This window comes from Syzygium oleosum, unplaced genomic scaffold, assembly GCF_021117445.2.
Source record: "Syzygium oleosum isolate NSW1041296 unplaced genomic scaffold, Sole_v2.1 Sole_v2.19, whole genome shotgun sequence".
Classification (NCBI taxonomy): domain Eukaryota; kingdom Viridiplantae; phylum Streptophyta; class Magnoliopsida; order Myrtales; family Myrtaceae; genus Syzygium; species Syzygium oleosum.
Genome location: NW_026607503.1, coordinates 3,828,966 through 3,936,149, shown reverse-complemented (window position 1 = coordinate 3,936,149; position 107,184 = coordinate 3,828,966). Strand labels below are relative to the sequence as shown.

Below are 107,184 nucleotides of genomic sequence, written 5' to 3'. Positions count from 1 at the left end.
TTCTCCCTTCTTCTTCCTTTATGTAACTTCTAGCTCTCATTAGCATAATGGCCCAAACTAGGGAGGAAATGGAAGCCCTGGTGGCTTCCTTGGAAACTAAGGTAGATCGTGAGTTGCAGAGGCTCTGCCAGATCATGACATTAATCCTCACGGGGTTGGGCCTCGTGATGACCCATGTCACGCTATCTAAGATGGATTGTAGGCACTTTTGGATGCCAACAAGTATCACTATTCTGATGGCTCTTCCTTTCCTCGGTGGCTTTGTTAGTGTCGTATGGAAACTGGTGGATTCGATTGGGAAACTCAGAAGCCAAAAAAAGCGTTTGAATCGGCTCCTACGGGAGGAAAATCTCGCTAGGCCGGGGCCGGGGTCAAGGCCTAGGGTCGGGGTCGACGCTGGGGCAGGGGCAAGTGCAGGAGATTGGGCCGGCGTTGTTGGCCTGCCCATATGGCTCGGTCGAGCGCCCTAGGATTACCATAGTGAGATATTGACGGTACGGTAAAAGGATGAATAGAATTTGAGCACCTGATTTGGATTTCATCATCCTGGATGCAGAAATGAAGACGAAACGGTGCCGTAGGTCTTCTCCCCTGTCACCCCCGAAGTCCCGTCGCTAAGAGACCGCCTCAGCTAGCTCACGGAAACCTTAGGTGAGTTTTGAGAGCGTTTGAGAGAGATTGGAGAGTTGGGTGCAGAAGAGGGACCTCCAGCACTATTTATAGAGTTTCCAGCCAAGCCTTCTCATAACGTGCCGGGCCGAACTCGGCCCACACAAGCTGGGCCTATATACGACCAATTAAGAAACCTTATATCCAATCATATTAGACCAAACCCGTAAGCGGGTAACAAAAATCTCAATTAATGTAACACATATTAGGAAAACGTTACAGGCATCGGAGGCGGGGCCGGCGTCGGAGGCGGGGTCCGAGGTCGGGGTCTAAAGGCAGGGCTGGGGTCGGAGCCAGGGCCGGGTGGGTCGAGGTCCTGGTCGGGGGAAAGGGAGGGGGTAAAAAAAGAAAGGGCCGGCGCTTCTGGACAATCATCTAATTCGGGATGGTCTATTTTTTGGTGTTCATCGGCACCATGTGTCTCATCTCTGTCCTGCAGGCGTGTCCCCAATTGAAGTTCGGGGATTAGAAGATTCATGGAGCTGGGGCAGGAGCTGGAGCCGGGGCTGGGGTAGGAGCCGGGCCAGGGGAAAGGGAGGGTGACGAAAGGGCTTGAGCTGTTTGGGGATTGGAAGGTTGTCGGAGGTGATTGAGAGAGCTGCTTCTCAAGTGTAATTAGGATTTCAGTGTTTTTTTTTTGTTTGTTTTAAGAAGTTGATTTTCCACTTAAGTGCTTGTTTTCGGACTTTTCTATTAATGAATCGGTGTTTCTCGTATAGCACTAGATGCCAAACAAATTACAAAGATTGGATGACGTACACTAACCGCTTTGTATACCGTTTGTTTTTTCCTTATTCTTTTTGTCCATTTTCTCTTCGTTTATTAACGCATGCTCTCCTTTCTCCTTCTCCCCTACGCCTTTCTTCTTCTTCTTCTTCCTCTCTTTCTCCCTTCTAACTCTCCTTTCTGCTTTCTTCCTCGCGCCTTTCTTCTTCTTCTTCTTCTTCTTCTTCTCCTCCCTTCTTCTTTCTTTCTCCAACTTCTAGCTCTCCTTAGCATAATAGCCCAAACTAGGGAGGAAATGGAAACCCTGGTGGCTTCCTTGGAAACTAAGATATATCGTGAGTTGCAGAGGCTCTACCAGATCATGGCATTGTTTCTCACGGGGTTGGGCCTTGTGATGACCCATGTCACGCCATCCAAGATGGATTGTAGGCACTTTTGGATGCCAACAAGAATCACTATTCTTGTGGCTCTTCCTTTCCTTGGTGGCTTTGTTAGTGTCGTTTGGAAACTAGTGGATTCGATTGGGATACTCAGTAGCCAGAAAAAGCGTTTGAATCGGCTCTTACGGGAGGAAAATCTAGCTCGACCGGGGTAAGGACCGGGGTCGAGGTCGGGGTCGAGGTCGGGGTCGGGGTTGGCGCTGGGGCCAGGTTCGGGGTCGCCACTGGGGCATGGGTAGGTGCAGCAGATTGGGTCGGCGTTGTTGGCCGGCCCGTATGGCTCGGCCGAGCGCCCTAGGATTACTATAGTAAGATATTGACGGTACGGTAAAACGATGAATAGAATTTGAGCACCTGAATTGGATTCCATCGTCCTGGATGCGGAAATGACGACGAACCGGTGCCATAGGTCTTTTCCCCCATCCCCCCTGAAGTCCCGGCGCTATGAGACCGCCTCAGCTGGCTCACAAAAACCTTAGGTTAGTTTTGAGAGCGTTTGAGAGAGATTGGAGAGTTGGGTGTAGAGGAGGGACCTCCAACGCTATTTATAGAGTTTCCTGCCAGGCCCTCTCATAACGGGCCTGGCCGAACTCGGCGCACACAAGCCGGGCCCATATCCGACCAATTAAGAAATCTTATATCCAACCTTATTAGACTAAACTAGTAAGCGGGTATTGACAATCTCCATTAATGTAACCCGTATTAGGAAAACGTTACAGGCGTCGGAGGCGGGGCCGAGGTCAGGGTTGAGGTCGGGGTCTGGGTCTAGAGGAGGGGCTGGGGTTGGAGCCGGGGCCGGGGGGGCGAAGCCCGGGTCGGGGGAAAGGGAGGGGGTAAAAAAAGAAAGGGCCGGCGCTTCTAGGCTATCATCTTCGTCGGGATGGTCTATTTTTTGGTGTTCATCAGCACCATGTGTCTCATCTCTATCCTGCAGGCGTGTCCCAAGTTCAAGTTCGGGGATTGGAAGATTCATGGAGCTGGGGCAGGAGCTGGAGGCAGGGCTGGGGTAAGAGCCGGGGCCGAGGCCGGGGGAAAGGGAGGGTGACGAAAGGGCTGGAGCTTTTCGGGGATGATTGAGAGAGCTGGTTCTCAAGCGTAATTAGGATTTCAGTGTTTTTTTTTTTTTTGGTGTGTTGTAAGAAGTGGGTTTTCCACTTAAGTGCTTGTTTTAGGTCTTTTCTATCAATGAATCAGTGTTTCTCCTATGGCACTAGACGCCAAACAAATTACAAAGATTGGATGACGTATACTAACCGCTTTTTATTCCGTTTGTTTTGTCCTTATTCTTTTTGTCCATTTTCTCTTCGTTATTAACGCATGCTCTCCTTTCTCCTTCTCCCCACGCCTTTTTTTTTCTTCTTCTTCCTTTCTTTCTCGCTGCTAACACTCCTCCCAGCTTTCTTCCCCGCGCCTTTCTTCTTCTTCTTCTTTTTCTTCCCAGCTTTCTTCCTCGCGCCTTTCTTCTTCTTCTTCTTTTTCTTCTCCTCCCTTCTTCTTCCTTTCTGCAACTTCTAGCTCTCCTTAGCTTAATGGCCCAAACTAGGAAGGAAATGGAAGCCCTGGTGGCTTCCTTGTAAAACAAGGTAGATCGTGAGTTGCAGAGGCTCTGCCAGATCATGACATTGTTCCTCACGGGGTTGGGTCTCGTGATAACCCATGTCACGCCATCCAAGATGGATTGTAGGCACTTTTGGATGCCAACAAGTATCACTATTCTGGTGGCTCTTCCTTTCCTCGGTGGCTTTGTTAGTGTCGTATGGAAACTGGTGGATTCGATTGGGAATCTCAGAAGCTAGAAAAAGCGTTTGAATCGGCTCCTACGGGAGGAAAATTGCGCTCGGCCGGGGCCGGGGTCGGGGTTCGAGTCCGCGCTGGGGCAGGGGCAGGTGCAGGATATTGGGCCGGCGTCGTTGGCCGGCCTGTATGGCTCGGCCGAACTCCCTTGGATTACCATAGTGAGATATTGACGGTACGGTAAAAGGATGAATAGAATTTGAGCACCTGGTTTAGATTCCATCGTCCTGGATGCGGAAATAACGACGAACTGGTGCACTAGGTTTTCTCTCCTGTCACTCCCGAAGTCCCGGCACTATGAGACCGCCTCAGCTGGCTCACGGAAACCTTAGGTGAGTTTTGAGAGCATTTGAGATAGATTGGAGAGTTAGGTGCAGAGGAGGGACCTCCAGCGCTATTTATAAAGTTTCCAGCCATGCCTTCTCATAACCGGCCGGGCCGAACTCGGCCCACACAAGCCGGGCCCATATCCGATCAATTAAGAAATTTTATATCCAACATTATTAGACCAAACCCGTAAGCGGGTAATAACAATCTCAATTAATGTAACCCATATTAGGAAAACGTTACAGGCGTCGGAGACGGGGCCAGTGTAGGAGGTGAGGCCGAGGTCGGGGTCTAGAGGCGGGGCTAGGATCGGAGCCGGGGCCAGGGGGATCGAAGCCCGGCTCGGGGGAAAGGGACGGGGGTAAAAAAAGAAAGGGCCGGCGCTTCTGGACAATCATCTTCATCGGGATAGTCTATTTTTTGGTGTTCATCGGCACCATGTGTCTCATCTCTGTCCTGCAGGCGTGTCCCCAGTTGAAGTTCGGGGATCGGAAGATTCATAGAGCTGGGGCAAGAGCTGGAGGCGGGATTGGGTAGGAGCCGGGGCCGGTGGAAAGGGACGGTGACGAAAGGGCTTGAGCTTTTCGGGGATTGGAAGGTTGTCGGAGGTGATTGAGAGAGCTGCTTCTCAAGCGTAATTAGGATTTCAGTGTTTTTTTTTTTGTGTTTTTTAAGAAGTGGGTTTTCCACTTAAGTGCTTATTTTAGGTCTTTTCTATCAACGAATCAGTGTTTCTCCTATGGCACTAGACGCCAAATAAATTACAAAGAATGGATGACATACACTAACCACTTTTTATTCCGTTTGTTTTGTCCTTATTCTTTTTGTCCATTTTCTCTTCGTTTATTAAATCATGCTCTCATTTCTCCTTCTCCCCCGCGCCTTTTTTCCTCTTCTTCTTCCTCTCTTTCTCGCTGCTAACTCTCCTTCCTGCTTTCTTCCCCGTGCCTTTCTTCTTCTTCTTCTTCTTCTTCTTCTTCTCCTCCCTTCTTCTTCCTTTCTGTAACTTCTAGCTCTCATTAGCATAATGGCCTAAACTAGGGAGGAAATGGAAGCCCTGGTGGCTTCCTTGGAAACCAAAGTAGATCGTGAATTGCAGAGGCTCTGCCAGATCATGAAATTGTTCCTCACGGGGTTGGGCCTCGTGATGACCCATGTCACGCCATCCAAGATGGATTGTAGGCACTTTTGGATGCCAACAAGTATCACTATTCTGGTGGCTCTTCCTTTCCTCGGTGGCTTTGTTAGTGTCGTATGGAAACTGATGGATTCGATTGGGAAACTCAGAAGCCAGAAAAAGCGTTTGAAACGGCTCCTACGGGAGGAAAATCTCGCTCGGCCGGGGCCGGAGTCAGGGCCGAGGTCGGGGTCGGCGCTGCGGCAGGGGCAGGTGCAAGAGATTGGGCCGGCGTTGTTGGCCGGCTCGTATGGCTCGGCCGAGCGCCCTAGGATTATCATAGTGAGATATTTACGGTACGGTAAAAGGATGAATAGAATTTGAGCACGTGATTTGGATTCCATCGTTCTGGATGCGGAAATGATGACGAATCGGTGCCGTAGGTCTTCTCCCCTATCACCCCCGAAGTCCCGTCGCTATGAGACCGCCTCAGCTGGCTCACAGAAACCTTAGGTGAGTTGTGAGAGCGTTTGAGAGAGATTGGAGAGTTGGGTGCAGAAGAGGGACCTCCAGCACTATTTATAGAGTTTCCAGCCAAGCCTTCTCATAATGGGCCGGGTCAAACTCGCCCCACACAAGCTGGGCCCATATCCGACCAATTAAGAAACCATATATCCAATCATATTAGACCAAACCCGTAAGCGGGTAATAACAATCTCAATTAATGTAACCCATATTAGGAAAACGTTATAGGCGTCGGAGGCGGGGCCGGGGTCAGAGGCGGGGCCAGAGGTCGGGATCTAGAGGCGGGGCTGGGTTCGTAGCCGGGGCCGGGGGGTCGAGGTCCTGGTCGGGGGAAAGGGAGGGGGTAAAAACGAAAGGGCCGCCGCTTCAGGGCAATCATCTTCATCGAGATGGTCTATTTTTTGGTGTTCATCGGCACCATGTGTCTCATCTCTATCCTGCAGGCGTGTCCCCAGTTGAAGTTCGGGGATTGGAAGATTCATGGAGCTGGGGCAGGAGTTGGAGGCGGGGCTGGGATAAGAGCGGGGCCGGGGGAAAGGTAGGGTGACGAAAGGACTTGAAATTTTCGGGGATTGGAAGGTTGTCGGAGGTGATTGAGAGAGCTGCTTCTCAAGTGTAATTAGGATTTCAGTGTTTTTTTTTTGTTTATTTTAAGAAGTGGGTTTTTCACTTAAGTGCTTGTTTTAGATCTTTTCTATCAATGAATCAGCGTTTCTCCTATGGCACTAGATGCCAAACGAATTACAAAGATTGGATGACGTACACTAACCGCTTTTTATTCCGTTTATTTTTACCTTATTCTTTTTGTCCATTTTCTCTTCGTTTATTAACGCATGCTCTCCTTTCTCCTTCTCCCCCGCGCCTTTCTTCTTCTTCTTTTTCCTCTCTTTCTCCCTTCTAACTCTCATTCCTGCTTTCTTCCCAGCGCCTTTCTTCTTCTTCTTCTTCTCCTCCCTTCTTCTTCCTTTCTGCAACTTCTAGCTCTCCTTAGCATAATAGCCCAAACTAGGGAGGGAATGGAAGGCCCGGTGGCTTCCTTGGAAACTAAGGTAGATCGTGAGTTGCAGAAGCTCTGTCAGATCATGGCATTGTTCCTCACGGGGTTGGGCCTCGTGATGAACCATGTCACGCCATCCAAGATAGATTGCAGGCACTTTTGGATGCCAACAAGTATCACTATTCTTGTGGCTCTTCCTTTCCTCGGTGGCTTTGTTAGTGTAGTATGGAAACTGGTGGATTCGATTGGGAAACTCAGAAGCCAGAAAAAGTGTTTGAATCGGCTCTTACGGGAGGAAAATCTCGCTCGACCGAGACCAGGGTCAGGACCGGGGTCGGGGTTGGGGTCGGGGTTGACGCTGGGGCCAGGGTCGGGGTCGCCGCTAGGGCAGGGGTTGGTGCAGGAGATTGGGCTGGCGTTGTTGGCCGGTACGTATGGCTCGGCCGAGTGCCCTTGGATTACCATAGTGAGATATTGACGGTACGGTAAAAAGATGAATAGAATTTGAGCACCTGATTTGGATTCCATATTCCTGGATGCGGAAATGACGATGAACCGGTGCCGTAGGTTTTCTCCCCTGTCACCCCCGAAGTCCCGGCGCTATGAGATCGCCTCAGCTGGCTCACGGAAACCTTAGGTGAGTTTTGAGAGCGTTTGAGAGAGATTAGAGAGTTGAGTGCAGAGGAGGGACCTCGGGCGCTATTTATAGAGTTTCCAGCCAGGCCTTCTCATAACGGGCCGGGCCGAACTCGTCCTACACAAGCCGGGCCCATATCCGACCAATTAAGAAATCTTATATCAAATCATATTAGACCAAACCCGTAAGCGGGTAATAACAATCTCAATTAATGTAACCCATATTAGGAAAACGTTACAGGCGTCGGAGGCGGGGCCGGGGACGAAGGTGGGGCTGGGGACGGAGGCGGGGCCGAGGTCGGGGTCGAGGTCGGGGTCTAGAGGCGGGGCTGGGGTTGGAGACGGGGCCGGGAGGGTCGAGGCCCGGGTCGGGGGAAAGGGAGGGGGTAAAAAAGAAAGGGCCGGCGCTTCTGGGCTATCATCTTCATCGAGATGGTCTGTTTTTTGGTGTTCATCAGTACCTTGTGTCTCATCTCTATCCTGCAGGCGTGTCCCCAATTCAAGTTTTGGGATTGGAAGATTCATGGAGCTGGGGCAGGAGCTGGAGGCGGGGCTGGGGCAGGAGCCGGGGCCAGGGGAAAGGGAGGGTGACGAAAGGGCTGGAGCTTTTCAGGGATTGGAAGGTTGTCGGAGGTGATTGAGAGAGCTGCTTCTCAAGCGTAATTAGGATTTCAGAGTTTTTTTTTTTTTGGTGTGTTGTAAGAAGTGGGTTTTCCACTTAAGTGCTTGTTTTAGGTCTTCTCTAACAATGAATCAGTGTTTCTCCTATGGCACTAGACACCAAACAAATTACAAAGATTGGATGACGTACACTAATCGCTTTTTATTCCGTTTGTTTTGTCCTTAATCTTTTTGTCCATTTTCTCTTCGTTTATTAACGCATGCTCTACTTTCTCCTTGTCCCCCGCGCCTTTTTTCTTCTTCTTCTTACTTTCTTTCTCGCTGCTAACACTCCTTCCTGCTTTCTTCCCCGCGCCTTTCTTCTTCTTCTTCTTCTTCTTCTTCTTCTTCTTCTTCTTCTTCTTCTCCTCCCTTCTTCTTCCTTTCTGCAACCTCTAGCTCTCCTTAGCATAATGGCCCAAACTAGGGAGGAAATGGAAGCCCTGGTGGCTTCTTTGGAAACCAAGGTAGATCGTGAGTTGCAGAGGCTCTACCAGATCATGGCAATGTTCCTCGCGGGGTTGGGCCTCGTGATGACCCATGTCACGCCATCCAAGATGGATTGTAGGCACTTTTGGATGCCAACAAGTTTCACTATTCTGGTGGCTCTTCCTTTCCTCGTTGGCTTTGTTAGTGTCGTATGGAAACTGGTGGATTCGATTGGGAAACTCAGAAGCCAGAAAAAGCGTTTGAATCGGCTCTTACGGGAGGAAAATTTCGCTCGTCCGGGGCCGGGGTCGGGGTCGGAGTCTGCGCTGGGGCAGGGGCAGGTGCAGGATATTGGGCCGGCGTTGTTGGCCGGCCTGTATGGCTCGGCCGAACTCCCTAGGATTACCATAGTGAGATATTGACGGTATGGTAAGAGGATGAATAGAATTTGAGCACCTGATTTGGATTCCATCGTCCTGGATGCGGAAATGACGATGAATCGGTACCGTAGGTTTTCTCCCCTGTCACCCCCGAAGTCCCGGCGCTATGAGACCGCCTCAGCTGGGTCACGGAAAACTTAGGTGAGTTTTCAGAGCGTTTGAGAGAGATTGGAGAGTTGGGTGCAGAGGAGGGACCTCTAGCGTTATTTATAGAGTTTCCAGCCAGGCCTTCACATAACGGGCCGGGCCGAACTTGGCCCACACAAGCCGGTCCCATATCCGACCAATTAAGAAACCTTATATCCAATCATATTAGACCAAACTCGTAAACGGGTAATAACAATCTCAATTAATGTAACACATATTAGGAAAACGTTACAGGCGTCGGAGGCGGGGCCAGGGTCGGAGGCTGGGCCGAGGTCGGGGTCTAGAGGCGGGGCTGGGGTCGAAGCCGGGGCCGGGGGGGTCGAGGTCCTGGTCTGGAGAAATGGAGGGGGTAAAAAAAGAAAGAGCCGGCGCTTCTGGGCTATCATCTTCATCGGGATGGTTTATTTTTTGGTGTTTATCGGCACTATATGTCTCATCTCTGTCCTGTAGGCGTGTCCCCAGTTCAAGTTCAGGGATTGGAAGATTCATAGAGCTGGGGCAGGAGCTGGAGGCGGGGCTAGGGTAGGAGCCGGGGCAGGGGGAAAGGGATGGTGACGAAAGGGCTGGAGCTTTTCGGGGATTGGAAGGTTGTCGGAGGTGATTGAGAGAGCTGCTTCTCAAGCGTAATTAGGATTTAAGTTTTTTTTTTTTTGGTATGTTTTAAGAAGTGGATTTTCCACTTAAGTGCTTATTTTAGTTTTTTTCTATCAATGAATCAGTGTTTCTCCTATGGCACTAGACGCCAAACTAATTACAAAGATTGGATTACGTACACTAACCGCTTTTTATTCCGTTTGTTTTTTCTTTATTCTTTTTGTCCATTTTCTTTTCATTTATTAACGTTTGCTCTCCTTTCTCCTTCTCTCCCGCGCCTTTCTTCTTCTTCTTCTTCCTCTCTTTCTCCTTTCTAACTCTCCTTCCTGTTTTCTTCCCCGCTCCTTTCTTCTTCTTCTTCTTCTTCTTCTTCTTCTTCTTCTTCATTTCTGCAACTTCTAGCTTTCCTTAGCATAATGGCCCAAACTAGAGAGGAAATGGAAGCCCTGGTGGCTTCCTTGGAAACCAAGGTAGATCGTGAGTTGCAGAGGCTCTGCCAGATCATGGCATTAATCCTCACGGGGTTGGGCCTCGTGATGACCCATGTCACGCCATCCAAGATGGATTGTAGGCACTTTTGGATGCCAACAAGTATCACTATTCTGGTGGCTCTTCCTTTCCTCGGTGGCTTTGTTAGTGTCGTATGGAAACTGGTGCATTCGATTGGGAAACTCAGAAGCCAGAAAAAGCGTTTGAATCGGCTCTTACGGGAGGAAAATCTCGCTCGACCGGGGCCGGGGTCAAGACCGTGGTCGGGGTCGGGGTCAGGGGTTGGCCCTGGGGCCGGGGTCGGGGTCAGGGTCGGGGTCGGCGCTGGGGTAGGATAGGTGCAGGAGATTGGGTCAGCGTTGTTGGGCTGCCCGTATGGATCGGCCGAGCGCCCTAGGATTACCATAGTGAGATATTGACGGTACGATAAAATGATGAATAGAATTTGAGCACCTGATTTGGATTCCATCGTCCAGGATGCGAAAATGACGACGAACCGATGCCGTTGGTCTTCTCCTCTGTCCCCCCCCCCCCAAAGTCCCGGCGCCATGAGACCGCCTCAGCTGGCTCACGAAAACCTTAAGTGAGTTTTGACAGCGTTTGAGAGAGATTGGAGAGTTGGGTACAGAGGAGGGACCTCCAGCGCTATTTAAAGAGTTTCCAGCCAGGCCCTCTCATAATAGGCCGGGCCGAACTCGGCGCACACAAGCCGGGCCCATATCCGACCAATTAAGAAATCTTATATCCAATCTTATTAAACCGAACCCGTAAGCGGGTAATAACAATCTCAATTAATGTAACCCATATTAGGAAAACGTTACAAGCATTGGAGACGGGGCCGGGGTCGTAGGCGGGGCCGAGGTCGGGGTCAAGGTCGGGGTCTAGAGGCAGGGCTGGGGTTGGAGCCTGGGTAGGAGGGGTTGAGGCCCGGGTCGGGGGAAAGGGAGGGGGTAAAAAAAGAAATGGCCGACGCTTCTGGGCTATCATCTTCATCGGGATGGTCTATTTTTTGGTGTTCATCAGCACCATGTGTCTCATCTCTGTCCTACAGGCGTGTCCCCAGTTCAAGTTCGGGGATTGGAAGATTCATGGAGCTGGGGCAGGAGCTGGAGGCGAGGCTAGGGTAGGAGCCGGGGCTGGGGGAAAGGGAGGGTGACGAAAGGGCTGGAGCTTTTCGGGGATTGGAAGGTTGTCGGAGGTGTTTGAGAGAGCTGCTTCTCAAGCGTAATTAGGATTTTAGTGTTTTTTTTTTTTGGTGTGTTTTAAGAAGTAGGTTTTCCACTTAAGTGCTTGTTTTAGGTCTTTTCTTTCAATGAATCAACGTTTCTCCTATGGCACTAGACGCCAAACAAATTACAAAGAATGGATGACATACACTAACCGCTTTTTATTCCCTTTGTTTTTTCCTTATTCTTTTTGTCCATTTTCTTTTCGTTTGTTAACGCTTGCTCTCCTTTCTCCTTTTCCCCCGCGCCTTTCTTCTTCTTCTTCTTCCTCTCTTTCTCCCTGCTAACTCTCCTTCCTGCTTTTTTCCCCGCGCCTTTCTTCTTCTTCTTCTTCTTCTTCTCCTCCCTTCTTCTTCTTTTCTGCAACTTCTAGTTCTCCTTAGCATAATGGCCCAAACTAGGGAGGAAATGGAAGCCCTGGTGGCTTCTTTGGAAACCAAGGTAGATCGTGAGTTGCAGAGGCTCTGCCAGATCATGGCATTGTTCCTCGCGGGGTTGGGCCTCGTGATGACCCATGTCACGCCATCCAAGATGGATTGTAGGCACTTTTGGATGCCAACAAGTATCACTATTCTGATGGCTCTTCCTTTCCTCGGTGGCTTTGTTAGTGTCGTATGGAAACTGGTGGTTTCGATTGGGAATCTCAGAAGCCAGAAAAAGCGTTTGAATCGGCTCCTACGGGAGGAAAATCTCGCTCGGCCGGGGTTGGGGCCGAGGCCGGGGTCGGGGCCGAGGCCGGGGTCGGGGTCGGGGTCGGGGCCGAGGCCGGGGTCGGGGTCGGGGTCGGCGCTGGGGCAGGGACAGGTGCAGGAGATTGGGCTGGCGTTGTTGACCGGCCTGTATGGCTCGGCCAAACTCCCTAGGATTACCATAGTGAGATATTGATAGTACGGTAAAAGGATGAATAGAATTTGAGCACCTGATTTGGATTCCATCGTCCTGGATGCAGAAATGACGACGAACCGGTGCCGTAGGTCTTCTCCCCTGTCACCCCGAAGTCCCGGCGCTATGAGACCGCCTCAGCTGGCTCACGGAAACCTTAGGTGAGTTTTGAGAGCGTTTGAGAGAGATTGGATAGTTGGATGCAGAGGACGGACCTCCAACGCTATTTATAAAGTTTCCAGTCAGGCCCTCTCATAACGGGCCGGGCCAAACTCAGCCCACACAAACTATGCCCATATCCGACCAATTAAGAAACCTTATATCAAACCTTATTAGACCAAACCCGTAAGCGGGTAGTAACAATCTCAATTAATGTAACCCACATTTGAAAAACGTTACATTCTCCCACTTGGGCTATATTAATTGAAATCGTACATTATATGCACCTTTATTTGGTCTATGGATAATTCTTAATAGTCAATCCGATCCCTAAAGTTTCAAATATCGAATCATGGCGATAACTGCATGTAAACACACAGAGCCTTTCATGGTCACAAGTGCCTTAGACTTTACTAATATGAATTCGATATGGTTATGTGGCAAACGGATGATACTTCATAAGGAGTTTTACCTTATGTGTCATCCCCTTTGTTAGTCCACATTCTCTCTCTTTAAGTGTCACAAAAACCTGATGTGTCACTAGAGAATATCTTTGTGGTTCCAATGAACCTACATATGTTTTATCCTTATTGTTAACATTACTTTATGTGTAATAAGACATATCCTTAAGCCCAATAACTGAATGTCCATAGCCTTTACTCAAGGTTTACACAGTACCTTAAGATTTTCACCTTGTATGTGTATTTAATATGACAACAATGCATTCAGAAACACCTTATTGAATGCAAATGAGTTGATACACATCCAAAATATTACTAAATGTAAGAGAAACACAAATGTAAACTTTATTAGATCAAAGACAAAATCAGTTCCCACTAAACAACAACATCCCATGATACTCCTAAGCTCATGTTAACGACATGTCGTTCATATATACAAGAGCAAAGGCCTTTAGTTAGTGGATCTGCTACCATATCATCTGTGGAAATATGCTTTACTGTAATGTCACAATCTCTAACTTTTTCCTTTATGGTCAAGTACTTGACCTCCATATGCTTAGACCCCTTGAGACCTCTGTTATTGTTAACAAACAACACTGCAGAGTTATTGTCACAATACAACTGTATGGGCCTATCCACAAAATCAAAAACGGTCAACTCCCTAATGAGGTTCCGGAGCCAAATTGCCTGAGTAGCGGCCGAAAAGCATGCTACAAACTCCGCTTGCATGATAGAGGATGTCATTGATTTCTGTTTCTCACTTTTCCATGATACTGCACCTCCTGCTAACTTAAAGACGTAACCCGTTATCGACTTCTTTTCATCCTAACAGCTAGCAAAGTCTGAATCCGAATACCCTACCAATTGTAAATCCTGAACATGTCTATAGATCAGCATATAGTCTTTTGTCCTCTTTAAGTACCTCAAAACCTTCTTGGCAGCAACCCAGTGATCGCGTCCTGGATTTGATGGATATCTGCCTAGAAGTCCTGTTGCAAAAGCAATGTCTGGTCTAGTGCAAACTTGAGCATACATGATACTTCTAAGTGCACTAACATAAGGTATATCCTTCATTTGGGTTTTCTCAACATCTGTATGAGGACATTGTGACAGACTCAGTTTATCACCCTTTACGACAAGAGCAATTCCTAGCCTGCAGTGCTGCATACTGAACCTTTCTAGAATACGATCAACATATGTCCTCTGAGATAAACTCAATACTCGGCAAGAACGATCCCTATGGATCTCAATGCCTAGGACAAAAGACGTCTCATCAAGGTCCTTCATGTCAAAATTCTTCGACAACATTCTCTTTGTCTCATGTAGTAAACCAATATCACTACTCGCAAGCAAGATATCGTCTACATAGAGTATGAGAAAAATAAATTTCCTCCCACTAACCTTACTGTATATACACTGATCCAACTTATTTTCAATAAAACCGAATGAAGTGACAACACTATGAAACTTCAAGTACCATTATCTAGAAGCTTGCTTGAGGCCATAAATAGACTTTTTCAGTCTACACACAAGCTCACCTGAATCATCAGCTGTAAAACCTTTGGGTTGCACCATATAAACTTCTTCATGAAGGTCTCCATTTAGAAAGGCAGTCTTAACATCCATTTGATGTAACTCCATGTCAAAATGAGCTACTAATGCCATGATCACTCTGAAAGAATCTTTAGAAGAGACTGGAGAAAAAGTTGCCTCATAATCTACTCCTTCTTTCTGAGTGAAGCCTTTGGCTACCAGTCTGGCTTTGAACTTCTTAACCTTTCCTTTGGAGTCCCTTTTGGTTTTGTATACCCATTTGCAGCCAACAGACTTGTAACTTTTAGGCAATTCAACAAGCTCTCAAACATCATTATGTTTCATAGACTGTATCTCGTCTTTCATTGCATCCACCCACATATCTGATTGAGGACAAGAAATAGAATCTGAATGAGTTACTGAATCAACCACGTAGCCTATATCGTAGTCATGCTCTCCCAGATAGACCATATAATTCGGTGATATAGCCGATCGTCTCTACCTGATAGATCTCCTGAGTGGAGCTACTACTTCCTCATTCTATACCTGAGGGGCTTGAAGTACTTCATTAGAAGCTACCTGAACGGCAAGATCCTGAACCTCGATAGCCTCAGTCTGTGGTGTAGGACGCTCCATAATTGTCTGTACAGGTAGAGAAATCGACACTGTAGTACCTACCATATTATTATCCTCAATGGTCTGTGAGCAACTACCCTTCTCGGCTACATCAAATTCCAGAAACTTCGCTGTCTGTGATTCGACAATTCTTGTGCCTCCATGGGGACTGTAAAACCGATATCCCTTCGAATGATCTGGGTATGATACAAAGAAACACCGAGTGGTCCTGGATTCCAACTTGTTCAATGTTGGATTATATAACCTTACTTCGGAAAGGCGATGAAATTAGTTTACTTCCAATCTCTTGAATACAAAGACTCGCTATCAAACCCCGGGACAAGACCCCTCTGAGGTTTGCATACAATTAAACGCGTCACTAACTCAAACTTAAATTTCGAAAAGGCAATGGTTTTGAGGTATTGATAAGCACGGATTAACCTAAGTCCTAAAATGCAACTCCAATTTTTTTTTACCTTGTTATATAAATATTCTTTTATTTCACTCTCTTTTTTTTCATGATAAAAAAAATGACTTGAACATAATAATGATTAGATGTAATGTCCGAGATAACGAAATAAACATAACACGAAATATTGAAGTAAAAATTGGTGCGAACACGCTATCCACGCCATTACATGGGCTGGACAGTACGCCTACAGTCATCTCGCTTCATACTCTAAAATGACGTCGAATGGTCATCAAAACATACCGAGGTGGTCTATAGGCCAAGCCAAACCTCCACCATTCATTGGCTGAATGATGACGGCCAACGAGCACAAATAACAAGAAATGCATCAAAAGGACACTGATGTTTATATTTAAATATTAAACGACACTTCCATTTAACAATTTAAGATTTTTAAAATAATTGGCAGTGTTTGTGGGATCAAAGCAGAATGTCCCGAGTTTAAATCTTTTTAGATCCCTATTTGCCTTCCCAATTACATATTTCCAAGTTTATATATAAGGAGTGTTGGAATATTTAAAGTTAGGAGTCCCAGTGCGCTTACCGGTTTTTGGGACCAATGAATATCAACCCGAAACACACCGGAGACACGAAATGGGATTAAAAACAAAGTAAATAATCACTCGCCAGCACGTTATGGAAATGGACAAGCATTAAGGTGTGATTTGAGTCTAAAAATCACATTGAAATGACTAGAAATTAAACCGATGCATCCCCGGACCATTGAGACATGCGAGTGTCGATACGGAGCTCGCCTAATGCGCCAAACTTGACCATATGCACACTGTCCATAGCGTTGAGCGCGGCATATGGCCGCATGTTGCTTCACAAAATGACACCAACATAGCTAGAGATCAATTTTTATGCATGCCTACATCAATGTATAAGAAAAGACAATGAGATCTAAACATGCTGAAAAGAGGGGGGGGTAAATACTGCTGGGCAGAGATTAAAAATGAGCAAACAAGATGGATCTAAACATATAAATGACACACATACGCCACGTAATGCGACGTAGCGTTGTCTTATGCTATCCATAAAAGCTAAAATTCACTAAATGAGCTACAATGACATAAGGAAAACGTGAATATCCAACAAAGACGATAGGAAGCTCACGAACTTGCAAAAGAAATGCCAAGACTCAAAATACCGACGGAACACCAATCTTGTGACAAACGGAAATGTGACCCTCTGGAACCAATATGAAAAGAATTATTCAACCAAAGAGAATATTGCTTCTTGATGTGTAAAAATTGGGAAAATTGTCCAAAAAGTCCTAAACCTATTGCTCGGCGGCCAATTTAGTCCTAAACATTTTTAATTGTGCCAATTTACTTCAATTTTTTTTTTCACAATTTGCCAATTTAGTCCTAATCTCTTAAATTGTGCCAATTTAATCCTAAACATTTTAACGATATGTCAATTTAGTCCTAAACCTTTTGACGTGCCAATGTAGTTCTTCCGGTCAATTATCCAAATAATAGGTTTAGGACTAAATTGATAAATTTTCAAAAGGTTTATGACTAAATTGGCACAACTGAAATGTTTTATGACTAAATTGATCGTCATACAGTAGGTTTAGGACTAAATTGTCAAATAGTCAAAAGCTTTATGATTAAATTGACACAATTGAAAGGTTTAGGACTGACTGTACAATATGTTTATGACTTTTTAGACAATTATCCCCGTAGACCGAGACATTTAGTTCGCAATGTCCGTGATTTTTGTATAGACGACGTACTGTATTTTGCACTTATATCTTACCCCCACAAATTGACCATTCGTCTCTCTCATCTTAAAAAAAATTAATGTTTTCCGGTTTAAATTATGTATAGTGTAGCTCCACTACTTTCCATAGTTATTTGGAATATGAGAAGGAATGAATCAAATTTTAAAAAATTAAATTCTATGTAAGACATTAATAAGTTGCACATAACTTGCTTTCATATGTGGACTTATTGAGGGAAAATCACCAAAAAAGTTATAAACCTATTGCACTTATGCCAATTCAGTCTTAAACCTTTCAATTGTGCCAATTGAGTCCTGAACCTTTTCACATATTGCCAATTGAGTCCACCCGACAAATTTTGGTCGGAAATTGATGACATGAATGCCGGTCGTCCTACGTGGCATGATCAATGATGACGTGAAAGTTTTTTAATTGTTTTTAAAATAAATTAAGCTTTTTTTTATTAATTTTTTTCTTTTCTTTTTTTATTGTTAAGGGCCAGTAGGAAGCCGCCGGCAACTGGCCAAGGCCCGACAACCCCCGCCCAGCACTGGGCGAGGGCTGCGAGTCCTCCCCCTCTGAGGCGAGGGTCACGACCCTTGCTAAGAGCGAGGGCCGCGAGCCCTCCCTCACTGGCCGTCGGGGGTTTGTTGCCCTCACATGCAGCTGGTGAGGGCCGCGAACCCTCGTTAGCGGCCAGCGAGGGCTCGTAGGCCCTCACCCAATGGCAGGTAGGGGTCATCGAGCCTCGGTCGACCCTTAACAAATAAATAAATATAAAATAAAATAAAATAAATTCAAAAAAATTTCAAGTCGTCACCGGCCGTGCCACGTAGGATGATTGGCGTCCATGTCATTAATTTCCAGCCAAAATATGCCGAATGGACTCAATTGGAACAATTGAAAGATTTAAGACCGAATTGACACAAGTGCAATAGGTTTAGGAATTTTTTGATAATTTTTCCAACTCATCTAAAACATCTCCTTGAGACTGAATTCACGCCCGATTTGTTTCTATCGTGCGTGAAAAGTCCTCAAATGCTGCATTGGAAATCCCTACTTTGCTAGAAAGATTGTGAATTCCTTCCAAATACAACTACCAACGCTATAAAATTAGACATGGATGCTTTACGGAAAATTCTCATCAATTTCTATTTCAGGTTCTGTTTTTTTAATAGATCTCAATCGTAACTCACAGAACGAAGAAGCCAAAGGGGTAGGTCTTTTTTTTTTGTCAGGTCAAATCTGATCGGTTCATTCTTCAAGAAGCCAAAGGCCGAGAAATATTAGGTGCATTCAACACTCCACGTAGGATATGTATTGAACCATCCACTGATGGACACGTGGCATAATGGGCCTACTTTTCGACCTTTTCCTCTCTCCTCCCACCATTGCTTCCTTTTTCTTTTTGCCTTTCGAGGCCATGGACGACGCTTCGTAGATTGCAGCGTCACCGGCCAGCCATGGACGACCCGCTCACCAGCATGCCGATGACCTGTTCTTGGAGACGAGCTCGTCGAGCTTCCTTCTCCACGCGGAGATCTCCGACTCCTTGCGCTCCACCTTGGCCTCCATCTTTTTCACCGTGATCTCGTAGGTCCTCCATCTCCACCTCGCGCTCCGAAATCTGCTTCAGCTCGTCGACAATGGCTTGATCCGCCTGCTGAATCTCCTCGCTATTGTACGGGCTCTAGGCCAACTAAAGCTCAGCGTAGGCCGCCTTAATGGCGGTCGCCACCGCGTCGGCGTGCTGGTGAGCGGATCGTCCATGGCTGACCGGTGACGCTCAATCCACGAAACGTCGTCCATGGCGCCTCAAAAGGCAAAAAGAAAAGAAAGAAAATGGTGAGAGGAGAGAGAGTAAAGAAGGAGAGAGAAAAGGTTTGAAAAGTGGACCCATTATGACCACGTGTCCATTAGTGGATGGTTCAATGCATATCCTACATGGAGTGTTGAATGCATCTAATATGGGGATTATGGTTGGCTAGATTCAGCGCGAACCACCAACACTTTCTTCTTTGCAAATTCCTACCCTTTCTTGTACTCCGTCGAGCACATCGCCTTCCCGCCAAAACTCCGTAGCCCCTCCACCTCAGGCACGAATGCGTCCCAGCTCTCACCGGTCGCCACCATCAGGAACCTTGGCTGTACTCCTCCACCGCCCCCTTTCCGCTGGCCGACACGTCCCTAGCCTCCACGCGCCCCGCCCCAAAGCATCGTCGTACTCGTAGCGGTCGGACTCGACCGACCGGTTGTAGACACCGGTTGTAGACCGGGTTGATGCGGAAGTGGGAGACGTAGTGTTGGAGATACTGGACGAAGAGGGACTTGGGAGGGTACTTGGGCCACTCGGCAGGGATCGGCATGTGCGGGAGCTGGCACGTGTGCTTGGGGAGGTGAATGTGGAGGCGGTCATAGGCGTGGCGCTGCCACAGCGAGGCAAAGCAGTCGGCACGCTCAAGGAGGAGGAAAGGGATGGAGAAGGAGGAGAGGACCCCTGCGGCGGCCATGCTGAAGGGGCCATCGCCGCCGACTATGATCACTTCCTCACTCTCACCGTTCATGATTCTAAACCGCAACTCTCTCTCCCTTCTCTCTGAAGAGAAGGATTATGAGAAAATATTCGGTGGTTAGCAAACACCACGTCATCGGCTTACGTGGCGTGCGCGGACCTAGTTAGTTCCATTCAGAAGATGACACGTGTCATTTGACATGGACAATTAAAAAAATAAAATGGAAAGCTGGTCCTGTCCTGTCCTCTCCTCTGCTGGCTGGCAGGTCTGCAAAATACTGAGCACACGCAACTCTCTCTCTCTCTCTCTCTCTTTTCTTTTCAATGGCTTCTTCACCTGCTCTCTCAATCTGCTGCTCTTTTGCAGGGTGGTTTCTCACTCGATCAACAAAAGGCGAGATTTTCTTCGTCCATTTTCTCCGGAAAATCAAACGTTGGAGCGAACTCCATCAACACAGATCAAGCAGCAGACGAAACCTTGGACGACCAGGCCATCTAGAGTTGATATACCGGGGCGGCGCTGCGTTTTGGGGTCCGGCAACGGCCGCGAGGGAGGGTCGTCTTCCACCTCCCCTCCTGCTCCTCCTCCCCCCCCCCAGAAAGAACAGACTTTGCATGAGCCGATGCGATGGTGGCCGATATGATGGAGTTCAGTAAAGCGACTAGGGCGGGGGGCGACGGCGAGCTCGGGGACGACGTGGCCATGTCGTCGGGCTGGGTCGGGAAGGGGAGGGTGCAAAGGGGAGAAGCACAAAAAAAAAAAAAAGGGGAAAAACCGAACCGATCCGAACTGAATCGCGTTTTCGATTCCAGTTCGCGTGGCCTTTTGGTTCGGAGCAAGCACACATCCAAGCGGTTCGATTTTCATAAAAATTCGAACCGAACCTAACCATTAACACCTCTAATAATCACGATGATTAGTCTAGCCAAAAAATTCGAATTGTTATTGCATTGTAGCCTTATGGTTCTTTTGGTACTTTCCCAATTAAAAACCCTCGTTCGTAAGTTGAATGTTATTAGAAAAATTGAAAAATATGATATGCAAGTGTCGAAAAAATCTGCAATTAAGTTCATAGAAAATTAAATTTATATGGTTAATATGTCCATGTACTTTCGAAAGAATTACCATCAGTTTGCACAACTAATAAAACAAGTGAAATTTGGCAGTTGTGACTAAGGAGTCTACGGACTTGGGTGTGGGTTGGTATAATGCTATCATGTTAAGAACAAAAAGTCAGAAGCAATAGAGAATTCTCAATCAAATGCTATGATGTTAATCTTATTACGGTATTCGGCAAAAAAACTCCCGCAAAATCCATCATATAAAAAGAACTATCTTTTATCAAAAGAATGTATTTTGCGTGACAATTACACCATGCGGCATCGATATAGTAATGACGCTTAGTGTAACAATTCAATTAAAAATGAGTTTTTCCCAAACTTAATGGCCGCATATAGCATGGCGAGTATATGGGGCGATCGGTTCTCGGGCATTCCAATGCCTTCTTAGAAATGGGAACCCGACCGGTGGGCCGGTTCCCCATTCTTTAGAATCGGGAACCGGACCATATGGTCCTAGAATCGGGCCATATCCGATGGATCTATCCGGTCTGATTTCTGGGTGGGCCAATGGCCATATGTCAACCTCCATGAAATTACTATTCTGCCCATCTTCAATCACTGCATTTCCAGCAACAACAACAAAAAATCAGTGCATTTTAGTGTCATTTTCGTCAAACCACCATGCATAAAGACGCCCTTTGTCTCTCTCTCTCTCCATCGCTCCACAGAAGAGAAAAGACTTCTCTCTCTCTCTCTCTCTCCATCGCTTCTAGAGAGAGACACACTCTCAGACTCAGACACCGCGTTGAAGCAGAAGATGCAATCTGCCACCAAGCCTCGGCGCAAGGAGGTCCCCGTCGCCGCAGCGGACGGCGGCGACTCCGCCAACAAGCAGGACCAGCTTCTCTCCTCTCCTCTGCCATCTCCAACAATGAGGACCTCGGCCGCAGGGCCTTCTTCGCCTCTGGCAAGCCCCGACACCCTCCTCCACCTCCTCCGCCACTTCGGCCGCCCCAAGCAGCCCAAGGTCAAGGAGGTCTGCAAGGCCCACCACCAGGACTTCATCCTCGCCGTTAACGACCTCCGATCCCTCCGATTGGACGTCAACTCCCTGAGAGTCAAGCGAGAGGGACGCAAGCGACTCAGTCGAGCGTCGATGGATTAAGGAGAGTGATGGTGAAGGGACCTGATGAGCGAGAGCGACTCAGGTTTGTGGATGGAGGGTCCGTGGAGAGATTTGATAAAAACGAAAAACAAATAAAAAAAAGCAACAGACGCTCACGCCATTCTCTCTCGTCCGGCGTCCCCATCGCCGGATCATAGAGCCCACCGGCACCGGCCTCCCCACGTTGTCGAGCAGGACACTGTTGGTGACCTTCACGCAGCTATGCTTCCTCACCTCCTCATCCGTCAGCAAGTCTTCAATAATTTCCCATTTGATAAACGCATAATTATAGATAATTCCGAACGAAATAACTTTTTTAATATTTAGTTTGGATAACTAAACGTTAACAATCATGTAAAACAAAATTAAGGGTCCTTCAACTTTAATTTTTTGAAATATTCAGTGAAATAACTTATCGAAGATAATTGCTATCGTAAATCACAAAGATAATTCCTATTATTTTACAATTGGCGAGAATAAACTTATATTAAGGATTATAATAATCTTTGGATTTAGCTTTTTAAGGTGTTTCGGTGTAAAATGGATTACTATAAGTCTTGAAAAAATTCTCACAATCAAGCAAGCATACTTTTAGTCGATATTCATAATTCATATTAAAAAAAGTATCAAAAGAGTTAACTGCCATTTCAAAAATATGTGTCTAGGTTTGCTCCACCAAGGTCCACCTTATTTGTTGTTTCTAGAAATTTTTGGGCATGCATCTTATTTTTTCAGTTTTCGACCAAAAAAAAAAATCTTACTTTTTCAGTTGGAAAGTTAGTATTGATTGTCAATCAAAACACTTAAATGAAAAGGCCGTGCAGATTTCAGGGTAGGATTTAACCTATATCCTGCAAACACCAAATTTTAAATTTTTGAAAATCGGAACATGTCTCCTCCGATAACCAATCTGATCTTCCAAATCGGATATATCTAGTAGATATTTCGGTTTTTCTCAGGGCACTACAAGAGATGTATGGAAGAGAAAGAAGGAGAAGACACTCGATGTTAGTCGGTAACATGTTCGGCATCTACACTTAAATTAAGGATTATTATGATCTTTTGAATTAGCTTTTTGAGGAGTTAACTACCATATTTAAAAAAATTATATAATAAAAATATGTGTCTAGGTTTTGCTTCACCAAGGAAGATGGGATATATAACTATTTTATTGACATATAGCAATTCTAACCACTTCCTGCTTGGTGAGACATGGAGCTGAGTCCAGCTCCACCTTATTTGTTTTATGGGAAAAGTGCCAAAAAAGTCCTAAACCTTTTGCATAAGTGCCAATTTAGTCCTAAACCTTTTTTTGGTGCCAATTCAGTCCTAACCTGCATTGGTGCCAATTTAGTCCCAAACCTTTTTGGTGCCAATTAAGTCCTAAACCTTTTAAATTGGTGCCAATTCGTCCTAAACCTTTATTTTTGTGCCATTTAGTCGGTCACTTTGACCGGAATTTGCGTGGGCCTGGCCGGCGGCCGGTCACGGCGCCGACGTGGCGCCGACGTGGACAAATTAAATAATATTTTAATATTTTTTTGAATTTTTATTTTTTTCCTTTTTTTTTTTTTTTTTCCACTTTTTTTTTTTTTTTTTGTTTGTTTCTTCTTCATCTGGCCGGTCGCCGGTCCGGCGACCGGCCAGAGGCCAGTGGCCGGCGAGCTCGACCTCGCCGGCCACTGGGGAGGGCGGCCTCGCCTTGGTCGGGCGAGGCTCGAGCCCTCGCCGGAGGCTGCTGGCGAAGGCTCGAGCCTTGCCATGGCTGGGCGAGGCCCGACCTCGCCGGATCTGGCGAGGTCGAGACTCGCTGGCGGCTGGCCGAGGCTCGACCTCGCCAGATCCGGCGAGGTCGGGCCTCGCCCGACCATGGCAAGGCTCGCCCTTGCCGCGGCCTCCGGCGAGGGCTCGAGCCTCGCCCGACCAAGGCGAGGCTCGGCCTCGCCAGCGGCTGGGCGAGGGCCGACCTTGCCAGATCCGGCGAGGTCGAGCCTCGCCCGACCATGGCGAGGCTCGGCCTCGCCGGGCGAGGCCGCCCTCCCCAGTGGCCGGCGAGGTCGAGCTCGCCGGCCACTGGCCTCTGGCCGGTCGCCGGACCGGCGACCGGCCAATGAAGAAGAAACCAAAAAAAAAAAGTGGAAAAAAAAAGAAAAAAAAGGAAAAAAATAAAAATTCAAAAAATATTAAAATATTATTTAATTTGTCCACGTCAGCGCCACGTCGGCGCCGGTGACCGGCCGCCGGCCGGCAGGCGTCCACGTCAGCAAATTCCGGTCAAAGTTGACCGGAAGGACTAAATTGGCACAAAAATAAAAGGTTTAGGACTGAATTGGCACCAATTTAAAAGGTTTAGGACTTAATTGGCACTAAAAAAAGGTTTAGGACTAAATTGACACCAATGCAAAAGGTTTAGGACTAAATTGGCACCAAAAAAAGGTTTAGGACTAAATTGGCACTTATGCAAAAGGTTTAGGACTTTTTTGGCACTTTTCCCTTTGTTTTATCTAAAAAAAATTTGGCCATGCATCTTTATTTTTGAAAATTAAGTTAGTTTTGATTGTTAATCAAAACGCTTAAACGAAAAGGCCGTGCAGATTTCAGGGTAGGACTGAGCCTGTATCCTGCAAACACCAACTTTAAAATTTTTTTAAAATTGGATCAGGTCTCCTCCAATGACAAACCTAATCTTGGACCCAGGTTCCAAATCCGATATATCTGGTAAATATTTCTGTTTCTCTCAGACCACTACAAGAGATATATGGAAGAGAAGTAGGAGAAGACACTCGACGACGAGGATAGCTTTAGTGTAAGTCTGCAACATGTCTGGCATCTACGGTTCAAGAGACGCGGCTGTTGAGGTTTGCGAGTCAATTTTGCTTTTACATAGGTTTCAGGTTGTGTTACTGAAGATGCCATTGATTACTATCTCCATGTGCGAAAAGAAAAATTGGTTTTTCATATTGATCCAACGCAGAACGCGACTACTTTCTTTTAATGGGTTTCGCTGTTTATGTTTATTCTAATGAGATTGCGTATTCCCCTATGGTAGTGTTGCTGACAATGTTGTGTTTTGGCTTAAGACTATTAACGGATGTGTGATTGGAGCCAACGGTGTGAAGACTAGAGGGGTCGGATCAAGTTTCAGTGAAGACAGTTTGGGACTTAACGATGACAGAGGCAGAGGTAGAAAGCGAAAAATAGGCTGCAATTGCGAAAGGGATTGCTGTCGAGAGCAGGATCGGTCTCAAGACGATGCTTCGAACAGGTTAAGTGGCTCCGCGCACACAGGAGATGAGGATAACTGGAGCGATCATTTAGATGACAATTGAGCAATAGCACAAGAACAAGAAGGACAACAATTGTGCAAGGAAGGTGGGTCTTAGCCATCTTAGGGCTACTGTAATGCAGGCCAAGCAAAAGGCTGAACAAGGTGAACAACATTCAAGATCAGACTTATCTGTTTGCTTTTTGTACTGTCCTCTTTGTAATTCTTTTTTGTTTGTATAAGTTGAAATGGGTATGGTAATAGATGCACGAGAAAAGAATAGGTCATATCTACCGGTTCTTTTCACTTCATAATTTTTCTTTTTCTTTTTTTGCAGTTTACCTATGCATTCATATACAACCCTACGCCAAGTTTGTCGTAGAAAACAATTGTCTTACGATCATTCGGAACTTCTCTTGAAAAAATTTCTGATCTTAGCTATTTGTGAAGGCTTCCAAAGAGCCATCAAGGAGATCGTTTCAGCTTGTGTCGTTTATGCAAAACCGTTATCCCTTGTGCTAAAAACAGTATTCTTGAGCCAGATATATCGAATCAGGAACAACTCAGATGTCCCTTTTAGGTGTATTGCGAAAGATTATATGCTCGAAGTCGTCATGCTCGACAGGGAGCTAATGCCCGGAGATCATGTCGACATCCCGAGTGCTCGTTTTATACGCACATGGAAGATCCATTTTTACCCGAGGTTAGCGGGAGAGTATCCTTTTGATATGTATGGATTTTGCGAACATGAAATTGTCTATCCCAACGGAGTCAAGGCTATGGATGTGGCAGGATACATCAACTATTTGGACTTGGAATGGTCATGTGATGTTTCACTCGATAGGAATGGTTGGTGAGAAGAAGGGTAGTTGGTTGATTTCTTTCTCTTAAGAAGTTGCAACCATCTTTTGATGGGATATGGAATTCGACTTCATTTTCATTATAGCCAAACCATATGATTTTATATCTCGCAATCAAGCGCTCCATGCCGAGTTATCGCCTCACTAATCATGGAGAGTCGATCACGAGTCGAAGTAAATGATTACTTATATCGTTTAGAAAAATTTGTTGACGAAAAATATTTTCATCATCGATAATAATCTATGCCTAACTATTTTCATGGGCAATGAAAAAAATTTCCATTCATTTATTTTTCTAAACGATATAAATGATCATTTTTCGGATAATGTTTTCCAAATTACTCATTTGCCGCAAAACGAACAATTACATCAAATATCTTAAGAACGATTTACTACAAAGATTACTAAATATAGTGACATCCATCATCGAATCCATTTATCCCTCTCTATTCAATCAATCTAATTTTCTTACATTAGCATAATTGCCAAGTGACTAAAATATAGTCGCATCCATCATCGAGTGCACGTGACTAAAATAAACTTCCACATAGGGAAAGAAATCTAAAATTATCCCTAAAACACATTTTAAATCCATAAACATTTATCCCTCGCTCGTAGAAACCCTAAAACACATCGCTTCAGAAAACACGAAGTCTTAGTTCTCGAGTCAGATAGTTCAATTTTGATAAGTGTTTTGAAGTCCATAGATCATACTCCGTGAAAAGATCATACTCCGTGTGGTTGTCACGGAATGCCATGATCTGTTGGTTCAATTTTCTGATATTCACTTGGACTGAACTTAATTTTAGGGCAAAACGAAGTTGTTAATTTTGAAACTCTACAATTATCTTAGTTTTAAGAGATCTCCATAGATAATGCACCGTACGTGTTTGCTTCTAGGCTCCTTTGTGTCCTTATTTACTTCTCGAGAAAACTAATAATCATCTTGATAAAAAAAATGAAAAAGAATCATTAATATAGACTTTTGTGTGAAAATCCCAATAAGCCTTTCAATTAAACTCCAAGTAAAATCAAATTCAGAACATAAATTAGTGTTTTTAAGTCCTCGCAATGCGCGTGCTGAAATTTCACACATCATGTGACTATAAGGTTTATATTTCAACGGCACGGGGATTAAACTAGTTATAAATCGAGTGCAAGGAAGGAGATTACTTTAGGTTTTGTGGCGCTCTCATTTTTTCATGAACATATTTGGCACCATTTCTTGATAACCTTGCACGACTGTAATCCCCCATAAGATCGTTCGGCTTCTTGAAGAATGAACCGATCACATTTGACCCTAAAAGCAAAACCCGACCACATTCGATGCCACTGCGACGAAATTCTTAATATTTTCTTCAAGAGGGCATGATGCAGAATTTATAATAGGGAAATTAAACGATGGCCCCATGCATTAATGTCACATGCACGTTAATTGGCTCGTTGTAATGTCTACTAGTGTAGGGGCCCACCCGCGCTATGTCGCGGAAAAATAAACTTTTTTTTACAGCACAATTTAACTGAAAGATCAATTTTGGTTTATTATCTTTAATTAAACAATGTCATCATGTTAAATAATATAGTTTTTAGTTATACAATAGATATCACATATACGGTAAGGTTTGGTAATCAAATTTTAAGCAGGTTGTTCGATGGAAGAAGGGGAGCAAAACGTAGAGTAAATGTCGAGGTCGGTTGGAAGAAGTTAGCTAATAAGTCTGAATCACATGCTGCCTTGAAATTGCACGTTGCTGCGAAATCGTACGCTGCCTTAAAATTGTATGCTTGACTTCGAATTACTTGCTATCGTGATGAAATTGCACAATGAACGCTGATTGAGGCCGGAGGTTATGAATGTGTGTCGCTAGTAGAGTGCACGTTGATACAACAAATGCGCATTGTTATGGATTGCATGGTGTTACAAAATGCACGCTAATACTGGAATTGAATGTTGTCCCGATGGAATTGGATTTGTCCCTATTAGGTATTAGTACATGTGGTGTATCGATTTGGCATTGGATTCATGCTGTGTGCTAATAGAATGTTGATTTCGCGGGATTGGATACATCCTTGTTAATTGCTTTGTACTCACGCGCTACTTGCGTACACGAGGCGTGTTGTCTTTCTGCATGTTGGACCGGATTCATCCCCACTGCATTGGTTTAGAATATACACGAGATGTGTTGCTTGAGCGTGTTGTTTGGACCGGATTCGTCCTGCTTTGTTTTTCCGTCGTTACAATGTCTGATTGATGTGTGGATTGGATTCATCCATTGGATTTGCTTCGAACGCTTTGCATATTTTGGAGAAGACACCAATCACGCACATCACGAGGGGTCGAGTCGTTGTCCCTTCCCCAAATGATGTGGTGACTTCACCTGAGGGCAGGCGTCAAAATTTTTCTATCTTTCAAAACCCAAAAGAGAACTATACGATGTTTCGCAGATCAGTTGACACTTAGGTGGTTAATTGGCCTCCTCTAACACCTAGCATTTTGGGTTGTCGATCGACCTAGAAACAATTGGTGGCAACTCCTAGTATGGTTTTAAGCACACCCGCATTTAGGGAAGCGAAGACTCTAGGTCGTAGATTGCGGGACGAATTTTTCTCGACTGACTTGGTATTTGATTTCGAAAGCAAGCTCCTTTCATCGGAGTATCTGGAGTGACCCCAAAGCCGCGACGGGGCGAGTGGAGCCGTGGCGCTACAGGCTGGGGAGTCCTCTGGGATTGGTTTCGAAACAACACCTGAGAGGATCCAGGCCACCGTTGATTGATGCTCAGCATCTGCTCCGTGTACGAAAAGACCCCGAATAAAGTGCCAAAAGATACAGAATGCATGAGAGATCCTCCTGGACTATAAAAGTGAACTTCATTCTATGAACACCAGCAGTTTGATATTCCCACGTAGCTCTTTGGTTTTGAAATACTCTCTCTTTTGTTTCCATCTCTTCTTGCTCTTGATGGCAAAAGGTGCACAAACAAGATCAGGAACCAAACAGTCTCAAATTCTCAAAGATTCCACCATGATTGATGGACGGCTTCAATGAGACAAGCCAAAAAAAGGGCCTGGCTTTGATGTGTGCGTCTCTCTCTCTCTCCCTCTCTGCTTCTTTCTTACTGTCACGAAAAGAAAAGAATGATGCTCACAATCACATACTTCTGTGAGAGATAGGCAGCCCAAATAAGCAATTGCCCTCCTTTTTTGGCCAACATTTCTTTTCTCAGGTAAGATTTGTCAGATTCTTTTCTTTTTCTCTTCTCTCACTTCAAGGAAAATGTTCGTTCTCCTCCTCTATCAATCTCTTTCAGGGCCCATCATAGCTTCGATTATTCGAAAATGTATAGGACTGGTTAACAGAAGAGCCGCGCCATGCCTCGGTGGTTTTCTATAAAATGGTGAGAAACATTGTGAGGGTGAATAACATAGACTTGTGAGAATTGTGAGTCTTTCGTAATCTAATGGATTCGAGCCCCTCCTTGAAGAAGAGGGAGTCGGTCGCCGCCAGCATGCCCGAGGCGCTCAGCCAGAGCCGGTACCACATGAAGAGGTGCTTCGCCAAGTACATGGAAAAGGGGAGGAGGATAATGAAACTCCACCACTTGATGGATGAAATGGAAAGCGTCATAGATGCCAAGACGGAGAGGGACCGCGTCCTGGGCAGTGATCTCGGGTACATCCTCTGTTACACTCAGGTTCGTTTGTCCCCACCTAAGGCTCTTTCTCTTTCCTAATGTTCTCCGCCGATATGATTGTTAACTCTCTCATCCCAACTGAGGCATCGCAACCCAAACATTTTTCCCAGGAAGCCCTTGTTGTCCCTCCACACATCGCTTTCGCCGTGAGACGGAGTCCTGGAAACTGGGAATTTGTCATAGTCAGTTCTGACTCTCTGTCCGTGGAGGGCATCAGTGGCGCTGATTACTTGAAGTTCAAGGAAATGATATATGATGAAGAATGGTTTGTAGTCTCCTTGGTTTCGGACTTCTTGTCATATGCACTCACCTTATTGCTGTTTGGAACCATAGTACATGTTTTTCCATTTTCCTCTACTACTCTCTATGTTTTGCTGGCTCAAGAGCAAAGTTTTCCGCTCTCTTGGCAGGGCAAAAGATGAGAATGCCCTGGAAGTGGACTTTGGAGCTTACGACTTCCCCATTCCGCACCTGACCTTATCTTCATCTATCGGGAATGGAGTCGATTTCATCTCAAAGTACCTCTCCTCAAAGCTGAGCGGAACGCCAGACAGTGCACAACCCCTTGTGGATTTCCTAGCATCCCTCAATTATCAAGGAGAAGTACGCAAAACTCATTCACACCCCGCGAGAATTATATGAGCAGATGTAATTCCTAACCCGATTAATCTTCTTCATTTTCAGAATCTCATGGTAAATGAAACACTTGACACTGCACCCAAGCTTCAGATGGCCCTGATTGTAGCTGAAGCATCCCTTGCATCAGTTCCAAAAGACACTCCATTCCAAACCTTCGAGATAAGGTATTTTCTAAAGTTTCCTCAGACAAATCCAGTAGGTCTTTGACTGACATCTGATACCACGAACATTTTCACTGTTTGTAACAATGTTAATGATAGGTTCAAGGAGTGGGGCCTCGAGAAAGGTTGGGGCGATACGGCGGAGAGAGTCAAGGACACGATCAGATCGCTGTCGGAAGTACTACAAGCACCGGACCCGACAAACATGGAGAAGCTCTTTAGTAGACTTCCAATAATATTCAATGTTGTGATATTCTCCCCCCATGGTTATTTTGGCCAGGCGGATGTGCTGGGCTTGCCAGATACCGGTGGGCAGGTAAATATCCTCATCAATCCTCACATTCGTTCCTGTTCACTGTCATATAGTCTGCTAAATATTTGTTGGCAACTACAACAGGTAGTTTACATTTTAGATCAAGTGAGGGCCCTGGAAGAGGAGTTGCTCCTCAGGATTGGACAGCAAGGGATTAATGCGAAGCCGCAGATACTTGTGGTCAGTTTCGGCACCTGACGAGCAACCGCTTCCCTGTAAATATATGTCAGTTTTTAGGAGTCGGTTTTCACAGTGTCTCTTTAACGTAACAGGTTACACGACTTATCCCCGATGCTCGCGGAACAAAATGCAACCAGGAACTGGAACCGATCATTGGAACCAAGCACTCCAACATTCTTCGGGTGCCATTTAGGACCGAGAAGGGCGTCCTTCGCCAGTGGGTTTCTCGTTTCGACATATATCCGTACCTTGAGAGATTTACCCAGGTAGGGATTCCAACTTCAAAATCAAACATTATCCCTGATCAACTTCTTTCTTGCATAATGGTTTCCTTCCTTCTGTCATCACTCACCAGGATGCGACTGTTAAGATACTAGACCACATGGAAGGGAAACCGGATCTTATAATCGGAAACTACAGTGACGGGAATTTAGTAGCGTCACTTATGGCTAGTAAACTGGGGATAACTCAGGTGCCTTATTGCTTCATCAGTTCACCAGCTAAGTGCTAATTCCGATTATTGACTAATCTAGAGTGCTTGAAAACCCAGGGAACAATTGCGCATGCACTCGAGAAGACTAAGTATGAAGACTCCGATGTCAAGTGGAAGGAGCTAGACCCAAAGTATCACTTCTCATGCCAATTCATTGCTGACACCATAGCAATGAACGCAACAGATTTCATCATAACAAGTACATTCCAGGAGATTGCTGGAAGGTCAGAGAAACGTCCAAATAACGTAACCTGCATTTGTTTGAGCTTTTAGCTGGGATAAACATATAATCTTCCACATTGTTACCGCAAAAAACCAATTTCAAAGTTAGCCAAATGAATAATTAAAATGAAGTATATTCTTAATATGCATCATCAAAGAGTTCTCAAGATTAGGTGCCAATATTTGCAGCAAAGATAGACCTGGGCAATATGAGAGTCATGCAGCATTCACACTCCCAGGGCTCTGCAGAGTTGTTTCGGGCATCAATGTTTTCGATCCTAAATTCAATATTGCTGCTCCGGGGGCTGATCAATCTGTTTATTTTCCTTACTCGGAGAAACAGAAACGAGTCACGTCATTCCATCCTGCAATCGAGGAGCTACTGTACAGCCGTGTGGACAATGACGAGCACATGTAAGTATTGCTGTTCCAGGCTGTGTCCTGAGCTCCTAAAGCTGTGTGTTAATATATCTGATTGCACTTTAATCACCATCGTATTTGACCATTGTGGCAACAGTGGGTATCTCACGGACAAGAAGAAACCCATCATCTTCTCTATGGCTAGATTCGACATAGTGAAAAACTTGACTGGTTTAGTAGAGTGGTATGGGAAGAATGCAAGGCTCAGGAATTTGGTTAACGTAGTCATTGTTGGGGGCTTCTTTGATCCTTCCAAATCCAAAGATAGAGAAGAAATGGCCGAAATAAGAAAGATGCACGGGTTGATAGAGAAGTACCAACTCAAGGGTCAGATCCGATGGATAGCAGCGCAGACTGATCGGTACCGAAATGGAGAACTCTACCGATGTATCACAGATACAAGGGGAGCTTTCGTGCAGCCTGCTCTCTATGAAGCATTCGGTCTGACCGTAATTGAGGCAATGAACTGTGGGTTGCCCACATTTGCCACCAATCAAGGCGGCCCGGCTGAGATCATTGTTGATGGAGTGTCAGGATTCCACATTGACCCCAATCATGGGGAAGAGTCCAGCAACAAAATTGCTGATTTCTTTGAGAAGTGTAAGGTGGACAACGAGTGTTGGAACAAGATATCTGCAGAGGGCTTGAAACGCATTAATGAGTGGTGAGTGTAATCTTCGCAAATATCCCGTACACTTTCATGGAATTGACTTGAACAAAACTCATTTGCTTTGCAGCTACACCTGGAAAATCTATGCAAACAAGATGTTGAACATGGGATGCATCTATACCTTTTGGAAGCAACTGAACAAAGAACAGAAGCAAGCAAAGCAGAGATATATCCAGATGTTCTATAGCCTTCAACTCAGGAACACGGTACTTCCTTTGTTCAGTTCCCCCCTTTTACTCTACGAGGCATGCTACAAAATTTCATGCCCTTCAGAAAATAAAGTGCTGGAATTCATGTTTTATGTAACAGATGAAGACTGTTCCTCTCAAAATTGATGAACCCGAACAACCGGCACCAAAGCCGCCACCAAAAGCACAGCCCACGATGAGGTAAATTTCCTAGGATAATTGCTGCATCTTTCAACGCATTTCAATTCTCAAAAGAAACATAGGATCAGATATCTTCTACCACATGCCTTATCAGGATTTCCTGTGAAAAGCTGAGGCATTTGCTTTGTTGTTGTGTAGCACAAGGAGGTCACAGTCGCGGTTGCAAAAGTAAGGATTCAGTGGCCCTACAGCTCCCATTTTAAATAAAATTCACTCTCAGCGATGTGAAAGCGACAGTATTCTGAAACATAATTGCCCTTGACTTTTCAGACTGTTGGGAGCCTAGAGGAATAAAACAAACGAGGAAGACATTGATTCAAACTGCAGGCAATCCTCCGCAATTTAGAGCCTGACTCTGCGTTGTCTAGCTGCTGAAAGTATTATCCAATATGTGTCGAGCAGCAAATATAATAATATGAAACTAAAGAATGGAATAATATGACGCACATTCTTTACTACCTCTTGCTTCTCTCGTCTGTGTACGTCGTCTCCTGCATCAGGTGCCTGTTTCATGCCACCAGGAATGCTAATTTGGATTGTCTGCAATGGACGAAACATGCACTCATTATCACATTTGGGGAAAAAGTTAATTCAAAGTCAGAAAACAGAAAAAGGAGAGGGGGGAGAAAACGAGGGAAACCAAAGGTGCCGTCAATGAACTCGATTCATGTATGTAAATACAATGCAAATTCACGTTGGGGACGCCAGCAAACCCTTCTGCCATGGAGTATTAGGCAGGCTTATTCTAGTAGCGACTATGATAAGAACTACGCACCATACAGAGAAAATAGGGAGAATCACCTCATGCAAATGAGGCATCTCTTCTCACCCAAACACTGGGCTCAGCCTGCAATCAAAAAGAATCACTTCCCCATTTTGACACCCTTTCCCGTTTGAATATTTCATAAATCTTTTTTTTTCTTTGATTATGTTCAAGCATTTCCAACTATATAAATGATGACAGAGCTCAAATGCTGTGTATCCCAGAACACGACTTGACCAGAGGACAAACCTTTTCATGGAATGTCCTGGACAAAGACGTTGCAGTTTTGTAATGATCTTATTCCTAGAAGTACTTGAAAGCTTTCGTAGTCTTAGGTGGACTCAACTTGGACCATATATGGTCACTAATAACAAATTGTACCAGCGTATATTTATATTTAAAAGCCCGATTTCATTTGAACTCGTTCAGTCTTCAAGCTCTGCTAGATCATTCATCTTCTCTTCCCTTTTTTTCACTTTCATAGTTACCCAATTGAAAATGAAATCAAAGATGAGAAGAAAAAGAGTGGATGACTAGAAAGGCTATTTATTTTCAGGAAACAACTACGTATCAAATTAACATACAAAGACAACAATCTTCTGGTTATGAATGTTTCCCACTAGAAAAGAATTTTCACTAGAAATGTGAAATAGCCACCACAATGTTGCTCATCTGATGCTCAGATTACTCTTATAACAATTTTGATAACGGGAATCGATTTACGTAACATTTTACGAGACGCAACAATTCTGAAAGTAGCCCAAGAAACATGCTAAATGGTGCTAGTAATGATCAGCTAATGATATCGGGGGTTGTCGTCTAGAGATGGCGACCATGACAACATGCGGGAGGGGGTGGTGGTTAATGACGGTAACCGTTCGACCGTGGCAACAAATCCGAAAAAACAGTTCTTTTATGTTAAAAGCACAGAAAGCTTTTCCAGAATGCAGGAAATCATTTTGCATGGAAATGAAAGGTGAGCCGTAATCATAAGCCAAATAGTAACCAGAGGAATTCTGACTCCCTGATACTTCCTTCTAAAGAATCTCAAACATAATCTAGAAAGCGGTTTCCTGCTCCGGCCATCAGAGAACTGCCTCAAACATTTATTCAAAGTGACTGCTGAGTAGAACACAGTGAAGAGACAGAAAAAGAAAGGACAGTATGTGAAGAATTTCTTCTATGCTGAGATCGCCGTATTTATTCATATCATGACTTTCTGTACAGTTTCTTTACAGCAAGTGAATTCTAGGAATTTCTCATTCTAAGAAATCAAGGACATCAATGACTACAAGGGGAAAAACAAGTATAAGACCCATAGTCATCGAGGATTTGCGTGTGCAACTTTAATAAACACACAGATGTGAAGAAAATGTTCCGGGTGCATTAAGTTGTTCACAACCCAAGAGAAAGGTAACTCCAATTTAGGCTCAATGCCGTGGATTCTTAAAAGCTTTAATTCAGCAGTGTTTGACGAAGAGTGAGGCTCGACAGCTTCACAGTTTTTTTCTGTCCTCTCTTCAGCGCTTCCACGCGCATCTTGGTTGTCCTCTTGAGAAACACAAGGAGCGTTCTTGTCATCCTCAACTTCTGTTTTAGACACATCCTCTTCGATGAATGATTTGTCGGTAAAAATCTCTGGTAAAAGAGCCTTCACTGCATCACCTAGTGTAAAGCATTTACCTACATTCCACGAGCTAAATTAACAATCTTATAAAAAAAATCACTAAATTGTTGAGACAGCTTGTCGTAATATACATCTATCCTGACAAAGTTAAGGAATGAAGAGGCCAACATATTAAACAGGACTGCGTATGGACACAACATAAGGGGCATGCATTGCAAAAACTGCAGCGTACATAATATGAAGTCTCTCTCGGGATATGGGAAGGCCTTAGAGTCAGAACCATTTTATAAGTGCTTTTCCTTTAACCTACACCCTACCTACATGAAAAATAGTTCTCAGCAATATAGTTCTCTACCATCCTACCCACACTGATATCTGTCATAGTTAACTATAAGTCAAAACACCTGAACCTGAACTTTGAAGCATTATCCCATCCATTTTAACTGTCAGAATGAGTTTGAACATCTCTCATTCGACAGTCCTTTGGACTTGAGCAATAGAATCTATACAAGCATCAAGTCCCTGGCTGCAGCGAGGGGTGTCAAGGGTTCTGTTCGGATCAGGCATTTAAGGAAACCCAAGCCTGCCCGAAAAGTCCCCAACATGAACAAGTTAACCTGAAAAGATTAGCCGAACTAAACAGTTTGAGACAAGTTGGGCTTCCGGTTCCCTGTTTGTTTTAGGCACTTTGCTTTTTTCATTTTCAAGAGTTTTAGAAGTTTTATTTTTCAATTGAAAAGGTATGGCAAAAATTATTCGGTACAGTAGAAAAAATTGATAAAAACACAGAATTAGATCAGCTAGAATCTCGATGAGTGGTGGTGGTCTTCATCTTCTTCATCCTTAGGCTTGAGAGAAGGACAAAAACAAACAGCAATCTGATATTCTATTGTTCATCACAGCAATATAATTAATGATTGACTGGAAGCGCATGGATACAGGTTATGCCTTGAAAATAAACAGTCTGGGAGTAGAGAGAGGAGTCGCTGATCTGCTTCTCATTTCATCGTTGGAGAGAGAGAGAGAAGGAACAAACTTGTGAAAATTTCATCGGAAACTGCTGGACAAGTGGTCGGACATCGTTAATCTTTCCGGCAAAGTCCACGATTGCTTGCATTCTCATCAAGCAATCCACGCTCAATCATCAATATTCGTTTGCCTAAATTTGTTCCTTTTGCAGATCTAGGGAAGAATCTATTGTTATTCATCTTCTTTTTTTTGCCTGGACGTGCTCCCTAAATTTGTTTTGGTTGTCTAATCTGTTGAGTTTTTCATGTTTTCTTTTTCCAATTTTTGGGTCGTTCTGCTATTTCAATTACCAACCAGATACACAAACAGAGCCTTGCAAGTAGGCTTTTTGTGTAGCCCGAACACATAATTATGTTACACGAACCAAACCGGAAAAAATCCAGTTCAATTTTCGGGCATCTTGGATACTTTTTGTACACCCCTAACTGTAGCTAACAGGAAAATAGAAAGCAATGCCAGTTCCTATAAACAATTGAATAAAATTCATAATAGGGAAATGACTGACAAGGAATGCTGTTATCCTGGAGGGGTAAATAATTGACCGGGCAAACAACCAGTTATAACATAAGGGTAATGCTGCCAATTAGGTAAAATCAAGGCTGTCATGGTTTACCTTCTTCTTTGAGAACCTCAACAGGGTGATTTATGTAAGAGATCTTGTCCCAACTATCAATTTCAGGTGCATCCTCTAACTCATCAAAATCTTCAGTAGCACTGCAAACATACAGTCGGACTGGAATTCTGCCTGAACGGAGAAAATTGAATATTATTTAAAGACAAGCATAACCAAGAACACAAAGGCCATGCGGCAGAGACAATGAGGATTCTGCAAACCTGTCTTGGCTTGTCCAGCCATATCTGTGTCAGCACTGCTTTCTTTGGATCTTAATGAAATTGAATTCTTCTTGACAATGTACTCATCCTCAAGTACACCAAGTTTAAGCTTCAGCGATACCTGCCGGTAGGCTTCCAGATCACCTGAAAAAGACGCAATACAGCCGAGTAACAATCACGAGATGCCCAATTGTTCACAAATTTCAAACCAGTAAAGCTGAAAAAAGTCCCATGTAGATAATCTGAAAAGATATCTCTTGCTTTCTGACATGCTTATCTGATTATCACCATACTAAGCCGTTCCTAATATATCTTCATATATGTGGAAGGACCATGAAGAGGCCTCAAGAAAATATTATTTGCAGATGTCTTAATACAAGAAAACAACACGGGGATGCTAATCATAAGGTTGCTCCTAAACAACCTGCAGAGGTCAGGGAAAAATCGACGCTGCAGTGGATTGATAAGGCTGCACACATTTATTTGACAATTCACCCCAGTTCCCATAATGTGGAAGGCTGGTGCAGTGATTTGTACACTTGACATATATAGGACACCGAAATGCGAAATCACCATTGACAAAGTCTAGGTGGCCCTTCAATGATCCTAATGGAAAATTAACTGATTGAAAAAGCTAAAAAATAGTAAGGACCCTTTTGTTACAACGTCTTCTAAGAAACAAGCTATTTATTTTCCCACCAAAACTTAAAATTTGTCCAAATTTGAAAAAAAAATACTAAATAATTATACGCGAATCTACATATTCACCTTTGTATGTTTCAAAAGGCTGTCAGCCGTTTCGTGCTAAAAAAAAGTCAAAGTGTGTGTGCCACGAGATTTGCAAAAAGCCAAAAGTTAAAAGCAAAAGTAACTCCAACCAGACCCTGAACTATTTCAAGGAAAATGACTAAAAGGTTGGATATCAACCATACGCTAATTGCAAAGGCTAGTAGCACAACGACCTTCTGTTTAATCTTTTTTGTTTAAAATGAGCAAGTATCAGAGTTTGTCTTCTTGTCCAGGAGCAAATAACAGAGTTCTTTTTTCTTGTAGAGGAGCCACTATTAAGTTTAAAGTCTATAAAGTAAAAAAACACCAGCGCATTGAAAAACCTCTGTCGATAGCATCAATACCATTCAAACTGGAATGGAACAGATGCAGTAACACTAGCACAGGACTCCCTTAAGAGCAAGGCTGACTATTTAATCACAAAACAAACGAACAAAAGATGTATCAGTAAATCAAAATATTGTCATGGCACGATATACATAAATTTTTAAAAGGATTTTATTAGACAAAATTGCAATCATGGAACTCCTCTGTTAATACAAGTCAAAGCTATTCTTCAAGAGCTCTTCAGGATTTACAAATTAAGTTTCCAATAAAATGTTGCGGAGATGTATCCAAAATGTAAAAAAATCAAAAGAGACGTTCTTTCATTTGAAAATACATCACATAATTTTTATTCAAAGTGATAGAAAACCTAATGGACAATAATGACATAGAAAATTCTCCTGCCAATGGGGAAGATCTCACAAGATATTTTTCCATAGAACTTCTCAAAAATTTAATACAAAATGCATGTGGGAAAATCAAAACGAAGTAATGAAAGCATTAACCAGATACAGATTTCTAATCAATAAAGATCAAAGTCATATCAAAAGAATCAATTTAAGGAAGAGACAAATCATTAAGGGAAGAAACTTACCATTACGAAAAAGATAAGGAAAATGCTACTATACGAAACCTTATATATACATGTTCTCTGATAAATACTTCAGGAAAAAGAAAATATCCATGCTAACAAAAACTTAGGACACTTTGGACTTTTGGATGGAGACATTTAAGACACCTTGTAGTTTCCAATAAAATGTTGCGGAGATGTATCCAAAATGTAAAAAAATCAAAAGAGACGTTCTTTCATTTCAAAATACTTCACATAATTTTTATTCAAAGTGATAGAAAACCTAATGGACAATAATGACATAGAAAATTCTCCTGCCAATGGGGAAGATCTCACAAGATATTTTTCCATAGAACTTCTCAAAATTTTAATACAAAATGCATGTGGGAAAATTAAAACGAAGTAATGAAAGTATTAACCAGATACAGATTTCTAATCAATAAAGATCAAAGTCATATCAAAAGAATCAATATAAGGAAGAGACAAATCATTAAGGGAAGAAATTTACCATTACGAAAAAGATAAGGAAAATGCTACTATACGAAGCCTTATATATACATGTTCTCTGATAAATACTTCAGGAAAAAGAAAATATCCATGCTAACAAAAACTTAGGACACTTGGGACTTTTGGATGGAGACATTTAGGACACCTTGTAGAAATTAAGGTACCGATGAGTCAATTATTCGTTTGCTTTCATAATGTGATTAACCTAAAGCCCATCCATAGGTTAGAAAAGGTTTGCCCCGTGATTTTTTTTCCACTCAGGGCTACAAAGATCATCATTATACTCAAGTTCATCTGAACTCCAGCTGCAGAGTTTATTAGATCAACACCAGTTTACAATAACTTAACTTTTCTAGCAGAAAAGGCCTTTTGGCTCTTGAAATAGGAATGCATACCATTCGTTACACTTTGCCAAAGCTCCGATTGATCAGATTGAGACATATTCATGACATTTTTGCAGTTCCCATTAATAATATAAGCTGCCTGCAAATATAATGGGATGAATCATTTGTTAAGAACAAAATACATTCTCCTCTTCACAAGTATTTCACTTACAAATATAAACAAATAAATTTCTTCCGGTAGTTCATTTCAAATACTCCCTCCTATGATCAAGTAGTACCAAACTAGCCAATGAATCTTGCATGACTTGCCACGACAAATTATCTCACATGTCTCTAGAAAGAACAGGCCCATCAACAAGCTAAAGTTGAAACATAAACCCAGCCACACGTGAACTAAAAAAGAACACTCCAATCCCCAAGGTCATGCCAAATAAGAAAAGTCATTTTAAGTTAATCTTCAATCTAAGTCAAGGGCTGAAAGCCGGGACAGCAAAAATATTTTTCAAGCAAGACCAAAGTTACCCCTCGGACTTTATATGGAGAAAAGCATCATTTTTTTCCTCCAAATAACTAAAAAGCAGTGCCAATAGCATAAAATGCAATTTTTCAAGCAACAATTTATCCGCAACAGAGTTCTCTTCTATTCCTTTCCAGTATCCTAAACAAACAGGCAGCAAGTAAAATTTACAAACATAAACAGACCTAAACAAACAGGCAGCAAAAATTAAGAATCACGAACATAAACATATAGAACTTTTACAATTTACAAACACTTAAAAAAATTTAAAAATTTTGAAATTGTCTATATAACTCTCATGCAGTAACAACCAATAATTAATTAATATTTAAAGTTGTACAGTCCCTCTTGCAAAGAGCAAAAAAATATGTATGCCAACCTCCTTAAGAGAATTGATAAAACTCCATTTTACACTATCTTCACCTTCGCAGGGGACCAATACGTTGCTTGGATATCCTCTGAAATGTACCTGCAAACAATTGATGTTTCATGAGATGGATATGACAAGATCTATCCAAACTGCATACGAGTCCCTACCCAATTCTAACATTAAGTCCACTGTTTGGCCATAGTGCCATTAATCTAGAGTACCTTAATAGCAAGAAACATAACATGAGAAGAATGATGGTTAATTTGTCATATACTAGCTTTGATCAGAAATTAATGTTGAGGACCATGGTGAAAACAGTATACATAAGAGGCACACATGCAACTTAAATTAGTCAACCAAATGCCAGAAAATAACACACAAACAAAGAAGAAGAAGAAGAATTCATATAATGATAATGGAGATGGCATCACCAGTAGAGCGCTCTGGAGTGAAGAAGAAGAGAAGAAGAAATGGAGATATCATTGCAGACCACTAGAGAAGCGTGTAGACCAAAGAAGGGCAAAAAGAAAGAATAAGATAATGGAGATAGATCTGTTCCATAAAATGATTTGTGGGCTTCGATATCTCATTTTTCATAAGTTGAACTTGTAAATGACGACTGAATTATTATCTCTATCAAATCCACTTTCAACAGATCACTTCCCACAAATGATGCCATGGTGCAACAATGACAATAACTTCATGGCTTTCCAGCACCACCAGCACAAAACACTTATTGCACTAGCGGTGGATGGAGCAAAGCTCTATAGATTGATACATCAAAACACAAATTGAAGAATTCCATTTCTTTCCGCATGTATGAATTGAAATTCCGTTTCAAACATGTGGCACGCAATTACCCTGTTCACATCTCTTGACACTACGTAGCATGCCATTCATTGTCCATTGAATCCTTGGCACATGCCATGTACTGTCCATTGAATCCTTGGCACAAACCGCAAACCCTAATATGTCGATCGTAAAAACCCTGTTCCTAGTTACTGAAGGCAAGCAATGAGAAAAAAAAACTCCATACCGTCAAATTCCAAGGCCTCTGCGGTTCGGGGCATAAAAGATCAAAAAGAACTCCCGTCGGGATGAACCTGCGAAGCAATCCACACAATTCGATCAGCTCTCAACCAACGACCCACAGATATTCTCGCCAAATTCGATGTCCACCCAGTCAAAAACCATCGCGCCGCGACAACATCGAACCGGCGAAACCGGCAACAACCCCCGGCAGCGACGGCCCGAAAAAGAAGAGCCCCGTTTACCATTTCAAGGGCAGGCCGTTGTATTCGAACCAGACCGTGTCCACGCCGGGCGGGGGCGGGAGGGCGCCGCCGAAGTGGGGCTTGACGTGGGGGATCAGCAGCGGGAGGTACCCAACCCGGGGAGCCAGAATCTGAGACGCGCGGAACGATCGGGAAATTAGGGGTTTCTCGAATTCGAAGCAGAAAACAGTGGAAAAAAACAAGCTTGATCGATGCGATACGAGGAGAGGCGGAGGAGGAGGGAGGGCGGTGACGTCGGCCTCGTGGAGATGGATCTGCAGCGGGATGGCGCCCTTCCACACGTACTCCGGCGCCTCCATCGCCGCCGCCGCAGCCGCCGCCGCCGTCCTAGGTCGACGGAGGAAGGGAACCGCCGCGAGCTCCGATCTGAGCCCCCGGAGATGACGGAAGTTCTGCCGCTCGGCGGAGACGTGGTCTTCTTCTCGGCGGAGATCGCTTCCCTTCTTTTAAAATCTCTCGAGAGTCTCCGAACTTTTTCTTATTGCTATTTTCAGTACCGCCTTTGAACTTTTTTCATTCAATTGAGCCCCCTGCGCTACTAGTTTCATTCAATTCTGGTCCTTCCCCATTGAATACGTGATTGGAAAAGGTTGACGGGGACCGCGCGGTCGGTTCCGAGATATACGGATGTAGACAAAGAAACGGCGGAGAAAACGTACATAGAGAGGTCGGCGGCAGCGGCGGCGGCGGTTGGCGGTCGGTGGCGGCGGCGGCGGCGGTTGGCGGTCAACGGCGAAGACTGTCACCGAGGAGCACCTAACGACCTCATTTGACTTAAGTGAGAAGTTTTCGAGAGCTAAGTGCAATTGAAATTAGTTTAATGAAAACAAACAATGCGAATTTGATGATGAATTCATAAATCGTAAATGAATATTGAATTCTAAGATGAAAACTAGTATTTGTGTCATAGACATATGCATTATCAATTAAAGGATATTACAAAATATGAAAATTTAAGTTAGATTCATTGCTCATGACAATTCAAGGGATAATGACATTAATATTCCTTTGAGATTTTCTCATTCCTCAATGATTTTATTTTCCACAATATCTTCCTTACACTTTTAAAAAGCGATACATTCTACCAAAGTCATTGAGAGATTCTATTTGATGTGGACGAAATATTTCATTTTAGTTTCTAATTAATTTTGTTCAATATCGTCATTATTCTTTATTTATTTGTGACACGTCAAATTTAGATTGACTTCCATGTTTAATTAATTATGTCACAACAATAAATTCAAACATAACATGTTAATTAAATGGATTACACAATACAAAAACATTTAAGATATAAATGATTACTTGTGTTTACACGCAGTAAGAATTTTAAATGTATGTAAACATGTCATGTTAACACAATAAACATACACAAATTATTAAATTCAACAAGTGCAAACGGGTTATAAATAGATAAACGGGTCAATTCATACTTGCAAATGTTTATTATTCGTTGCAATTATTTACATGAATGTATTGACGCGTGTAACATACGTCTTGTCAAGGAGTATATAAAAACAAGGGATGTGTTCATTAAAAGTCATAAAATTTATTACGAAAGTGCAATTGAATCCTAAAACTTGTAAAAAGTGTAATTAAGTCTTAAAATTTATCAAAATGGTTCAAATGAGTCATAAAATTAACACTGTCAAATATAATAATGGAAAATGCTGACATAGCTTATTTTAATATTTTCTCTCTCCTACGTGGCCAAAACGACGACCTTGCCTGCCATCCCCCCACGCTCGCCGGCCCCTCCCGCCTGTCCTCCTCCCCTTTTTTTCTTACTTTTAAATTTGCTTACGTTTTACATTTAATTTAAAAAAATTAGTATTAAAAATCAAATTTGAGCCAAAACGATATCGTTTTAACCACGCAGGAGAGAGAAAATATTAAAATAATCCAAGTCGGCATTTTCCGTTAGTAAATTTGACGGTGTTAACTTTGGGACTCATTTCAACTATTTTGATAAATTCTAGGACTTAATTGTACTTTTTGTAAGTTTTAAAGCTCAATTGCACTTTTGGAACAAGTTTTGGGACAAGTTTTGGGACTTCTAGTGAACATATCCTTAAAAACAATTACTTGTTCTAGATTAGGGTCATTGAGATTTATCTCATAGAATATTTGATAACCCACATAACACTAAAGCGAAGGTTGTTTAAGAGAAAGAACCAAAATATGATTGTTTTAAGGACAAAATTTAAACAAACAAATAAGTTCAAGAACGAAAAATTTATAACAAAATGACAAATCGGTAACTCTAACGGCCACATCAGGACTTCATGATATTGAACAATGAACAAAAGTTCAACAACTGCCAGTGCTATTACCCAAAAAGAAATCATAACATTGCTTAGCGTTTTCACATATAAGAAAATATTGTTGTAGTTATTATTCACACATAAATTGCATTCGAATACAAAAAGTCTTTATATATCATTTCAATTGCAATGATATTGTAAAGGGTAAAAAAAATTATTTTTAATTTATTTTTTGCTACTACCCAAATATTACATCAATAATAAAAGTACAATAAATTAGCTCACTTCTTGCATTATAAACATATAAAAAGTTATGAACGAGATAATAACACAAACAATTCTTGAACTTTAGCTCAATATGCAATGCGATCCCTAAACTTTTAATTTGTTCAATGTAATCCTTAAACTTTAGTTTCATGTTCAATGTAATTCTTAAACTTTTAATTTATTCCATATGGTTTCTCTAAATTTTCGGTACATGTTCAATTTAGTCTCCGTGAACAAAAAGTTCAAAGAGACTATATTGAATAGATTAAAAATTCATGAATCATATTGCATATTGAACAAAAATTCAGGTATTGTTTGTATTATTTTCTACAAGCTTAGTGATAGCTACGCGCACATTTGCTAGTGTGGATCAATAGGGTCGCTTCCTATTTGGGATTCTACACAGATTCATATGATAGATGGTAGATGTTAAATCGCAATCAAGAATTGACCCGAGGTTTTACGCAGAGGATTCGAAGTCGGGAAGGGAGGAACTGGGGCAATAATGTTCACGAACGATCGGAGGCAAGAGGAGCGAACGGGAAGATATGGCACCCCCAGGTTGCAGTACCTCCAGGTTCTGTTCTCATCAAGATCCCACCTTTCCCCCTTTTCCTTGTGCTTTCGTCTTCTTCGGTTCATGGGTGTTTGGTCATCTGTCGGCCCGACTTCGATTCTGGGGTTTTTGGGGTTTGATCCTAACTGTGTCCTGCTGGACCGACTGTGACTTTGGGACCTTGAATTGGTTCCTGCTTTCCCTGAAAATGGTGGGTAATTCACGCCTGCCTCGCTCGAGCTGCCGAGAGGATAGGATCGGTTTTTTCTTCTTCTGTCCTTCGTTTCTTGTATTTTGAAAGGCAGGCGACCAACTTCCTCGTGCGAGCTCCTGTATCTATTTCTACATTCTCTGATGGAGTTTAGAGTCGAACCTTTTTGTGCTTAATGTCTTTTTCCTTGTTTTGTTTTCAGGATTTGGTGAGCCAGTTCCAGAATGCTACGACTGAAGGTAACGCGGATCTTTGTGCGTGCATTATCTGTCTTGGTGAAATTGGTTTGTGCTCACTTAGTGATTTGCATTGTTCACCCGCCATTATGGATGAGGAAGGTCATGCCAAGCTTTGGGTTTTGCACAGTAGATAAAACAAAAATCAGGGTTGTAGCTATTGAATGTAAATGTGTCTAGATGATTTGTTGAGGGCGATGATTGTGGAATATGGCACAGGATTATATATTCAGTGAGGAACTTTTAAGGGCCCAATTCTCTGGATGAAATGCAGCCTAGAAATTTGAATGCATTTTCGAGTCTCCTACAGTTAACTTAATATTCTCTGTTCTTTTTATTCAAGGTTCCTTCTCCTGTTTTTACTCCCTGTAGTCATGAAATATTGTGACTGGTTACGTGGAAATGCATCGTCAAGATGTAGTTTTTTGGAATTCCAGCTTGCATTTATTGATACAGCAACCATTTATGTGAATGATTTCATCATGACTAATTGTTTCCTCATGTCCAGAGATGAAAGAAAAAATCGCTGCCAATTTGGGGAATTTTGCTTATGATCCCTACAATTATACATTCTTGCGCCAGGTCTAGAACCTTCATATTCTGATTACTTGAATGGATAATTTCTTGATCTGGTGTTAATGATATTCGACTAATTCAATTTTTACTCTGAAACAGCTCAACGTTTTGGAGCTTTTTCTGGATTGCATGACTGAACCAAATGAGAAACTTATTGAATTTGGAATTGGAGGAATATGCAATTCATGCGCAGGTAAATTCAGGAATTCCAAGCTGTAGATGATAGATCAATCATGCAAGTTAAGGTTAAAATTTGTCTCTCGTAAAATATTAATTGATAATTTTTTTTCTACTTAACAATTTGTCAGTCTTTTTTTCTCTACAGAGCCAGCAAATGCTGCAATCATCACTCAGAGTGGTGGGATCCCCCTCGTTATTCAATGTCTATCAAGCCCTGTAAGGAATACTGTGAGTGGAGAACCTGCCTTTCTGTGAATGCTTCAACTCTTCTGCCACAAAAGACTAAATGTCAGTTTCAAATTGGGCTTGAGATTGAATCCTTAAGTACATGCATACTACACCGCAATGTAGTGACAAATTTTAGCATATTCTGCAAACAGAATGAAGTCACAGGCATCTTTATCGATTATGCTGAAGTGAAGATGTGATGCTTTAAACTGCCGCATTTACATTCGCCCCCACACTGCACCCCACGCAAAAAATGAAAAAAGAATCTGCTTCACTTACATGGAGGAATAATGAATAAATTAATTGGAGATAATGAAGTGTTTAGTTGGTTCATTGGTATGAGTGTGCTTTTTGAGTTTGCCTGATGATTTACAGGTAATGTATGCCCTCGGATCTCTTTACTATTTGTGCGATGCATCCAACAAAGAAGAAATTTTGAAGCCAGAATTAATTGATTTGATCAAGAGGTATGCTGCCGCTGGAAACGTTAGCATCAACTTTAGCAATCTGGCTAATGCATTCCTGGAGAAGCACGTCTCAGAAAACAAATGAAATTGGTAATGGCTACTGTCATGGATAACATGCGAGATCGCATTTTGAACATGCCTAGTCTTTCTCGTGTCCTTGCCACCAGTAATTGCATACCTCCTGCCAAAGGTCATAACTTCCATTCACTTTGGCAAAATTTTGGTACAAATTACTAGCTAGTAAACCTTTATAGGGTCAGGCAAGTCGTTGCCATCTGTAAGTAACAGGATCTCCTGGTGCAAATGTAACTTCAAAAGGTTCGAGACTTCATTTGCCTTTCGACATTTTGAAGATATCACTTTCTGTAAAGTGTTGCTGAACTGCTGTAGCCCCATCTTCTAATGAATCTGATGTAGATTAGCAAAACGCCATTTGATTGGTTTCTTGTCCCTTTCTGCTAATATTTTGAACCTGTTCCTGTTGCACGAAAGATGAATTAATCGGACTGATTAGTAGATTGGGCAGATAATCGATATGAGCTGAGGTCTGAAGTTTGTGCCGGCCCTTCACAGTGGAGCAGAGTCAGAACTTTTACGATGCATTCATAGGATTTTCGATAAATGCGACCATCATCTATCCCGAGAAGTATATGTTATATGCAAGTTTGCGAGCTAAGCTGGCTTGGAATGGTATATCTTTTTGGTATAAGTATCTTATTTCACAGTATTCTCCCTTGTACTTTGAGGAAATTAGCAATATTTTCCCTGTATCTTAGATAGAATTGCTGAATCTACCATTGTTAGGACTTTCCGAAGGGGTGACATAATTACGTCTTTATGAATTGATCGTTCCATTTCAACAACTGAACAGTTTCGTAAAAATCACAATCCGTAGAGGGAGTGCCCTCCATTTGTCAAAAACCATCGATCCACAATTATTGCCCAAAACTGTGAAGTTACAAATGAATTGGACTGCGACTGGATATTTACCATACAATGATGAATCGAGTTGATGTCCAACATCAATGCCATGTATGAAGGACGATAAACTTGGTATGAGATTGACTCCATGCTTGAATTGAGAGAACAGATTGATAACCCAATCATCCGCTTAGAGCTTTATGCAAAACCACCAGCCCTTGGGTCACCGAAGCCATCATATGCATCCCTGCTTCATCGTTAGAGTGCAATTTAATGAAAAAGGGTAACAAATCTCCGGACACCGTGCTTTTCACCCTTTCTCTCACGCAGGGGTCAATTGCCTTTGCTTGCATTCCCACCATGCATGCTGAGTTTCCTTTTTCTTTTTTCGGGAATGGGTCTTCTGGTTTTGTTGGTGCACTGAACGAACCAAAGCTTACTTTCCTTTTCGTAATCGAGAAGGGAGGAAGGGGAACCCACTGCCTAGGCAGAGTAGGATTGACTGAAGTTAGATGAAATTGTGTGACTTGCTACCTAAATACTTTCAGTTTGTACGCAAAGCACAGATAGGAAAGTAGGACTATCGTAGCTAAACACACATGATCTCCTCAGACGTGGTTGCTCCTGTAGGGGGAAGAAATAACCAATGTATTCTGTAATACTCATCGCCCAATTTCTATACCAGGTCATATGAAACGCTATGTCAGAGAGTGAGTGCGAGAGAGAGAGGACGACGACAACAAATGTTACCTTCATTGCATCCGTCTCAAAATTTTAAGCTGACTAATGCAACAAGATCTACAATCCAGAAGTTAAATAATGTCCTTTAACAGACAGCCCTGCGGCCACATACGGATGGTTTACCATCTCAAGTAGCAAGCGCCTTGCCCTTTCCATCCAGGAAAGCAACTCCAGCACTACTGAATTCAGAAGATAAATAAAGAAATTGAAGTATCAGGACATATTTTCATTTAATTTTTGCCCTTATAAAAAATATTGCGAATAGAATATACATACCAAGGACAACTCTCAATTTAAGGAAACTCAGGTTTCCCCTGAGTTTGGAAAAGAACACTGCAGCCGCGGAACCTAAACCGTTAAAAACATAGTGTTAGATAGTGTCTTCTTCACAAATGAAGGATATGACAATGCAACAAGAAAATGCACCCATGCAATTTTTATGCTCTAAGTAATTGCTCAATTAAGAACCATCCACCTCGACCCTCCTGCCTCCTAACGCAAATTACAAGCCACTTTGCCAATACTATGGAACTAATCCTTCCTCATTGCTTCCTCCTTCCCTCTCTCTCTACCCCACAACCCCCTTCCGATTCTGGCCTACATCCGTGAATGCATACACTTGGCTATGCACGCAAGGCACACTGCTACTTAATGTATGCTTACAACATGCAGGTGCCCATGGCCCACTTCCAGGAACTCCACCATTTAGACCTCACCTCGTTGGCTAGTACCGTGCACCATTGCTGTCAATTTATCTTGTTTAAAAATATAAGGCATGATTTTATCGTTATCCTGGACCTGTCTCTTATAGGATGAAACTATTCTAGGCCATATAGACTTACTTGCAAAGCAACACCAATAACACAAGCTCCAAATTTCACTCGAACCCAATCCAAGAGTTGATCACATCAACGAGGATTAAGTTATTGCACGATGGAAGTAGTTTTACCAGATTGAGTAGTTGGCCCTTGGAAAAGACCGTATAGGGCGAATCTTGCATAAGTTAACAACCTCACTCGTTGAGAAGCGCGTAACTTGCGATTGATGGCCCTCAGTAGCCCACTGGAATAGTAAACCAAAATAATAAGACTAAGAAATGTAGAAACTCGCCTCACATGGTAAAAATAATTTTAGTTCTTTTTCGTACTCTGTACGAAGTACTATCAAGAAGTCTGGAGGCAAAGCTTCCATAAATGATGACACATCCTCCATTCGTAAGGATTTGAGATCTTTCTTTAACTTCCTTTTCTCCTCAACTGACATGGCCTCGCCAAGAGCTGATTTACTGCCCATAGCATTATGAAGTACAGTTAATATTCTCTCTCTTTGGCATGAAAAAGATAGGATGTTTCATTGAGGAGAAAGTTTACACCAATAACCAAAAGTATTGCTACAGATACAATTATAAATGCAGGGAATTCCTTCAAAAATTAACTTGAATGAACAATAGTAGAATTCTACATGATAATTTTTGGATTTGTGGCCATTCCAGATTTTACATTCTTCAGGTAGACCGCATACCAATGCGCATATAACCAAACATTAAAAATTAGCATATGAAATCTGCAATACTCTAGCCCTTCGGGGTATTCAAGAACTACGAGGACATCCCTAGGAAGTTTCTCGGTTTTACAGTGTGCAAAGCCTTCTGGCAGTTCACGAGCATTGCCCCTACCATTTGAGATTATTAGATTAGAGAACCATCACATATTTACTTTACAAGCAGTGTTAAAAACTCAAGTTCACTATTGTTTGACTCTCTCTAACAAGTCATGGACACAAATAAGGATTTAACATACAAAGACTGCCATTGGGGAAATGTGGAACACTTGGAAGGCCTCCTCCTCCTCTCCTCTGCCCATTCTTTTTCTATGAGAATACCTCGGACAATTTCCAACAGTGAAATTTGCATCCTTGTTATATAATGGGTTATAATGTCGCAGCTGTGTGGAATTATCTCCCTACGTGTAAATTGTATGGTATCTAATCCAAAATGAACACTTATCAATAAGCGCTATGTCCCAAAAAATATTATCAAACCATTGCCACAATGAGAATCTATATGTAGCTAGTCATCTCTTTATCTCACTGTTTGAGACCTACATGCACAAAAGATTGGGGATATTGTACTCATGGTCCAGGCATGTGTCTGTGTTCATTGCATAGACAATGTGCCGCAAATTGGAACGAATAGCAAAAGAATTTTTCATGGGTGTTCTAAGGGCAATCAGTGAGTCAATATGCACAATATTTTTTCCATGAAAGTGAAAACGGAAAAAGGTGAATAAACCTTAGATATCCCAAGGAAAGTAAACACCAAAATCAAGAACATTGCATTTCCAAAGTGTACTTATTGTATCTTAATTGATGTGGGCACCGCTGAACATAATCTATAGAAAAAAAAGGAGCCTGAGGGTAAACCTGACGAAAAACTTGCCAGTTGCCCTACTAAATGAACACAAATTGTCTCCCAAAAGGTGGATAACAACTTGACAAGAGTCAAATGTTTGGCACAGCTTAACTTGGGATAGGCATACTGCAAGAAAGGTTACCGCGAGGTAGATATTGCAACTCTGGCCAAAAACAAAAGGTAGATATTGCTAACCATTGGCAACAGCTGGCTAGGTAGACCATTAAAAGTTTTTGCTCCTCTAGACCGTGATTTTGGGACATATCACAGCAAGTCTTACATAATATCGTTGAAAAAGTTCCTCTGGTATTTGCTATTTATTACCTACTAAGTCCAGGGCAAGAATTGCTAAAAAAATACCAGAAGCTATTATAAGCGCTCTAATTTTTTTTATGAAAAGTTCCTCTCAGTATATGCTAGTTATTACCTACTAAGCCCTAGGCAAGTATTGCTAAAAAATAGCATAAGTTATTAGAAGCACTCTAATTTTTCTAATGATAAGCAATTGAACCACTATATAACTCATAGTACAAAAATGAATCTTTCACAGGAGTGTAGGATAAAAAAAAATCACCTGTCAATGGTTCTTCCAGTTAAAATGAGGGGGAAATATCTAGAATACTTGCCAACACCAAAACGTTCACTAAGCTGCTGTACTCTAGCCGAATCTGAAAGAATCAGAGCTTGCCAGAGCCGACAGTAGTCCATTCTAAATTTCTCATCCAATTGTTTGTAAATCCCATGATCAAGAATAACTGTGTAGGAGAAAATACTTGAGTGGCTTCATGTATTGAAAGACTCACTGGCGAAAACTTCAATGGAAAATGTATTAGGAGATAAAAATCTATATTACGCCTCACCTAAAGAAAATCCAGATTTGCCCTCTGGAGAAACTAATATATTACCAGGGTGAGGATCTCCATGCACGAACCCATGAACAAATATCATTTCAGCAAAGACTTCCACCAGTGCTCTTGCAACCTTAAAGACATAACTAAGCAAGCTATCATAATCAAAAGAATACCATCGGATTCACATTAAAAAACAGAGAGGCTTTGTCAAGGATTTCCAGTTAATTTGATATAATACAATCATTCTCTATTGTAAGCATAACTAGCAGATTGCAATTCTTTATAGTAACAATTTCAAGTTCATCTGATGATGGGACCAGTTCTACAGATGTTGATCTTAAAGGTATAACTCAATACGTTAGATGAACAACTTAAGTCACGATTGTTGTTATGGTATTAGTTGATAATAACTAATTTCCCTCAGTTGCATCTCAGTCTCTACATTTCTAGAATGTTCTTCTTTCTCACCGCAAATTTAGAAACAAATTATTTTCGTATTTAAAGTTCTTGTCCCTTTCTTTGTCTCTCTTTTGCATTAAATCCATTCTGACAGTTTTAAACTGCGAAAAGTAATTAAGGACACACCTCTATGTTATTGAACGATTGAACCCTCAGCACTATACTTTCAGATCAGTTGAAATCTCAAACAAAATTGACATTATTCATGGGTGTCCTCGACTTTAAGCATTTGCAGACAAATGTGAGTTAACATAGCTATAACTGATTGCTGATGAGGGAAGACAACAAACCTTTGTTGGATCTATTCCCATCTTCTCCAGATATTCTAAATCATCAACCTACAGATTGAAGAAACTTATTGTTAACAACACACCCACACACACACACACACACACACACACACACACACACACACACACACACACACACACACACACACAGCTGCAGCATGTAAGACAAGGTGACCCATGCTCCTAGGTGCTTGGACAAGGCAAGATTACACAGGTTGCTCTGCCTGACCAATCTAGGCGATTCAGTTAAGCAATACAACGGCTATTTGCAGTGAGGACATAGGACCAAAGCACCAGGACAGGAACTGCTGTCTGTTATCATGCAATGAATATACTGGTGGCACGATTTATCAGGTGCACGTCCGTGTACCAGCATCCAAGAGGCTCAATGTTCAAATGAATGACAATAGAGAAAACCACGACACGTATAAATTGTAATAAGAACTGGGATATAATGCACGGTCATTTTCACAAAACACATTCTTTTCTATGCCAATTTTTTCAATTTCTTTCGAAGTAACCCAACTATATATCTTAAGCATTACCACAAGTCAGAGACCTTGATGCATATGGTTCTGACACTCACAACATAACCCAACCAAAATATGTCTCAGAAATTTGATGGTGATTACAATGCAAGTAGGCAAGTACAAGATTTCATTTGTCCCAGACCACTTGTTCCAAGTCCAGACTTTTATACAGGCCAGACACTAATATTGCAGTACTCCTGGTACAATAAAAACATGCCATACCTTGCTTCCCCTGCAAAATTCCATTGTCAGAACCTGGCTTGTTGTCAACTCCTGCAAATTTATCATGAATGCAATAACAGCTGAAAACTCAAATAAGTACATGAAACTCTTCAAAGATAGTGACTGAAAATTGAAAATCTGAAAAATCATACCCATACTACTTTAGGGACCTTGACCTTGTCATTGGAGATAAAGTTCTTGGCAGTTCTCTCAGCATTTTTGCCCTCCTGGATAAAATCTTTATAGACAATGTCAATGGCGGCTGGGACCATGCTCAATCGAAACCACTTATTGGAGATAAGTGGAGTATTATTACGGGTACAATTATCATATCTTCACAAAATGAACCAGCCACGTCTCCCATGATATATAACATTTAGGTTGACTGATGCCTACTTTTGCTACATGAAATATAGAATTAGGCAAAATGATTAAACTATCGTCAAAGAAAGCGCTATAATAACACTTCCACGCAGAATTATCACAGCCTAAACATATACCACGTAGAACTTTTTCTCCAGTTCCATTAGAATAAATTAGATACATACTATTCTAGTAAAGTCAAAACCTGGACCAAGTCGGCTGAGTCTCATTTGTTGTATCCTCTGATTCTAACTTTGTCATGGCCCAGAACAGAAATAATATCAGCTCTATAAAGTTAGTTCAAACTATTTGATATACCTATTGCAGCAGCAAATTCAGCAAACATATGACATCACAAATCCAAATAATGCTATGTGGTCGAGAACTATACCGGTTTATGAAACAGAATCTTCAAAATTATGTCAATGAATATGTCAAAAGAACAATAGATGTTCATGGAACTTTATTAAAACAACTTTGTCATGAAATTTGACATGAATTTCAATTACTCCACCGCATTGACCAAAAAAGTGAGTGATGTCATCATGCACAAATGAGATTTGAATCTGAACTTTCAGACATTACTCTGCTAACAATCTTGTAAGACTATAGCACTCCATGATTGTATAACACATAATCTAGCACCAATTCATCTGTATGAGTTAAGCAGATAACAGAATTTTGACAAAAAGGACTTTCGCTAAAGCAAAAGAGAAAGAATACGCAACAAGATGCAACTCTAGATAACTTTACTAATAGTAACTGCTTTAACTTGAATTTACAGTTGAGTTCAATTTACTTATGCAGAAACAGCACACTACCCATGAAATCGTTAGGGTGTGGCTCGTGACCACAAAAATACCCAACAAAAGCATTAGGTATACTTCACTTTCTTTAGGGCTCTTGAATGTAAATAAATGGATCCACAAACCGAGGTTCTTAACTTAAAACTCATTATGTGAAAATGGGTGTCTGATGTCTATTGGCAAGTGTGGTGGATCAAAGATGCTTTTTAATGAAAAATGAAAAATGCTCCCCAGAAATTACACCTTAAGGTATTATATTACTTTCAACACAGATACTACACTCTGATGCTTACCAAGTTCCAAGGAGGTAGCTTTGACGAATTCTCCTACCAGCCAATCAAATCTGTACTCTGGAAAGAGCTGTGAAAGAAGAGAAAGGATCATTTTTCTCAACTGAGAATATAGGCTAATATACTGAAGCAATCAACAGCGCAAACAAGCACTCTAAATAACCAGCTTATATAGATATCATATTAGTGCCCTGAAACCAAATAGCATAAAAAGTAATGGCTACTTGGGAAAATCATTCTGAGAAACTTAAGACAACCAAACATGACAAGGGGATTCCTTAGCAGACTAAATTTGAATTGATCAAAACTACACAAGCATATACAAGAAAAACCACATAATATTATGATTGTTGTCATTGTAGTGATTATGAAGATGATGATGATGAAGCCCCTGCTATTTCCACAGCACAAATGGCAGTGGACACAGCGTTTACATTAAAAAAGCGTACCCTAACTGGTACATTAATGCACGACCAAAAAAAAAAAAAAAAACTGGTACATTAATGCAGAATCCCTGAACCCTGTTTTTGCTTTCCTTAAATTCCAGAATCTGACTCGTTATTTGGTTTTTATATCCATCTTCACGTACATCGATTTCAATTGTTCCTGCTTATACCTATTCTGGGTCCTGCAGAACTGGGTTAAAACAACTAAACAAGCAAGCTTGTTGTGCTGTTTTCCTTTTCTCCCATGGGGTTTGCTACTCTTCCCTTGAATAAGACATCCATGGAGACACTGCAGTATCAAATTGCTTCAGCATTACAACGTGACTGTGACAACTAAGCATTGTACAGACATCATTTCAGAGCAAATTATCCTCTATCAGACATTGATTATTCTATGCCAAACCTCCTCGCTCCTCATAAAAGAAAATCTGCGATCATAGCTACAAAAGTGTCGTGAATGCCTAGGTATCTACTGATCAATACATATCGCAAGCTAAACTTAAGCTACAACACATCCATAAGTCTAACATGTTGATATCACTCCGGTTCAGAGCAGTACATGCGTTCCTCGAGAAGTTTCGGGGAAGGCAAGGTCACAACTGTGCATGTGCAGCAATATGGACGTTGGTGGTTTTCATAAAAAATCTCATATAAGGGTTGAAAGTTAAGGTCGAGTTGAGATTTCTGAATCTGTAAAAGTAGGACAAGCATTGGCACTGATACATCCGACTGATGTAATGTTAATTAATTATCTCAAATGGCATTTCAGTCGTAATAGCTAGCTGTTTGAACAGCTGAGACGTAATAACCATAACAATCACATAACCGACGAGAAATATGACAAGAGCATAATGAGTCGCATGTTGCCTTTTGCTCGGCATACAGTATCATATCATTGCTAGAATAACATGCAGATGGCCCACATTAAATATCAAAAGAAAAGGAAAATGCACGATGTTAAGCAGACGCACATGAGAAACTGAATGCTTCTCCAGATAATATAAAAGCCAAAGTAATGGACCTAGGTATCTCACAGGACCAGATAATAGATATTACAAAACAATTCAACAAGGGGTACGAGAATAGTTCTGACCCACGTGATGGACTTTGAGAGGAAAGACATGATCATCGTGTCTAGTTTCATCTGGCGGTCTAACCCTGGGTATTGTACCTATCAGCCAAATAACAACATGAAAAAATCAATTTGCTATGCCGTGAGCCCATAAAAATTCTAGAAACTAACTATTGTGCACCATTATTAAAAGAACTATCTACAGCAAGCACATGGACAGATTGCAACAAGTTTTTCTTCGCTTATATTTTTTGGTTTTAATAACACTAAGCAAATCACAAAAGCGCACACAAAAATATTTATTTTGCAAGTACTTGAAAATTTTCCTTGTTTATTTCTTTTCCCTGATCATCATTGTCAAATACCAGCAAGAACAGATAGTTCACTGCTGCCAAGCAGAAAACTACTCGCAGTTTTCCAGCAGAAATTAAATTAGCTTTGGGAGGAAACAGAGATAGAAATGCGTTACATAGGCCAGGGGTCAGATGTTGGTTATACCATTTCAATTAAAAAACAGTCTGTTTCAGAAATGCTTGGGCCATGTTGACCATGCACAAATATGGATAAATCCTTTTTCACCATACATCTACTGGTAAGGCTCTTCTTTGTTTTTCTTGGGTTCAAAATTAATAATTGTCCCACCGCCCGCAGCGGCTGCGTTGGTTCGCGCTCTCTGCCCCTCACGAAGGGTGGGGAGTTCGAATCCCAGCGTAGTCGTTAGGGATTCTTAAGTGTGGCGCCGTGGTGGTGGGTCCTGCGCTAGCGTCACCCCGGGTTTACGTCGCCGGCTGTCGGCTGTACGGCGGTTCCCGGGTCATCAAAAAAAAAAAATTAATAATTGTTATTCTTACCTTTACCAAAAAAAAAAAAATTAATAATTGTTTAGAGAAATTTTAAATAAGTTCATTTACAGTTTCCCCATATACGAACTATTTTAGTTTCTAAAAGACAATGAGAAAATTCTAAATTGAGTTTAAAAGCTAGTATAAGTACGATTTTCAAGATATTAGGTGCTCTATATCCAGCAAAAGTCAATTCCAAATGTTAAGTAAAATGAAACAGCAAAAGCAAAAGAATAAAAGAATAAAAGTCATCCCAAACACATAATAAGCATTTTCTGAATCAACTGTACTCAATCTATTACCAAAAGAGTACATTCATGTGAGAGGCAAGCAGATAACAATCCTAACACATCACATTCAGATAATCATCTAAGATAGCTCAATATCGGTCATATAAATACACAATTAACAAGAGTAAAGCAAAATTCATGTCTTGGGCTTTCTATTGTGTCCACAATCATACCCGTATATGCATCTTATAAGACAATCCCCACTAATTTTGACAAATAAACATGCTGGTATATGTGAACAAAAATCATTAGTATCAAAATTAACTAATGTCCTAAAAAATTACATACATGGTGAGAACATGTCCTTTTCACGAGTGCCCTGAGGATAGTTATAGGAAACTTTGAATTTCAAAACACTAATCATACGCATTACAGGAAAAGTAAGCACTTTAGAATTGGAAGTTTCTTTAATTAGTTACTTAACTAGTGCCCTAAGGCACTTATTAACAAAATAAATAAAAAATCATATCCATCTCATATGCGATTTATATCTCACTAATAACAACAGTACTCCACCATCCTTAGAGGACTAGATTGGATGAAATGACTTGATATGCAACTCCAAAAGCCACAAACTACCATGATAGCCATAACCAAGGGCAACCTAGGGGGCCGGTGTAGGGCGCCATCCCCTAGAGGATAGGTGCTTGTGTAATTTTTGGTGAATATATGGGCTTTGTGCACCGGGCTGTCCCTTTATATACCCTACTACCTGAAATTTCAGGTGAAATTTATTTATCTCGCTGATCTTCAGATAGGAATCTATAAAGATTCTTATCTTGCTGCCCGAAACTTGAAACCTCTGTGTCCATTCATCGGTCTGCAACAGTTCAAAGCACCAACTTGCTAGACAAAGATGTAACAGGGTTGCATAGATCACATGGCCTTCATTTACAACAATTATCCAGGATGCATGTGGATTTTACCCAAGAAGATGTGACTGAGGTGTGGATCGTCCAATGGGTTTTCACTAGCATATTATCCCACAATTAGTTCCAAAGACTTTGATCTCAAAAGAAATTTTAACTATAATGCATGCATGTGTCTTTCGAGGTGAACAAGTGTGTGCAAGGCAGGGAGGGGAGAAGGAGAGACTAGGGACAAGCAAGTAAGAGCCTAAACAAGAATCATAATCTATAAAAATAAGTTCTCGACAAAGAAATTCAGTAACAAGAATGGCAACAAATGATGATAAGAAATTCAGTAACAAGAACCATAGTGACTGACCTTAACTGCTACTTCATGACTGTCTTTTAAAACTGCACGATGAACCTGAGCTATAGATGCAGCAGCTATTGGCACTTCATCGAATGAACAGAATCTGAAATCGCAAGGTAATGTGATCCTTACATTTCAGAAAGTATATCTCACTGTGAAAACACTAAAATTTAGAGGAAAATTCAAGTTGTTATTAACCAACGAAATGATTCCAGATATCAGATCAGAATGAGAATAGAAACGATAAAAAAAATAGTCTTAAGGCTTTTTTTGGGCCAACACAGTCTAAGTTTAGTAATCCGACGATAACGTTTCCTATTTAATCATCATGATACATAATTGTGGCACCCTGTACCTTTAAAGTCTAAAGCTGGAGCAGTCACCCATCAGCCAAATCTTTCAGTAGGAGAATCTAGGGTATGGCCAGCTTACTTATATGTTCTTAAATAGGTAGATCAGTTGACAAGAGACACTATACATATGTTGCAACCAGCACTAACATCATTTTTTAACTGCTCGGACAATATCAAGTGGAAGGTTAAAATTTAATCTACCAGGTAACCTTAACCAACCCAAAATGCAAAGAAAGTTTCATAATCCACTAAAGCGCAGTCAAAAGGACACTACTTGCGAAAAAATGCTTAAGAGTTTGTTAAGGTCCGGTAACAGCTGTTCGAACTATCTATTTCTGAAGTGTAACATATACAGAACTAGGCGAATATATTTTTACAGAGAGCGCGCATTCATTATCTGCATTCACTAGTTAAAGATCATATGAATGACAGAAACCACAGGTTGAAGGACCTAAACTTTCAGTTTCTTGCAACTAATGACTTACCACCTCATTGGATCCATTCATATATACCCACAAAGAAAAGATACCTTCAAAGAAGCAGAAAGAATCCTACTAGTAAATTTAACCATCTGATCGTTAGGACCACCTTTTTCCTCAGTTAAAAAGTTTGTAGTGAAAAGAAAGAGGGGAAGGGGTCTTATTAAATGTCCATGCAATGAAAGTCTAAGAAAGATGCCCTTATGTTTTTTCAACTCACCGAGCATAAGAATTTCCAACTTAAAATGTTATTAATGTTGAAAGGATCAAACTAAACGATATGTTCAAAGCAAAATTATGACAGAGATATGAGAAGAAATACCCGATAAGTATTGATGGAGAACTTACTTGCATGATAAATCTTGTCCAAAGTTGTTGATTAGTACATCCCTTATTGCCTTGAAAGGACAAGGGACTGCCTAAGGCATCATTCGTTCACATTTAAAGAAGAAAATCAATTACTAAGGCTGGAAATAATAAATCAAAGCGAAGAGGAAAAGGAAAATCCAATTAAAGACGAATGAAACCTTATCCTGTAATGACGAAAGCGTCGATATATATTCCTCAGGAACCTGCCTGATGGCTGCAACAAACTGACCAGCTTTGACATAGAAGCCTTTGTTGGCTTCGCATAGCTTCAAAATTCTCGTAGCTGACCGCGAATGTACCTGAAAGCCGACCCTGAGCAAACTTCAGTGCACAAACCCACTCGGGCAAAATGCACAGGACCACTAATTTTTCCGCATGAAACAAATCTGTATTATGCCATGCCAATTTGTTGCCACGCAAATGAAGAAGTGAGACGAGCAATTCCTATTTGCAACTTTAGAAAACTTATGCAGTTCATTAAAATGAATTGTTGTTGTACAACATAACGAAGCACTTAGTGACAAAGCTCAGCTATTATATGCCTGTTGCTCAGGATCATATGTCAAAGTAAAAGGTAGCTGAATGTGCGCACTTGCGCGACGTCTGACAACTGAATAACTTCTTATGCCTCTCTTTCCCAATTCATATTCACTAAAATACTACTCGACACACAAACATTTAGAGATTTCGCTCGTTAGCGAACTAAATGCACCGATTCCCAAATCAAGAAATACCGAAATACTCCGATCGTCTTCCTTCAGGACTCACTGCGGCAAGCGACGGAGAACTAACCTCGGACAATTTGCGAAGATACTCCTCGGAGTCCCGCGAAAGCCCGCGCAAGGAGAGCTCGTAGTCCACGACAGTGATCGCCACCTGCGAAGGCGAAATTCCGTCAATGGCGGCGCGAACAAGGGAGAGACGGAGAGGAGGAGGAGAAGGGGAAGCGATGGAGGACCGTGGAGACGGCACGAGAGGAGCGCGAGACGCCGTCGATCAACGCCCGGACCTTGCCGGCGAGATTCGTCGTCGTCGGAGGACGAGGAGGAGGAGAGGCGAGGGAAGAATGGCGGGGGAACGAGAGGAGGTCGGAGGACGAAGCCGCCTGGAAGGAGAGGCCGCCGGCGGCGAGCAGCAGAAGCGAGGCCTTCGCCTTGGCGGGAAGCTTGAGGTGGTGCATCCTCCACCTCCAATGGCGGAAACCGCTCCTCTCTCCCTCGCGCCTGCCGGAGAGAGAAACCGCGGGGGAACAAACTGGAAGAAGATCTCTTTCGAAATTACCAGCGCCGCCTTAACGCAACGTAAGCTTTGGATACGAGAAGAAAATTAGAATGGCACGGCCACCGAAGAAATGTCCGTGGACCGCGACAACGAAGAAGTCTCTATACCTACCATTACAACTTGTTTTGCGAAATCAGACTCTCGAAAAAAAACCTTAAATCGATATATTTATGATAAATTTACTTAAAATTAATACTTAACTTTCGTTAAATTAAATTAATATCACGAAAAACTACAAACATCATTAACTATTTCTTAATCTTATAGTTATTTGACAAAATAAACGAGATATGTCAGATGTTACATATTATTTGAAGTAATACCCTCGTCTACATCGTCGAAATCCACTGTTTTTAAATTGGGATCCAAATATACTCTTGCAAAATGCACATGCATTTCTTCTTATCGCTATCACAATTTTCACCTATTTTTTTTATGGATGACTTTGCATACCCTTTAGAATCTTCCACTTCTAAAGTCATTGCTCATTTCTGAAGTTATAAATTATAGCTTGTCGCGACTGTGCTCACAAACGAAGCCCGTTGAAGAAAAGAAGCGCAGAAGTTACGAAATAGAAAGGGCAACTTGAATACCTAACCAAGCCGGAATACTATGTACAACGAACCTTAATACAGCACAGTTTCTCAAATATCTATTCTCCGTTTACATGCAAATCCTACAAAACAGCTAAAATGCTCCTATCATAAATAAAATTGAAGGTCATTGTAGCACAAGAGCCGGGCATGTCTTTAGACCACAAAGATGATTTGTCTGGCCCGCTTGACTCCCCAGATGCAGTGGAAGATGAATCCTTCGAGTGACCTTTCAGGCGTTCCTCAGCAATTAGACTCATGAATTCTGAAGGTGACCCTTCAAACCAAACAATAAGGATCCAAGGAAGACCCTGGTTACGAGAGCCTTGATGATGACCAAAAGATACATGTACATCCTATACTATATCAGCATTTTGGCAAGTAAATGTGAATAAGGAGTACAGTCCAAGCACACAAGAAATGAACAAAAGCCAAGTCCCGAGCATCATCTGCCGTTGAATATATCAGCAACCAATTCTTTATCTTAAAAGGGCAAAAGGAGGCTAACTCTGCACATCAGTGCAAACCAGAAACTGAAGAACTAGACACGGGTAAAACATGAAAGCTGGCAACTGGAAAAGAGGACAATCAAAACTTTGGTAACTGATGAGAATACATTATGACTCAAAGGAACATTCACCAATACAATTGGGAGCATCGCTTCAATCCCATCACTAAAAGCCATACTTCTCGGTATCTTTTGCCAACTGCCTAGAGCAAGACAATTCTCATTAGGTACATGCGGAACGAGTACAAATAAACAAGAAGGGATCACCAATAATCTCCACAAGAGCATTTGCCATCCTTGAAGTGATGAAACCTTTTGTTGTCTCTAACGATTAGTTCCCTACCCACAATCTTGGACATAATCTTTATCGCATTATGACAGTCACCGCATATCCGAAGGTTCTTAATGATTCTAAGAGGCGTCCTTGCAGGAGTGCTGATAAGTCCATAAGCTATTGCGAGTCGCTCACTGTGATAGAGCAAGGCTTGCTCCTTTGCCTCTTGATCAATGTCATGAAGTACATATCTTGTGTCCGGCACATAACCCCCTTCCTTCCCACTCTTATACTTCTCGTCGTCCTTGTAAAGAGTAGGATTTTTGAACTCACTGATTCTGTTTTTCCCCTCAAGCATGTTGATCACAGAGCGCCTCTTGGGTGGCGGTGTAGGAATTTTATTAGCAGTAGCGACTGAAGGATCAATAGCCATCATCAACTCCTCAACATGGTCTTCAAGATCAAGATCGCCATGGATCCGTGCGTAATTCTTCAATGCCTCCCAAACCTCCAATGTGGGCTCAAATGGTAGCTTTTCAACATACTCCACAGCTTCTGTAAGATGCCCAGGTTGACAGAGAACATCAATAACCCCTAAATAATGCTCAATCCCAGGCTTAATCCCATAATCACTCTGCATCGACTCAAAATGTATAAAACCTTCTTCCACGGCCCCTATACTGGCACATGCTGACAGAACTGCAAGGAAAGTCTGTTCATTTGGCTTCAATCCCAACTTCCTCATCTGCTCATACAACTCCAACCCATCGTCCCCTAAACCATTATAGGCATACCCATTTATCATCAAATGCCACGAATCAATGTTCTTATCAAGCATGTGATCGAAAACTCTCCGAGCATCGATCATACTGCCACACTTCCCATACATTTCAAGCACCTTGTTCTTCATCTGAAGATCACCTCTACACGTTGACTGCAAAAAGTAATCATGCACCTTCTTTGCATTCTCAAGAGACTTGGACTTCCCACACGAATCGAACAACCAACTGAAGCAGTCAGCATCGGCTTTAACCCCCTCATTCATCAACTCTATAGCTTCTTTAACTTTCCCACCTTGGCACAACTGTCTCAGATCAGCAATTGAAGGCCCCGGAGCAGGAGCTTCCATCGCCTGATTCTCCGTCCCACGCACTACAGTTGTTTGCTGATGGTTCCATTGATTAGTACTTGGGTTCTGCGGGGCCCACTGGTAGAGATTTTTTGGTTGCGGATACCCTTGATTTTGGTTGTTCCACTGATTAGGGCTTCTGGGCTGTTCCTGATAGTTCTGGTTCGGGGTGTTCACCAGAGTTGGGCTCTGATACTGACCATAGCTCTGGTTCTGGGTATTCAACTGACTAGGATTCTGCTGCTGAGGATAACCCTGTCCTGGAACTTGCTTATTCCACTGTTCAGGGCTTTGCTGCTGCGAATGAACTGAAGCAGGATTAGAGTATCCGCGGCCTGGATAATTCTGACTCTGACTAGGGTATCCTGCATTGGGCTGACTCTGCCTCTGGCTCTGGTAACCAAACTGAGCACTCCCTTGCGGTGGCGGTGGCGGTGGCGGTGAGCTCCATTGACCACTACTAGTATTGGTCTCTCTGTTCTGAGGGTGAGAGTATTGATTTTGTTGCATCCCTTCATCTGGGTTCCGATTGAAAGCCCTAAAATCATATGGCGGAGGAGGCGATTGCTGTGGAACAGGAGGAGGTGGATATTCATTCGGCATAGCGTATGTGCTCAGGGCTTTCGAGAGGTCTAGGTTTCGGCGGCGACTGGCAGCCAAATGGGCGGTGACGGAATCGTTCCAAGAGAGGGACCTCAAGGAGAAGAGAGAATTGAGCATTGGGCGTCGTCTCACGAATGAAGACGCCATTCTTGCTGCTGTCTGTAAAACAATAAAGACAGAGTCATGTCAGAATGCCCATAGAAAGCTGACCCCAACACAATAATCACTGATAAAAAACACGCAAACAGATAGAGGATGCGTTTGGTTCAGTTCAGCTTTTTCAAGGGGCTTTGCGGAAATGTAAAAGAGTTTAGCATAAAGGGCTTTAGGGAAATGCAAAGACGGTTTAATAAACCGTGCTGTGAGTCTCAGTCATTAAACAACTGACTCATTCGCATTATTCACTTCAAGAAGCTGTTGTTTCAATATTAGAACATAAAACACTCATCATCACTAACCTTTCATTTCTACTGTGTAAAAATAACAAATGATTTCGACTACCTACTTATCACTCTCTCACTGCCACCATCAACACAAACTGTAAACCAAGGCTCATCATCACTAACCTTCAGCCTCAATAAAGCCAGAAAATGTACATGCCCTCTCATTCACCAATTAGATTTTTCCCCAGCAAGGAAATTGTAATTTGTATAGGAACCCAATTCACTCGTCACTGAAAACCCGAAAACTGGCATGTACCCAGAAATTTGTACAGTTCTAGTTCGAGAGGATTTGGCCATATGCCTTGGGTCATCATATTTGACAAAAACCCAATTCAAGATACAGAGTAACGATAACCACCCCATAAACCCCCAATTTTCTCATCATAATCATGTCAATCCCATTATCACTCAAGCTTCGCACACTGTTTAATATAAGAACCTAGAATCCACTTTTTTTTCCCGACCCAGTTCCTCCACCACCGAAAACTCAATCATTGCAGCAAAAACAACAAGCAACGACGAAAAAGGAGCAGAGGGCTCGGGTTACTTCTCAGCTCAAACATCACATTGCCCATCCACCGGAGAAAGAGAGAGAGAAAGAGAGAGGGGTAAGAGAGATTGAACCTGCAGAGAACGAGCAGTCGAGCGAGCGAAGGACCAGAGCAGTCCAGCGAGGACCGCAGTCGAGCGAGGGGAGAGCGAGGGGAGGAGTCGTCGCGACGGGAAGAGAGCGACCGCAGTGCAGATGTAGGTTTATACTATTTAAAGAGAGGTAAAATTGGATTTTTAGGCCCCGTTTGGTAACGTGCCAAATAGTGAAAATTTTTGTTCTTTTGTTCCTAGAAATAATTTGAGAACAGAAATGCGTTTGGTAAATTTTTTGTTCCTTGGCACATTTTTGCAAAAATTTGTGCCGAGAAACAGTTTTGGAAGAGAAACAAGAAGTAAAAAAAAGTTGCTTCTTGTTTCTCGGCAGTAAGGTTTTGAGGGCAAAATAGGAAACTCACTAATTTTCATTAATTGTCTTTGTTCTTAGCTCATAGGGTGCGCATGAAATCTATTCTGGACTAGAAATTCTGCTCCAGAATGCATTCCGGAACAGAAATGCGTTTGTTAAAAAATTTTCGGAATGCATTCTGGAGCAATTTTTGCATTCTGGAATAAAAATACGTTTGTTAAAAGTACTTGATTCCAGAATGCATTCTTGATTCCAAAATGAGTTTTGGGCAAGAAAAAGAGAAGCTACTTTTTGTAGCTTCTCTCTTCCAGAATGCATTTTCCCTATTTTCTCTCTTTTTCGTGGCCTTTACAACACATTTTGAGATCTCACTAATTTTTTTTCAGAAAATGCATAAAAATTGAAAAATTCCAGAAAAATTCATAAAAAATTCCTGAAAATAAAAAAAGTCAAATTTCGGGAAAATAGGAAATTTGGTGAATTTTTTTCAAAAAATATAAAAAAAAATCAAAAAATTTAAAACTTCACAGAATGGCTTAGAACACATGCAGCCACCCTTGAGTGAAATTTAAATTTTTTTAGGTGTCCTAAAAAATAAATAAATCAAAAATTTCAAAACTTCACAAAATGGCTGCACCTTTGGCCACCCACTTTGAATGAAATTTCAATTTTTTGAAGTGTCCAAAAAAATCAAAAAATAAAACATTTTAAAACTTCACAGAATGGCTTAGAATACCTGTGGTCACCCACTTTGAGTGAAATTTAAATTTTTTTAAGTGCAAAAAAAAATCAACAAATCAAAACAGATTTCTGTTCCAGAAATCAATTTCTGGAGCAGAATTAGTCATGTTTTATCAAACAAATTTCTCCTCCAAAAATCAATTTCTGGAAAGAATTCCGGAAATCAATTTCTGGCAAGAATTTGATTTCTGGAGCAGAATGATTATCATTCGCGCCCTTAACCTCCTTTGCTTCATTGCTATCCCATAACTTTTCTGTTTCGCTGTTATGCTTATCTTGTCTTAGCCTTCACTTTTAGGAATCTATATGAACATAGATTTTATATATTTTTTTGAAGATTTTTGCTTTTTTATAAGGGTCGATAATATTCTTGACAAGAATCTGCGAAAATAAAATTAAAAAAAGGCAAAGGTGTGTAAGCCGTGAGCAGAACTGGTATCCCGAGCACGATTTGATTTTTTCGAGACCCTTTATTTATCTCCTGTGTTATCTATTTCTACGCTCTCATTTTGAAACAAAGTCCAACCTACTATGAGAGAAAGATAGTGTTTAAATATTTGAATAATAAAGGAAATCAACTTAAGCTTTCATAAAAGTTGGCAGTGGCCATACAAAATCTTTTAGAGTGCATCAACATGTTAGACAATTCCTCGTCAGAGTCAATTCTCGAATTTAAAAATTGGAAACTAAACGGTTGATTTCGGAGTTAACTCGAGAACCGAATCTAACTTTCAGTAATATAACTATTATTTCAAAAGAAATATAACATGTGAACAATTTGTGGCACGGTATTAAACAATATGCAATTTACTCATTTCATCTTCCACCTCATTGCTACTTACCAAGCTTCCGTTAACCCAAAGAAAATAACTTTGTAGTATATAGATGCATATTGTGTCTAATTACTTGAATAATTAAAACGAAAATCTTATAAATTACGTGCTCGATAATCATAAATAACATTGTGGAAAATATCATAGATAACATTAACATCTACTTATTTTCAAGTCATAACATTTCTTTTAATGGAAATTTAAGTATAAAGAAAAACATTTGTTAAAAAACCGGTCTATAAAATATAGGGCGGCGCTATTTTCACTCCTTATATGATTAAATAAACCAAATTTTCACCAAAAAGACAAAATTACTATCAATCATTCAATTGCAATTTAAAGTGGTGGCCTAAACTTATTTACTTTCCTTCTTTTTATAGTTTTCTATTTCCATTTAGGATGTAGTTTCCATAATTAAGATTTCACATGTTTTGTTTTCTTTTCTTTGTGGGTATCATATGTATACTAAAGGTACTATGTTTCAATTTATTGTTAGATTTTACTTATGTATAAATAAGTTTTGTTGATTTTCAAGAAACTTAATTTTTTTCGATTTGTCTAACAAATTTTTGGATTAATTGACAAGTAGATTCTAGAAATTTTTGAACATAGATACTTTTTTAACGCAATTATTTATTTAAAAACTTTCACATTTGTTATGTGTATCACTATCAAACTCTTTCTTATCAACTATCTTTTATACACATATACATATAATGGGATGGTCGATGAAACAAGAAAAACCTCTATATAGAATTTATAAAATAAAATTATAGTTATATTCTCCAATGTGAGCTGAAAGATGAAATGTAATTAAATTGCAACATTTTAAAAAATAAATGTTTTTAAATGTGAGTGAAATCTCATCATTTTTGGATTGACAAATTAATTTCATCCATGTAGTATTTTCGAAAAAATATATATAATGATAAGAGAGGATTTGATGGTGGGGTTAATACCACGAAAAACCCCAAACTGGTACACTTGTGACAAATTTACCCAAAACTAATATTTTGATAACTAAAAACCCAAAACTGGTATATTTGTGACAAATTCACCCTCCGTTAGTTTCTGTTAAATTGAATTAATACCACAAAAAAATCACAAACTGGTACACCTGTGACAAATGAAGGGTAAAACATAAAACTGGTATATCAGTTAACTGTTGCGTGTCATTTAACAAAGCAATTTGATAGTAAAATTTAACGGAAACAAATCGAGGGTAAATTTATCACAAGTGTACCAGTTTGGGGTTTTTGGTGGTCAAAAAATTAATTTTGGGTAAAATTATCACAGATGTACTAGTTTGAGGTTTTTCGTGGTATTAACCCTTGATGGTGATATGCACAACAAAATAAAAGTTTATGAATGTAAGATTTTTTTACAAAATTGTCAATGTTAATCTATAGATTCTACTTGACAATGAACCCATAAATTTTTTCGACAACATAAAAAGAATTAGATTTCTTGGAAATCGTTTTTTCGACAAAACTTATTTTCCGGAAGTAAAATCTAAAAATAAAAAGAAAACATAATGCATTTAATATACACGAGATAACCATATTAAGCAAACACAAAACGTGTGAAATGTTTAATTATGACAATTAAATTCTAAATAAAAATAGAAAAAGAACAAAAAGAAGGAAGGTAAATAAATTTGGGGTTACCACTTTAAGGCTCCTTTCATTTCGCAGTAAACAACTTCCAAGAAAATACTTTACGGATTTTTCAGTATTCGATTCACGGAAAATAAATGAGTTAAGGAAAACATTTTCTGTCAATAAAAAAATACTTTCAAAAGTGAGAAAAATGATTTCTTCTTTTTAAAAATAGGAAATCAATTTTCCTCCACTTTCTTTCACCCAAACCAAGCACATTCTCCTCCGTGCACCCATTGTAATTATTTTTATTTTTTCTTTTCTTTTTAAAAACAAAATTCATTTTTAATCATTTTTTAATTGGTTTTCCTTCTTTTTCGGCCGGTTGCCAGCCACGATGACGGCCGACAGGTAGCCAAAGAAGAAAGGAAAAGAAATAAAATAAAAAACAATTAAAAATTAGATTTTTTAAAAGAAAATAAATTAAAAAGAGTGCACGGAAGAAAATCAAATCCGATTTTCTATACCAAACAATAGAAAATATTTTTCAGTTATTTTTCAAGTTTCAGACAAACACCATAAAAATATTATCATTTTCCAATAAAATATTTTCTACAAACATCACATTTTTCGTGAAACGAATGGACCGTAAAATGCAATAGAATGATCGAGGGCATGAAAAATGGGATGGATTTATTTAGGGAAAATTTTAAATAAAGATCCGAAGTGTCATCATTTTCTCAAATGAGGGCCTAAAGTAGACTTTGTGTCAAATGAAAATCTGAAGTGCCATCATTTTCTTAAATAAGGATATGAAGTGGATATATTTGTTTCAATGAAGAGCCCTCATTTTGTCTTTTAACATTTTTTGAATTTTTCTCTTTTTGCTTTCTTTTTTTCTTTTTTCTGGCTTTCTCTTTATTCTATATCGGTGGCCAGCAAAGCTTGGGAGGAAGGGCTGAGCGAGGGTCACCCTCACCCAATCTGACAGGGCCACCCTTGTCAACAACAGGGCTTCGCCTGGGCGAGGGGTGACCGGCGAGACCCTCACCTAAGCAAAGCCGGCCCTCGCCTGTGGCTTTTGAGGGCAACTTCGCCCCAAGGCAAGGGTTGCCTTGCCGAGGCGAGATTGACTTTGCCTGGGTGAGGCCATCTCTCGCAAACAGCTGGTGGGCGAGGGCTGGCGAGAGCGACTCTCGCCCAGCCCGTCCCGGGCTTCGCCAATCATTGATCACTAGCAAAGAATAAAGAGAAAACCAAAAAAAGGAGAAAAGAAAGGAAAAAAACAAGAGGAAAGAAACTAAAATGATCTTTGGACGAAAATTTTCGTGAGCTAGTGATCGGCATGCAATCAGGCCTTTATTTGAAACTATTATGGTCATCATGCTTCGGGGCTTTTTTTGAAAAAAATGAGAACACTTAATATCCTTATTTGGAAATTTCTCATTTATTTATATATAAGGGTGGAAGTCGCGTGACCCAAAAATATAGGGAAAATTCCAAAAAGGAGCTCGAAGTAGAGTCATTTTCTTAAATAAGGGCCCGAAGTGAACATTGTCTCAAATAAATGCATGAAGTGGCCAAATCGTCTCAAATAAGAGCCTGAAGTGGCCAAATCGTCTCAAAAAAGGACTTTTGGCCAGCCGGTAACTATTGTGTGGCCGGAGAACGGGTATTTTAGTAAAAAACATTATAAGTATTTTTTTTTTGTTTTTTTTACTTTCCTTTTCTTTTCCTTTTATGTTCCATTTTCTTTTTTCTTCTTCCCTCCCAGCCTTCACTGCGCCTGGCCGGCGACCTTCGCTGGCCTCAGGTGAGGCCGCCCTCGCCGGCGTTGGGCGAGGGTCGGCCTCACCTGGGCCAGGCGGGCGAGGGGGACCCTTGCTAGATCTGACGAGGGCAACCCTCGCCGGCGTCGAGCGAGGGCAACCCTCGCCGGCGTCGAGCGAGGGCAACCCTCGCCGGCGTCGAGCGAGGGCGAGGCAAGGGTTGCCGTCGCCGGATCTGGCGAGGATTGCCTTTGCCCGCCCAACCTAGGCGGGGGCAACCCTCGCCCGATCCGGCGAGGGCGGCTCTTGCCGGTGTCGGGCGAGGGTCACCTCATCCTCGCCAGCCGAGGCGAGGGCAGCCCTCGCTCGACGTCGGCGAGGGCGACCCTCGCGAGCCTAGGTGAGGGCGGCCCTCGCCCGTTGCCGACAAGGGCGTCCTCCGCCTGAGGCCGGCGGAGGTCGCTGGCCCCGGCAAAGGGAAGAGAGGAAAAAAATAAAGAAAAGGAAAAGAAAAAAAAATAGAACAAGGAAAAAAAAGAAAAAAAATTAAAAAAGGTAAAAGATGAAAATACCCTTTGGCCGGTGAGGTTAGGTCCTTATTTGAGATAAGATTCACTTCAGACCTTTATTTGAGAAGATGACTCTACTTCGAGTCCCTATTTGAAATTTTCCAAAAAATATATTATTAGAATCCAGGTGTATCTAAAATATGAAATAGGCTTGTTCTAAAATATAGTGAGAAAGTGAAGACCTCTCTAACATTTTCCTCGTCTAAAACATCAGCTCCTCCCTCTCTAAAAGTCTCTCTCCGCTCTCTCTCTCTCCTCCTCTCGCTCGCACGGCGCGCAGTCGCACTCTCGACCCGTCGCCGCCGCCGCAACCGCCGTCGCCGGAACCTCTCTCGATCTCCGGCCTCCGCTTGCGCCCCGCGCAACCCATCCGCCGCGCCTCGCTAGCCGATTGGCCGTCGGAACCCGGGTGAGCCTCGTTCCCCGCCCCCCCTCTGCGTGCGTGCGTGCGTGCTTGTCTGATCGCCGGGAGCGGTGCCCCGCCCGGGGCTATCAGAACCGCCGGTGCCCCGTTCCTGCCCGAGGCACACGGCGGCGGTGGTGGAGCAGATTCTCGACGTAATCGCGATCCCCATCCTCATCCCGTTCTGTTTCCAACCCTAATTGAATGGACCAACTGTGGCGTGCTTTTAGTACTTGTCCCCCTGCATCGCCCCACCATCTCCCATGTGCTTGTTTTCAAATTGCACTCCTCTTTAGTTTGTTCTACACCGTGAATATACTGCCTCCTCTCCGACACTCAGATCATGTTCACTTGATATTACCTGATTGGCCTTCTCTATCAAGACTTTGTATTGCCTGTTAGGTGCACTTGAAGATGGGTGTTTCTCGATAGGTGGAAAGGATTTGATTTTTTTGAGGATTCCAGTTGTGAAAAGGGAGGCCATGGCCATTGGATTTATTCATTCTTGGTCCGTCGGGGCATAACCGTGAATGTTTGTGCATCTATTACAGGGGAAGCTTTCCCAATATTCTGCACCCGAAACTTCTGAAAGATCACCGAGAACCTTGCAGGGATCGGGCATCTGGGTATTGCATGCGAGAGAAATGGATCCTAATCGCTACGGTCATCAGCAAGGATGGGAAAATAACAGCGTAATTGTGGTTTCCTCCTTAATAAACACCTATATGGGATGATTACACAAGAAAATTCTAGGGCTCATGTGATTGTCCGCATTTTTGGGCCTTAAAGAAAAATGATAATGGAGTGGACCCGCGTGGAAATGAAGTGGAGTTTGCCTAACCTCATTTCATGTTGATTATTTGTTGCTGACTAGCTTATTCTCTTCAATCCACAGGCTTTGGAGGGTTATAGTTCCGCACATGAGCCTAATTTTAGGTGAGTACTGACTGACTTTCTTGGTTCATTGGTAAAGCTTATTGATTTCTAAAATTAGTGGTACCTGGATATTTTTTCACCTCTGTAGTTCAACTACTTTGCACACATGCTCCACCTTTTCTCTTGCAATAGTTCTTCGAGTTTTGCAGATGTTTCGTTTCTTAGTCAAATTACATTTTGCTGCCTTCATCCCATCACTTCCTTTTCTTCCAGGGTTGGTTCGTATGATGAGAGAAGGTTTTTAGATGACAGATATGCGTACCCTTTGGATAGGGACGCTTATCCACCTCCACCTTCTGCTGGTGGGTTTTGGCCCCAATCAAGGAGGAGGAATTATGAAGATGAATATCCACTTGAAAGAGAGTCTAGGCGACATGAGAAGCCATATATTGATGCATACAATGAGATGGATACATTTCGTGATCGCGATTCATCATTTCAAGATTACGACAAATTGCGAGATGGCTATCATGGAATTGACAATCTTCGTGATCGCGATCTTGATCGGCCTGCTAGGCTTGGAGGACGGGATCGTGATGACTATCCATATGATGACTATGGCCATAGGCCACGTACTTCACAGCATAGAGAGGATAGCCGTGAAAAGGATTACGGCCATGGTCGACATAGTTATGACTCTGATTATGACAAAAGCAGTAGGAGAGATGTGAACTTTAGGAGGCGTGAGTACCGTGACCGTGAACACGACAAAAGAAGTTCGAATCGGGAAAGGGATCACAGTCCATATGGAAGATATGAACCATCTCGGTCTCGTTCGCGATCCCGATCGCCGTCTCGATCCAGGTCCCATGGACGTGATGATCATATAAAGTCTAGGTCTCCCAGAAGTAGAAGCCGTGGTCGCAGTCATCGCGAGGACAGTTATGATGATGATCGATACGATAGGGCTGAGAGACGGAGGGACCGTGAGGACAAGCGCCAACGTGAACATTACGGTGTGGTATGTGAATTGTATATTTCCCTTCCTTTTCACTTGTTCATTTTACAGTTGTGGATTGGACTTACATGATGACTCTTCCTTTCCTAGGCCCCATCTGCTACTGTTGTGGTGAAAGGTCTCTCGCAGAAGACAACTGAGGAGGATCTATATCAGATCCTTGTATTGCTCCTCTTAACCTTGCTGATTTCTCCTCAGTTCTTACATCATTTAATTTGCTAATTCCAACTTTATAATCAGGCTGAGTGGGGACCTCTTCGCCATGTACGTGTGATTAAAGAACGAAATTCTGGCCTGTCACGTGGGTTTGCTTTTATCGATTTCCCTTCTGTGGTATGTATCCTTCTCATGTATGATCCCTGGATTTATGATTTGAAGCAAATAGATGCAGGCGACTAGAGATATCTTTTGCATTATTGTTATGCCTAATCCTTAATCTAGTCCTAAGCCTTTATTCTGTTCCTTCTTTGGAATTTGGATCCCTTCCCCACTCTTAGCATTTAAGTTATGAAAAGTGGATGCTGATGCCAATCATTTTTGGGTACAGGGAGCAGCAGAAGCAATGATGGAGAAAGTTGGGGATGATGGCCTTGTTGTTGATGGCAGGAAACTTTTTTTTGAGTACAGGTATACCGTTATATATGGAGATTCATTAGATTAGTGTGTTTCCTTTGTAGACACAATACTAGTTCTATCGAATAAGTTTCAGTTCTGATAGTTTTAGATGAGGCACTTCAAAGGAATAGAGCACATTCTAAAGCACAAAATGTTATTCAGTATCATCTCTGCTGTTGACTCTGACATTATCTGACAGATAATTAGACTTGCAACTTGTATTATTTTGCAATTATATTCCTCTGTATTGGCCAATTCAGTCACAGTCAGTTTCAAATGTCTTGCTGCAGTAGTAAGCCAACTGGAGTTTCAGGAGGCTTTGGTCAAGAGAGTTCTGTCAAATCAGGCCATGGTAGCTATAGGAGTATCATGGTGCCTTCTGATTGGATGTGCACGATTTGTGGTTGCGTTAATTTTGCAAGGCGAACATCTTGCTTCCAGGTTCATGTCTTCCTGTGATGCTCTATAGTGATCCTTAAATTGTGAGGGGTTAATTTAATTTAAGTTTCCTCTCTGTCAGTTTCAATGGATGAATGCCATCCTAGTGTAGTTTACTGTTTCAATGTGGAAGTGGGATGGTGCCTGCTCTAGTTTATGTTTGTTGGATAATGGAAAAGAATTTATTGATAAAAGGTTTGATCAGAGTACATTCAGTAGATGATGCCTACTCTATATTGAAGTATTGTGGTACAGTAGGTGATCATTGATTTTTCTCCTCAATTCACATATGTACCAGTGACTCCAACTGTATATTGTTTTCTGATTATATTCAGTTTTAAGTGTCATATTTATTTTTGCACAAGTGAGTGTGCCTCCAGGTCAATGCCTTTCCTTTCCGGTTTTGTGATAGTCTGTATTTGAAAATATAGATGGAAAGAAAGGTGTGTATCGTCGCTTTTGCTAAATCTGCTCGTTTCTTTTCTGGGATATCAGTGTAATGAGCCACGAACAGATGATGCTCCACCAGCAGATATGATATCGAGCCAATCAACATTAGGGAAGAAGGGACCGGAGGCAGGTATGTTCATGTTACCTGATTGATATGCAATATGCCTCGAAATGTTTTGGGGTATGCTAAATCAGTTGAGTGATCAGGGCCAACACATGTTTTGGTGGTGCGCGGGTTGGATGAAAATGCTGATGAAGAAATGATTCGATATGAATTTTCCAAACATGCTCCAATCAAAGTAATATTCCTTGTTATCTTTTTTGTGGGCCTTTACATAAGATGACTTCTATGTGCACTGTTTTTACTTGTCTAGAAAAAGCTAATATTATTTTTTGCAGGATCTTCGTCTTGTCAGAGACAAATTTACTCATGTTTCAAGGGGATTTGCGTTTGTACACTTTTATTCGGTATGTTTATTCTGATGCATTTCTCCATTGTATTTCCTGTCAACATTTTGTCTTGCTTCCATATGTTGTGTTTGCATCTTCTTTAGTCATGAAAAACCTGATCTCAAGTCTGTAAGGAATTAAAGTCAGGGTATAGGGCTGCTGAGTTGTTAATGGTGGACTTTTTTTTAGCGACTCCAATATCCAACTGCATATACTGTCAAAATTTAGTGCATGAATGTCTTTGGAAACTTGTATTACTGTAAAGCTCTAGGGGGAACACACTAGTTGAGTTTTATAGTATTTCCCATTTATGTGCCTGATCTGGCCTATGCATGAAAAAGGAGCCAACTAATCAGTGATAGCTAGGAAGATGTTTGATCGAGTTCTCACTAGATACCAGAAGTGGCGGTGACTCAAGTGGATCATGTTTGTACAAAAAAGATCATTCTCTATTCGTAGCTTTTCTAGTCAACAATGATTTGCTTCATCTTACCTTCTCCAAGTCATTCTCTCCATGCAATTCTTGAAAAATTGGAAATGGAGCTTACAACTCAGTTTTGTGTCTGATAGTCTGTTTGTATGCACTTATCTGCTACCTCTGGTTTCTAGTTATGACTTTCCCCTAAAAATTTGAAATTAAAATCTAATCTAAGTGTGGAAAGTTGTGAATAAAATTAGAGATTTCAAGTATTTTTGGTTAAATAAAAGTCAAATGTGAGCTCTCGAAAATTTGCAAATTGTCAAAAGTTAAAAGAAAAGTGGAATTCACTTGATACAGGTCTTAGAATGAGAGTAAGAAAAGAGACTATGTACATATGAATGGCATCCGACACTAGGAGTAGTGATTTTTTCCACCCTCAAAGAGAGTCAAAGCTTATTTGTGCGGAAAGAAGCAACAATGATTCGGACTCTTCATTAAAAAACAAAGGTTCCTGCATTCAGGGCATGTTTACCTACTGTTACGGTCCAAGTTTGTTCGCTTTCCACAAACCGGGCTGAGTGTGCCATCCTCTTGCTCGAATTGTGTGGTCCTATTTCATCCTACCGCTTAAGGCTTAGTTAATCAGAGCATGTAATGGACTGTGGTTTTCGAGAGGGAGGGAGGGGGGGGGGGGGGGGCATGACATGTTGTTGCATGTCTTATTTAAGCGATAGGCTAACCTCACACTATCAACCACTCATTTTCAAACTCAAACTTGCGCTCTGAATTTATCAATCTGATTACTCCAAAGTATTTCAAAGTTATTTATGAGGGAAGGGCTCAATTTGATTAGATTGACCTATTTTACATTTGCACTTCTATGCTGTGGTGAAGTAATTTTGCCTTGTCGGCTACCATTGTTTACTTGTATGAAAATTCATGATTCACTTTTACCTTATTATATATCTAGCTGTACCTTGCTTTGTGAGAATTTAATAGATGGTGCTGCATTAATGGATTTGTTCAACTAATAATATACTTAGCTTTAACCTTCCTTTGTTTTCTTAATTATGAGTGGTGACGTGATGGTTGTGTCATTGGATATATCTGAAGCCATGTGGTTTTGCCTTTTGTAGGTTGAGGATGCAACTAAAGCTCTTGAAGCTACAAATGGGACAACACTTGAGAAGAATGGGCAGATACTTCGAGTAGCATATGCAAAAAGTGTTCTTGGTCCAGGATCAGGGCCATCAGCGTCGTCTCAGTCGAGCAGCCTAGCTGCAGCAGCAATTGAGGCAGCAACATTTGCTCAGCAAGTAATCTATTTCTTTTTGTCTTGTCTTTTCCCTTGTTTTTTTGTTTAATAATTTTTTGGATTATGCTCTTTTTAGGATGTTATTGGTCAATCAACCAGTTGACTTGTTTCCTGTATCCATGCATGGAAATGGATGAGGAGTGCCCTTAGTTTGAGATTTGTCATTCACATGCGAAGTTTAGATAGCAGTGGGACATTAATCTGATTGCTTCACTGTCATTCTAGTATGATGCTGTTGGATGGGCCCCAAAGGAATATAACCCGGAAGACAAACAATCTACTGGTGGACAGGAACATGGGAGTGGAGAGTTATCTGCTAAAAAAGATGGTTCAGCTCCACAATCTGGCTTTGTGTGGGATGAAGCATCTGGTTACTATTATGATGCTGCCTCCGGGTTCTACTATGATGGATCTTCAGGTTTTGTTTTTTCCCTTTTTCCCTGATTCTCTGATAAATCCATGTCTCTTCTCGCTCTTGGGCCTGCTATCTAACAGGAAGTGGATGTTGCTTCTTTCATAGGGAAATGCATAGTTGTTAAACAAATAGTTGCTCGTGTGGACTTCCTGATGAGCTTCTTGACAATTTTGTGATCTCAGTGGTATCATGACTTCAGTTCTTTCATTGCAGAGAACCTTTTTCTTTTCTATGTGGAGGATTCAGTGGAGGAGATAATGTTTTCTAGTTCATATGCTTTTCCTTTTCATAGTTCTTTTTTCTAAGGAGGTTGGGGAGCGGGTTAGTTTGAACTTATTTGTTTTACTTAAGCTTGGCATGGATTGCATATACATGCGTCAGAGACAGCATGCAGTATAGATTTCTCCCTTCCTCATTGTTCAGTGCTTACTGCTTAGCTATCTTTCTTATGGACACAGGTTATTTGTGTTGTTTGTACCTAACCTTGTGTCTTGACTGCAATATAAGAATCCTTGTTAGGATCCTACTGCAGGCAAAATATCCAGAGTAATCCAAGAAGATGATAGATTTTTTAGTAAAAGTCATGGTACCTTTTAGATGAATACATCTAATAGCTAGCCATTGATAGTATTGATTTTTTTGGTGTTGTTGGAGGAGTTACATAGGTGGATATTATGCATCACTTCTTACTGTGGGTTACCTGATTCCATAAGAACCTTAGGCTTTTGATAAGGATCATCACAGTATTTTTCATACTCAACCACTCTGCCTTTCCGGTGGAAGAAAGAGAGAAGGAAGGATATATTTTTTTTTTCGGTGGAATGGACTAGTTCTTGATTACATTTTGGTTGGGTGGATCTGCAGGTCTTTATTATGATGGTAATAATGGCATCTGGTATTCGTTTGATCACCAAACTCAGCAATATATTCCTTGCACCGATCAAAATGCCAGCTCCTCATCTAATAAGCAATCTGAGCCGACTAAAGGATCAGATAGTTCCAGTAATAGGAAGGTTGTGATCTCTGCGCCAGCTGCAACGATAAGCTCAGCTGACAAGGCAGCTTCGCTACCAGATGCAGTGCAGGCTGCTGCAGCGGCTGCAATAGCTGCAGAAAAGAAAGAGAAGGAGAAGCTGAAGGAGATCAAACTTGCTTCCAAAAGTAGTATCATGGCCAGCAAAAAGAAGATGAGCAATGTGTTGACAATGTGGAAACAGAGGAGTCATGAAGGACAAGCTACCCGTGTGGCCCTGGATGACAACCCACTATCTGCTTCTGCTGATGACAAATCATTTGGTGTTGGACAATCCATCAAGGGGAAGGTTAAACCCGACTTGAATACCATAAGGAATGGTACCACATCAAATGCAGGAGTTAGCACTGCTATACCTGCAGTCCAGAATGTTACTTCGGAGTCTCAGGGAAAACCGTGGCCTGTTAGCAATAGCTCAGGCGGGGCTTTGATGGGTGTTATTAGGGGCTCCGGAAGAGGTTTATTGAAATCAGATGTTTATTCAGGGTCATTCGGTGGAGTTTCAATGTCTTCAACTTTTGCTTCTGCTGCAGGTTCATCTTCTTTGACAAATACCGATGCATCAACCGGCGTCACTCCATTCAAAACAGATGCATCTGCTTTGGGTTCCTATACACCACCTTCGGCTGCTGGGAGTGGCAAGAGGAGATTCTCTGAAATGCCTTTGAGTTCTGCTTCTATTAACAGGGAACAACCTCAGTTGAGCTATAGGGATCGAGCTGCTGAGAGGAGGAGCTTATATGGATCTTCTGTTGGAGATGATATGTTGGACCATGACACCTTGGATTTGAGTAAGCTCGCATAACTTTGTCATTGGTGTTCCCTTCCTGCCGTTCTTCCCACCCTTCTCCTCTTCCACTTCCTTTTCCTCTTTTCTTCTTATTCAGGTCTTGTTTCTTAAGTGCAATAATGAGAATTTTAATGTTCATATGTGCACTATCCTTTTTACCCCGTCCAAAGAATGAAACCTAGGCTTGGTTAGTCCGTTGCTTGCATGTAATGTCGATAATGTATTGACTTGTGAGAAATTCTGCCCCATCATTTCTTCATCTATTGGAGATCGAGATCTGGCCTTCAAAAAGAGTTCTTTGGATTCAATGCCATTTCCCCCTGGAGTAGGGGCCTCACGTGGGGCTGGAGATGCAAGTGTCACTCCTCAGAGCTATGAGGTGATTACAGCAGAAAAAGCAATTGATGAGAACAATGTAGGGAACCGGATGCTCCGCAGCATGGGCTGGCATGAAGGCTTGGTACTGTTTCCCACTTTTATGTTTATTTGCTTTTATGGTGCCACTGGTAAATACTATTGGCATTGCCCCCCACCCCAAGTAGACATCAAAGTGGGCATTTTTTCTTCTAGGCTGACATTTTACCCTAGTTTTATATCAATAAGTTAAGACCTTTTTACTCATGAATCCTAATGACCTTGGTGGTGAATTTCTTTTAGGCAGAAGCGACCCTGCATATGACTTAAAGAGAATTTTATGACCAACAAAATCAACTACTGGCCATAGTAAACTATAGAATGTAGCCTTTGTTTTTGGGTCGAAGAAAGTATAGCCTTTAGGGTGCTCGAATTTGGAAAAAGCCGAAACTTGGGGATTTCAGGCTAGTTTATGCGCACACTATTGATTTAACCAATATGCTTTAAAGAATCGGCACCGTGTTTTCTGAAGCCCCTTATTTCACAAAGGACTAATTAGCCTGTACATAAAGTGCTTGATTTTTGGGACCAGTAGGCAATCTGAAATGGGATGTTGCCATGCTTGTGAGTACTTGCTGCTGATGAGGTTAGTGTGTGTTTGTGTCCTCTTGTATATGACATGATGCGCAGGGACTGGGGAAGGATGGTAGTGGCATGATAGAGCCTGTCCAAGCACAATCGATGGATAGGAGAGCAGGTCTTGGGAGTCAGCAAAAGAAGCTTGATCCTAGCCTAGAGGTGCAAGCTGGGGATAGCTACAAGACTCTTATTCAAAAGAAGGCCCTTGCTAGGTTCCGGGAAATGTCTTAGACTGAAATATGCTGATAAACAATAGCTGATCTTAGTTGTCGATGTATTTATTGGAAGCAAGCACATTGGTGTTGGTCTCGGATGGTTGGTGTATATGGAAAGGTAAGGAGAGCATTAAATTTGCTTGCCATTCCCCTTTGAGAGTTAAATTCCAGAAATATGTTATTTTTTGAGAATTAGTGATCGAAATGTAACTTACGACGGTTTAATGTTTTTGTTCGAACCATCTATCATCAGTTGAATTTTGAACCTTCTTCACCTGTAATTTTTTGGATAAGCGAATGGCCCAGCACAGTGTGTCGGTCTCGGATTGGTGTGGAAAGGTAAGGAGAGCATTTCCTTACTTGTGATTTCCCTTTGAGAGTTATATACGAGAAAGATGTTCTCTTCTGTGAATTTGGACCATCTCTTATCCTTGGAGTCTTGAAACTTCATCTGTAATTCATAATACTGCACGCTATTATATCTATCAAAGTTTTGAGATACATCAGATGACCACGACAGACTGCGCAATGTCGAGTTCCCATTATTTAGCAATTTTCTCGTTATGAAGAGTATGCAATGTCGGAGTTTCCAATACATTGCAGGTTTCTCTTTTCTGGCAATGCGGACCCCCTTCTGCATAGTTCAACCATTTTCATGACAAAGATGGTGACGAAGCAATATATAATATAAAAGCAATGAATATTAGCATGTCAAAGTGGATTTTCTCAATAGTGTTCACCGAAATTACAAGTGTGCATGATTGCTTCAGCGGGTCACAGCTGATAAAAATATCTTCGATTTCTTTTCATCGTGACATTAAGTGCAACACGACGTGGCTCCAAAGGTTGCTGTTCATTACATATGATACATAGAGAGAGAGAGAGAGAGAGAGAGAGAGTGAGAGAGAGTGATTCCAGTCTTCACTGATTAAGGAGGAATTGACTGGGTTCGTATGAACTAACTCCCTAATTCTAATCGGTTTTCCAGTTTCACGAAGTGGTGTTTTAGTCGAATTCGTCTTTATTCATATGCATCAAGAACTAAAAGATCAAGGTACTTGAGTTGAAGACAACTATAGAACGTGAGTAGAAAAAGTAAAGGAATGAACAGAGAGTTGATAAGAACTCATGAACAACAGGATGCAGATCGGGTTTCTTCAGGGCTTGTATCCGCTAGAACCATCCCCGCTGGCGCTGAATTCTGCATAGCCTGAACTCTAGGCAACCTCTTAGCTGTTTCCAGCACAAAAGCAATAGCAGTTAAAAGACTGTCCAGAATATACAATTGCAACTATTGACTGAGAGAAAACTACAATATTATACCATGAGAAAGCCCCAAAAAAAGAGCTATGATGGAGGCAAGAAAATCACAAGGCAACCTTCTCTACTCATATAAATGCAGTTTCTCAATTTCGGCTAGATTTGATTTTGAATTAGCTGGGAGCAAAGATTACGGGTATAGTCATTCCAGAGATGTCAGTGTTGCTGATAACTCATCCTTATGCAGCTAGAAAAATAAGAAGCTAATGCCAACAAATAGAAGGGGTATGGCAGAAAGGAAAAATGCAGCTATCTCCTCGAAAATATGGCTTCTAATAGAATGGACACAGGTTTTTGGATTGACTACTCCAGATATTGACACGATGATGATTATTTGTGGGGTTTAACCATATTTTTCCCCCTAGATCAATAAAAAACTCTCCTTATATCATGAGAAGGATGGGGAAGAAAAACTAGAACACAGTTAATGCTTCCATAGAAGAATAGAGGCTTACCTATTTCATAAAACAGTTTGCTGACATTAGTGGCAGTCTTAGCAGAAGTTTCAATGAACACGAGTCGCCTTTCTTCTGCATACCTGCGTGCCTCCTGCAACATCATAGGACATTATGAACACGTGGAGGTTTATAGAGCTGCAATGCAGAAACTGAGATGTAGACCAACTAAAAGTAGTTACGCAATAAGACCAATCCTGGCTAGAGCACCAATTTCCAAACTGAATTGAAAACATATAAGCTGGAAATTTCTTTTGAGTACATAAAGCTGTCAAAAGACTTTCATCCTTGATGGTAGCAAAACCTAACTCTACTGTAACCAAGACTTCTTGCTCCTTGCATACATGATCAACCCCATTTGAGAGAGAATGATTAAAATTGCCTTTTTTTTTTTTTATTACATAACCATTTCGAATCAGTAAGATTATGAAACTGCAAAAAACAAATAGGAAAAGATTTATAAGAGCCTTAACTTTCGGGTATAAAATGCTAAAAAGACAGGCTAAGCACCTAAGTAATATTTAACGAGCTTGGTGGTTCTTATTCACCTTCCATTGCACCCTGAATCCCTTCGAATCTATCAAATTAGTTAAAATCTACAAGACTTATTGAAGTGGCTGGTGACAACTCATCATCGAAATAATAAAAACAAACAATGGAACAGCCAAGAAAATGCACTCCCATTTTCTTGATGGGGAGACTACCCAGTTCTTTCTTTAAGAAGCTAAATGAGACAGAGGACCACAAGAATTCCAGAACAATGAACCAAAATGAACGCCCCATCAAACTCATCAAAACAATTTAAAGAAATATCAATGTTTACCTCAGCTGTCACTTTTCTTTTATCCTCCAGATCAGTCTTATTTCCAGCGAGTGTTATTATCAAATTGGGATTTCCTGTAAAAACTCAAAATTCACAGTAAGCAACACATTAAAGTCTAAAACAATCATAAAATCATCTCCTATCGAAAATTGTATTTAATTGCAGAATGCCGAGGGTATCATGACCCGAATCACATTATACGAATAGGAGTTGAATGATGAATAGGAGGTTCTGTGCCGCGGTGCAAAAGATGAATTAATATAAGCACATATGTATCAGCTAGAAGTAGCTGCCTGCTCTTCTAAAAGGGGAAAGGGAACTGACTATAGAAAATTTAAAGACAAAGTAGCTTTTTTCCAGACGCAATGTAGAAGGCTGCTTAAAGGGTTGGTTCACAAACATCATAAAAAGAACAATAAACCCCCCGTCGAGTCATTCTTGTAAGGCTTCAACCATCAACATCATAAACTCTCCAAGACTCAAGGACTAAATTGCACTTTCAAATCTTTTGTCCACATTGGGTGCTGATATTCTTGCGTTATTTCCAATAGATTCAAGAATATCTAGAAAACTTTCAGTAGGTGCTTTCTGCCAAATGATGATATTTTACATATGCATTTAATAGAAGAATCAATTACTAAAAGATTGGAAAGACATTTGGATAGCACAATAAGGTGTTCGGGAAAAACATACAAGCACTGTAAATTCTCTCTTTACAAGGTAAACAAGTTTGATGATAAGCAAGGCACCTTGCTTGTGAAGTTCCTCCACCCACTTCTTAGCCCGTTCAAATGACTCCTACAATCCACATGAACATTAGCAGAATAAAATTAAATGGGACCAAAGTTATAGCATGTTAGATCGGTGTATTATTTGAACTTTCCATAATTACTTTTGTACTTGTTCTGTTCTAAGTCATTCATTTAACATTAATTCCACACTTCCTTTTACCATGCTTCTATCCCAAGGTTCAAAACTTCTAAGTTATTCCTAACAGAACGGGTAATTAACCTTCCTATTTGATTGTTCATTCACAAGCACAAAACTTACAAAAGACGAAGAAAAAGAGAAAGGGAAGATTTCATACAGTGCTAGTTATGTCATAGACAATAATAGCTGCGGCAGCGCCTCTGTAGTACATGGGAGCCAAGCTGTGGTACCTTTCCTGACCTGCAGTATCCCATATCTCAAACTTCACAGATGCATCATTGACGCCTACTGTTCGCGAGAAGAATGCTGCTCCTATAGTTGATTCCTACCATCATCAGTAAGTACGACAGAAATAAAATCACTGAGAACAGGAAGAGCAAACATTCCAGCAGCTCTGCAACACTGTTGACTTCTTAGAATTAAGCCCTAAAATATTTCTCAGCCAAGACGGGTTGAATGAATGGATGGATGTAATGAGACCCAAGAGGTGCCCTGCCATGGTACCACCCCCTCCCTCTCCAAAACAAACATCAGTGGTTCTATCACAAGCAGAACGGGAATGGGATATAGCACCCCAGAGAGGCATAATGGGAACTAGTAAAGTGAATACCCTCGAAACCGCTTTAAAACATGCAAAATCTTTTCATGACTTTAGCATTAAATGGAATTGGAGGCTTGTGAAATTATTATCTAGGAAAAGGATGACTAGCTTGCTCATTTCGATGCATGCACACTTTCAATAGATATCTCTCTTTCCACCCTATAAGCATTAAAGAAGGAAATTGCTATGTTAAGAATTCTCCACTTATTTAATCTAATGAGCTATCATCCTTCACATGTTTAAGAGTTTTCCCAATTGCAATCTTTACAGCACTAATTTGGTGGATCTATCTAGAGATGATAAAGTGATCTGAGACTGTTTTTTATATTTTAATTTTTGGGTGCATTTTTAAGAATGAAGATCTCCCTCCCTCCCTCCTAGGCTCCTCACATGTTAAGAGTTTTCCCAATCACACTTAAAAATGCAATCTTTACAGCACTTAATCGGGTAAATCTATCCAGAGATGATAAAGTGATCCGAGACTATTTTTCTTTTTTATATGCTTGGGTGCATCCCTCCCTCCCTCCCTCTCTTTCCAGTTTCCAATACCATCCGAACGTAGACATGCACAGTGAAGTTGAAACGTCCGTAATGAACATACGGTAGTTTCTCGCATTTCCCTCTATTAACCATGCCAACTTTCATCCCTTTCTACAATGAAGTTCTGATTTAGATTGGCAAGGGAACTTTATTGTGTGGACACTTCTTACTATATATGCAGAAAACTGAGATAAGAAGGAGTCACATCTCCAAGGATTACTTCATGAGTCTCTCTCCAAGCATGAACTATAAAACTGCTAAGTCCTACAGAAACCTAACCATATTGCATCCTCGTTTACCTTCTTCAGAAACCCATAACTTATGAAAAAAAGGAGGCAATCACCACCAATTAAGTCTATTGGAAATGATGCAAGAATATCAGCACCCAATGTGGACAAAAGATTTTAAAGTGCGAGGGCTAATCTCATTATGCACGACGAGCCATTTTCGCTACATACACATCTCCTCAGTCACTCTGAATTTGCAACAACAAATGCGAAAAACATGACAAATTACAGGCATCAGACAAAATAGTCGGGCTGGATGAATCGTAAAGTGACAACAGACTGTTGCCCACCTAATTTTTAGTACATGTAGTCGGGCTGGATGAATCGTAAAGTGATAACAGACTGTTGCCCACCTAATTGTTAGTACATGTAATCCGATCTCTCAAACCTTCCCCCCCCCCAAGGCTCACAAGAAGCAGCAACAGAAGTTGCAGAGAATAACCCATAACTCAAAACAAGAAGAAGGGCGAGAAATGGGGAAGTGCTAAAGAAGACCTGAAAATCAAAGAACTGGTCCTTGACGAAGCGCAAGACCAGGCTGGATTTGCCGGCACCCATGTCTCCCAGCAACACCTGAACAACAACAACAACAATAAGCAGCAGAAGAGGAGAAGGAAAGGAGAAGCCCCCCAACGAGTCATTCATCGCTTAACGCGAAATCGAGGGGAAACCCAGAAACAAGAAGAGGCTCTGTTTCGCCAGACTCACGAGCTTCGCGTTGATGGTCTTGCTGCCGCTGTTTCCAAGAACGGCCGGCTTGGCAGGCGGGTTCGAAGAGAAAGCTTCTCCTCCGGCCATGACAATCGAAATCAAAGCTCTCGCCGGAACCGCCGGAGAGATGGATCAGCACACACAAACCCTCCTTCGTTTCTTTGTTCCCAGCGCGAGATGGACATCTACAGCTCGCAAGTCGCAACGCAAGAAGAGAGAGAGAGAGAGAGAGAGACACGACAACGGCGACGACGAAGAGAGAGAAAGGATACTAGGATTGGGCTGCCCGCACATCAGAGGCCTGAAATTTGTAAAAATTATGGTTTTTTATTTGGTTAATACCCCAAAAAAACCTTAAATTGATACAACAAATTTATCATAAATTAATTTTTTTAACCATAAAAAATCATAAATTGATAAACATGCGATGAATTTACCCAAAACTAATTTTTTTGATCACCAGAAACCTCAAACCGGTACATTTGTAACAAAATTATCCTCAATTAAATTGGATTAATACCATGAAAAATCACAAATTGACAAACTTGTGACAAACGGAAGGATAAAACCCAAAACCGGTACACCCGTCAACTGTCATGTGTCATTCAACTCAGCAATTTGATAGTAATGAAAAATAACGAAAAGTAAATTTGTCACAGGTGTACTAGTTCAGGGTTTTTTGCGGTCAAAAAATTAGTCTGGAATAAATTTAGCACGTGTATACTAGTTTGAGGTTTTTCATAGTATTAACTCTTTTTATTTTCAATTGATCGATGTCATTTGTCAACAATAGTAGAGGTAGTAAAATGGGTCAATCGGTAAAAATAGAAAGGGGTCGATCAATATCGCTTCGAGTATATTCAGTATGAATAAGAATTAAATTGACCTATTTTTTAATTCGTGCAAACGTATTCTCATGTAATATGAATTTCATGGTCCTTACTCGAATCGACTGGCGTGGTGCCACCTTTTGATCCATCAGAATTTCCCAAATTTAGAGTACATTGTTGATGGACTCCATTGCTATGTCCACGCCCCTTGTCGCTCATCCCTCGGTGTCACAATAGCTGATCTGCGACGATCACATAAAGAGAGATTACGATTCGATTGACGACGGCAACCGCTCCCTATCCCCTCCAAAGCAAAGAGAAGAGTCTTTGAGGTTGGAGTGTGCGAGATGAAAGATCTCGCACAGAGAACGAGTCACAAGGATAAGAAAGGGGGCCGGCCAAGATAGACGGCCGCCGTCCACCTGGGTGTGGTCATCGGAGACGACCGCCAAAGGCCGTGGCCACGTCACCCTCAATTGAGCAACATGAAGCAGCCTTTTTTTTCGTTGTTATTTTTTTTTTCCTTTTTCATTAAAATTGAATGGACAAGGAAGCTTTTTTATTGAGTTGTATTGAAGACAGATTCCGCTTTATTTTTTTAGAACTTAAAAGCGAAGTATTGACTATTGATGAAGGGGATTTGCAATTGGTGTTTGTCATAATAATAATAAGAGTTTTTTGTGGATTAATGACGAGTTGTTAATTAAAAACTCCTTTTAATTTATTAACTCATCTTTTAACTTACCTATTATCTAATCAGTTAGGGCGCACATGGAATCCATTCTGGAGCAGAAAGTCTGCTCCAGAATGTATTTCGGAACAGAAATGCGTTTGTTAAAAAATTTCCGGAATGTATTCTGAAGTAATTTTTGCATTCTGGAATAAAAATGTGTTTGTTAAAAATACTTGATTCCAGAATGCATTCTTGATTTCAGAATGAGTTTTGGGCAAGAAAAAGAGAAGCTACTTTTTGTAGCTTCTCTCTTCCGGAATGCATTCTCCCTCTTTTCTTTCTTTTTCGTGGCCTTTACAATATATTTTGAGATCTCACTAATTTTTTTTTTCAGAAAATGAATAAAAATTAAAAAATTCCATAAAAATTCATAAAAATTTCCAGAAAATAAAAAAGTCAGATTTCGGGAAAATATGAAATTTGGTGAATTATTTTCAAAAAATAAAAAAAAAAATAAAAAATTTCAAAACTTCACGGAATGGCTTAGAACACATGTAGCTACCCTTGAGTGAAATTTAAATTTTTTTAGGTATCCAAAAAAATCAAAAAATAAAAAATTTCAAAACTTCACAGAATGACTTAGAATACTTGTGGCCACCCACTTTGAGTGAAATTTAAATTTTTTGAGGTGCCCAAAAAAAATCAAAAATTTCAAAACTTCATAGAATGGCTTAAGAATACATGTGGCCACCCATTTTGAATGAAATTTAATTTTTTTGAGGTGCCCAAAAAAATAAAAAATTTCAAAATTTCACAAAATGGCTTAGAATACCTTTGGTCACCCACTTTGAGTGAAATTTAAATTTTTTGAGGTGCCAAAAAAAATCAAAAAATAAAAAATTTTAAAACTTCACATAATGGCTTAGAATACCTGTGACCGCCCACTTTGAGTAAAATTTAAATTTTTTTAGGTGAAAAAAAAATCAACAAATCAAAAGAGATTTCTATTCCAGAAATCAATTTTTGGAGCAGAATTAGTCATGTTTTATCAAACAGATTTCTCCTCTAGAAATCAATTTCTGGCAAGAATTTGATTTCTGGAGCAGAATGGTTACCATTCGCGCCCTAATTGGTCACAATGTGATACTTTTTGCCCTAATGCATACGAAGGAATATAAAGTTCAATTTTTTCCAAGAAAAGATAGAAGAATTTGACCATCAAAGCAACCGTTTTTATTTTAAATCAAGTAATAAATACAAGTTTAACAACAAAATACAGCTCTCTATTCACGTGTATATCTTCTTTTAAAGAGCTCTTCCCTTTTCAACGACTTCCCTATCGCTACTTCAATCCAACATATGAATGACAAAATGAGTTATAAATCGAGAGAAATATTAAATTCAACCTTTGCTATCATTTTTAATTACATATTCATACCTTTCTAAGAGTTGTTCTATCTTCTATGTTATTTTTAATTACATATTCCATGTTTTATTCCTAAGTTTTAGATAATTATTCTAAGATAATATTTCAATCAAGATATGCACAATCAAAGAGCGATATTCGTGCAATATATGTGTAATACTCGTGCAATATTGAGAAATATGGATAATTAACGTAATTATCAATGTTTGATAAAAAAAACATAATTATCAATAAACCTCTAACTTAGGAAATTATCCTAGAAAATCCCTAATTAACTCTAACATCGCTCCTCGAGGATTGAGAATTCCATTGCTCGAACCTCATGGACAGAGGACGGCATCGAGATAACATTTCATTCTCGATTAGGTTTGGGGCAATTTTAGTTCAGTAATTTTATGCGTCATCTGCCGATTTTACACTCTTGTTGAACTTGTATTGCGGGCAAGGATTGAGAACTTTCACTTTGATCATTCTTTGCTGGACTTTCTAGCCATTCTGTTTACGGTCAGAAAGCATATGCGATGCCGAATCGTAGAAAAGAAATGGTCCTACTTCGCATATCCTCGTCAATGCAAGACCCGTCCACGATTTTCGCCGGTATATTTTATGGCATCCATGGTGAGACACGGGGGAGAAAATGGAGCATTTCAACAATGCCTATGGAGTTGCTTTCGACGAAATCCCGCCGAATGGCATTCGAAGAGAAGCGGAGCCGCTTGGTTTCGTTCAAGTTTTAAAGCCATCCAGTGGCATCTATGGCATCCTTATGAGCTCCGCTTCACAAGCCATGTGCTCCAATAAGTTCATTTAGAGCCATTGGTTTGATCCTCATGGTTTCTGCAATGGCGATTTTAATGTCTCTCCGCTCCTTTGGCAAGCCTTGCAAGAGCTTGTTCACTTGTGTTCACCATATGTGTACGATGTGCCCAAGGATGAGAGCCTATTCACAATGTCGAGCGGACATTTGGTTAATGTTTTCTCCTTGCTTATCTTGAATGACTTGTATTGCGCAAGAAGAATGTTTATCTTTGTTTCTCGCACACGTATTGTTCCTTCATATGGGAGCTCAAGTCGAACCCAAATCTCCTTCTTTGCGACACAAGATGAAACTCTATCGAATTCAGTACGAAATAGGGAACGATGCACAATATAAATGGCTTTAGCGCTTAATGTAAGTCTTCTCATTTGCTCTTCTAGTGTAATTCCTAGTTGTGTTGGAGTAAAAAAGTGGAGTTCCTGTTGTGGGAGGCCGAGGTGAAGGTGCGGTTCTCCCTTGGCAGCTCAAATGGACTACTCTCAATCACGTTCCACGATTTATATTCACTTTGATCGAACAAACACTTTCGCGAGACAAAAATTCAAACAATCACTTATCTATAATCAAGGAACTGTCTACATTTTCAATAAGCATATACTAAAGGATGCTCCAGTAACATCAGCCATTATGGATCTTTTGCTGTAAAGTAAAACACTACAAAACATTTTGAGCACTCAGGCTCTGATACCATTTGAAATGGACCGAACATAACAACCAGATACGGGGTAAATTTATTATTATAAGAATTTTCATAACTTTTTCGTGTTTCAGTGCAAAATTGTAGATGAAATATGCAATGCAAAGCATATATCTTCTATCAACAGAAATGTAAAGAAAGTAAGAAAGTAAGAGATAGAAGCTTTTGCAAAGCGATTTAGTGATTCGGCTTTTCACTCTGCTACTCCACTATCCTAGCTCTAATAGCCCAATAAAAGACTGGAATCCACTCGTGCAATTCTGCATTTAAAATCACGTCTACCCGGATCTGCATATTATCTTTTGCAATAATTTTTCTGTTGCGGGCGATGCATTCCAATAAATCACAACCATAGTAGACAGAGATAGTAAATCAAACTATTTAACACAAATCATTGCTTGAATTTTCAAATTATCCTTGTCCAAGATGATTAATTTATTTAATGTAAATAGATTTGATGGGGTGGCATAGCAATGCTTCACATTCTTGAGATCTGCAGAGGAGATGCAGCTTGAAGGCTCTCCACCTGAAAAGAAACCACCTTCACATTCCGCATTATCCCAACTCGGTTCAGGAGCAACCTCTGACAATTTTCGGCCGCCATCACTCCAGCTGAGTAAGCCCCGTGCACCGATCCCTGGTGGTCCATGCTCACGGCTTCCCCTCCAAAGAAAAGATTGCCTATCGGTGCTCTCAGCCTTTCATATAAGTCCATTGGCATTCCCACCAGATCGTAAGAGTAGCAGCCGAGAGAGTCTGGGTCTTTTCCCCAATGGGACACGAGATACTTTACCTGCGTCAAACAGAGAATATGATTATAGCACGAGGTATCTGGTTGGCGTTAGCATAAAGGACTAGAGTTCTATCTCAATTCAGACACAGATCTGGTAATGGTAAACAAGTAATCTTTCACGACCGAAAAAAAAAAAGTAATCTTCGAAATATGAAAGTGTCTAGATCCAACTCGTAAAGAGAAATCATAAGTATTACGATGGTGATCATGCGATTAAAAAATGATGACAGAAAGTGAATAAAAATGACAATTGCTACAATTTTCTCATCACTTAAATTAAGAAACTGTCATTCTCAAGCAAGTTTCCAACTGCAAGATACCACATTTATGTTGAACACAAATGGCAATACGACTGTGAGTGTTACTCCATAGGCTAAAATGGGAATGCCACTCTCCGGATAAAAAGAGAAGTCATCATCACCATCATCTTCCCTCAAACAAAACAAGGAAGTCCAAACAACCAAGTATTGCAAAGATCGGAACAAAAAACACATAAGCACATATTGGCAAGTGAAACCCTCCAAAGGTGGGATTAATTGTTCCCCCTGTCCTTTGCGTAGCTTATAACCCCACTCTAGATTTGTCGACACCTGCATTAGGTGCTTTAACCCCAGTGTCTGTTAGGATGTTATGAGGTAAAAAAGAAGTCATTTCATATGATGACAGGGAAATTCAGTCAAGTAAACCAGAAAAAATTGTCATTGTCGAAATTCAAAAGGTCATTCTATCGACGGTTGCCCAGACAATTCATCTAACTTCAAGGCTTCAGATGAAATTAGTTTGGACACTACAAGATGATTGATAAGCAAACAATTGAATGGGAACCAACTTACCGGCTTAGTTGCATGAGGGAACATTTTCTTGAGCAGCGACATGACAAAACTGGCAGCAGACTCATCAGAAAGACGTTCAAGATAGTAAGCAGAATCCCCCGCAGCCATAAAGACGAGAACAGGATGACCAGTTGCCTTGTGAAGATTGAGAAAATAACCACAAGCGTGAGAAGAGGAGGCAACAACGCCAAATAACTCCATGTTTGGCCAAAAAACGTGATCAAATTGTAAGGCTATCTTATTTTCATTGCCCACTCCAAGATCTGCGATAGCTGAAATCTTCCACTCTGGCAACCTAGGCTCGAACTCAATTAAATTTGCTTTGAGAACACCCAGAGGAACTGTAACTATAGCTGCATCCGCAACAAATTTCTTTCCGCTCTCAACCACGACCTTGACCTTATTGCGTCCATAATATATCTTTGAAACCCTAATCATCAAAATGTAGCAAAGTGGAAAACGATGAGATTAAGATTCACAAATAATAGGTTCTTTGCATTGTATCTGGATCTTTTTGTAGGTATACTCAAAGAAACTTTCCCAAAGACAACGCTCCGACTGGCAATATTACCTCTGGTTCAAGCGTATATCAATGTCCTTGGCAAGAGCCTTTACTACAGGATCATAGCCTTGCACCATAAGTCCATGGCCGCCAGAAAGTACCTGTTCCTGCAGATCAAGAGCAACATCCAACGGTTTAATTATATATGGGCAAAATAGAACCAAATTTCCATTCGACCAGCCACACAATTTTGCACAAGAGCTCCAGAGAGGGGCAATGAATATTGTGTTATCTCCACAACCAGAAACCAAAGACAGTATTTACTAGAAGTATGCCTGGGATCACTTTATGTGGCCCAAAGAACTAGCGAGTCAATAGAAAGTGCTACAGATTAGTAGCCCTCTTGCCTCATTGTTAGGTTATCCTCTTCTGACAAAAGTGAACATTCATTTTGGCATTCTTCATCCAATAAGAAGGTATTTATTCTGCAAATGAAGCAAGATTTTCACATGCTTTGAGACTAAATGTTAGTTCCAGCACCCACACAAGGCATTCAGAGAAGACCAAGATTATTTATCACTTCCGAGTAAATAGAGCAATAAAAGTTTTGAACTCTTTATAGTCGTGATATCTTCAGTCACTAATATCATACGGAAGAAGAAATATTAAGAAGTAGCCATGCAACAACCCAAGTAATGATATAGTAGAAGATCATCTGATACACAACTTGCCTGATCCCAACTTTTTAATGATATTTTATCCACATCTGCTGCAAACCAAGCTTCCATTCGACAAATAAACCATTGTAATACTTCATTTGCAAGCCCTTCTTGTCTGCAAAACCAACAAGATAATGAAGAAAAGAACAGTAAGTATATCAGGTATCCAGCAGAAAAGATCAGTGATTTGCATAACTGATTCCGTTTCTCCTACCTCAGCTCTGGATGTCTGTCTAACACAATTGAAATAGCTTGACGAACAGACATATCATCAGCATGTTCGTTCCTTACTTTATCTGTCTATAGAAGCGCAAAAAAACCAAATCAAGTACAGTAACACTGCAGTGCATCATAAATAGTAAGAGAAGTTTAAAACTTCACCTCTTTGAGAATTATCTCTAATGTTTCACCTACTTCACTGACCATGTTCTGGGGAACTTGCTGGCCATTTGTATCGAAAAGTATACAGCTGAAACAATGAGAAACAATTATGAGATAAGTAAGTACAGGCTGACAATAGAAGACCTCGTAGAACTCGAAATGATCAATAACTGAAAGTGCCTTCATCCTATCTGACTTATGATTAGAATGAGCCACTGAAGAAATTCCTTGAAGCTACTCAATATACGGAGAAAGCAACACAGGAAGTGTACACCGAAAGCTAGGAGATAATAACCTTTTCAAATCATGGTCATAGAGGACAGAGTTGTCCCCACTGGTACGGTACAAAGTGAGCCCTAAACGTCGTATCAGAGGCGCCAATGGATTCTCATTGCAAACACCATGTAGCCTGCACACAGTGCAAAGCAGACCGTCTTCATATATACAATCATTTCTTCATGTGTAAACAGGCCTCCAGGATAGAGCACAGGGGAGGGACCATATAAAAACCCAGTATGTCCATATATTTGGAGCAACAAACTTAGAAACGAACAGAGGTACATGACAATCATACAAGAGACATGCAAGTCAAAAAGATAGGGCAGTGCTTTTTTACCATGAGGCCCCCATATCCACAGGGAACCCAAATGAGTAGTCAGTATGAATGCGACCACCAATTCTATCCCGAGATTCCAGCAAGATCACCTGGAAACAAATGTCAGAGGACCATTACCTCAAGTGGAACAGAATCATTTTACTCGCTAGAAGTAAGCAGATAACTTCTCAAATATCCGTACCTTAACAGATGCATCATGAAGAACACGGGCTGCTGCTAACCCAGATATTCCACCACCAATCACGATGACTGAAGGGCGCGAAGTTTGTTCTCTCTTGAAATGAGAAAATATGGTGCCTGCTCACCAGAAGAATAACTAATGATCAATATATTATCTAATGAATGAGTAAGAAACTCAAAGTCCACGCCTGTTGAATTCAGTGCCTTCATACTATTATGCTTCTATTAGGATTTTGTGGTGCCTCAAAACGAATGAAAGATCTCCCGGGACTATGCTATATTTCTTTAAGGATTGCTATCAGAAATAAGACCAAAGGAACAAATCTGTTACTAGAAGAAGATTATCAACAAGTGTGCATCGACGAAATTTAAGGTGACAATACAAGTGACCATGCAGATTTCAAATTGCTACGTTTTATGTAATGGCCACAGTTTCCACGGCGCTAGACTGGTTTCAAAATTTGGTTGTTCCTCCGACCCATTTGCATAAATATATGTTTGTGAAGCAATCCTATGATCCCACATTCAAAAATTATATAGTACGCTGTTTATCATTTTAAGGGGCCACGAGTTCTATAGTGAACTGGAGAAAAATCACACAGGCCAGAGAGAAAAGGAGAGGAATATGAATTCTGATTTGCAACTAATTGCTAAACCAGAAAGAGGAATTGCCTATAGTCATTTCAAAGAGTCAACAGGGTCATTCAAGAATATGCTTAATGTGACTAGGCAATCAATCAAAGAGGATCAATTGTTGGAATCAAGCAAAAAGCATCCCCTTTTTTTTTTCTCTCGTGGGAAAATAGATAAAGGGTAATGAATCGACAAAAGAGATTAAAAAAGAAGAAAAAAAAAAAGAGCTTTCAATGGAGAACACGAATCACAGGACCCACCGTCGAGCAAAGGGATCGATGATAACGATTCCTCGGGATCCATAAGGGAAGAAAGCCCCTGTCCGAATCGGAAGCGCCGGCAACAACGACGAAACAAGAAGGGGAAGAAAAATCCTCGTCTCGAAATTCAACGCCGCTGGGGACGACGGGGGAGGCGATGGGAAGAGAACACAGGAGGAGGAATGCAAACGGGGGGGGGGGGGGCTTCTCCGATTAAGGGTGTATAGGAATCGGGAAATTGGAGACCAACTGGAAGGAATGGTACAGGATGAGGAGGAGGAGGCCCGCGACGAAGCGGCTGAGGTTGGAGGAACACCGAAGCTTGTCAAAACAGCTCATAAGGAAGCAGATGGGACCGCAAAACCGCCGCCTTCGACTCTGGGCGCACGCCGGGAATTCACCGGGGGATCAATGGTGGGTCGGGCAGCGCCGGTCGCATGGGAATCGGTGCGCAGGGGGGAAGGGGGCCGTGTCCGTTTCTTTGGGGTTGGGTTCTCGGGAGGAGATTTTGCGAGTTGGGTGTTGGCCGTTGTATGCGGGGGGAGGACGTGTGTGTTATTTATAGAGGATCGATGGTGGTGGTGCGTGGCCCGCGCGTGAGGCGTTCTTGATGATGCACGCGGGTCTTTGCATGGACCAGGGACGAGGGGGGAACGCAGGAAGGCAACCAACGAAGGGAGGGAGGGAGGAAGAAGAGGAGGAAGACGACAAGAAACGCCAGAAAGAGAAAAAGATCTCCGACCGCCCCCCCCCCCTCTCTCTCTCTCTCTCTCTCTCTACACCTTTTTTGGCTTTTCCAATTTTTGACGTTGCCCCGAATATATATATAAATAGACTAATTCTCGGAATCCGTGATAACTCCTCCCGAAAAAAAATAATTTTCGAAATTACTTTATAAATAGATATTGGCCTTTCCCTTTTTTTTCTTTTTTTTTGGCTTTTCCTTTTTGTTGTGGGATTCCTTTTTTTTGAGAATTTATTTGATTTACCTTCGTACAAGGGTAAATTCTACAAAAACAATTTATTAATGTACGGCTACGCGATGATGATTGAATAGGGGGCTCCTTAAAACGCGGAGTTATTTTGTATTTATTGCGGTTATTTTCGTGTGGCCAAGTTTTTGGTGTTTTCCTTCTTTAATGAGAATCGATTTCGGTTGCACAAACCGATTCGCATCTCGTAATTTAAGAAGAATCTGTAATTGGCTGGAATATAATAAGAAAAAACAGATAAGAACAAATTGAGACTTTCATCTTTTGTATTATTATTATTTTTTTTTTCCGATAGGGGTGATCGGCCGCCAAGACTTTCATCTTTTGTAATTCTTTTCTCTTTTATCTTTGTTTTCTGTACACTGTTACCTTTAAGTTAGGGTGATCGGTTTTAAAGTGGCTCGGTTCTCACCTTAGAAGAGGCAACCATAGAACCGGTTCGGTCTGATTTCTGGGTATGATTTCTTCTTCTTCTTCTTTTTCCTATTCCTTGGCAAGAAACGGAACACTGGAACTGAACGAGGGATCGGAAAGAACCTTGTTTTTAAACTCTCGGAGGGAATGGAACACTCTTGCACGGTTCTCTTCTCCAGCTTTTTGGAACACCCAAAATCAAGAATCGGACCGATTATCACTGGTTCCAAATTTTAGGAACTGGAAACCAGACCGCTTCTACCGAGAACAGCTCAGAATCGATCAATCTGGTTTGGTTCGGTCCGATTCCCGTTCTCGCCCCTACTATTGGGATTCCAAATCCCAACTTTTCGTCCCCACGGATCCCACCCTCAATCCCCGCCAGTTCACTAGCCGGCTTCGTTATTATTAAAATCAAATGAAATTAAATTTCTTTGTATTTTCGTGACAAAGAAAGTAGGGAGAGACACGAAAAAGTAGCGCCATCGCTAGTTCGGCTTTTTGACCGGGGAGGGACAACCGGGCAAGGACGTGACGTGGAAGTTTGGCACTCTCCGCGCAACTACGTCGTAATTGCTCCCAATGTCTTCTTTCCAAATAGATTTTTTTTGTCCTTTTGGTCGGCTGGCTACTCATTTTTTCAAGCAATTGCGATAAATATCAATGTCACAAAACTTACTTATCGAAAAAGAAATATATCGATATTTTAAGATTTTGATATTCCCTTTTTTCTTTTTCTTTTCTTTTCCTTTAACGTGGAAGAAGTTTCTTCGAATTGCAAAGGAGTAACCGACGAGCCGACCCCCCATAAGGTCGCATTGGATACCAACGGAAGAAAAAATTCCTAAACTATTGTTAAATACCCAATGAGATTTCTCGATTTTTTTTTGTGCAATTGAATTTCTGAATTATGTACTTTTTTTAGTCGAATCGGTCCTTTCGTTAGATATGCAGATGGATTGGTGATGTGGACTGCAGCGTCACTTTTCGTGTCATTGCTGACTAGATCATTGACATTGATTTTCATTTGGTTTTTTTTTTTTTTTTGGGACATAGATTTTCATTTGGTTGAACTTGGGACTAGAATATTAGGAAAAATAAATTGCAAAAGGTAAATAAACGGAGAAGCTCGGCGGATATTGCGGCAGCAGCGATAGCGGTGACCACGGCAATACCCCAGCCGTCTCTTATCTTAGGCGAGACAAGCACACTGGCATTAGAGAGAAGGAGAGAGTGTGCAAGTCCATCGACGGTAGGAGAGTAAAGATCGATCTTGATGAGTTCGGTCTCAGACGGCATCGAGGACAGTGACCCTCGCCGCCGCAGCCGTCCCCAAAATGCGATGGTGGCTACAGCCGCTATGCCGACCGTTGAGCTGGCGATGGCCATAGCTCGCGCGAGGGTCGCCACCCTCACGCACCTCCCTGATCCGGGCGACCTTTGTGGTTTGAAAGGAGAAAAAGATCGCTCCGGGTGCGAAACTCCAAATTATTTCTCTATGTTTTTTTTTTTTGGGGGGGGTGGTCGAATCATTTCTCTATGTTTGAGAGGATGAAAAAAAATGACAATATCTCCTTCTCCAAGTTCAAGCTTTTCGGTTCTCCTTCACAATTTACATGTCAAACCTGCCTATCCATTTTCTCTTTTTAATGTAATATCTACTCGCCCGGCGGCGTGGCGGCGGACATCGGTGGCTAGTGGCGGGGGCCGCCACCTCTCCCCGCGGAGCTACCCCTCCTTTTCTCCGTTCTTTCACCGCTATTTCCTCCTGCCTTGTTTGATCTTTCTTTTTCTTCCCATCTTTTCATTTTATAAGATTTTGAAATGCACTTTTTTTATGTTATGATTTCCACCACGTTTGATGATGGACACATCAGCATTTTCGTTTTTACTCTAATAAATGACCGACTCGAATGAAAAAAGATATAATCTAAGGAATTAATGAAATAGAAAAATTGAAGGATCCGATTGAATATTTTATAATGGTACAAGGACTTTCGGTACCTATATTCGTGAAAATAATCACTCCACATCAGTGAAATTTCCCCTCTTGATAAGTTACCCATATATATACTTGAGGAGTTTTTCAATGTGTTAAAGTTTCGATAAATAAACATTGCTAAGTGAACTTAAATAAGAGTTGATAATCTTTCATAAGAGCTATTGCTGATAACATCTGCAAATGAACGTTGGTAAGTTATTGAAACATGTAGTGATTCAAAATAGTAAAGTAATTGGTAACTCAAGCAAATAAGAATTAATATAGCTAAAACTATATGGTAACTTAATTCGTGGAGAGTTGGTAAATCACTTAAATGAATATCGATAATTTGTCTATAAAAGTTAGTAATTTTAATACGATGGTACTTTTTCCAAATACATATTGGTAGGTTCCGGAAAGAATTTATAATTTTGATACAATCAAATAGAATTTGGTAAATGGATTTAAATAAAATTTTTTATATATAAAAGTTAGTAACTTTAATACATTGGTAAGCAACACAAGTAACCATTAGTAATTTATGGAAACGGTAGGTAATTTAGGATAATCGAACATTTATTAGGACTTCCACAAAACTATTGGTAACTTACTAACATGTTACAAGCCAAATAACTCTCGAGTACTTTTATAAAACTATTGGTAAGTAGCACATGTTACTAGCCAAACAAATTACATGTCGAAATTTAGTCAACAACGGATTTTGAAATTTACCGACTCTTTCGTAAAATTACCGGCACGGTATAATGTTCTGTTCTTTCAAGCTTGGAATGCTAGAAATCTACTGAAGAAGATGTGATGATAAATGATCAAATATGCTTGTATCCAATCTTTCACTGGAAAAACATCTAATATGGTCATATCCAACCACAATCTGCGGTGGCTACAATTTGTGCAGTTGCCATCAACTCCGGCGACCGCCATAGAAGGGGTCGCCTATGCTTAGATTGTCAATTATTTTAATTTTCAGTCTTTTATTTTTTCTTCTTTAAAACTTATTTTTTGAACCTTCAGCTTATCTTTAAGACAAACCAGATTGTTTTATGTCGAACGACTATGTAGTGGGCTTTAATGGATTTGGAAAATGACACATATGGTTCTTGAACTTTGACCTAATATGTAACGTGGTCCTTGAACTTTTAATCGTTTCCATGTAGTTCTTAAACTTTAGCCCGATGTACAGTGTCGTCTCTGGATTTTTAATTTGTTTAGTATGGCTCTTGAACTTTTAGTACATGTTCAATTTAGTACAATATTGAACATTTTCATGTAGTTTATGGACTAGATTGAACATGTACCAAAAGTTTAAGGTCCACATTGAACAAATTAAAAGTCCAGAGATGACAATGCACATTGGGCTAAAGTTCAGGGATCACATTGAATAAATCGAAAGTCTAGGGACTACACTGCACATTAAATTAAAGTTTCAAGGGGGATCGTTTGTGTGATTATCCTTAATGGATTCTATAGGCCATGTTGACGAATTAAATTAACAAGACAAAGGGTCAGCTCTCCGTCCCACTAAAACCTAACGAAATGTCGTTTTCCCAAGGACGCCTCGTGACTCCTAGTCCTAGCCTTGAATTAACGAAGTTGTTTTTATGCAATAATAAGGTCGACAAACCTGCATGAATACGCAATGCAATAGCTAGCCAATTGCTGGTGCTAGGTTATGCACCTGACGAATCACTGATTAGGACATTTGCCGACATTTTAGAAGTACAAAACACACTAAAATCATCGGATGCACTACTCATACAAGATTCGTAGCTTGGTCCACGTTCACGTGGCAATAATTGCATTGCGTATCGAGTTCCCAGTCATCAAGCGACATCAAACAACCTAATTTCTTGACGTTCTTGCCGGCCTTTTGATACGGGATCCAATAATTGACGTCTCCCTTTTTGAGAGTACTCGAATATTTTAATTTTCAGCCCTTTTTTCTCCTTAGTTCAATGCATAGATTTCGCTAAACCTAGACCTGTTAAACGGATAGATCCGATCGAATTTGGGTCGAGTTATTAATGGTCCGATCCAAATTGACTCATTAATCCGTTTATGACTCATTTATTTATAATATAAATATCCCGACCCATACCCGACCTAACAAATATTGCTAAAACACTTTTATATTTAATCAAATCTAAGAAAACTTGTTTCTTCTAACTTTTTTTAAAAATTATACTGCTACAACATTTTCATGCAATACAAAGCTAGTGAACAATTTATATATATTTTTTTTAAATTGAGGTTCCGTTTGTTTTGCAAAAAAATGCAACACTTCTAGAAAATATTTTTCATGAAGTCATTATCCAAGAAAATAAAAAAAAATTCCGGTCTTTGGCAGAAACTTGAAAATGAACTAGAAAATATTTTTCTACATTTAGTATATAAACTCTGATTTGATTTTACTTCGTATATTCATTTTAATAATTTTAATAATTATTATTTTTTTAAAATCAAATTTTTAATCATTTCTTATTCTTATTTTTATTTTTTTCTTTTTTCTTTTTTCTTTGTCCTTTATTTTGTACCAGTGACCGGCCACAAGCGATGCTCGAGCCTCACCTAAGGCCAGTGAGCTCGAGGAGTGTCACCTAAGGCCAACGAGGCCCTATGGTCGGTCGATGGCCGTCGCCATGGCCGGTCACCGGCCGAAAATAAAGAAAAAAGAAAAAGAAAGAAAAGAAAAGAAAAATAGAAAAATGAAAATAATTAAATTTCGATTTTTTTAAAAATATTTTTATAAAAAGGGAGAGAGTGTGTGTGAGTGGGTCTAGTGAGTGGATTCCAAACTCAACCCATTTAGACCCATTTATCTTAAGCTTTAAAGTTTAAAACCATTTAAGGTGGATTCTTTAAAATTGAAGTGACCCATATTGACAAGTCTAGCTAAACGTGTCAAAACGGGTGGGTCGGGTCATAAATGTTTCGACTCAAATTGACCAATTTAACCCGTTTATGACCATTTATTTATAGTGCATATTTCTCAACCCACACCGACCTGACCCGACGCATATTACTAAAACGTTTATATATTTAACTCATTATAGGAAAACTTGTTTCTTATGATTCAAAAAAAATTATATTTCTAAAACAATTCCATGTAATACAAATCTAGTGGATAATTTTTATAAAATTTTTAAAAAAGTTGAATATTTTAATATATGTTTATTTTCTTTCTTTGTCTTCTACATTCAGCAAGGGCCGGCCGACCCTCGTCGACCACTAGGCGAGGACCAGTGAGGTGGGCAAGGGCTGCAGTCGCAGGTGAGGTTCGTGGCCCTCGCCGTATTTCGTATAAAAAAAGGAAAAGAAAGAAAGAAAGAAAAAGAAAATAAAATTAAAAATTCAAAAGTTTAAAAAAATATAAAAAAATTAGAAAAATAAAATAAAATAAAAAAATGAACTATTTATGATTCATTGAAGTTTGTTCGGTAACCCATTTATAACCCATTTAAAACTTATTTAAGACCCATTAAGTTGTTAGGTAACCCATCTTGTTTTTAAAACTTAAGGCAACTCATTTTTGACTCACACCATTAAATATGAGTTAAAATATGGTTCTAAACCATGTTGCCACCTCTAGATCTCGCCTAGTGCAATTGTTGTATGTATTGAACATGAAAATGGCGAATACATCTTTCTAACCATCTCTTGAACCTACGTGTGAGCCAAAACTCGGCTAGATAGCTCGGAAGTGAACTCAAATTTCCTTTTTTTTTTTTTTGCTTTTTCCCTTTTTCCCTCCGCTGGCCATCATTAGGCCTCGTTGATGGTTAGGTGTCCCTTGCCCGAGGCCGACAGAGGTGAGACCTGGTGATGGCAGCCGAATGGAAAAAGGGAAAAAGAAAAAACAAAAGAAAAAGGGAAAAAGAAAAAACAAAAGAAAAAAAGAGAAAAGGATAAAAAGAAAAGAAAAAAGGTCCACCTTGACACGAGCCGAGCCGGCCGTGCCACATAAGGTGCTGACTAGATCACCCTTTCAGTATTTCCAGTCAAAATTAGCTTAAAGGACTACATTGACAAATCATGTTAAAAGATTTACAACAAAATAGGCAAATCATAAAAAAATTTAGGATTAAATTGGCACAATTGAAATATTTAGGACTAAATTGAAAAGTTGTCAAAAGGTTTATGACTAAATTGGCACAGCTGAAAGGTTTAGAACTGAATTGACTACCGTATAATATGTTTATGACTTTTTGGATAATTTTCCACAAATTTAATTGCCCAAGGTTAGCGCAGCTAGTTGGAATGTTATGAAATTGTTAGGTCAAAGTATGGAGACTGCTTATTCAAATCTCACAAAATGCATACAAACTACTTTGCATCAAAATCACCCGCACGAGTCAAGGGCCTAGATTTAATTGTGATATTTTATTATACTAAATATACGTAAAGTACCATCATTTACGACAACTGAGGTATTTTATTATAGGGATAAGTACAATGGAAGTCCTAAAACCTATCACAAAAATACAATTGAGTCCTAAAACTTTCAAAAAGTTTAATCAAGTCCTAAAATTTATCACGAAAGTGCAATCGAGTCTTAAAACTTTCAAAAAGTGCAATCGAGTCCCAAAACTTTCAAAAAGGAAATTAAGTTTTAGAACTCGATCGCGCTTTCGTGACAAGTTTTAGGATTTCCAATTTTCTTGTCCCTTTATTATACTATTGGTTAATCACTAAGCGTTGACATCTTAAAGTCACGAACTCTATAGTCAGAACTACCCTTCATATTCTTAAAGGATTTCCAATTTACTAATCGCTAGTTAAGACCTATAAAATTAAACTAATATAAACATCATGATATTTCAGATTAATTATGACAAATTTTGTCACTTTGATATTAGTACGGCCTTACACCAGGCCGGTCTCCTTTTCTTTTCCGACGGGGGGGGGGACCCTAGAAGGACCCCCACCGTGGGAACGCAGCCGGCCAAGCTGGAAAGGCGGCAAAGTTGAAAACCTACTACAACTGTCTGTCAAATGTTTGCTTTTTGTCTGGAAGGTGCAACGAATCATCATCGATCCATCATCTAATCCACCAACTAGCAGTTCAATAAGGACATGGCCATGACAAGTCCACGAGCTAGACAAGAAGCAGCACCATTTCGCTCTTCTTTTTTGACCCACCAAAACACTACTAAAAGCTCGTCTATAAATTAAGTCATTAGGAAATGTGACATGATTTTGATGAATAATGTAGTGGGCGGAGTCTTAGTGTATGTCTAGAATTATTTCTTTTTCCGACCGTGAATAATTTGTCCTCCGACATCTCGGTATTTTACAGACTCTATGTCGAGGATTGGGAATCTTTCTCGACGTGTCTCTTACGATGATCCCAATCAGATTTCACGGGAAAGTGATGCGTCTTCGTAATGAAAATTGAGTGGAAACATGAGTTGGCTTTTATTGTATCTAGAGAACGAGCACTGTGAACTATCAACTCCAAAAAAGATAATTGGTAGAATGAAACCGAATGAGATTCGGCGATTACTGACTAGCATTTGATAAGGTTAACAGGGAATGAATGTTCACATCATAAGAATTCATATTCTCTAATAGATTGTATATCCGCATAAGATCAAGAGGTTCTAGAATGGTTTGATCTATTACTTGCGTATCGATTAATTTATCCATTAGGTCAAAGTGGGTCATTTTCTCGGGAGGCTAAGTTTTTCGTTGGCCATAATTTGAGCCATACCCTTTCGAAGAGAACTTTGCATTCCGCCTTATATGTGCTTTTCACGTGATTGGTGAGTGCCAGGGGCGAATCCGTCTAGCAAATATGTCGGGATTAATCTCGCCTTTTAGGTTTTCTAGGTAGTCACAATTTGCTTCCTAAGGTTTTGGAAATTCGACAATGCGCATCATGACCTTTTGAATATGTGGTAATGTTCCCTTGACATTTACTGTAGAATTTTAAAAAAAAAACTCAATTATAAGTAAGCAAAGGATTTCAAAGGACAAAAGGAGTACACAAAAGAAATGGATTGGAGGACAAAATGATGGTTGGCACCATCCGTAAGGCGGCTTTGGCTAAGTTGACCGGTCCTCTCTCCCTCTCGTCTCTTTTTGAGTTTGCACCGAAAATTCTAAAGCTTGTATTGAAAATATAATTAAGTTCTAAAATTTTCAAAAAATGTAATCAAATCCTAAAATTTATCGTGAAAATGTAATCGAATCCTCAAAATTTCTAAAAGGTACAATCGAGTCTTAAAATTTGTCACAAAAGTGCAATCGAGTCTTAAAATTTGTTAAAAACGGAATAACTTAATTGGACCGATTTAACAAGTTTTAGGACTAGATTTCATTTTTTGAAGGTTTTAGGACTCAATTGCACTTTTGTAACAAGTTTTATGAATTAATTACACATTTTGAAAGTTTTAAGACTCGATTGTAGTTTCGTGACAAATTTAGGACTTTCAATACACTTATTCAAAAAAAAGAACAACATGTCCATTTCATATTTTCCCTTTTTATCAAATATGTTTCTCGATAATTTTCTTTTATTTTTAATCTTTTAACAATAGAAAATGCACATTATCGCACAATCTCAACAATTGTGTGTGTTAATGATAAAAGGACTCGATTGCACGCATCATGTAAGTTAAATGACTTCATTCAAATTAAATAGAGGACTTAATTGCGTAATAAACATAAAAAATCTAATTATCCTTAAGGAAAGTCGATAAATCCACTAAACACTCTGTCAAGTATTTAATATGTCCTATTTTACTAAAACTGAATTTAAGATAGACTATTTTTCTTTTTAACTTGATGCAATTATTTTGTCACTTCGAATCAATCGTTATTTTTTAATTAAGTAAGATCAACTCTAACTTGTGTTTCACATTTGGTATTGGATTGATCCAAAGTAATTTACAATCTACGGTATAGCTTCATATTAATAAATATCTACAATATCTTTGTCACATAATAATTGTGTACAATATAGTAATTTACTGTTATAATTTTTTTTTCTATTCATGATGTACTATTTCGCGTGACGTTAGTCTATTTTTTTTTTATAAGTTCTATTTCAGGCGGTCAATTTCTCTTTCTCTATATTTTTGGATAGATATATTTGTATTTGTTTTTCTTTCTACCCAAAACGGTTAACACTTGTTATGCCGAACAGGGTCAATCTTACATATTTAATAAGCTTAAATATCTTCTCATTCTCGTGGAGTTACTTTTACTACGTGTTACGTAAAAAGTTACTACATAATACGATATTTAAGACTATGCAGATTGACTAAAATATTCTTCTCTAAATTTTTTTTTGGAAAAATGGAAAAATTTCTCTCTATTTCATAAATGTCGTACTTAGATTGTTCCGTTACTCATATAAAATATTCCATTTTGTACTTAGATCGAGACTTTAACTTTAACTTTAAAAAAAAAAAGAGTAAATTTTATCTGGAAAAGAAAAGAATCTTTTCACTAAATTGAATGCATTTAGTATTCAAAAGTGACTTTTACTATAATGTACTAGTGTTCTTGCCCACGCTTCACTTGGTTTTTATCATTAAATTTTAAAAAAGATACTTGTTTATTAATAAACGGGTTTTATCTTTTTATTTTTAATTTTTTTTAAAATTCCTAAATACTCATATTACACTTACACATTCCAATTCTCCGAATGTGATAATGGATTATATGATAGGTAAAGCGAAGCCCAAATAGTTTTTTTTATGGGAATGATATAGTTATATATTTAAAATATTTCCCTTTTAATATATCCTATTTTGTTTGTGTAGTCAAATTAATTTTAATACATATTACGTGAATCATAATATGCTTCGACATTATAAAAACATCTCCCTTTAATTTCCAGTTTTATTACATATTACATGAATTATAATATGCTTCGACATTATAAAATGTTTGTCCCTACTTCATACTTATTGTATATAGTCAATTTTATTACATATATAAAACAATAGCACAGCTAAATCTTTGTACGTAAAATTAAGATTTCAAAACATCTCCCCT

At 40.7% G+C, this 107,184-nt stretch overlaps 8 protein-coding genes across 14 annotated transcripts; 3 read left to right on the top strand and 5 right to left on the bottom strand.

Moving 5' to 3' along the window:
* Positions 1 to 29,268: 29,268 nt before the first annotated feature.
* Positions 29,269 to 33,568, top strand: LOC115674098 (sucrose synthase 5-like). 2 transcript variants are annotated; one of them, XM_056320097.1, is made up of 15 exons: positions 29,269 to 29,623; positions 29,734 to 29,888; positions 30,034 to 30,226; positions 30,308 to 30,426; positions 30,523 to 30,739; positions 30,821 to 30,916; positions 31,009 to 31,182; positions 31,272 to 31,388; positions 31,467 to 31,633; positions 31,821 to 32,045; positions 32,149 to 32,715; positions 32,789 to 32,927; positions 33,031 to 33,110; positions 33,205 to 33,278; positions 33,381 to 33,568. In XM_056320097.1, exons 1-15 carry the CDS (start codon positions 29,390 to 29,392, stop codon positions 33,461 to 33,463), a joined length of 2,640 nt encoding a protein of 879 aa, XP_056176072.1. In that variant the 5' UTR covers positions 29,269 to 29,389; the 3' UTR covers positions 33,464 to 33,568. The 2 variants fall into 2 exon arrangements, with proteins under 2 accessions (XP_056176072.1, XP_030452289.1); XM_030596429.2 differs by having other exon boundaries at positions 29,273 to 29,623; positions 33,249 to 33,278.
* A 1,472-nt stretch (positions 33,569 to 35,040) lies between these two features.
* On the bottom strand, positions 35,041 to 42,525 carry LOC115674028 (autophagy protein 5). Of its 2 annotated transcripts, none has more exons than XM_030596340.2 (8): positions 42,281 to 42,525; positions 42,060 to 42,190; positions 41,822 to 41,888; positions 40,795 to 40,884; positions 39,950 to 40,037; positions 37,364 to 37,507; positions 37,143 to 37,274; positions 35,041 to 35,556 (listed from the first exon to the last, which is right to left on the bottom strand). In XM_030596340.2, the coding sequence occupies exons 1-8, from the start codon at positions 42,377 to 42,379 to the stop codon at positions 35,195 to 35,197; spliced, it is 1,113 nt and encodes a 370-aa protein (XP_030452200.1). In that variant the 5' UTR covers positions 42,380 to 42,525; the 3' UTR covers positions 35,041 to 35,194. The 2 variants fall into 2 exon arrangements, with proteins under 2 accessions (XP_030452200.1, XP_056176002.1); XM_056320027.1 differs by having other exon boundaries at positions 35,041 to 35,538; positions 42,281 to 42,523.
* Positions 42,526 to 45,077: 2,552 nt separating this feature from the next.
* Positions 45,078 to 47,527, top strand: LOC115674042 (uncharacterized). Its single transcript, XM_030596360.2, has 6 exons — positions 45,078 to 45,188; positions 45,581 to 45,617; positions 46,123 to 46,196; positions 46,290 to 46,383; positions 46,516 to 46,598; positions 46,974 to 47,527. The coding sequence occupies exons 1-6, from the start codon at positions 45,117 to 45,119 to the stop codon at positions 47,148 to 47,150; spliced, it is 537 nt and encodes a 178-aa protein (XP_030452220.1). The 5' UTR covers positions 45,078 to 45,116; the 3' UTR covers positions 47,151 to 47,527.
* A 596-nt stretch (positions 47,528 to 48,123) lies between these two features.
* On the bottom strand, positions 48,124 to 61,326 carry LOC115674041 (uncharacterized). Of its 2 annotated transcripts, XM_056320091.1 has the most exons (17): positions 60,976 to 61,326; positions 60,810 to 60,893; positions 60,176 to 60,316; positions 59,997 to 60,067; positions 58,826 to 58,919; positions 56,488 to 56,565; positions 54,952 to 55,018; positions 53,642 to 53,727; positions 53,490 to 53,540; positions 52,738 to 52,785; positions 51,998 to 52,118; positions 51,712 to 51,892; positions 49,875 to 50,012; positions 49,677 to 49,789; positions 49,004 to 49,075; positions 48,737 to 48,906; positions 48,124 to 48,610 (listed from the first exon to the last, which is right to left on the bottom strand). In XM_056320091.1, the coding sequence occupies exons 1-16, from the start codon at positions 61,195 to 61,197 to the stop codon at positions 48,785 to 48,787; spliced, it is 1,689 nt and encodes a 562-aa protein (XP_056176066.1). In that variant the 5' UTR covers positions 61,198 to 61,326; the 3' UTR covers positions 48,124 to 48,610; positions 48,737 to 48,784. The 2 variants fall into 2 exon arrangements, with proteins under 2 accessions (XP_056176066.1, XP_030452215.1); XM_030596355.2 differs by lacking the exon at positions 48,124 to 48,610 and having other exon boundaries at positions 48,619 to 48,906.
* A 1,001-nt stretch (positions 61,327 to 62,327) lies between these two features.
* On the bottom strand, positions 62,328 to 65,593 carry LOC115674062 (pentatricopeptide repeat-containing protein At2g15690, mitochondrial-like). Its single transcript, XM_030596384.2, has 2 exons — positions 65,473 to 65,593; positions 62,328 to 64,564 (listed from the first exon to the last, which is right to left on the bottom strand). The coding sequence occupies exon 2, from the start codon at positions 64,550 to 64,552 to the stop codon at positions 62,663 to 62,665; it is 1,890 nt and encodes a 629-aa protein (XP_030452244.1). The 5' UTR covers positions 64,553 to 64,564; positions 65,473 to 65,593; the 3' UTR covers positions 62,328 to 62,662.
* A 5,910-nt stretch (positions 65,594 to 71,503) lies between these two features.
* Positions 71,504 to 81,013, top strand: LOC115674036 (SUPPRESSOR OF ABI3-5). 3 transcript variants are annotated; one of them, XM_030596350.2, is made up of 17 exons: positions 71,506 to 71,725; positions 72,122 to 72,411; positions 72,615 to 72,655; positions 72,869 to 73,616; positions 73,704 to 73,775; positions 73,854 to 73,946; positions 74,161 to 74,240; positions 74,519 to 74,669; positions 75,162 to 75,246; positions 75,324 to 75,415; positions 75,516 to 75,584; positions 77,124 to 77,303; positions 77,528 to 77,720; positions 78,582 to 79,208; positions 79,284 to 79,541; positions 79,810 to 80,000; positions 80,585 to 81,013. In XM_030596350.2, exons 2-17 carry the CDS (start codon positions 72,250 to 72,252, stop codon positions 80,762 to 80,764), a joined length of 3,222 nt encoding a protein of 1,073 aa, XP_030452210.1. In that variant the 5' UTR covers positions 71,506 to 71,725; positions 72,122 to 72,249; the 3' UTR covers positions 80,765 to 81,013. The 3 variants fall into 3 exon arrangements, with proteins under 3 accessions (XP_056175995.1, XP_030452210.1, XP_030452211.1); XM_030596351.2 differs by having other exon boundaries at positions 72,271 to 72,411; positions 78,582 to 79,541; XM_056320020.1 differs by lacking the exon at positions 79,810 to 80,000 and having other exon boundaries at positions 71,504 to 71,725; positions 72,271 to 72,411; positions 78,582 to 79,541; positions 80,585 to 80,838.
* A 738-nt stretch (positions 81,014 to 81,751) lies between these two features.
* Positions 81,752 to 86,674, bottom strand: LOC115674039 (ras-related protein RHN1-like). 2 transcript variants are annotated; one of them, XM_030596353.2, is made up of 7 exons: positions 86,413 to 86,667; positions 86,200 to 86,277; positions 84,434 to 84,601; positions 84,096 to 84,144; positions 83,347 to 83,420; positions 82,524 to 82,617; positions 81,752 to 81,981 (listed from the first exon to the last, which is right to left on the bottom strand). In XM_030596353.2, exons 1-7 carry the CDS (start codon positions 86,500 to 86,502, stop codon positions 81,875 to 81,877), a joined length of 660 nt encoding a protein of 219 aa, XP_030452213.1. In that variant the 5' UTR covers positions 86,503 to 86,667; the 3' UTR covers positions 81,752 to 81,874. The 2 variants fall into 2 exon arrangements, with proteins under 2 accessions (XP_030452213.1, XP_056175996.1); XM_056320021.1 differs by lacking the exon at positions 81,752 to 81,981 and adding an exon at positions 82,048 to 82,429 and having other exon boundaries at positions 86,413 to 86,674.
* Positions 86,675 to 91,223: 4,549 nt separating this feature from the next.
* On the bottom strand, positions 91,224 to 96,227 carry LOC115674037 (probable polyamine oxidase 4). The gene is made up of 10 exons (XM_030596352.2): positions 95,776 to 96,227; positions 94,884 to 94,999; positions 94,703 to 94,791; positions 94,382 to 94,495; positions 94,087 to 94,174; positions 93,920 to 94,005; positions 93,718 to 93,820; positions 93,056 to 93,153; positions 92,485 to 92,914; positions 91,224 to 91,651 (listed from the first exon to the last, which is right to left on the bottom strand). The coding sequence occupies exons 1-10, from the start codon at positions 95,816 to 95,818 to the stop codon at positions 91,337 to 91,339; spliced, it is 1,482 nt and encodes a 493-aa protein (XP_030452212.1). The 5' UTR covers positions 95,819 to 96,227; the 3' UTR covers positions 91,224 to 91,336.
* Between the last annotated feature and the right edge of the window lie 10,957 nt (positions 96,228 to 107,184).

What these genes read in the sequence shown, in the direction of transcription:
- LOC115674098 (XM_056320097.1), top strand. Translation starts at nt 29,390, where the DNA reads ATGGATTCGAGCCCCTCCTTGAAGAAGAGGGAGTCGGTCGCCGCCAGC. An exon ending in CCCTCAATTATCAAGGAGAA is followed by an intron (nt 30,227 to 30,307) that starts GTACGCAAAACT and finishes CTTCATTTTCAG; the next exon opens with AATCTCATGGTAAATGAAAC. An exon ending in TTGAAACGCATTAATGAGTG is followed by an intron (nt 32,716 to 32,788) that starts GTGAGTGTAATC and finishes TTTGCTTTGCAG; the next exon opens with CTACACCTGGAAAATCTATG.
- LOC115674028 (XM_030596340.2), bottom strand. Translation starts at nt 42,379, where the DNA reads ATGGAGGCGCCGGAGTACGTGTGGAAGGGCGCCATCCCGCTGCAGATC. An exon ending in CTCCTCCTCCGCCTCTCCTC is followed by an intron (nt 42,191 to 42,280) that starts GTATCGCATCGA and finishes CGCGCGTCTCAG; the next exon opens with ATTCTGGCTCCCCGGGTTGG. An exon ending in TTGGCAAAGTGTAACGAATG is followed by an intron (nt 37,508 to 39,949) that starts GTATGCATTCCT and finishes CGTCTTTTTCAG; the next exon opens with GTGATCTGGAAGCCTACCGG.
- LOC115674042 (XM_030596360.2), top strand. Translation starts at nt 45,117, where the DNA reads ATGTTCACGAACGATCGGAGGCAAGAGGAGCGAACGGGAAGATATGGC. An exon ending in CCAGGTTGCAGTACCTCCAG is followed by an intron (nt 45,189 to 45,580) that starts GTTCTGTTCTCA and finishes TTTTGTTTTCAG; the next exon opens with GATTTGGTGAGCCAGTTCCA. An exon ending in ATTATACATTCTTGCGCCAG is followed by an intron (nt 46,197 to 46,289) that starts GTCTAGAACCTT and finishes ACTCTGAAACAG; the next exon opens with CTCAACGTTTTGGAGCTTTT.
- LOC115674041 (XM_056320091.1), bottom strand. Translation starts at nt 61,197, where the DNA reads ATGCACCACCTCAAGCTTCCCGCCAAGGCGAAGGCCTCGCTTCTGCTG. An exon ending in AATTTTGCAGGGGAAGCAAG is followed by an intron (nt 52,786 to 53,489) that starts GTATGGCATGTT and finishes TTCAATCTGTAG; the next exon opens with GTTGATGATTTAGAATATCT. An exon ending in CAAATCTGGATTTTCTTTAG is followed by an intron (nt 51,893 to 51,997) that starts GTGAGGCGTAAT and finishes TCTCCTACACAG; the next exon opens with TTATTCTTGATCATGGGATT.
- LOC115674062 (XM_030596384.2), bottom strand. Translation starts at nt 64,552, where the DNA reads ATGGCGTCTTCATTCGTGAGACGACGCCCAATGCTCAATTCTCTCTTC.
- LOC115674036 (XM_030596350.2), top strand. Translation starts at nt 72,250, where the DNA reads ATGTTTGTGCATCTATTACAGGGGAAGCTTTCCCAATATTCTGCACCC. An exon ending in CAGCAACATTTGCTCAGCAA is followed by an intron (nt 77,304 to 77,527) that starts GTAATCTATTTC and finishes CTGTCATTCTAG; the next exon opens with TATGATGCTGTTGGATGGGC. An exon ending in TATTAGGGGCTCCGGAAGAG is followed by an intron (nt 79,209 to 79,283) that starts GTTTATTGAAAT and finishes CTTCTGCTGCAG; the next exon opens with GTTCATCTTCTTTGACAAAT.
- LOC115674039 (XM_030596353.2), bottom strand. Translation starts at nt 86,502, where the DNA reads ATGGCCGGAGGAGAAGCTTTCTCTTCGAACCCGCCTGCCAAGCCGGCC. An exon ending in TCTATGACATAACTAGCACT is followed by an intron (nt 84,145 to 84,433) that starts GTATGAAATCTT and finishes TGTGGATTGTAG; the next exon opens with GAGTCATTTGAACGGGCTAA. An exon ending in GGAGGAACTTCACAAGCAAG is followed by an intron (nt 83,421 to 84,095) that starts GTGCCTTGCTTA and finishes GAGTTTTTACAG; the next exon opens with GAAATCCCAATTTGATAATA.
- LOC115674037 (XM_030596352.2), bottom strand. Translation starts at nt 95,818, where the DNA reads ATGGATCCCGAGGAATCGTTATCATCGATCCCTTTGCTCGACG. An exon ending in TATGACCATGATTTGAAAAG is followed by an intron (nt 94,175 to 94,381) that starts GTTATTATCTCC and finishes TCATTGTTTCAG; the next exon opens with CTGTATACTTTTCGATACAA. An exon ending in TCCCTCATGCAACTAAGCCG is followed by an intron (nt 91,652 to 92,484) that starts GTAAGTTGGTTC and finishes TGTTTGACGCAG; the next exon opens with GTAAAGTATCTCGTGTCCCA.